This window comes from Saccopteryx leptura, chromosome 2 (genome assembly GCF_036850995.1).
Source record: "Saccopteryx leptura isolate mSacLep1 chromosome 2, mSacLep1_pri_phased_curated, whole genome shotgun sequence".
NCBI classification, from domain to species: Eukaryota; Metazoa; Chordata; class Mammalia; order Chiroptera; family Emballonuridae; genus Saccopteryx; species Saccopteryx leptura.
The window spans coordinates 210,270,789-210,412,487 of record NC_089504.1 but is presented as its reverse complement, the minus strand read 5'-3'; the positions used below and the strand labels follow the sequence as shown (position 1 = coordinate 210,412,487).

The 141,699-nt window shown below is 40.7% G+C and overlaps 1 protein-coding gene across 1 annotated transcript; it reads right to left on the bottom strand.

The window, feature by feature from the left end:
* Positions 1-42,041: 42,041 nt before the first annotated feature.
* JAM2 (junctional adhesion molecule 2) lies at positions 42,042-124,942 on the bottom strand. Its single transcript, XM_066369926.1, has 11 exons — positions 124,794-124,942; positions 124,345-124,483; positions 70,149-70,211; positions 61,308-61,415; positions 59,442-59,594; positions 57,345-57,547; positions 53,968-54,067; positions 48,955-49,062; positions 46,676-46,691; positions 43,888-43,930; positions 42,042-42,235 (listed from the first exon to the last, which is right to left on the bottom strand). The coding sequence occupies exons 2-11, from the start codon at positions 124,409-124,411 to the stop codon at positions 42,203-42,205; spliced, it is 894 nt and encodes a 297-aa protein (XP_066226023.1). The 5' UTR covers positions 124,412-124,483; positions 124,794-124,942; the 3' UTR covers positions 42,042-42,202.
* Positions 124,943-141,699: the final 16,757 nt, after the last annotated feature.

Sequence of the window (141,699 nt, the reverse complement as noted above, 5' to 3'; positions counted from 1 at the left end):
TTGACCCGTTCATTTTTTAAAAGTATGTTGTGTAGTTTCCACATTTTTGTGGGATTTTTTTCCTCTTTTTTGCAGTTGAATTCTAGTTTCAAGGCTTTATGATCAGAAAATATGCTTGGTACAACTTCAATTTTTCTGAATTTCCTGATGTTTTTGTGGCCCAACATATGGTCAATTCTTGAGAATGATCCATGTACACTGGAGAAAAATGTATACTCAGTCACTTTGGGATGAAATGTCCTGTAGATGTCTATCATATCCAGGTGCTCTAGTGTTTTGTTTAAGGCCAATATATCTTTGTTGATTCTCTGTTTGGATGACCTATCTAGAGCCGTCAGCGGTGTATTGAGGTCTCCAAGTATGATTGTATTTTTGTCAGTTTTTGTTTTAAGATCAATAAGTAGCTGTCTTATATATTTTGGTGCTCCTTGGTTTGGTGCATATATATTAAGAATTGTTATGTCTTCTTGATTCAGTGTCCCCTTCGCCATTATGAAATGGCCATTTTTGTCTCTGAGTACTTTTGCTGTCTTGTAGTCAGCATTATCAGATATGAGTATTGCTACGCCTGTTTTTTTTTTTGGATGTTATTTGCTTGGAGTATTGTTTTCCAGCCTTTCACTTAGAATTTGTTTTTATCCTTGTTACTTAGATGAGTTTCCTGTAGGCAGCATACAGTTGGATTTTCTTTTTTAATCCATTTACATTTAGTGTAATTATTGACACTTGTGAGTTCCCTATTGCCATTTTATATCTTGCTTTCTGTTAGGTTTGTGTCTTGTTTGATCCTTCTCTTTCGTTTTTCTATCTTTTGTTTTTATTTGGTTGTATTCCATACATCTTTCCCCCGTTGTTCTTTTTTTTTTATCTCATGTGCTTCTGTGGTGGTTTTTTCAATGGTGGTTACCTTTAAGTAATGAAAAGGGTTCCTACCTTGTTCATTGTGGCGCACTATTTTGTGAGTACTTTTGCACTCCATCGTCCTTTGCTACTGTTAATCTCCATCCTCTCCCCCCTTTCTTTTTGTTGTTGTTACAGTTTAAATTTGGTTTTATTGTGTTCTTCTTGGAGCTTTTACTTGTGGCTTTGTTTTTTTTTTTTTTGTTCTTTGTATCTGATTGGAGAACCCCCTTTAGTAATTCCTGGAGTGGGGTTTTCTGATGATAAATTCCCTCATCTTTTCTGTATCTGTGAATGTTTTTATTTCTCCTTCATATTTGAAGGATAGCTTTGATGGGTATAGTATTCGTGGCTGAAAGTTCCTCTCTTTTCAGGACTTTAAATATTAGGGTCCACTCTCTTCTAGCTTGTAGAGTTTCTGCTGAGAAATCTGATGATAATCTAATGGGCCTTCCTTTATATGTTGTATTCTTCTTTTCCCTGGCTGCCTTGAAATTTTTTTCTTTGCCATTGGTTTGTGCCAATTTCATTATGATGTGCCTTGGAGTAGGTTTGTTGGGGTTAAGAAAACTCGGAGTTCTGTTTGCTTCTTGAACTTTAGTTCTTTCCACAGGCTTGGGGAGTTCTCTTCTATTATTTGTTTGAGTATGTTCTCCATTCCTTTTTCTCTCTCTTCTCCCTCTGATATACCTATTATTCTTATGTTATTCTTTCTGATGGAGTCAGATAATTCTTGTAGGGATATCTCATTTTTTTTAATTTTTGAGTCTCTTTCTTCTTCTCTCTGTTGTGCCTCAAGTTGCTTGTCTTCTATTTCACTAATCCTCTCGTCTATCTGACCTGTTCTATTAGCTAAGCTTGTTACCTCGTTTTTCAGCTCGTGAATTGAGTTTTTCATCTCTGTTTGATTTGTTTTTATAGTTTCAATTTCCTTGGACATATATTCTTTGTGTTCATTGAGTTGTTTTCTGAGCTCCCTAAATTGCCTTTCTGTGTTTTCTTGTATATCTTGGAGTATTTTTATGATTTCTATCTTGAATTCTCTGTCATTTAGCTCCAAGGTTTCCAATATATTAAATTTTTTCTCCATAGATTTTTCCTCATCTAGCTGTTACCTCTCTTTCTTTTGTATCCATGATATTCGATTTTCTCTTCCTTAATGGCATCTGAGGGTGGTTTTGTTGATAGTATTAATGAGATTTAATAAAGAATAAAAAGTTAAAAAATCGAAAAAAGTTTTTTTTAAATTAATACTGAAATAAAGAAAAATAAAATAATTTAAAAATTTAAAAACAAAGGAAATTATTCCCCCCCTCCTTTTTTCCTCTCCTCTCCTCTCCCCTCTTTCTTGAGAAAATCTTGTGGTGAACTGTGAATTATGTTGTATTTAATAGAACAAACAATGCCTGTAATGGAGGGCCTGAATTGGGGAAAAGTAATAAAGGGGCAAAAAAATAAATAAATAAAAAATAAAATAAAAATAAAAAAAGGGGGGTATGGACCCACAAAAAGCAAATAATGAAAATATTTGGATCAAGAATAAAATGATTTGCATTTAGGTGTTGGTTGACTAAGAGTTATGATGAGAGGATTAAGAGGGAAACAGGAAAATGGGGGGACAAATGAAAAAATTGCTATTGTATTTCGTGGAACAAGAGCTTGATAAAATGGAGAGCCAGGGATGGGAGCACTGCTAATGAGTTAAAAAGGTGAAGTAAAAACCCCCCAAAATGCCACAAACATAAGTTTGAGTCCCAGATAAGATAATTTGTTCGTTATTGAGGTTTGAATGAGAGGAGACATAAAGGAGAAAGGAAGAAACTAATATAGAGGGAGAAAAGAAAGCGAGAGAGAGAAAAAAAAGAGGGAAGCACTAAAAGAAGAAAAAAGAGGAGAGAGAGAGAGAGAGTTAAGGGGTTTGGAGTGCAACCCTCATAGAGAGAAAGGAAGAGGAAAGAAAAGATAATGGGAGATGTAACACTTATGGGTAGTGTAGTTTAAGGAGAGGAGAGAGTAAGACCGGTAGAGAGTTAAACGACCAAATTGGAGGAGGGAAAAAAAAAAAGATCAAGGATGAAGATAAGAGAAACAAACGAACAAATATAATAAAATGGGATAGGCTATAAAGTCTGCGTATTATTCTTGATTTTGAGAGGTTATCTTCTTTTTCTTTTCTCTCTCTCTTCTTGGTCGGTGATTCTGTACCCCGGGTTCTGCCCCTTTGGCACGCTCAGGTAGAGGTTTGCAGTTGATAAGTCTCTATGGCAATGTCATGTATTGTGCTTTAATCACGTTGGCAGTTGAGGCTCATTAGCATTTATAGGCTCCGACAGTGAGAGAGTCCGTGTTCCTGGAGCCTCTCTCCTAGTCTTTCCTTCCTCAATTAGTAGCCTGATAATCCAGCTATGGGGTTGCTGCTGCCTCTGCCTGGATAGTAAGAGGCTCAAAGAGCTGGCAACTCCCCACTCTATTTCAACTCAGCGCAGGGCTCTGGGTAAGGCTCAGTCAATCAGAGTTGCTAGCATAATCAGGCGGGGTTTCCGCCCACTCAAAGACCTCTGGCTCTGCCACTCTGTCCGGTAACACGGACGGGCACCCACTCCCGGGCGCTTGGAGGAAACTCTTGTTCACTATCTGCGCGCGCAGACCAGCATGTCAGACCGGAAGTCTCGCTCTCTGAGTGAAACCCCCCCGCCCGCACTGAAAAGTTCCAGCGTTGGAATTGGCTCTCGCTCCGTCCCTGTGTGCGGCTTTTTCAAGGCGCTGGGGCGTCCAGAGATTCCGCTTTCGGCCCACACAAAGGCCCCTGACTCTGCCCCTCTGTGGGATAACACGGGCAGGCACTGCCGAGGCACTCGGAGCAATCTCTCGCTCACTATCTGCGTGCGCAAACCAAGATGTCAGACTGGAAGTCTCGCCCTCTGAGTGAAACCCCCCTCCCGCACGGAAAAGTTCCAGCGTTGGAATTGGCTCTCGCTCCGGTCCCGTGTGCGGCTTTTTCAAGGCGCTGGGGCGGCCTGAGATTCCGCTTTAGGCCCATACAAAGGCCCCTGACTCTGCCCCTCTGTGGTACAACACGGGTGCACACTCCCAGGGCTTTGGAAGGAATCTCTCGCCCACTATCTGCACGTGAACCGACCTGGAGATCAGGTAAAATGGCTGCCCCACTTGTCTTTCTTTGTCTGGGTTTGGCGCGACTGTTAGCTGTATTGCCTGGGTTGTCACAGGAACAGTTTTTCCTCGGCTTGGATCTCTGTGCCACAGCCTGGTTCAGCCGTTTGTGCCGCCGCCTGGATCTATTCACCCCCTTTGCCCGCCTTAGTTTCTATATTCTCAGTTTCCAGTGAAAGCCGCCCTGTTTAGGTTAGTGAGGAAGGCGGAGCATTTCTTACTCCCTATTTCCTTCGGGGTTTGGTTATATATTTAGCCAATTTTTCACTCGATCATACTTTTGGGTGTATTGTGAAACATCTGGAGGCTCCAAGGATAGGTTTTTCTGTTTCTGGTTGAAGATCTTGTTGAGTTTTGGGGGAAATTTATCGGTATCGCTTCCTACCCCACCATTACTCTGACGTCATCTCCCCGGATGCCTAATTTTAAAAAGGAGGATAAGGAAAATAGTTTCTATCCAGTCGTCATTCATGGAGGAATAGTTTGTGTAACTTTGCATAATAAATGAATGATTAGAGTACAGTGTTTTATTAATACTCGAACAATCTATGAAGAAATTTTATCAATAAATCTTTAAATTTCCCTTTCACAAGTGCACTTTCGATTTTTAAAAATTCATTGAGCATTTACTAAATACTACAAATTAGATACCATTAAATATTCAGGTTTATAAAGATGTCTATAACATGGTTCTTTTCTCAAAGTGCTTCTAGGGTAGTGATGACAGACATGTGCATACATAACTATAATAAAGTGAAAACCAAAGAAAATCAAGTGCTATCAAAATTCATAGAAGATACAGCTTGTGGCAGGGGAATGAGGCAATGCTTCATAAAGATGGTGGAATTTGAACTGTCACTAAAACAATGAATAGAATTTACATACCTAGTGATTAGGATAACCCACATTCTAATGCTGGGAGCATTACAGGTAAATGTATAGAGGAAAAATGGGCTGTTGAGGTAAAATGACTAGTTCTATTGGATGGGTGCATAAGGCACAGAGGAATAGTACAACAGATGGATTGTGACGTTGTGAGAACATGTATGTGTGGGTGTAGGGGCAGTGTTAGGCTTATGCTAAAAGTTGTCCCCAGCAGCTGCCTGTTGAAGTTAATGAAAATAACTGACCCTAACAAAATCTCAGGGCCCTAGCCCCAAGCCAGTTGCAGTCAAGTTGTAAAAATATTTTAACTATGCCTAACCATTGGCAGTGCAGTGTAACGCATCGACCTTGAAGACTGAGGTCACCAGCTGGAAACCCTGGGCTTACCTGGTCAAGGCACAATAGGAGAAGCAACTACTGCTTCCCCCCACCCCGTTCTTTCCTCTCTCTAAAAAAATTAGAAAGTAACTTACTAGGCTGAAGGGAACATTCCATCCCTGAGGGCACAAAGGAACATTTGTGAAGTTCATGAGAACATCTTCAGACCCATGGACAAGCCTGACGATGCCGACAACCTGTGCCAACCATTCCCCTACACAACCTCTCCCTACCATAGCTTGCGGAGGTTGCTGTCCTTAAGACACGACCTCCCGCAGCTCAGACAAGCCTCAGATAAATATTCCTTTTGATCAGTTTTCATTCCCCACAACTTTTTTCTGGCCAAACCTAACATTTTGGTGGCCCACACGGGAGTTTGTTATCCATCCCTCCTGGGGCTCATGGAGACCAAGGCAAGTCCAATTCCTTTCCATCCAGCAGGTAGATTTGCCTCAGAAGACCTAGTCCTAGGCTTATTCCACCTGTAGACCAGGTCCCTCCGCCAGTGGGGACCAAGGACATCTCTCCCTTGCTGGTCATTCTTAGTATCCTGTTTACAGGGAACGTGGCAAGGACGCCTCTCAGAGTCCCTGGAAGCCATCCCAGGATATGAGTTTTGGACTTTTCTTTAGTCTTGATTCACATGGAAGCTTCCTCCTCTTTAATTTCACTGAAAGAGCCTGACTCGGCGGTGGCGCAGTGGATAGAGCATCGGACTTGGATGCAGAAGACCCAGGTTCGAGACCCCAAGGTCGCCAGCTTGAGTGCAGGCTCCTCTGGTTTGAGGAAAAGCTCACCAGCTTGAGCCCAAGGTCACTGGCTCGAGCAAGGGGTTACTCGGTCTGCTGAAAGCCCGTGGTCAAGGCACATATGAGAAAGCAATCAATGAACAACTAAGGTGTTGCAACACATAAAAAAAAAACTAATGATTGATGCTTCTCATCTCTCCATTCCTGTCTGTCTGTCCCTGTCTATCCCTCTTTCTGTCTGCAATATATATATTAATTTCACTGAAAGATTCTCCCATGGGATGTCTCCTGAGCTGCCTCAGCAGACATCAATCCTGACTGCCCAAAACACCTCATTTCCTTTTGTAATGTGGCCTGGCCACAGTATAGGTTAAATAATGATGAGTCTTGGCCTACAAATGGGACCCTTGACCTCAGTGTTCCCTAGAACCTTTGTAACTTTCTCTGATGGCAGGGAAATAGAGCGAGGTCCCCTACACTCTGGCCTTCTTTCAGCTGCGTTGGGACTTGTCCCATTTCCCTATATAAGAAGAGACACAACTCCTTACCTCTGTCTCCTCCCACCCTCTCCCAACTAAACCTCTCCCTTCAACCTGACCCCTAACCCACAGACACCGCTGATCCCTCTCCCTGTCCTCAACCACCTCTTTACCCCTCCAATCTGAGTACCCTCCCTGACCACCAAAATGAGGCCCTCATGTCCCCTACAACTACTCTATCAGCCCCCTCCTAGTTCTGTATTCCCTCCACAAATGCAGTCTCTTACCATCCTCCAGCTAACCCAAGGAGGCTGCTGGAGCCGAGGGCCTCGTTAGAGTTCATGGTCCCTTTTCCATGTTTGACCTCAACGAGACTGAAACTAAACTTGGCTCCTTCTTGGCCAATCCCCGCTTCACTTAGAAACTTGAATATCTCATCCTAAGTTATGATTTAACCTGGAGGGATCTCTATGTTATTTTCTCTATCTGTACCACCTCCGACAAGAAGGATCACAATATTGTCAAGGCCCAGGAGGTAGCTATGAACAGACAAAATAATACCCACCACCCAGCAAAACTGCTGTCCCTACCCAGGACCCCAATTGGGATTATCAAAAGGTCGTGTCGGTCACCACAAACGTGATCACATGGTAGTTTGCCTCCTGCAAGAAATGCAATCTGCTGTCCAAAATCCAGTCAATTATGAAAAACTGGGAGATTTACCAAACTAAACAGGAAAACCCCGCTCTTTTCCTTTCTTGCCTCTTAGAGACCCACCAAGCTTACACTAACCTCAACCCTGAATCTCCAGAGGGATAATCCATTTTGGCTATGCACTTCATCTCTCCATCAGCTCCTGACACTATACCTAAACTTCAAAAACTAGGAAAAGGCCCTCAGACTCTCCAGACGGAACTCTAGACCTGGCCTTTAAGGTCTAAAATAATCGAGAGGAGAAACAGACTAGCCCAAACCCAGGCCTTACAGATGTTTGCCAAAGTAGTATTCCAGGCTATAAAACCAGACAAAGGCCCCAAAGGCCCCCCAAAAATCTCAGCAAGGATTTTCCAGCCCTCCCCCAGAAGCCTGCTTTTGATGCAGACAGGGACCCTGGAGCTGGTCCTGTCCCAACCCCAGGCCACCGACCAGACCCTGCCCTCTTTATGGTTGTGCAGGCCATTGGAAGTCAGAATGCCCACGAGCCCCTCAAGACACGGGGCCATCCCTCCCCAGCCCTGGCCTCTCAGTGCTGGCTTGGATGCAGCAGCACTTGGCATCCTGGGGGAAGAAGAAGACTACAGGGGCCTAGCCTCACCATAGGCCTCTGCATCCACCATTTGAATGGAGCTTTGGGTAACTCTACAGGCCATTTGTTTCTTACTAGATATAGGGGCCACTTATTCTGCACTCCTCAAATTCTCGGGATTGCTGCCTTCCATCGTGATTAATGGGGTAGAAAGTATTCTCTCCAACCTGCTGATCATGCCCCCCGCCCCATCCTCTGTTATCTAGGAAGTCACCTCTACCTACTCCTTCCTTATTCTTCCTCGATGTCCCAATCTCATCATTGGACGAGACAACATCACCAAATTCCACACCACCGTTACTTTCTGTACCTGCTCCCTCTGCTCTTCCTCTCTGACACCATCTTCATTGAGCTGCTGTACAGCACTCCCTCCTCTAACCTGACGCCCTCATCTCAACCTTGATCCCATGCTAGATGACACAGACAACCCCGTCTGGGATGCCTCCCAACCTGTTAGAGCCACCTACCATTCCCCTATTTCTTTTTCCTTAAAAAAAAGAAACCCGGAGAGATGACGTCAGAGTAATGGCGGGGTAGGAAGTGATACCGATAAATCTCCCCCAAAACTCAACAAGATCTTCAACCAGAAACAGAAAAACCTATACTTGGAGCCTCCAGATGCTTCGCAATACACCCAAAGGTATGGTCAAGTGAAAAATTAGCTAAATATATAACCAAACCCCGAAGGAAAAAGGGAGTAAGAAATGCTCTGCCTTCCTCACTAACCTAAAAAGGGCGGCTTTCTCTGGTAACTGTTAATATAGAAATTGAGACGGGCAAAGGGGGTGAATAGATCCAGGCCGCGGCACAAACGGCCGAACCAGGCTGTGGCACGGAGATCCAAGCCGAGGAAAAACTGATCCTGTGGCAACCCGGGCAATACAAGCTAACACTCGCGCCAAACCCAAACAAAGAAAGACAAGCGGGGCAGCCATTTTACCCGATCTCCTGGTCGGTTCACGTGCAGTTAGTGGGCGAGAGATTTCTTCCTAAGCCCCAGGAGTGGGTGCCCGTGTTACCCCACTGAGAGGCAGAGTCAGAGGCCTTTCTGTGGGCCGAAAACAGAATCTCTGGGCAGCCCCAGGGCCCTGGGAAAGCCGCACACGGGAGGGAGTGAGAACTAATTCCAACGGTGGAAATTTTCCGTGCTGGTGGGGGTTGCACTCAGAGGGAAACGCGGCCGGCCTCATATCCTGGTCTGCGCGCGCAGATAGTGAGTGATTCCTCCGAGTGCCTCGGCAGTGCGTGCCCGTGTTATCGCACAGAGGGGCAGAGTCAGGGGCCTTTGTGTGGGCCGAAAGCGGGATCTCGGGCCGCCCCAGCGCCTTGCAAAAGCCGCGCACGGGGACGGAGCGAGAGCCAATTCCAACGCTGGAACTTTTCCATGCAGTTGCGGGTTTCACTCAGAGCGTGAGACTGCTGGCCGGATATCCTGCTCTGTGCGCACAGATATTGAGCGAGAGTTTCCTCCAAGCGCCCCGGAAGTGGGCGCCCGCCTGTGTTACCGGACAGAGTGTCAGAGCCAGAGGTCTTTGAGTGGGCGGAAACCCCACCTGATTATGCTAGCAGCTCTGACTGATTGAGCCTTACCCAGAGCCCTGTGCTGAGTGGAAATAGAGAGGGGAGTTGCCAGCTCTTCGAGCCTCTTACTATCCAGGCAGAGGCAGCAGCAACCCCATAGCTGGATTATCAGGCTACTAATTGAGGAAGGAAAGACTAGGAGACAGGCTCCAGGAACACGGACTCTCTCACTGTCGGAGCTTATAAATGCTAATGAGCCTCGACTGCCAACGAGACTAAAGCACAATACATGACATTGCCATAGAGACTTATCAACTGCAAACCTCTACCTGAGCGTGCCAAAGGGGCAGAACCCGGGATACAGAGTCACCGACCAGGTAGAGGGAGAGAAAAGAAAAAGCAAGAAGATAACCTCTCAAAATCAAGAATAATCTGCAGACTTTTTAACCTATCCCATTTTATTATATATTCGTTTGTTTCTCTTATCTTCATTCTTGATATTTTTTTTCCTCCTCCAATTTGGCCGATTAACTCTCTGCCGGTCTTACTCTCTCCTCTCCTTGGACTACACTACCCATAATTGTTACATCTCCCATTATCTTTTCTCTCCTCTTCCTTTCTCTCTATGAGGGTTGCACTCCAAAACCCTTAACTCTCTCTCTATCTCTCCCTCTCTCCTCTTTTTTCTTTTTTCTTCCTTTAGTGGTTCCCTCTTTTTTTTTCTCTCTCTCTTTCTTTTCTCCCTCTATATTAGTTTCTTCCTTTCTCCTTTATATCTCCTCTCATTCAAACCTCAATAACAAACAAATTATCTTATCTGGTACTCAAACTTATGTTTGTGGCATTTTGGGGGGTTTTTACTTCACCTTTTTAACTCACTAGCAGTGCTCCCATCCCTGGCTCTCCATTTTATCTAGTTCTTGTTCCACTAAATACAATAGTAATTTTTAAATTTGTCCCCCCATTTTTCTGTTTTCCTCTTATTCCTCTCATCATAACTCTTAGACAACCAACACCTAAGAGCAAATCATTTTATTCTTGACACAAATTTTTTCATTATTAGCTTTTTGTGGGTCCATACCCCCTTCTTTTTTCCTTTTTCTTTTTTTTTGCCCCTTTATTACTTTTCCCCAATTCAGGCCCTCCATTACAGGCATTGTTTGTTATACTTCACAGTTCACCACAAGATTTTCTCAAGAAAGAGGGGAGAGGAGAGGAGAGGAAAAAAGGAGGGGGGGAATAATTTCCTTTTTAAAAAATTTTTATTTTATTATATTTTTCTTTATTTCATTATTAATTTTTATTTTAAAAGAAACAACTTTTCGATTTTTTATTTTTTTAAATTTTTATTCTTTATTAAATCTCATTAATACTATCAACAAAACCACCCTTAGATGCCATTAAGGAAGAGAAAATTGAATATCATGGATACAAAAGAAAGAGAGGTAACAGCTGGATGAGGAAAAATCTATGGAGAAAAAATTTAATATATTGGAAACCTTGGAGCTAAATGACAGAGAATTCAAGATAGAAATCATAAAAATACTCCGAGATATACAAGAAAACACAGAAAGGCAATTTAGGGAGCTCAGAAAACAACTCAATGAACACAAAGAATATATGTCCAAGGGAATTGAAACTATAAAAACAAATCAAACAGAGATGAAAAACTCAATTCACGAGCTGAAAAATGAAGTAACAAGCTTAGCTAATAGAACAGGCCAGATAGAAGAGAGGATTAGTGAAATAGAAGACAAGCAACTTGAGGCACAACAGAGAGAAAAAGAAAGAGACTCAAAAATTTAAAAAAATGAGATAGCCCTACAAGAATTATCTGACACCATCAAAAAGAATAACATAAGAATAATAGGTATATCAGAGGGAGAAGAGAGAGAAAATGGAATGGAGAACATACTCAAACAAATAATCGATGAGAACTTCCCAAGCCTGTGGAAAGAACTAAAGCCTCAAGTTCAAGAAGCAAACAGAACTCCGAGTTTTCTTAACCCCAACAAACCTACTCCAAGGCATATCATAATGAAATTGACACAAACCAATGGCAAAGAAAAAATTCTCAAGGCAGCCAGGGCAAAGAAGAATACAACATATAAAGGAAGGCCCATTAGATTATCATCAGATTTCTCAGCAGAAACTCTACAAGCTAGAAGAGAGTGGACTCCAATATTTAAAGTCCTGAAAGAGAGGAACTTTCAGCCACGAATACTATACCCATCAAAGCTATCATTCAAATATGAAGGAGAAATAAAAACATTCACAGATACAGAAAAGATGAGGGAATTTATCATCAGAAAACCCCCACTCCAGGAATTACTAAAGGGGGTTCTCCAATCAGATACAAAGAACAAAAAAAAACAGAGCCACAAGTAAAAGCTCCAAGAAAAAGACAATAAAACCAAATTTAAACTGTGACAACAACAAAAAGAAAGAGGGGGAGAAGATGGAGATTAACAGTAGCAAAGGACAATGGAGTGCAAAAGTACTCACAAAATAGTTTGCTACAATGAACAGGGTAGGGACCCTTTTCATTACTCAAAGGTAACCACCATTGAAAAAACCACCACAGAAGCACATGAGATAAAAGAGATAGCAACAGAGGAAAGATGTATGGAATACAACCAAATAAAAACAAAAGATAGAAAAACGAAAGAGAAGGATCAAACAAGACACAAAACTAACAGAAAGCAAGATATAAAATGGCAATAGGGAACTCACAAGTGTCAATAATTACACTAAATGTAAACGGATTAAACTCACCAATAAAAAGGCACAGAGTAGCAGAATGGATTAAAAAAGAAAATCCAACTGTATGCTGCCTACAGGAAACTCATCTAAGTAACAAGGATAAAAACAAATTCAAAGTGAAAGGCTGGAAAACAATACTCCAAGCAAATAACATCCAAAAAAAAGCAGGTGTAGCAATACTCATATCGGATAATGCTGACTACAAGACAGCAAAAGTACTCAGAGACAAAAATGGCCATTTCATAATGCCTAAGGGGACACTGAATCTAGAAACATAACAATTCTTAATATATATGCACCAAACCAAGGAGCACCAAAATATATAAGACAGCTACTTATTGATCTTAAAACAAAAACTGACAAAAATACAATCGTACTTGCAGACCTCAATACACTGCTGACGGCTCTAGATCGGTCATCCAAACAGAGAATCAACAAAGACATAGTGGCCTTAAACAAAACACTAAAGCACCTGGATATGATAGACATCTACAGGACATTTCATCCCAAAGTGACTGAGTATACATTTTTCTCCAGTGTACATGGATCATTCTCAAGAATTGACCATATGTTGGGCCACAAAAACAACATCAGCAAATTCAGAAAAATTAAAGTTGTACCAAGCATATTTTCTGATCATAGAGCCTTGAAACTAGAATTCAACTGCAAAAAAGAGGAAAAAAATCCCACAAAAATGTGGAAACTAAACAACATACTTTTAAAAAATGAACGGGTCAAAGAAGAAATAAGTGCAGAGATCAAAAGATATATACAGACTAATGAAAATGACAATACGACATATCAGAATCTATGGGATGCAGCAAAAGCAGTGATAAGAGGGAAGTTCATATCACTTCAGGCATATATGAACAAACAAGAGAGAGCCCAAGTGAACCACTTAACTTCCCACCTTAAGGAACTAGAAAAAGAAGAACAAAGACAACCCAAAACCAGCCGAAGAAAGGAGATAATAAAAATCAGAGCAGAAATAAATGAAATAGAGAACAGAAAAACTATAGAAAAAATTAATAGAACAAGGAGCTGGTTCTTTGAAAAGATCAACAAAATTGACAAACCCTTGGCAAGACTTACCAAGGAAAAAAGAGAAAGAACTCATATAAACAAAATCCAAAATGAAAGAGGAGAAATCACCACGGACACCGTAGATATACAAAGAATTATTGTAGAATACTATGAAAAACTTTATGCCACTAAATTCAACAACCTAGAAGAAATAGATAAATTCCTAGAACAATACAACCTTCCTAGACTGAGTCAAGAAGAAGCAGAAAGCCTAAACAGACCTATTAGTAGAGAAGAAATAGAAAAAACCATTAAAAACCTCCCCCAAAATAAAAGTCCAGGCCCTGACGGCTATACCAGCGAATTTTATCAAACATTCAAAGAAGACTTGGTTCCTATTCTACTCAAAGTCTTCCAAAAAATTGAAGAAGAAGCAATACTTCCAAACACATTTTATGAGGCCAACATAACCCTCATACCAAAACCAGGCAAGGATAGCACAGAAAAAGAAAACTACAGACCAATATCTCTAATGAATACAGATGCTAAAATACTAAACAAAATACTAGCAAATCGAATACAACAACATATTATAAAAATAATACATCATGATTAAGTGGGATTCATCCCAGAATCTCAAGGATGGTTCACCATACGTAAAACAGTTAACGTAATACACCATATCAACAAAACAAAGAACAAAAACCACATGATCTTATCAATAGACGCAGAAAAGGCTTTCGATAAAATACAACACAATTTTATGTTTAAGACTCTCAACAAAATGGGTATAGAAGGAAAATATCTCAACATGATAAAGGCCATATATGATAAACCATCAGCTAACATCACATTAAATGGCACTAAACTGAAGTCTTTCCCCCTTAAATCAGGAACAAGACAGGGTTGTCCACTCTCTCCACTCTTATTTAATGTGGTACTAGAGGTTCTAGCCAGAGCAATCAGACAAGACAAAGAAATAAAAGGCATCCATATCAGAAAAGAAGAAGTAAAGGTATCACTTTTTGCAGATGATATGATCCTATACATCGAAAACTCCAAAGAATCCACAAAAAGACTACTAGGAACAATAAGCCAATACAGTAAGGTCACAGGATACAAAATTAACATACAGAAGTCAATAGCCTTTCTATATGCCAACAATGAAACAATTGAGAACGAACTCAAAAGAATAATCCCCTTCACGATTGCAACAAAAAAAATAAAATACTTAGGATTAAACATAATAAAGAATGTAAAGGACTTATATAATGAAAACTATAAACCATTGTTAAGGGAAATTGAAAAAGATATAATGAGATGGATGAATATACCTTGTTCTTGGCTAGGAAGAATAAATATAATCAAGATGGCTATATTACCCAAAGTAATATACAAATTTAATGCAATTCCCATCAAACTTCCAATGACGTTTTTTAAAGAAATAGAGCAAAAAATCATCAGAATTATATGGAACTATAAAAAACCCTGAATAGCCAAAGCAATCCTAAAGAAATAGAATGAAGCTGGGGGCATTACAATACCTGACTTCAAACTCTATTATAGGGCCACGACAATCAAAACAGCATGGTATTGGCAGAAAAATAGACACTCAGACCAATGGAACAGATTAGAAAGTCCAGAAATAAAACCACATATATATAGTCAAATAATTTTTGATAAAGGGGCCAACAACACACAATGGAGAAAAGAAAGCCTCTTCAATAAATGGTGCTGGGAAAACTGGAAAGCCACATGCAAAAGAATGAAACTGGACTACAGTTTGTCCCCCTGTGCAAAAATTAACTCAAAATGGATCAAAGATCTAAACATAAGACCTGAAACACTTACATAGAAGAAGCCATAGGTACTCAACTCATGGACCTGGGTTTTAAAGAGCATTTTATGAATTTGACTCCACAGGCAAGAGAAGTGAAGGCATAATGAGTGGGACTACATCAGACTAAGAAGTTTTTGCTCAGCAAGAGAAACTTACAACAAAATAAACAGAAAGCCAACTAAATGGGAAATGATATTTTCAAACAACAGTTCAGATAAGGGCCTAATATCCAAAATATACAAAGAACTCATAAAACTCAACAACAAACAAACAAACAATCCAATAAAAAAATGGGAAGAGGATATGAACAGACACTTCTCCCAGGAAGAAATACAAATGGCCAACAGATATATGAAAAGATGCTCATCTTCTTTAGCTATTAGAGAAATGCAAATCAAAACTGCAATGAGATACCACCTCACACCTGTTCGATTAGCTATTATTAGCAAGACAGGTAATAGCAAATGTTGGAGAGGCTGTGGAGAAAAAGGAACCCTCATACACTGTTGGTGGGAATGTAAAGTAGTACAACCATTATGGAAGAAAGTATGGTGGTTCCTCAAAAAACTGAAAATAGAACTACCTTATGACCCAGCAATCCCTCTACTGGGTATATACCCCAAAAACTCAGAAACATTGATACGTAAAGACACTTGCAGCCCCATGTTCATTGCAGCATTGTTCACAGTGGCCAGGACATGGAAACAACCAAAAAGCCCGTCAATAGATGACTGGATAAAGAAGATGTGGCACATATACACTATGGAATACTACTCAGCTATAAGAAATGATGACATCGGAACACTTACAGCAAAATGTTGGGATCTTGATAACATGATACGAAGCGAAATAAGTAAATCAGAAAAAACCAGGAACTGCATTATTCCATACGTAGGTGGGACATAAAAGTGAAACTAAGAGACATTGATAAGAGTGTGGTGGTTACGGGGGGGGGGGGGGGGGGGGGGAGGGGGGAATGGGAGAGGGAAAGGGGGAGGGGGAGGGGCACAAAGAAAACAAAATAGAAGGTGACAGAGGACAATCTGACTTTGGGTGATGGGTATGCAACATAATTGAACGACAAGATAACCTGGACTTGTTATCTTTGAATATATGTATCCTGATTTATTCATGTCACCCCATTAAAAAAATAAAATTATTAAAAAAAAAAAAGTTAAGGACAAAAAAAAAACAAAAACCCCATCCTACTACCCAGCTAGAGCATAATACCCTATCCCATAGCAAGGACAAATAGGACTTCAACACCTTATCTCCAAATTTCCTTCAGGCAGACATTCTCTGCCCAACCTCCTCCCTTATAGTATCCCAATCTTACCTGTCAAAAAACCAGATGGTTCCTACAGGCCCATTCAGGACCTTCTCCTCATAAATGAGTTCGTAGTTCCTCCCCACCCTGTCATCCCTAACCCTACACCCTCCTCTCCTGAATTCCCCCTGACTCACAATTCTGCACTTAGATTTAAAAGATGCTTTCTTTTCCATTCCACTGCATCATGACTCACAGACCTCTTTGCTTTCGCCTTACACCCACCCTTACACCCACCACTCCCAATAACTCACCTGAATTGCCCTCCTCTGGGGATTCCAGGATAGCCCCCTCCTCTTTGGCCAGGCCTTGTGAAAGTTCTCCTTCTCCCTCCCAGGCTCCACTGTCCTCCAATATGTAGGTGACCTCCCACTATGTAGCCCCATGGCACAAATTTCCCAATCCAACACCTGCCTCCTTCTTAACCACCAGGCCTCCTTTGGCTGCAGGTTTCCCACAATAAGGCTCAGCTCTCCTCCCCCACTATCACCTATCTGAGCTTTGGTCTGTCTCCAGGCAAACGGGAAATCACCACCCAATGAAAACACCTTATAGACACTATTCCTTTCCCCACTGCTAAACAGGACCTACTTTCTTTCCATGGCCTTGCAAGTTATTTCCATATTCGGATCTCCCAACTTCTGGCTCATTGCCAAACCCTTATACAAGGCTACACCTTGCTCCTTACAAGAGCCCATCTTACCCTCCTCCCTCACCAAAAATGCTTTTACTCAACTCAAAGCTGTCCTCACCTCATCACACACCCATATACACCCTTACCTCACCAAACCCTTTATTCTCTATACCCATGAGCCTTGAAAGGTAGAGAGGCCTTGCTCTCTGCCTCCTAGGACAGAAGGCAGGATCAGACTTCAAAGCGGTGGTCTAGCTCTCCAAGCAACTAGACCCCACAGCCTGGGGCTGGCCTTCCCAACTTTGCGTTCTTGCAGCTACTGTCCTAATCACAGAGGCCTCCAAACTCAGCTACTCCCAACCCATCACTGTCTGCTCCCCTCCTGCAGTCCGCAGCCTGCTACACAAGGCTCCTTCCTTTCTTAGCTCGGTCACCTCATCCAGTACCAGCTCATACTTAGTAGCTCTCATGCTTCCCTCCTCCATTCCCCTGTCAAATCCTCCCACTCTCCTTCCCACCAATGTCCCTATTTCCCACTCATGCCTTGAAGGATTAGGGGCCTCCTGCTTCCTCCCTGATCTTGATGTCACCTGGTTTGTTCATGGCTGTAGTTACACTGGAAACGGTGAATGCCACTCAGGCCATGCTGTCACCTCAGCCTACAGTCTAACTGAGGCACCCCTGACCTCCCGACACCTCTACCTGGAAGGCTGAACTCATCGCTTGCACACGTGCCCTAACTCCAGCTAAGGACCAGTCTGTCAGCATCTACAGCAAATCCAAATATCCAGTGTGTCCGTAAAGTCATGGTGCACTTTTGACTGGTCACAGGAAAGCAACAAAAGATGATAGAAATGTGAAATCTGCACCAAATAAAAGGAAAACTCTCCCAGTTTCATACCTATTCAGTGCAGTTCGATGTGGGCTCACGCACAGATTTTTTAGTGCTCCTTAGGTAGCTATCCCGTATAGCCTCTACAGACTCGTCACTGACTGATGGCCTACCAGAACGAGGTTTCTCCACCAAACTGCCAGTTTCCTTCAACTGCTTATCCCACTGAGTAATGTTATTTCTATGTGGTGGCGCTTCGTTATAAACGCGCCGATATTCACGTTGCACTTTGGTCATGGATTCGAATTTAGCAAGCCACAGAACCACTGAACTTTCCTCTGTACCATCCACATCTCGACTGGCATGGCCGTGGGCTGCTCCGCTGTAGACACGGTCATCATCTGCACATGCGCACATGCTGCCACAGCATCCTACAGAAACTGGGAGGGTTTTCTGTTTATTTGGTGCAGATTTCACATTTCTATCGTTTTTTGTTGCTTTCCTGTGACCGGACAAAAGTGCACCATGACTTTACGGACACACTGTACTTTCCATGCAGAGGCGGATTTAAGGGCCTGCCGCACTGGGTGCACGCCCTGGGCCCCGACTTCTGAAGGGCCCCGCAAAACCCCAATCGTGCACTTTTTTTCTAATGACAAGTTTGGTTTCACATGTGCAATTTTAATAGTACACAATATTTTTTATTTATTTAAAAATATGGTTATCATGTATTTTTATTTTTCCCGTCTCTTTTTCTTTTAAAGATTTTATTTATTCATTTTAGAGAGGGGAGAGAGAGAGATAGACGGGGGGGGCGGGGGGGGGGCGGGGGGGGGCGAGGAGCTGGAAGCATCAACTCCCATATGTGCCCCAACCAGGCAAGCCCAGGTCTTTGAACTGGTGACCTTAGCGTTCCAGGTCGATGCTTTAGCCACTGTGCCACCACAGGTCAGGCTCCTGTCTCTTTTTTTTAAGGGGCCCAATATTTTCTTCTGCGCCCAGGACCTCATCCAACCTTAATCCGCCTCTGTGTTCATGGAGTCCAGTCCCATGCAGCCATCTGGGTTGAACGTGACTCTCTTACCACTCCAGGCTCCCTGTTGCACTTGTCCCCTTTATCCTCTGCCTTACTGAGGCCCTGCAGTTATTTGGATGAGTCACAACTCTCCATTGCCACCAACACCACAAAGGCCCAGGACCTATTGCCCTGGCAACAAGGTGGACCGAGAGGTGAAGGGCCATCCTTCTTCAGGGACCAGATACTGAGCTCTCAGCCATTCCCAAGTTTCAACCCTCTTCTGCCCCCAAAGAGTCAAAAAGTCTCTTACAACAGGACCCATTTGGGAAGGGTCCTGTCTGACTTCCCAGGGCAAACTCATTTTGCCCACTCCCCAGACCCCTGATGCCCTAACCCCCTTTCATAACTCCCTTCACATTGGCCACCGATGTCTACTTGTCTTCCTCCGACCTCCCATTACTCACCCCAACCTGTCATCTCTCCTGGCCAAAATTACTCAATCTTGCCAGATCTGCAAAACTTCTAACCCCCAAGGAAGTCTCAGGCCACCCTCTTCCTTCCCTTCCCATCAGGCCCACAGACATATTCCCCAGGCAGGACTGGCAGATTGACTTCACTCACATGCCCCGTGTCCATTCCCACCACTACTCCTTACCTTCCTTGACACTCTCTCGGGCTGGCTAGGAGCCTTCCCCACCTCCTCTGAAAAGGCCTCTGAGGTCACCTCGGCCCTCACCCAACATATAACCCCCTCCCTGCTTCAGCTTCCCAGCTTCCATCCAAAGTGACAACGGCCCCACCTTTGTCTCCCAAATTACTCAACAGGTTTCCCACTCCTTCAGCATCACCTGGCATCTACACCACCCTTACTGGCCACAATCTTCTGGAAAGATTGAAGGAACTCATGTCACCCTCAAAAAAACTCACCAAACTCTCCAGTGAACTTAAGCAAGATTGGGTCTGTCTTCTCCCCACTGCCCTTACCCACCTTCATGCAGCACCTTGAGCCCCGACTTTCCTCAGCCCCTGTGAACTCACGCATGGTCCTCCTTTCTACTTGGCAGACTTGCTCTTCTTTCCACTGATGATTCCCACCTTGGAGATTATCTCCCAAGAGCATCTCCTCTTAAAACATGCTGACTTCTACTTACCCAGATGAGTGGCTGTGATAGATATTCCCCTAATACCCTTAGAGCTGGGAGACTGGGTTTCTCTTAAAGGTCCTGGCAGAATAAGCACAACCCTTATACCCCAAGTGGGAGGTCCCATACCAAGTAATCCTTATCCCTACAGCTGCCAGATTACTAGGGGTCCCTTCTTGGGTCTATCTCTTTAGGCTAAAGAAGACAGAAGAACCTTCCCCAAAGGAGCCCCAAAGAGGCTCCAATTAAAGTCTCTTCAATTTGAAGAGGAGGAACCAATTGAAGAATACCTCTGCACAAGGATGGAGAAACCAGAGTCAAGATTTTCAAAGCAGTCTGACCAGGAGGTGGCACAGTGGATAGAGTACTGGCCTGGGATGCTGAGAACCCAGGTTTGAAACCCCAAGGTTGCCGGCTTGAGCATGGGCTCACCAGCTTGAGTTAGGGTCTCTGGCTTGAGCATGAGATCATAGATATGACCCCATGCTCACTGGCTTGAAGCCCAAGATCGCTCGCTTGAGCTCAAGGTCTCTGGCTTGAGCACTTGAGCAAGGGGTCACTCACTCTGCTGTACGCCCCCCCCCCCCCGGGTCAAGGCGCATATGAGAAAGCTGTCAATGAACAACTAAGGAGCCACAATGAAGAATTGATGCTTCTCATCTCTCTCCCTTCTTGTCTGTCTGTCCCTATTTGTTCCTCTCTCTGTCTCTCTCTCTGTCTCTGTCACCAAAAACCAAAAACAAAATAAAACAAAAAAACACTTATGGGGGTGAGGGGGAGATATATTTGGTGGGACACTTGAATCTATGCAAACACAATAAATTAAAATCAATAAAAATTTTTAAAAAATTTTCAAAGCACAACTGGACCAGACCAGACCTAGGAAAACCATGAGAGGGACCCTTCCGGGATGGGGGCCAACTGTGGGAGGAAATCCCTCAGAAACTGACTGCTAACTCCACATGGTATCTAGAGCAGGAAAGTTCTCTGACACCTTACTACAGGACCTCCAAGATTATCCCCAGACTCTCTTATCAAGGGCTAACTGAAGACCAAGTACTCTCGGTCATTCTAACTTTATTTGTCCTAGGGAAAGTTCCTACGGGGGAACTTTTAAGACTACATGTATGGCCAGTAGCCAGGGCCACCATCATAGCCTCCTGGCCCATGCAGGTTCACATTAGATTCGGACAGTTAGTAATGAAACAACGAAGCCAAGAACTGATGGGCCATTGGCTTTAATCCTAGCTTGCACTCGACAGGCAACCAAAAACACTCACTGGGCTCCAAAACCCACTCATTCAGTGCTCACAAAGCTACTGACTTATCTGTTTCCTAGAATCAAAGGTTTCTAGCTCACTAGACTTTTTCACCTCTGTTCCCCATCTCCTTCCTTCTCCTGCACAAACTCTGCACTAACTGGCTTCTCCTTCAGCATTCTGCCATCTTGGCTGCTTCTCCTGGCCTCCTCCACGGGGCCTTTCTCTGCTCTCTCCTCTAATGCTAATATCAGAAACTGAGAGAGAGCAAACTCCCGGTCTGCCCCATTTCATAGTGTAGAAATCAAAACCTTTAATACAATATACAAACAAGGAAGTCTCTGATACAAAGTCACGTATCTGAGGAATGAGATTCCTCATAAGAGTGTACCACCCCACATCATGCAATCAGTCAAGGGTGTGGGGAACAGCTTAGTCTTAAAACTAAGCCTTAGGCTATAACAACCTGGCCTGCTTACAGGCTGTCCCCCATACCCAATACAAACTATAAGCGAGCAAACATATATATCATATTTAAAAACTTATTTGACCAACACTACACTTATCAGAAACTCTGCCTATATCTTGAAACTGAGAAAAACCAAAAAACCAGAAATGAAAACGCCTCTACTCATACTTTTACTTGCTATTCCCCTCTTTGCGCCTTGCTTTAGGAAATGGAATTTCAACTCTCTAGTAAACACTTCCAGGGTTCCAGCGGCAGGAGAAAATTTAACTCAGTCCTGGATCTGCCATCCTAACCCTGAGATGCCCCTCAAGGTACAAGACTGTCCTACAGTCATAGCCTATATCCATAGCTCTCTAATCAAGGCTCTAAATTTCTCAGGAAGCCCTCCCAACCCTCTCTCTCTTTTTGAGTCAGATGGGAACAAAACCCCCCTTTATGCTTCCACTTAATGACATTAACATTCAAGCCTTTTAATTTCTCCAAAAGCTCCCAAAAGTGTAACTGTTGGGCAGATAAAATATATTATGCTCACTTTGTTAAAGATGGCGCTGCCCACGTGGAAGCCCATTGCTCAGGTGATATTAATGTGTGTTGGGGGCGGGCTGTGGGCAGGCAGGATCATTGTAGCCTGGGGCTTGGTTTTAGGACTAAGCCTTTCCACCCTTTTTGATGTAGGGTGGTGCAATCCCATCATGCCTCAGATATTAGTGACTTTGTATTAGAGACTTCCCTATTTTGTATATTGGATTAAAGGTTTTGATTTCTGCACTATAAAGTGGGGCAGACCTGGAGCTTGCTCTCTCTCAGTTCCTGAGGTTAGCATTAGAGCAGAGAGCAGAGAGCAGAGAAAGGCCACATGGAGGAGGCCAGGAGAAGCAGCCAAGATAGTGGAGTGCTGGAGGAGAAGCCAGTTTGTGCAGAGAGAAGGAGATGGGGCACAAAGGTGAATAGGCTAGTAAGCTAGAAACTTTGATTCTAGGAAATTCGGATGAGTCAGTAGCTTTTTGAGCACTGAATGAGTGGGTTTTGGAGCCCAGTGTGTTTTTACTTGCCCGCTGGGTGCAAGCTAGGATTAAAGGTGTAAAGCCAGCAGGCAGGGCCGGGGCTACCATCGCAGCAGCCGCCTGGCCCATGCAGGTTCGCATAGGATTCGGACAGTCGGTAAAGAAACCATGGAGCCAAAAACTGGTGGGCCATAGCCTTTAATCCTACCTTGCACCCGGCGGGCAAGTAAAAACATACACACTGGGCTCCAAAACCCAGTCACACTCAGTGCTCACAAAGCCACTGACTTATCCAAGTTTCCTAGAATCAAAGGTTTCTAGCTCACCAGACTTATTCTCCTCAGTTGCCCATCTCCTTCCTTATCCCAAATACAAACTCTACACAAACTGGCATCTCATTCAGCACTCCACCATCTTGGCTGCTTCTCCTGGCCTCCTCCACGTGGCCTCCTCCCACTGCTGGCTCTACTCTCTCCTCTGCTGAAAATCCCAGGAACCAGGAGACCAAACTCTCATTCCGTCCCCATTTTATAGTGTAGAAATCCAAACCCTTAATCCAATATACAAAACAGAGAAGTCTCTAATACAAAGTCACCCTCTGAGGCATGATAGGATTGTACCGCCCTACATCAAAAAGGGTAGGAAAGGCTTAATCCCAAAACCAAGCCCCAGGCTAAAGGATTCTGCCTGCCTTTAGCCCACCCCAACACACATTAATATCACCTGAGCGACGGCCTCCTCCTGTTATCTTTAACAAAGTGAGCATAATACATTTTATCTGCCCAACAAAAGGTGATGGCCCACCAGTTCTTGGCTCCATTGTTTCATTACCATCTGTCCGAATCCAATGCGAACCTGCTTGGGCCAGGTGGCTGTGATGGTGGCTGTGGCTACTGGCTTCACATCACTAGATTCATTAGTCAATAGACAGTTGACTGGCCCTTTACTGCCTTTGCCACGTGCTCCTCTTTGGGACAGTGTAAGACCTTCCAGGACAGCAGGGATGAGGGGGGTGGCTGAGGCCCCATGTGCACGGACTGATTTCCTGGACTACAACCGGGGTGGGCACTGGCTCCTTTGTTAGATGGACTTACGGATTTTGGACAATGTGAAATACCCTGATGGGGGTGGGGGTGGCTTTGCTAGAGGCCCTTCCCCTGCCCCGGGAAGCTTTTCCCATGGCTAGAATGAAGGCCGAGGACATTTTGTGCTTTTGGCAAAGTGCTCAGAGACTGGTGAAAGGTACCTTTGTAATTGTTGAAATTGTATGATTTGTCATATCATTGTAATTTGTGTAATGTGTTTAATTTCCTGGTGCAGGAATACCTGTGCTTTAGACTGTGAAGTGAGCAAAAGGGGTGGAATGTTGGTCAAATAAGTTTGTAAATATGATATATATGTTTGCTTGCTTATAGTTTGCATTGGGTTTGGGGGACAGGCTGTAAGCAGGCAGGATTCTTATAGCCTAAGGCTTAGTTTTAAGACTAAGCTTTTTCCCACTCTTTTGACTGATTGCATGATGTGGGGTGGTGCACTCTCATGAGGAATCCCATTATGCCTCAGATAAGTGACTTTGTATCAGAGACTTCCTTGTTTGTATATTGGATTAAAGCTTTTGATTTCTACATGTAAGGCCAGGAGCCGCCATCGTGGCCATTCACATGCAGGTTCCCATTGGATTCGGGCAGACGATAAAGAAATGGCGGAGTCAGAGGATGGGGGGCCATCCTATTTATTGGTGTCTCACCAAGACAGGCAAACCACAAAAGAAGACAAGGGAAAAGCAGAAAACCAGCTCTTCCCATGAAGGGCCAGGGATCAGGGAAGCCCCTGCAATTGTGATAGCAGGAACTGTGTGTCCAAGCTCCTGGTCTGTCCCACTTTATAGTGTAGAAAACCAAAATCCCTTAATCCAATATACAAACAAGGAAGTCTCTGATACAAAGCCACTTATCCAAGGCATAATTGGATTCCTCATGAGAGTGCACCACCCAGATCATACAATCAGTCAAGGGTGTGGGGAAAAGCTTAGTCCCAAAACCAAACCTTAGGCTACAACGACCTGGCCTGCTTACAGCCTGTCCCCCACACCCAATATAAGTCACAAGCGAGCAAACATATATATCATATTTACAAACTTATTTGACCAACACTACACTATAAAGTGGCCAGACCAGGAGCTTGCTCTCTCATTCTCTGAGATTAGCATTCGAGAGCAAAGCAGAGAAAGGCCACGTGGAGGAGAGGTGAAGCAGCCAAGATGATGGAGTGCTGAAGGAGAAGCCAGTTAGTGCAGAGTTTGTGCAGAGAAAAGGAGGTGGGGAAGAGAGGTGAATAAGGCTGGTGAGGTAGAACCTTTGATTCTAGGAAACTCAGATAAGTCAGTGGCTTTGGGAGCCCTGAATGGAAAGTGAAGTGTTTTCCAGCTGTGTGTATTTCTTGCCCGCTGGGTGCATGCTTGGATTAAAGCTAATGGCCCACCAGTTCTTGGCTCCATTGTTTCATTACCATCTGTCCGAATCCAATGCGAACCTGCTTGGGCCAGGTGGCTGTGATGGTGGCTGTGGCTACTGGCTTCACATCACTAGATTCATTAGTCAATAGACAGTTGACTGGCCCTTTACTATCTCCTAAATGAGAAGGGCGGGGTGTGTGCAATCATCAATAATACCTGCTGCACGTACATAAACAGCTCAGGACTTGTAGAAACTAACATAATAAGAATCTGTTAGGCCTGACCAGGCAGTGGTGCAGTGAATAGAGTGTCAGACTGGGATGCGGAGGACCCAGGTTTGAGACCCTGAGGCCACCAGCTTAAGCACGGGCTCATCTGGTTTGAGCAAAAGCTCACCAGCTTGGACCCAAGGTCGTTGGCTTGATCAAGGGGTTACTCAGTCTGCTGAAGGCCCGCGGTCAAGGCACATATGAGAAAGCAATCAATGAACAACTAAGGTGCCGCAATGAAAAACTGATGATTGATGCTTCTCATTTCTCTCCATTCCTGTCTGTCTGTCCCTATCTATTCCTCTCTCTGACTCTCGCTCTGTCTCTGTAAAAAAAAAAAAAAAAAAAATCTATGAACAGGCTAAATGTAAATGGTTACTGTAAGGCCAGGAGCCGCCATCGTGCCCATTCACATGCAGGTTCCCACTGGTGTCGGGCAGACAGTGAAGAAATGGCGGAGTTGGAGGATGGTGAGCCATTCTGTTTATTGGTGTCTCACCAAGACAGGCAAATCACAAGAGAAGTAAGGGATCAGGGAGGCCCCTACAATGGTGATAGCAGGAACAGAGAGATCGAGCCCCCGGTCTGTCCCCATTTTATAGTGTAGCAATCAAAAACTTTAATCCAATATACAAATAAGGAAGTCTCTGATAAAAAGTCACTTATCTGATGCCTGACCTGTGGTGGCACAGTGGGATAAAGCATCGACCTGGAACACTGAGGTTGCCGGTTCGAAACCTTGGGCTTGCCTGGTCAAGGCATATATGGGAGTTGATGCTTCCTGCTCCTCCCCTTCTCTCTCTCTCTCTCTTTCTCTCTCATTACTCTCTCTCAAAAAATCAATAAGTAAAATTTTTAAAAATCTTTAAAAAAAAGTGTTTAAAAAAAAAGTCACTTGTCTGAGATATAAATGGGATTCCTCATAAGAGTGCACCACCCCCTATCATGCAACAGTCAAGGGTGTGGGGAAAAGCTTAGTTTTAAAACTAAGTCTTAGGCTATAATGACTTTGCCAGCTTATAGCCTGTCTCCCACACACAAAGCGAGCAAACATATATGTCATATTTAAAAATTTATTTGACCAACAGTTATATAAATATAACCACAGAAACCAAAAAGCCACAAATGCCCTCACCTCTTGGCTTAATACCACCTGGTTCCTAACCCTGCTAGGATCTCTCACTGCTCTAATCTTCCTGTTACTCTCAGGCCCTGCCTTATAAGCTTTTTCTTATTTATTGACCAATGTGACATCTAAGTCCAAGGACAAGCCTTGACAAACAAACAGATTGCCCTAGCTAGCATGCAGGCCTATCCTTACCATCGTCTGCCCTCCCAGCACCTGCCAGACAATAAACCCCCTCAAACATGGACAGCTCTACATCCATAACTCAGCATGAAGAAGTTACAGAACATAGACCTTTGTCCATATTTCTAAGATTAGTTCCATAGACAACAGGGGGGAATTGTTAGGTTTAAGCTAAAAGCTGTCCCCAGCAGCTACCAGTTTCAGTTAAAATAATAAAAATAACTGTCCCTAACAAAATCAAGATGGTCTAGCCCCAAGCCAGTCTCCGTAAGTTGTACAAATAACTTGAATAACTAGATGTGAATCGTGATAGTTTCTTTTTTTTTATTTATTTATTTTTTTAATTTTTTTCCTTTGTATTTCTTCTGAAGCTGGAAACGGGGAGAGACAGTCAGACAGACTCCCGCATGCGCCCGACCAGGATCCACCCGGCACGCCCACCAGGGGCGACGCTCTGCCCACCAGGGGGCGATGCTCTGCCCCTCCAGGGCGTCGCTCAGCCGAGACCAGAGCCACTCTAGCGCCTGGGGCAGAGGCCAAGGAGCCATCCCCAGCGCCCGGTCCATCTTTGCTCCGATGGAGCCTTGGCTGCCGGAGGGGAAGAGAGAGACAGAGAGGAAGGAGGGGGTGGAGGTGGAGAAGCAAATGGGCGCTTCTCCTATGTGCCCTGGCCGGGAATCGAACCTGGGTCCCCCACACGCCAGGCCGACGCTCTACCGCTGAGCCAACCGGCCAGGGCCTCATGATAGTTTCTGTAAGTTCTAACCTCAGGCTGAAAGGAAGCTTCCATCCCCGAGGGCACAAAGAAATGTTCCTGAACATTCATGAGAATGTGCTTGTCCTCAGAGCACTGGACAAGCCTAACCAGATGCCAGCTACCTGCGTGAACCATTCCTCTACACTCTACATAACCCATAACCTCTCCCCACGTTAGCTTGGGTAGGTTGCTGTCCTTAAGACACCACCTCCCACAGCTCAAACAAGCCTCAGATAAATATTCTTTTTGATCAGTGTTGGTCCCCTATGACTTTTTCTGGCTGAACGTAACAGGGAGGCCTTGAGTTCCAGTGTGTATGTGTGGGGGTCGGGTGAGGTCTTGAATTCCAGGCCAAGGAGATTAGATTTCAGTAATAGACTATGTAGAGGAAAAGTGAAGTTTTTCAAGGGGAAAGGGAGTTGACATGTTTTAAGGGAGTAATTTGTCAGTAACTGACTGATAGGGTGGGGGAGTGGAGAGACTGGAGGACAAGGAGCCTGTAGCACAGGAGAGATAGAAATTGTGACTAAGAAGAGGGTGTTTGAAGGAATGTTCCCAGAAGAAAAAATGAGATAGTAACAAAAACCTGAGATAAAAGGATTATAGTTGTGACAGTTATCAAATGTACCCATAAATGGAGTCAATGAATAAATAAATGGGAGGTTAAAGGCGGGGAGGTTTAGAGGAAGGGTGGTCATGTTATTGACAGAATTTAGATGTATTCATCATGGTTAGCCTCAATATTTTATTTATTATTTCTTTTTTCTTTTTAAATTTAATTAATTGTGTTTACATCGATTCTAGGGTCACCACGAATGCGACCCCTTATTCCCTCATTTATTTATTATTTCTTTTATTTTGACAGTCTGTTTATTAAAACTGGGGACAGTGAAATGAGAAAGGGTTTAGGCTGAAGAAGCAACATGAGAGAGCCAAAGCAGGGCTGCTGTGGCTTCTAGAAATGTTATTGGAAAGAAATGAGCCCAGGCACGGCTGCTGTGGCTCACTGAGAAGTAAGTCACCGTGAAAGAAGTGAGCCAAGGTGGGGCTGCTGGCAGCTCACTGGAAAGTGAGAGAAAAGGGGGCCTTGGAGACAGGTTTGGGGGTTAGCCCAGGATGAACTGCCACTGCCCATTGCTCCCCTGGATGCAAGTCTCATGGGGACTGTTGGGCAGCTAAAATGTATTATGCTCACTTTGTTAAAAATGGCGCTGCCCACGTGAGGCCGTCGCCCAGGTGATATTAATGTGTGTTGAGAATCCTTGTAGCCTGGGGCTTGGTTTTGGGATTAAGCCTTTCCCACCCTTTTTGATGTGGGGTGGTACAATCCAATCATGCCTCAGAGAAGTGTCTTTGTATTAGAGACTTCCTTATTTTGTATATTGGATTAAAGGTTTGGAATCTACACTATAAAATGGGGGCAGAATGGGAGCTTGCTCTCTTGGTTCCTGGGATGATTAGCATGAGAGAGCAGAGGGAGCAGAGCAGAGAGCAGCAGAAAGAGGCCATGTGGCCTGGAGAAGCAGCCAAGATGGCGGAGTGCTGAGTGAGATGCCAGTTTCTGTGCAGTTTGTGCAGAGTTTGTATCTGGGATAAGGAAGGAGATAGGGAACTGAGGAGAATAAGGCTGGTGAGCTAGAAACCTTTGATTCTAGGAAACTCGGATAAGTCAGTGGCTTTGTGAGCACTGAATGTGAGTGGGTTTTGGAGCCCAGTGTGTATTTTTACTTGCCCGCCGGGTGCAAGCTAGGATTAAAGACTATGGCCCACCAGTTTTTGGCTCCGTTGTTTCTTTACCGACTGTCCGAATCCAATGCGAACCTGCATGGGCCTGGCTGCTATGATGGTAGCCCTGGCCGTGGCTCCTGGCTTTACATTTGGCGTAGTCTGTGGCAGGATTCGATACAGATCGGCAAGGAGCCTTTGAGTGGTGGAGTAGAGGACTGGCTAGTGTTAGGGTTCCCCATAGCTGTCCTTTTGGGGATTGTAGGCTGGCTGACTTTTACAGCCATGCGTGAGGAAACTGAGAGCTCTGTGGAAGAGGCTGCCCAGGACCTGCAAACCGAGCAGTGGAAGGAGCTGGAGCAAACGTGGGAGAAACAGATGCTGACACTGGCGCTGGAGGAAGCGCTGGAGGAGGAAGCCGACCAGGTTTGTGAGATTCGCCTGGAAATGGAGCAGCTGCTGGAGGAGGATTCACAAGTTCGTGAGTTGCAGCTTGCCCTGGATGTTATGGAAAGCCAGCAGCGGCAGGAGGCCGGGGCTGAGGCTGAGGCTGAGGTCAGGTCTGGAGCTGCAAGGTCTGCAGAGCAGAAGGCGGCAGCGGCCCGGGGTTCGAGCCCGGCAGCAGGAGCTGATGCTTCCAGTTCCTCTTTGGAGGATGAAGAGAATCGGGCTGGAGTTGCAATCCGTAGTCTCCATAAGATGAGGGTGTTGGGCAGATAAAATATATTATGCTCACTTTGTTAAAGACGGCGCTGCCCATGAGGAGGCCGTCGCCTAGGTGATATTAATGTGTGTCTCTGTGGGCAGGTAGAATCCTTGTAGAGAGAGGCCACGTGGAGTAGGCCAGGAGAAGCAGCCAAGATGGCGGAGTGTTGAGTGAGAGGCCAGTTTGTGCAGTTTGACGCTGGAGAAGGAAGGAGATGGGGAACAGAGGTGAATAAGGCTGGTGAGCTAGAAACCTTTGATCCTAGGAAACTCGGATAAGTCAGTAGCTTTGTGAGCACTGAATGTGAGTGGGTTTTGGAGCCCAGTGTGTATTTTTACTTGCCCGCTGGGTGCAAGCTAGGATTAAAGACTATGGCCCACCAGTTTGTGGCTCCGTTGTTTCTTTACTGACTGTCGAATCCAATGTGACCCTGCATGGGCCGGGCTGCTTTGATAGTGGCCCTGGCCCTGGCTACTGGCTTTACAGAGGGCCCAGCTGGAAGGAGCACCTACTATGGCCCCGATAGGTCTGCGATTTGGGGACATAGGGCTGAACATGCTTTCCGGAGCAGAGATGGAAATGCTGACTGCCATTGCCACGTGCTCCTCTTTGGGACAGTGTAAGACCTGCGAGGACGGCAGGGATGAGGGGGGTGGCTGATGCCCCATGTGCATGGACTGATTTCCTGGACTACGACCGGAGTGGGCATTGGCTCCTTTGTTGGATGGACTTACGGATTATGGATTTTGGACAATGTAAAATACCCTGATGGGGGTGGGGGTGGCTTTGCTGGAAGCACTCCCCTGCCCCGGGAAGCTTTTCCCGTGGCTAGAAAGAAGGCCGAGGACATTTTGCACTTTTGGCAAAGTGCTCAAATATTGGTGAAATGTACCTTTGTAATTGTTGAAACTGTATGATTTTTGCTGTTGTAATTTGTGTAATGTTCTAATTTCCTTGCACAGGGATGCCGGTGGTATAGATTGTGGGTAGTAAAGTGAGCATGGGGTGGATTGTTGGGCAGCTAAAATGTATTATGCTCACTTTGTTAAAAATGGCGCTGCCCACGTGAGGCCGTCGCCCAGGTGATATTAATGTGTGTTGAGAATCCTTGTAGCCTGGGGCTTGGTTTTGGGATTAAGCCTTTCCCACCCTTTTTGATGTGGGGTGGTACAATCCAATCATGCCTCAGAGAAGTGTCTTTTGTATTAGAGACTTCCCTATTTTGTATATTGGATTAAAGGTTTGGAATCTACACTATAAAATGGGGGCAGAATGAGAGCTTGCTCTCTTGGTTCCTGGGATGATTAGCATGAGAGAGCAGAGGGAGCAGAGCAGAGAGCAGCGGAAAGAGGCCATGTGGCCAGGAGAAGCAGCCAAGATGGTGGAGTGCTGAGTGAGAGGCCAGTTTGTGTGCAGTCTATGCAGGGAAAAGGAAGGAGATGGGGAACTGAGGAGAATAAGGCTGGTGAGCTAGAAACCTTTGATTCTAGGAAACTCGGATAAGTCAGTGGCTTTGTGAGCACTGAATGTGAGTGGGCTTTGGAGCCCAGTGTGTGTTTTTACTTGCCCACCGGGTGCACGCTAGGATTAAAGACTATGGCCCACCAGTTTTTGGCTCCGTTGTTTCTTTACCGACTGTCCGAATCCAATGCGAACCTGCATGGGCCAGGCTGCTGTGATGGTGGCCCCGGCCCTGGCTCCTGGCTTTACAGGGACCCTCAAAGTTTAGGAGATGCATGCCTGCAGAGGAAGAAAGGGAAGGGAAAGGGTGGATGTGCTCCTGGGATGCTGAGTGTGCTGAGTTCTTCCTCTTGAGGGTTTTAAAGGCTGGGCATTTAGAGGAGATCTTAGGGGAAGATCTCAATGGAATATTCATCAGTTTAGGCTGATGCGCCAAAATGAGATTTATTCCCCTGACTTCATTGGTACTTGGGTGTGGTTGGCACAAATGACACTAACTAAATTTCTGCTATCTGTCTCCTGAGCAGGGAGATTTAAGCTATTAACCCTTTGGTTGGGGAGAAGTGTAAACCATTTACTTTTAAATGTCCCTTGTTTAGGGAAGACAGAAATTTGTAATTTACTAAATGGCTGTAAAGTAGTAAAAAAATGCTTGGCTGTTTAACTGTCTCAGTTCCCCTATTCCACATGTCCTTGCTACTGGCCTGTCTCGAACCCCCCCCCCCCCCCCCCAGACTTCCATCCCTGAAATCTTTTAGGGGGAATGAGGGAGGACAGTCTTCAGTAACTGCTTCCTGCCGACGGACTATGGTCCCTGCTTATATAGGGAGCTTCAATATTTTAAAAAAGGTGAGAGAGAGTTGGGCATCTATGGCAGGGGAGAGCAGATGAGATGAAATGGCCCACCATGGCCTTTAGACTGGGTAGCAGAGAAAGGAAAGGCAGAAAGGTTTTAGGCTGTGAGGCTAGGGATGGGTCTCAGAGCCAACGATCACTGAGGATGAAGGGGAGGTAAGGCACAAGCGAAGAATTTGAAAATTTAATAGGAGTGTTGGGGGCAGAGAAAAAACATCTTACATAAGACATCCTGGATCAGATGGACCTGGGCCACATAGATCCCGATTTCTCACTGAGCTCTATGGACTCGGCTGCAATGGACCCTTAGTCTCAGTTTCCTTTTCTGTAAAATTAGGATTCTGTCCACTTTCTAATATTATTAAGATGAATGAGATTTTTTTATACCCTCCCATCCTTCCCCACCTCCAACATATATAAAATATTCAATAAATAGTTGCAGCTTTTTCTTTTCAATGTTTGAGAGGCTGGCAAGCATCCAGACTGAGAGATGATGAGATTCCAATCTGGGGCAGCGACAGAGCTAGCCTTGTAACTGCAGACGGTGGAAGGGTGTCGTTTCCGGGGTTTACTGAACAATAAGTGAATGACTCTTCTCTTGTCCTGTTAAATGGGGCTGAAAAGTTTAACAAGTTCAGCTATTTTTATTAGTATAGACCAGTGATTTTCCACTGGTGTGCCACAAGTATTTTCCAAATGTGCAGTCCCTGACTAGTCAGGGGCACTGACCTCTTTTCCCTTAGATTGTCTAATAAAAAAATGACAACAGCCAACAGAACAGCTGCCATCTGGTGTGAATAAATCAAAATTACACCTATTTTTTTTTGTCAGATTGGCAAAAAATATATTTTTTGGTGGGCCACAGGATTTTTAATAATTAGTTTATGTGTGCCATGAGATAAAAAAGGCTGAAAATCACTGATGTAGACTTTCATAAAACAAAATCACCAGTGAGATGAAGCTTTTTGCAAGTTGTACTTAAAAACAACCAATTTTTTTCCAGATTTAGTAGGAAATCCCCAACTAAGGCCCTGACTCAGTAGCTCAGAGTGTCATCCTGATTCACCAAGGTTGCAGTTTTGATCCCCAGTAAGGGCACATACAAGGATCAACTAATGAATTATGCATTCACATAAATAAGTGGAACAACAAATTGATGTTTCTCTCTCTCTCTAAAATTAAGAAATAAAAAATAATTTTAAACCCAACTTAAAAGAAATGAAACCTAGTCACAACAGCAACAATAAAACAAAAGAAAACTTGCTATTAAAGATTCTAGATCCCTAATCCTTATATAACACACATTTTCTTTTCACAGTAGTGAAAGAAAATCAAAATGTTCTAAGAATTATGGTGAAAAAAAGTTATAATGGGATTTTATCAATTGTTAGTTTTCAAGTCCCTCAAATAAAAGCCATTAGAAACACAAGCCCACAAGTGATTCACTTTTAATAAATGGAAAATGAATGCTCAGTACTATACTTTGTGTGGGAAAACGCACTCTTCACACAATGATTTTTATTTAGCTGTATACAGTATTTTAAGATACTGTACGGTATGTATTTAACATAAAGTTAGACATTAACGCTGCATGAGGTGAATTTTCTAATCTAGCCTATATGGCTTAGGAGCTTTTTGTCTAGTAGTAAAGCTGAGGCACTATAAAATTGATTTGTGTCTTTTAAATAGAAGTTGATTTTGTGTGCAGATAGTTGAACCTGAGAGGCACCGCTGAGATACACGTCCCCCTGGCAGTTGCCAACACACAAGAAAGCTTTCCTCAAACCAAAGCAAATGAGAGCACGGGCAGCAGTTGGCCTAACTTCTTACAAAAGCTTATAGATAGGTGTTTCTCATGCTTCACCATCAGTTTAGAAACTATGTGTGTGGTCCAAATCTTGTCTGTGCCTTCTGTTCTTGTTTTTTTTCGTTGTTGTTTTGTTTTTTACAGGGACAAAGAGAGAGTCAGAGAGAGGGATAGACAGGGACAGACAGACAGGAATGGAGAGAGATGAGAAGCATCAATCATCAGTTTTTCGTTGCAAGACCTTAGTTGTTTATTGATTGCTTTCTCATATGTGCCTTGACCGCAGGCCTTCAGCAGACCGAGTAACCCCTTGCTCAAGCCAGCGACCTTGGATCCAAGCTGGTGAGCTTTGCTCAAACCAGATGAGCCCGTGCTCAAGCTGGCGACCTTGGGGTCTTGAACCTGGGTTCTCCGCATCCCAGTCCGACGCTCTATCCACTGCACCACTGCCAGATCAGGCTCTGTTCTTGTTTTATTGAAACACCAAGATGGCCATTTGTTTATAATTGTTTATGGCTGCTTTTGTGAGACAGTGACAGAGCTGCATTGTTACAACAGGAACCATATGGCCTGTATCACTTAAAATATCTACTTGGCACTTTACAGAAAATGTTTGAAGGGGACTGGTGAGAAGTATTTAATGCCACAAACAAGTGTGGAGGGGGCAGTCTGACTATAGGTGTCTTCCCAGTGACCTGGTGTCCAGACATATGCTAGACACTCAGTGTTTAATCCATATGTCCAGTGAATCCTGAGAATTTGCTTTGCTTATTGGGTAAAAAAGAATGGATTCCTTTAAAAGTTGTCAAAGGAGCCAGTGACCTTTTCATACAGATTAGTCCAGAACTGAAAATCCCCTTTTTGTGTTTAATATGAATTAATAATCACAAAAAATAATTCTTTAAAATTTTTTACAATTGAACTTTTTTTTTTAATTTTTATTTATTGATTTTTAGAGAGAGGAGAAAGAAGGGAGAAGCAGGGAGCATCAACTCATAGTAGTTGCTTCCTGTATGTGCCTTGACCAGGCAAGCCCAGGGTTTCAAACCGGCAAAATTATTTATTGATTTTAGTGAGAGAGGAAACGAGGGAGGGAGAGAGGGAGGAAGAGAAGGAGAGAGAGAGAGGAACATGGAGCTGTTCCTGTATGTGCCCTGACCAGGGATTGAACTGGCAACCTCTGCACTTGAGGACAATGCTTTAAACAAGAGCCATCCAGCCGGGGCTAATTATACTTTTAAAATAGTCCAACTGCTGTTACTATCAAATCATTGGAATTTTCACCTTTAAACACTAGCTGAGGGCCTTTGTGATTAATTGGTTGAGAAACAATATGATTAGAAATGGATTTTTCATTTCAGCCACTACTTCCCCTTTGCCCTCTATGTAGCAAGGGGCGTGAGTGCCAAGTTTAGGAAGAAATACTGAACTCTTTAAAATCATTTTACTTGTCAAGCACTTCTCCCCTCCCTATCCACAGCTTTGTGATTAGCAGGACTGGCAAAGCCACTGACCATAAGAGCAAGGGACCTGGCCCAGCATAAGATTTCCCTGCATGATTGAGACAGATGTGAGGTCACCATCCCACAGAGAAGGTAGCCACAGGGTTGTGTGTGTGGAATCCAGTGGCAAGATCTGATATCAAGGTTACTGATCCTCTTCAAAGGGTCTTGGGGAAAGGAAATAGCAACAAGCAGGTCTGGGGGTGAAATAAGACACTTCGGTTTATGTTGACTCTCAGAGTGAGCTCTGGTCATGACGGATTTTTCTTCCTGTTGCCTTTGGTTCTCAGAAATGAAAGGAAACACAGAGTACAAATCCTTGGGTATAAGACCCACTGCTACTACCTCCCTGCGGATAAATGAGCAGCAGAGTAAGGATTATATTAGGGGAGAAAAGAGGATTCCAGTGGAAATAAGACCAGAAGTTCCTTTCGTATCTGTCGGAGTATTTTGGAACACTCTGAACCAGACTGTTGTACAGAGGGTTCATGCAGAGCATATCTGCATGCTCTGTGGACTAATTTAATCAGTATATGATTACTATGTATTATAGATATATGTCTCTAGTGGTTAGGACATTTAACATTTCACAAAAATCAAAATATTACAACATATTTTGATTCTTTTGCTTTAGTCCAGACATAAGAAGACAGACTGTATTTTAGGTGCTGACAGACTATCTGGTTTTTATTTTCTTTTTAATAATTTATTATTCAATTACAGTTACATGCAATATTGTATTAGTTTCAGGTGTGCAGCATAGTGGTTAGACATTTATATAACTTATGAAGTGGTCACCTGATAACATAGTTTTTACAATATCATTGACTATATTTCCTATGCTGTACTTTACAGCCTCATGACTTTTTTCTGTGTAACTTTCTTTTCGCTGTGACTACTTTGTAACTACCAATTTTTACTTCTTAATATCCTCTGCTTTTCTCCCATTCACCCAAACTCCCTTCTATCCGGCAATGATCAAAATGTTTTCTGTTTGAGTTTGTTCCTGTTTTATTTATTTTTTTCAGATTCCACATATAAGTGAAATCATACGGCATTTGTCTTTGTCTGACCTACAATATTTCACCCAGGAAAGCACCCTGTAGGTCCATCCTTGTTCCTGCAGATGGCAACACTTCATTCTATTTTTATGGCTGAGTCATATTCCATTGTATATATACAGCACTTCTTTATCCATTTATCTAATGATGGGCAGTTGGGTTGCTTCCACATCTTGACTATTGTAACTAATGTTGCAATGAACATATGGATACATCTTTTCAAATTAGTGCTTTGGATTTCTTCAGATAAATATCCAAAAATGGAGTTGCTGAGTTCTTTGTCTCTTGTTATATATAGCCTTTGTCTGGTATACTGAAGCTTTTCTTTTTTTTATTTCCATTTTCATTAAATGTCTTTTTCCATCTCTTTACTTTTAGTCTGTGTATCTTTCAATCCGAAGTCTCTTGTAGACAGCATATGTAGGGGTACTGTTTTCTTATTCATTCAGCCACCAGTCTTTGGATTGGAATACTTAATCCATTTACATTTAAAGTCATTGTTGATATATAGTTATTGTCATTTTATTATTCAGTCTTCTTTTTCTTAAATAAGTTCCTCTAACATTTCTTTAATATTGGTTTAGTGGTGATGAACTCCTTTAGCTTTTTCTTGTCTGGGAAGCTCTCTTTGTTGATCTTAAATAGTAGCTTTGCTAAGTAGAGTAATCTTGGTTGTAGGTCTTTGCTTCTCATCACTTTGAATATTTTGTGCCAATCCCTTCTGGCCTTCAAAGTTTCTATTGACAGTCTTATGGGAGCTCCCTTATAGGTAACTAACTACTTTTCTCTTGCTGCTTTTAAGATTACAGGTTTTCAATTTGTTTTCTCTCTTCTCCTTTTGGTACTCCTATGATGCAAATGTTGGTACAGTTAATATTGTCCCAGAGGTCCCTTAAACTATTCTCATTTTTTAAAATTATTTTTTCTGTTGTTCTGATTGGGCATTTTTTGCTACCTTGTCTTCCAAACTGCTGACTCAATCCCCTGCTTCATTTATTTTTAATTCTTTCTAAGGCATTCATTTTGGTTATTGTGTCTTCATTTCTGACTGCTTCTTTATGTTTTTTACCTGCATTTTTGTTTCCTATATCTTTGTTGAAGTTCTCACTGAGGTCATTGAGCATCCTTACAGTGTTTTGAACTCTGCATCTGGCAGATTGCTTGTCTGTTTTGTTTAGTTTTTTTTTTTCTTGAGTTTTATTCTGTCTTTTTATTTGGGATATGATTGTTTCTTCATTCTGGCTGCCTCTCTGTATTTTTTTCTGTGTATTAGGTGGAGCTGCTATGTCTCCTGTCTTGATAAAGTGGCCTTGTGAGTAGATCTCCTGGGGGGCCAGTGGTATAGTCTCCCTAGTCACCTGAGCAGGGTGTTTCAAGTGTGTCCCTTGTGTGGAATGTATGTGCCCTCCTGTTGTAGTTGAGAGATTGCTGTTGGCATGTTGATGGGAGGGATTGACCCTCACATTGGTTGGTTGTGAAGTGTAAAGCCAGTAGCCAAGGCCAGGACCACTATCACAGCAGCCTTCTGGCCTATGCAGGTTCGCATTGGATTCGGACAGTCGGCAAAGAAACAACGGAGCCAAAAGCTGATGGGCCATAGTCTTTAATCCTAGCTTGCATTCGGCGGGCAAGTAAAAATACACACTGGGCTCCAAAACACATTCACATTCAGTGCTCACAAAGCTACTGACTTATCCGAGTTTCCTAGAATCAAAGGTTTCTAGCCACCAGCCTTATTCTCCTCAGTTCCCCATCTCCTTCCTTATCCCAGATACAAACTGTACAAACTGGCATCTCACTCAGCACTCCGCCATCTTGGCTGCTTTTCCTGGCCTCCTCCACGTGGCCTCCTTTCGCTGCTGGCTCTACTCTCTCTGCTCTCTCATGCTAACCTCAGGAACCAAGAGCGCAAGCTCCCGCTCCGTCCCCGTTTTATAGTGTAGAAATCCAAACTCTTAATCCAATATACAAAATAGGGAAGTCTCTAATACTAAAGTCACTTCTCTGAGGCATGATTGGATTGTACCGCCCCACATCAAAAAGGGTGGGAAAGGCTTAATCCCAAAACCAAGCCCCAGGCTACAACGATCCCGCCTGCCCACAGAGACACACATTAATATCACCTGGGTGACGGCCTCACGTGGGCAGCGCCATTTTTAACAAAGTGAGCATAATACATTTTATCTGCCCAACATGAAGACTGATTGTGACTACAGTGAAGGAGCTGTTGTGCAGGGCCTGACCCTGTGGAACAAGATTTGCCTTGACAGGGCTCTGGTGCCTGCCAAACCTGCTCTTTGAAAGTGCCATCTGTGGAGGTGCTTGGGCAGTGCTGGTGTGGACTAAAGTGTCATCTGTGGAGGTGCTTGGGCGGTGCTCTGTGTGGACTAAAGTGTCATCTGTGGAGGTGCTTGGGCGGTGCTCTGTGTGGACTAAAGTGCCATCTGTGGAGGTGCTTGGGCAGTGCTGGTGTGGACTAAAGTGCCATCTGTGGAGGTGCTTGGGCGGTGCTCTGTGTGGACTAAAGTGCCATCTGTGGAGGTGCTTGGGCGGTGCTCTGTGTGGACTAAAGTGTCATCTGTGGAGGTGCTTGGGCAGTGCTGGTGTGGACTAAAGTGCCATCTGTGGAGGTGCTTGGGCAGTGCTGGTGTGGACTAAAGTGTCATCTGTGGAGGTGCTTGGGCAGCACTCTGTGTGGACTAAAGTGCCATCTGTGGAGGTGCTTGGGCGGTGCTCTGTGTGGACTAAAGTGTCATCTGTGGAGGTGCTTGGGCAGTGCTCTGGTGTGGACTAAAGTGCCATCTGTGGAGGTGCTTGGGCGGTGCTCTGTGTGGACTAAAGTGTCATCTGTGGAGGTGCTTGGGCGGTGCTCTGTGTGGACTAAAGTGTCATCTGTGGAGGTGCTTGGGCAGCACTCTGTGTGGACTAAAGTGTCATCTGTGGAGGTGCTTGGGTGGTGCTCTGTGTGGACTAAAGTGTCATCTGTGGAGGTGCTTGGGCAGTGCTGGTGTGGACTAAAGTGCCATCTGTGGAGGTGCTTGGGCGGTGCTCTGTGTGGACTAAAGTGCCATCTGTGGAGGTGCTTGGGTGGTGCTCTGTGTGGACTAAAGTGTCATCTGTGGAGGTGCTTGGGCAGTGCTGGTGTGGACTAAAGTGCCATCTGTGGAGGTGCTTGGGCGGTGCTGGTGTGGACTAAAGTGCCATCTGTGGAGGTGCTTGGGCGGTGCTCTGTGTGGACTAAAGTGTCATCTGTGGAGGTGCTTGGGCAGCACTCTGTGTGGACTAAAGTGTCATCTGTGGAGGTGCTTGGGTGGTGCTCTGTGTGGACTAAAGTGTCATCTGTGGAGGTGCTTGGGCAGTGCTGGTGTGGACTAAAGTGCCATCTGTGGAGGTGCTTGGGCGGTGCTCTGTGTGGACTAAAGTGCCATCTGTGGAGGTGCTTGGGTGGTGCTCTGTGTGGACTAAAGTGTCATCTGTGGAGGTGCTTGGGCAGTGCTGGTGTGGACTAAAGTGCCATCTGTGGAGGTGCTTGGGCAGTGCTGGTGTGGACTAAAGTGCCATCTGTGGAGGTGCTTGGGCGGTGCTCTGTGTGGACTAAAGTGCCATCTGTGGAGGTGCTTGGGTGGTGCTGGTGTGGAGTAATGCTGGCCACTAGGTGTGTTAGTTCTGGGGGCTCTTGTGAGGTATAGGCCCAAATCAGCAGCTGCCTGCGCCATGCCCAGGGCCACTTGGTGTGAGCTACAATGTGACTGGTAGAGGACTGCCAGTTGTGCTTGGCTTGGTGATGCCTGGGAGAGGCTAAGCTGTGAATTGAGTCTGGTTGTCACTAGCTCCAGGATTGGAGCTATTTAGCATGAGGTACAGGGCCCATCAAGACTAGATGCTGCTTGTATGGAGTTTGCAAACTTTTGAGAGATTTTAGGAAAGTTCTCAGCATGAGCCAAGACAGGCCATTTGTATTCAAAACCCACTGGAAATGGCTTGAGTAAGCCTGAAAATGAGGAGCCACTGAGCCATTTCACCCACAGGTGTTATAAAGCACCAAAGGCTACAGAATTAATATTAATATTTTAAGAGGCTTGGAGAACATTTTATTAATTTGGGTTAAGGTGTGAAGAGAAATTGTGAGAATAGTCTCTGTACTTTATGATTAGCATAACCAGGATGGCTCTTGCCATTGTATTGTAAATGAAAAGGGAAGGAAAGCATAGATTCCCTGACATTCCACCACACCTGTGGGGAAAGGAGTGAATGGCTAGCCAGGTGCAGGAAGGGAAAAGCCAAAATAAACCTTTTCTTATAACTATGAGCCATTTGCGGGCATTTGTCCCCATGGAAACTACCTTTCTTATGTAAATGCATGTGGTTAATACCTCTGACTCTGGACAGAGAGATGGCGGATGAACACTAGAAAATATAGGAAGGCCTTTTAATATGTAAAGAGATATCTTTCTACCATTGTGTTGACTTATAAATTTTGTTTTCTCCAAAATGATGTATGGTTTGCAAATTGAACGTGGTCCTATCATGTTAAAGGACATATGACTGTAACCAATAGCGGCAAGGGGCTCCTAATTGCAATTTTTGCTTCTGTACTTCCCACTTACAAAACTATAAAAACTAAGTAGAACAAAGGGCCAGCGCGCTCTCCGTCAGATTTCTGTCGGAGTTCCCACCGCTTGGCCAAGCTAGACAATAAAACTTTAATGTGTAACCGACGGACCTTGCTCCTGTCTTCCATAATTCGGGTCCCTCCGAATTTGGATTAACAAAAATTGGATAGGCAGGTTCAGAGGGCAAACAGGAATAGCCAGGTTGGCATAAGCTCAGATGACACTCAGAGCTGGCTCTGTGGGAAGAGGGCTCATCAAAGGAACAATGGCCTCTGCCAGCACCTCTGTTTGGGAAAAAGCTGCTCCTCCAGCTCTTGTTCTAATGCCAGAAAATTCAGTTCCTCCCCGTATGTCCTTTTGTGCTGCTGTCTCAGCACTGGAGCTCAGTGAGTTAGTCCCAGTACATCCATGCATGAGCTTTTGAGAGGAAAGCCTGGGACTCCAGCAGCTCTCCATCACACTCAGCCACAGTTCCCGCTGGTTTTCACATGGGGACTTCTCTTCCCAGCTCTGGAACCCTGGGCTGGGACCCTTCGCTCCTTAGCAGGGACTTCTGCAGCCAAGATATCCTTTCTGATTTTTAACCACCACAAGTGGGTATGGGACCAGCCTATTCTATGTCTTTGCCCCTTGTTCCGGTCTGGAAGTGGCTTCTGTATATCCTTAGTTATAGAACTTATGTTCAGCTAAACTTCAGGCAGTTTTCAATGATGGGTATTCTGCAATTTAGTTTTAATTTTGATGTGGTCATGGGAGGAGGCGAGTACAGCATTTACCTACACTGCCATCTTGACCAGAAGCCAAGAACTATTTGATTAAAATAAGAATTTAAGTGATTTAGTGCTCATACAAATTTTAATGAAATACCCATTTCATCTCCTTCTGTGCCTCTTTGCAAATGTAAGACAAAGCAGAGTTTTATAAGTCTTTTAATAACTTGTTTAACAACTGTGGTATGGTGTATCTCAAAAGCAGAATTCTTTTAAATTATAAAGGATTTTGAGTGCTTGAAATCCTATGAAAAGAAAAAAAAACAAAGTTTAAATATACTATGTTAATTTATAGTTAAAGAAATATGTAAATCTTATAAATAGAAAGCTAAATTCACTATGAAAATCTTACAGATAAACCACCATATATATAATTAAATCTATTTTATGGGGATTTAATAATGAAATATTAGGAGACATGATCTTTGAAACTGTGCTTAAAGACTAAATAAATAAGAATGGGATTGGAGCAGGGACATGCTTGCTTGCTCCTTGTTTGCTAGGGGTATACTACGGCATCTAGTGGGTGAATGAAGGTCAGGGGTGCTGTTAAGCATTCTCCAATACACAAGACAGCACCCTAAAACTCAGAATTATATAGAATTATAAAAGTTCATTACATAAAAATTATAAGAAAATTTCAATAGTGTGAAGGTTGAGAAACCCTGTTTTACGGCAAAACTAGAACTGGAGACTCTCCCTCTCAGCTGATGAGAGCAATTCAGAGGAAGACAAAGTATTAGTAAAAGGTATTTTGCTCTTTCAACTCAGCCACAAAGTATCACTAATTTTTGGTAGGATGAGATTATTTTATTTCATATTCAAAGAATATTTTCCACAAATGGTAGGAACAAAGGTGGAGTGTTACATACTGCTTATCTGCTAATTAAAGAATAGTTTGCTTTCTGTATAGTAAACTACAAAATAAAATGACTTCCGTGATTGACATTTTCTGGAGTAGGCAATCTAAAAAAACTTTGAAAGAAAAATATCTATAGAACAGTTTGTGGGTGTTCAATATCAGTGTCTATCAGAATCACTTAAGTGTTTAAAACACTGATGTCCATGATTTATCCTAAATTCTAGTGAAAGAAAATCTAAAAGAATTCCTGCCATAGAGTGAGTACTAAGGAACTGAGAGAACCAGTGCGCCATTTTTAAAGAAAGGGCTTAGGCTTTGAGACACATTGGAAACCTCTTTCCCGACACTGTATTTCTGAAAAATAATCTAGAAAGTTGAATATCCATCCAAAGAGTTACAAGGTCTGAGCAATGTATTTATTGCTTCACTGTAGTGTTTATGAATGTAGAGTTACCTGAAGGTCCCAATGTCTAAATTATTAAGTTCCCTTAGCCATCTAAATTGGATAATAATTGTATCTTTTCAAGGATTTCTAAGATGTTCCTTGTAGCAACAGCAGAGATATTCTATATCCTTAAAATTTCTAAATGCTTTAAATAACCCAAAGAATGTTCTGGGACCACGGATTTGCAGAAACGACTTGCTTGGTCAAGCTGACAACACAGCAGTGCCTGGTTTCCAGCTCTGCCACAGAGAGCCTATGAGAGTGTGGGTGTTAATTTCCTCATCTATAAAATGGAGTAGATAATGCCAGCCTTACTGATACTAAAAGGGTGACTAATAATAGAAAACATTTTAAGTAAAAATAACGGTATAAGAAAACCTCCTTGCTCTATAAAATGCCAGGCAGTTTTGTCATGCCACCGCAGACAGAGACAGAAGCTAACATGTATTTAGTGCCTTCTAAGTACCAGTAATAGACACTAGTACAAAGTATATTAAAAGTGAACATTCATTACTTCCACACAATTACTTTATTTCCTTGTCTATCCCCTAAACACATTCGTTCTATAAATATGCCTTAAGAATACTCACATTTTCACTTATTGTAGTGTCTTTAGATGCAGAACTACTCTTCCTGTTTGTGGAATATAAAAGGCAACATTTATTACATTATTTCCAATTCAGAAACACATACCCTCTTTCAGTTAATGTTACCTCCATACATTTTCTCAACAGGAAGATGAACATTTATTGTAGTCCGGTACTAAAAAAGCCTGAAATCCCAACTAAACTTCTTATATTTATAGATAGTATTCACAGAGAAGACCATGCAACAAAGTATCTCTGTGTGTGAAGCCTGTGTGTCTAGTTGTAGCCTAGGGTTCCTATACTAAAGTTGTTGTGGAATATATATCAGAACAGAGATTTAGTAACTTTTAATTTATCAGTTTAGTCACATTTGACATCATTATTAAAGTTTGAGATTATAATCTCAAATCTCACTTTTTCCATGGAAAGTTTTATGTGGTGACTATGGTTATAGGATGAACTATGTCCCTCCCACCCCCAAATTCAAATGTTGAGTCCCAAGCCCCAGAACCTCAGAATGTGACCCTATTTGGAGATGGCGTCTTTAAAGAGGTAATTAAATTAAAATGAGGTAATCAGGATGGGCCCTAATCCAATATGACTGGTATTCTTATAGGAAGAGGAAATTGAGACACTAACACAGACAAGGAAGGCCAATGATGTGAAGACAGGGAAAGACTATCTATAAGCCAAGGAAAGATGTCTGGGACAGATGCTTTTCTCACAGCCCTCCGAAGGAACCAATTCTGCTAATACCCTGATCCCGGGCTTCTAGTCTCTAAAACTGTGAAAAAATAAATTTCTGTTGTTAGAGCCACCCAGTTTGTGGCACTTTATTATAGCAACCCTAGCAAACTATAACAGCATCTAATTCATTATCCAACAAATTTGGGGGGCCATGATTTGATAAATGGGAGAGGTATGTAGGAGTCATGGTACTGCTTCACACATTACTACCTGGATTAATAGAAACACTGTGATTGAAGGGAAGAATAACCCCTCACACCTCACCAATGCCAGCTTTTTTCTTCAAAACCCTCAGTTACTTTCCATTTTATTCAATAAAAGTGGAAATCCTAACAAGGATTTGGGTGGGGTGAGGGGGAGGCTATACCATCAGACTACCACTCTTTTCTGAATTTACTCCTTTTGCTATCATTAGTCCTGATAACTTGGACCTCATGCTAGATTTGTATTGAAATTTTATGAGGCTCAGAGACCAGTGGTGAGCAACAGGTCTGGGACAGGAAATCAATGGCAGCTAAGCCTTCAAAAGATTGAGATGACAAAACATCTGAAACCATGGCAGCTGAGTATAAAAGGGAATGCCCATAGACTCAAAGGTTGGGTCTGCCATTTCCACACATGCAAGGACAGTCATAAATCAGGTGCACATAAACTGGGGACTCTGGTCATCTATCTCATGCAGGTTCATGCATCAATGATGCCTAAATTTCTAACTCTAGTTAAGATGTTTCTCCAAACTCCAGATTCATACATCCAGTTACTCACTGATTACCACTAGTACTTGAAAGTTTAACAGGCATGTCAGATCGTAAAATTCCAAAACACTCCAGACCTCTTCACCTGCCCCTTTCAAAACTCTCAAACCTGCTCCTCTTGAAATCTTGGACACTTAGTAAATGGGAACACCATCCTTCTTATGGCCTTGGAGCCATCCTTGATTTTTTTTTTCTCAGAGCTCACATTAAATCAATCAATAAATTATTAAAAATATATCCAAAATCCTATCACTTCTCAAAATCTCCAATACCACTGCTTTGAAACCAGCTGCCATTTTGTCTAGATTACTGAGTAGTCTCCCAACTGGTCTTTCTACCTTCTCCACCCTTGGTCACCTCATAGTTTATTCTCAATAGTACAGTCAGTGCGACCTTTTGGAATTAAGATGATGCTTCCCCTCTGCCCATCTTACTCAGAACCAAAGTCAACCTCCTCAACAACTGTCTAGAAGGGGCTCCATATAATCCGGCTGCTGCTATATCTGTGCACTCATCACCTCTTCTATTGTCCTCACTCTGCTCCAGCTACATGATCCTCTTGATGTTTCTCAGATACTCCTGGCATACCTGGCTTCAAGATCTTTCCATCTGTTCTCTCCCCGGAGCTTGGACATTCTTATCATGGATAGCTACATGACTTGCTCCCTTGGTCCCTTCAGCTCTTTTTCAAATGCCACCTCAACAGTGAGGCATGCCTTAACCACAGCTGTAGACAAAAACTATTTCCACTCCTACCTTGTGGTTCTCTCTTATCTGCTTTGTTTTTCTTTATAGTACCTATTATAACCTATCATACTGCAGAGTTTACACATTTGATTACTTCCCACTCTTCTCTACTAGAATGTATGCTTCATAAAGCAGGGGGGCTTTTCTGCTTCATTCACTGCTATATCATCACTTCCTAGGACATGTTGGGTATAGAATCAGCATTTAATTAAATGTAAAAATAATTGTTGAGTAAAATTTTACTTAGAAAAATCTCAAATAAGCAAATGATGACAAATATATTTTTAAGGTAGTACTATGGAAATGTCTACTAAGTCAAATCAACGAATGTGTTACTTCTTTGGGCAATTAAACATCATGGCAAGTAAGGAAGAGGCCTGAGGTGGGACATATTTCTTGATGAACTTGAGACACAGGCACTTCCCCCAGGATTAAAAACCTTCACAAATAACTCAACTTCCCACTTTTGACTTTAAACAGATAATTGACAGAAAATTTGTAGATACAGGAGAAAGGCATGCATTGTAAGAAAGTATACTTACTGGAAGGAGGTTTCTTCTACAAAAGAACAGGTACATGTCATTAATATGAAAGTTAACAGGGCATGATACAGATTCACATAAAAATCAGTTTAAGCTTAATTTCTTTTTCTCAGTCTTGAGTCTCACTTGCTGATATTTGTACCTTCTACATCAAGGGTTGGCAAACTTTTTTTGTAAAGGGTCACATGGCAAATATTTTAGGCTTTGTGGGCCAAGAGGTAAAACTGGAGAGATATCATAGGTAGTTATATAATGACAGAAAACAAACTTCCAAAATTTTTATTGGTAAAATTTTAAATATAATAATAAAATCTTGTGTCTACTACATATAAGAATGAATTCTTGGGGGAAGATAATATTTCTCTTAATTAGGATTCAAAGTTAGTGCTCTCTATTTTCAAATAGATTGCAAATGTTCATTTGGAGAAACCATTGTAGCTCAGGGGCCACAAAAAACAGGAGGCCAGATTTGTCCTGTCTGAAATTCAAGTTCAAGAAAATGATTCTCTTAGATAAGATTTTCTGCCAGATGAAAATGGAAGTAACATTCTTAGGTAATGAACTACTAATACCCAAGTCAAATCTTTAATTCAGCATCTAAAGAAAAAATTGTTTGGCAAATCTTCAAAAAATATTTATATAATCTTTGTACAAAAGCAGAGATAAAGATGACAAGAATTTTGACTGAACAATGTTTTGTTTGTACTTTCACTTTTGACCAGCAGGGGGACTCAGCAGATTCCATTCCTAAAATTACTCCGTACTAGATTTGTAGTACCATATAAAAAGAGTATTTTTCATTCACAGAACAGTTCTTTATTATAAATAATATCCTTGAAACCATGTTTATGGAAACAGTTTATGACAATATCTATTTATAGGTATTACTAGAAACCCTTTTTAAATTTGTTTTATTTTGGTATAAAATAATTTTTTAAATCTAAACTCCAAAATTAATGTTCACCCTATGGGGAGGGGGGCAAGGGAGATGTTGAAGGGAATACGGGGGAGGGGTGATGCATTCGGGGCAACACTAGAATCTATGTAAACACAATAAATTAAAATCAATAATAAAAAGAATACAATGGGGAATTTAAATGTACACAATAGCAAAAAAAATTAATGTTCACTGTGAAACAGTGGATCTAAAACTAGTTTATATTGTAAATTTATATGTTACTGTATCAAAAATTCTACTTTATACACTATTCCTAACGGGCTTGATGGAGTTCTAGGGCTTTTGAGCTCTCAGATAATTTTAAAGACTAAGAAGAAAGAAAATGCATTAAGAGAATAAAATATTCTTTTTCAAGCTCACACATTTTCATAAAATGTACCACCAAATGGGGGTTTAGGACTACAAGAGTTCTAAAAAGAAGTAATAATCTCCAGTAGTAACTCTAGTATAACACGTTTCTAGCTTTCACCAAATATTCTCTCCTAAATACAGTTTTGCTATTTTTTTTTTTTTGTATTTTCTGAAGCTAGAAACCGGGAGAGACAGTCAGACAGACTCCCGCATGCACCCGACCGGGATCCACCCGGCACGCCCACCAGGGGGCGACGCTCTGCCCACCAGGGGGCGATGCTCTGCCCCTCCGGGGCGTCCGTCACTCTGCCGCGACCAGAGCCACTCTAGCGCCTGGGGCAGAGGCCAAGGAGCCATCCCCAGCGCCCGGGCCATCTTTGCTCCAATGGAGCCTCAGCTGAGGGAGGGGAAGAGAGAGACAGAGAGGAAGGAGAGGGGGAGGGGTGGAGAAGCAAATGGGCGCTTCTCCTGTGTGCCCTGGCCGGGAATCGAACCCAGGACTTCTACACGCCAGGCCGACGCTCTACCACTGAGCCAACCGGCCAGGGCCCGGTTTTGCTAAATTTGACATTCAGCATTCCACTGTTCTCCATTGATAAAACAGTTGACAGATTTATTTCAATGAAATTTCTTATCATAAAGCTAAAAATTAATTTACCACTTGAGACACACAATTCCTAGCTTAAAAGGCTCTTCCCTGCATGAGGTACTACAAACATCCATCCGGTGGCTGTCTCCGTCTGCTGCACTGTGCCCCGCAGGGAACCTCCTGCGTATTCTGCGGTGTCTCCAGGAATGCTGGGCTGAGGCGGCTCTGCCTCTCCTCCCTACGTTTGCCAAGGTGCTTCATCACTCACCTGCATGTCATCGAGGATATTTTCTACTACAGAAAAAGCAATAAAAAGCATTCTCCAGAGTTTTTTAGAACTTCATAAGAGAAAGTGTCTAGCAAAGGGTGAAATGCACTTACTTGAAAAATAGCCTTTTCTCTGAGCATAGCACACGCCAAGTGCACAAATTGAAATCACTAAGGCCACGACTACGACAGCCGCTATGATGCCACTTACATTGAGGTCGTCTGGAATCCAAAATAAATCATGCATAAATTCATGTCAAACAGAGGGAGTCATTAAACTAAAAAAATTCAAAAAGGCTGGAACACTGAGGTCGCTGGCTCAAAACCCTGGGCTTGCCTGGTCAAGGCACATATGGGAGTTGATGCTTCCTGCTCCTCCCCCTACTCTCTCTCTCTTTCTCCCTCTTTTCTTCTCTCTCTCTCTCTCCTCTCTAAAAAAAAATGGAATAAATAAAGTCTTTAAAAAATTATATATAAAAAAAAGATTAGTTTAAAAATATTCAAAAAAGCTCCTGTTTGCAGCTATACCATAAATGTAGAGTGTTTCATGGTTTTGAAGCTTTGTTCAACTAACTCACTTCTGGGATATGGTTCAAAATTGAATGAAAGTATAAGCAAAACTATGGTTGGCATGACTTAAGTTATAAAAAGTCCTGTGGTCCAGAAATAACATGTATGGTATTCTCTTGCATTCAATTTGAGATATAATAATTCACGAGATTAAATATCAGATTGGAAGTGATCTTCAAAGTTCAGGGAATACAAGTAATCTACCACACACACCCAAATTTTACTTAAAATTCTTCTACATCATCATCTGCATCAATTTCATAAATAATGGAAAACTCATTCAGCCTCAAAGAAAGCCCATGCCACTGCTAATCTATAAAACTAAGTGTCAGAAACATACTTGAATTTATATAGGCTTGTGTGGGTGTGTGTACAAATGTATATGCCATTGAACACTCATTCTATTAAATTCAAAATGAATTCAATTCCCCCAAAGTTTCTTCCTGTTGCTATTAATCTCTCCTCTAACCTAATACAACTGAACTTTTTTGACCCAAGTTTGAAATCACTACCATGTCATCAATCTCTGAGGGTTTTTGTTTGTTTTTATTTTGTTTTTGGATTCTGATTCTGTTGCCTAAGAATTAGACTATTAACCTCTCAAGGTTAATATTTTTGCAATTTTGAATTGCATCAAAAATACTCTCAAGTCATTAATAAGATGATGAACATGACTTTGTTAGAGAAGAAATTATGCAACAAGCTATTACATACCTCCCTACATATTCTGGATGTAGACTCCAACTATTTGTGAATCCATGCAACATTTAAGTTGGATCATATTTCTCCATCTTGTCCACAAGGATTTCATGAGCCACATTCTTCTGTCATTTAGATACTTTCTATGTACTAATTAACATGTAAGGTATCTGCTTTTTTAAAATTACATTTTAGAAAGAAAGGGAGAGAAACAATGATTTGTTGTTCTACTCATTCACGCATTCATTGGCTAATTATTTATTTTTTAATGTTTATTTTCTTGATTTTAGAGAGAAAGGGAGGAAGGGGGAGAGAGAGAGAGACAGGAACATTGACTCATCTGTTCCTATATGTGCCCTGACCATGAACCAACCAGCAACCTTGGTATGTTGGGACAATGCTCTAAAGGAGCTACCAGGCCAGAGCCACCTATGCTTTTTAAAGGAGCAATTCCTCAAAGAGGTTTCATATTCAAAAGCAAGTATTGATTAGCATATAACCACATTATTTGGAGAAAATATTAGGAAACATTTTTCTCATCAGTAATTTTAGATATTTTAAAGCAATGCCTATTTTGGAAAAGATTTTAAAAAAATATTATCTGTGACTCTGTTTTTCATAAAAGCATCCTGTCTCTAGGTTTTTTTCCTTATGCCAAGTATGTTATTAATTTTTTCTGTTACCATTGAAATACTAACTTGTATTTTGAAGGAAACATGACAAATCTTTCAAAAGGCTGAGAACAGAAAACAGAATTTGACGAGAAAACATTAATTATTGCTTAGTATAAACTCAGTTTGTATTTATTTGAGCATTAGGAGGTCAGTGAGATCTAGCTATTGATTTATTTGGATGAAAACAGAGAAGAGGAGGGGAATCCACATATGTCATAATATCAGGCAAATTAAGAACTAAAATGTGCCTACTATTTTCTTTGTAGCAGTCAGTGAACTTGACATTTATGAAGGATTCAAACTAAGGGATATTATATGACAAGAAACTGTCCTATAGTTTGTCAATAAACTTGACATCTATGAAGGATTCAACCAAAAAGCAAGTTCTGAACAAAATAAGCAGACAGAAGTCAAACTGTATTACCCTGTAAATTTTAAGTCATGGTATAAACTTTATTTTCCTTAATGAAATGAAAGCTATAAGGCTTGTAAGGTGGAGGTAAGTTGTTTTCATCTTGCCATTTACTGTGGGATACTGACACATTATACAACCACCTTATGCTTCACTAAAGAGAAACTTTTGCAAAACATGAAAATATTTTGTGTTCTTTGTTTTAAAAAAAGACACTACAAAAGGAAGTCACCCTTATTCTAAACAAAAGGAAAGGAATCAAACTGCTAAAATTCTGTAAGTTTTTTTTTGGATAATCAGCAAATTCATGATTTAGCTTTTTTCTATACTTCAAAAGGAACTTTATTTTTTTTTTATTTTTTATTTTTTTTAATTTATTCATTTTAGAGAAGAGAGGGAGAGACAGAGAGAGAGACAGAGAGAGAGGAGAGACAGAGAGAGAAGGGGGGAGGAGCTGGAAGCATCAACTCCCATATGTGCCTTGACCAGGCAAGGCCAGGGTTTTGAACCGGCGACCTCAGCATTTCCAGGTCGACGTTTTATCCACTGTGCCACCACAGGTCAGGCTATTTTTTTTTAAAAAGATTTTATTTATTCATTATAGAGAGGGGGGAGAGAGAGAGAGAGAGAGAGAGAGAGAGAGAGAGAGAGAGAAGGGGGGAGGAGCAGAAAGCATCAACTCCCATATGTCATATGTGCCTTGACCAGGCAAGCCCAGGGTTTTGAACTGGCAACCTCAGCGTTTCCAGGTTGATGCTTTATCTACTGCGCCACCACAGGTCAGGCCTCAAAAGGAACTTTAGAACAATGAACAGATTCTGCTTTTGGTTACAAGTTATTCATGATAATTCAAAATGATAACTGAATACCAGATTTCATGAATTTTTATGTATTTCAAATTATATAAATTTCAAATTAAAGGCATGAAATACCTAGGAACTATGGATGAACATTAAACAAATTTTAACTTTTAAACTAACTTAAATCAGAAAGAATAGATATGTGAAAATCATGTTCAAATTAAAGTGGTATCACTAACAAAACACAAACTATTAATTTATTTATTTACTGCATGCTAGGAAAATGTAACTAGGATGTCAAAACCATAACATCACAGATATTACTTGTTAAGATGTGGCTAAAACGGGCTAAATTAAACATGACCATTTAAAGAAAGAAAGAAATAGTAATAGATGATACAAGGTTACAGTAAACACCATGAGTTAGTATGTGAATAAGTTAGGAAAACATTGAATTGTCTTAATTTTTATAACAGGTTCTGTTGAATTTTCCTAATGATAATTCCAGAGCAGCATTGAGAAAGATAGTTTTTAATAATTTAAGTTAATGCTTATGTTTGACTATCAATGTCAACACCTGAATAAATTTGGTGGATAATATGTATCCATGAATTTAAAAAACACTGGAAATTCAAACTTGCATATGGAAATTAGAATATATCATTAAATAGCATATACTTTAGGATATCCTGAAGTCTAATAAGATTACATATTTTCTTTAATTTTTAAAATTTTATTTACTGATTTTAGGAAGGGAGAGGGAGGGAGGGAGAGAAAAAGAAAAAGAGAGGGAAGAACATTGATTTGTTGTTCCACTTATTTATGCATTCATTGGTTGATTCTCATATGTGCCCTGATTGAGAACTGAACCCACAACCTTGACATATTGGGACAATGCTCTAACCAACTGAACCACCCGGCCAGGGCAGAGTTATATTTTCTTCAGAAAATAATGCTGAGTTTAACTGTACATAGACAATATACATTACTGGACATATATCTATCTGTACACATCTAAGCACACTGAAAAATGAATTTCTGACTCTACAAACCTAAGGATAAGCCCTGAACCAATAGGAACCCTCAGTATTCTGCTTCAGGCTGTAGCCCTCCTGAGTGACATTTAGTCCCTTGGGTGCTATCTCAGTTTAACCCTCTGTATTACACAATCATTTTCAAAACACATGGCTTTCAAGGAAGAATTAAACTAAATTATTAAAAATAAGATAAAAAATAATATGCTTATTCTGAAACTCATATAATCTGGATTCTTAAGCATTAATTTTACTGTATTCTAAGAAGTTTATTTTGTGTAACATAATATATGGCAGCTACTTTTTATAGCAACCTAGATCCATAATTATATTCCATAAGTCTTTTTTGAGAGCCTATTTTGCAATAAGACTAAGCATAGTATTTCAGAAGATGGACAAAATTAACAACAACCTGATAACAAGTAAAACAGTCAAACTCACAGAGTGCTCCCAATATGCCAGTACTACTCTAACACTTTCAACTGTTATTTTCATCTTCATAACAACCCCATGAAGATGGTATATTACTACTCCAGTTTGGGGAGACCAAGGCACAGAGTTAAATAATTTGCTCAACAGTGTAGCCAGTATGTGGCAGAGCTGGAATTCAAACTCCCATACCAAGTCCCTGACCCTGAGTGATTAGAAGACACTTAGCTACTGTCTGAAAGAATATTGCTCTCATGAGCAGTGACAAAACAATTATTTGGAAAATTATTATTTAAAAATCTGTAAAGTGTAATGCTCAATATTCCTGGCTTGTTTGGAAGATGCATTGAAAATAGTACACCTTTCATGCCAAGGTAGTTTTAAACATTCCCTGCAGTTCATCCTCCCAAACATTCAGCTCTTTTCCACCCCTGGCTCCTTCCACACCCAACTACTTGCACCTTCTAACTGCAAGCCATTTAAATGTTCCTCCCCATGTTTCTGCTTACCTACTTGCATTCGTTTCCCTGGGCACCTGCGAGATCCAATCGAATTACGGGCTTCGCAGGAATACTCCCCGCTGTCCAGTTTCGAAACAGTGTTAAATTGCTGGAATTTTGTGAAAGGGAAAAAAAGTATTATTTATCCACTTATTTATTTAGAAATTACATTTAACGGGGTGACACTGACCAATAAGAGTACATAGGTTTCAGGTGAACATCTCTAGCATTTGAACTGTTGGCTTCTGTTGTGTGCCTACAACTCAAAGTCAAATGCATTTTTAAAGCAATAAATCTGTAAGTAGACTCCTAAAATAACCATGTTCCTTGAATTTTTGCCTAAAGTTACTCCTTCCTTTTCAATGACTTAAGATCTTATACTTTAACTGTGAATTCAAATATTTTCCAAGCCTGCAGGAGTGAATAGCTAGGTCTCCAGTTTGACAGAAAAAAACTTATGAAGTGTCCTTTTTTTGTGTGTGTATGGCACTGTGAAAGTAGTACAGTTATAAGAGCATGGGAATCTCTTAGAGTTTATAGTTCATTGTAGTATTAACTTTTCTAGGTATTTCTAATTCTAGTTAACGCCATTTATAAATGAACGCCTCCTTGGCCTAAAAGGACTGCTACACTTTCTGAAGTCATAGTGTATTCAGGGCAATAGCAAATATTAATACCTCCTCTGAAGAACCAGTGTTCCTACCAGGAAGCAATGTGGAGCCCGAGAAAATCAAAACTGATGTAGTTCATAGGATTCTAAATTCTGTCAGTTGTAAAATTTTTGAAAATTTTGAAAACATGAAGTCCAACCCTTGCCCCTTCCACTCCGTGCTAAAGCAACTGAAAGGTAAGACTTGGCTATAATAGGTTTCACACTTGCTATTAGTAGTTTTATCCCCTTGAGGAAAAGAGGAAGGAAGGAAGAGAGGGAGGGAGGCAGACATATAGAAAGAAAAAGACTGAAAGGAAGGCTGAATGTCAGGCAGACAGGTAAGAAGGAAGACAAGAAGGAGGGAAGGCCAGAGTCAGGAAGGAAGAGGGAGAGGAAGGATAGAGGGGGGGGAGGGAAGGAGGAATGAATACAGTGGTCCTGGACTTAGTAAGAGGGTACTGCAGGGACCAGTACAAAGGGTAAGAGGGTCCTCAGAATCATTCTTTCAGTGCCTTCCTGTCACCCGTTCGGTCCCACAGTGGTCACTGCTGAAGGCACCCAGGAGAGCCATGAAACTCTAAGGAGCACTCCCCCACCCCCATGGTCTTTGATCTTCATGCAATATTATGTTCCTAAAAATAGCCAAGGCTTTTGTTGACTCCTTTCCCTCTTTCACTTTCTTTACCCACCACCCACCTACTTCTTCTTTCTGTATACTTCAAAGTGGTGGGATTGAAGCTTTTCTTCGTTTGTTTTAACTCTATGGAATTATCTCTCACTCTCCCAAAAGCCAGAATACTTAAAAGATATTTCAAAGGTTGAGGCTGACAAAAGTGAATCTATATCATTTCAGACTGGCCTTGGGGTTTTAATCACCTGCTCTGAGAAAAAATAAATTTGAAAACTAAATATAGCTAAGTGTGAGGCAAGTTTTCTGCCCAATTTCTCAGTGTAAAGTCACTCGGACCTGCTGACTTGAGCCTGCTAACACCCAGAGGGCCGGAGCATGGCCTTCCTTGGGGAGGAGCTACACCCAGTGATAGGCTTTGTTATATAGCCACTTTATTAATAAGCTTTGTCATTTACCAGAGGATCTCGTTTTTATTTATTTGTTTGTTTGACAGAGACAGAGAGAGTCAGGGATAGGAACAGACAGACAGGAAGGGAGAGAGATGAGCTACAGAATCTCAGTTTTAAATGTTATCATGTATTTACAGATTAAAGGTGTAAAGGAAATATTATACCCTCTTTTTAAAATTCATCAAAATTATTATTACCATGCCTTTAAGTTGTTGTTTTTTTAAAATATTTTAATTTTTATTTTTATTTTTTTACAGAGACAGAGAGTGAGTCAGAGAGTGAGTCAGAGAGAGGGATAGACAGGGACAGACAGACAGGAACGGAGAGAGATGAGAAGCATCAATCATTAGTTTTTCATTGCGCGTTGCAACACTTTAGTTGTTCATTGATTGCTTTCTCATATGTGCCTTGACCGCGGGCCTTCAGCAGACCGAGCAGCCCCTTGCTGGAGCCAGCAACCTTGGGTTCAAGCTGGTGGGCTTTTCCTCAAACCAGATGAGCCCGCGCTCAAGCTGGCGACCTCGGGGTCTCGAACCTGGGTCCTCTGCATCCCAGTCCGACGCTCTATCTACTACGCCACCGCCTGGTCAGGCACCATGCCTTTAAGTTTTTGTTAATGGTTATGGTAGTGATTCTGCATTACTGGAAATCAGACATTTTTAAACTGACATGTTGTATTTCTTTGAATGAAAAATAAAGTTTTAAGTTTAATGATCTTTATTTTTACTTTCAACTCTACTTTGAAAAGTCAGAGACAAAAAATTGTCCTTAACTTTAAAGAGCATATGCATAGGTTTCCATCAGTATTCCTAGAAAGGTTTTTTAATCAGTCAGAAAATCTGGAAAAAAATCTAAAGACATTGAGTCAATTGTTGATCTAGTTACAGAAGAGCCTAATGACAGATATCCTATCCTAGGTTGGCAACAGTCACTATTCCTATATGGCTGGCACTGAGGTAAGGGCCCCCCCCCCCAAGAAATTTTGTGCATTTCCCTGATACTGTAAATATGAGACTGTACTTAACTACTGATTTCCCCATGTATAAGATGCACCTTAATTTGGGGCCTGAAATTTGAAAAAAAAAAAAAAAGGTATTACATAAAGTTATTGAACTCAAGTTTTATTCATCATAAAATTCATACAACTTCTCATCACTCTCAAAACTCCCATCCATTAGCTTGTCCTCATTTGTGTCTGATGACAAATCACTGTCTTCAACAATGAGCACAAAAACAAGCATGAAAAAGCGGGAAATGCAAGTAAAAAATCTACAACCTCTGTATGAGACACATCCAGTTTTTATACCTCAAATTTTTTTTTAAAAAGTACGTCTTACACATGGGGAAATACAGTACCTTTCCAGGCCAGGAAGGCAGCTGGCATGAACAACCTGGTCATCAGGAATCAGGCTGGCTCTGTCCCAGGTCACTGTGCAGACCTCTGCGTGCTCCGCTCCTGGTTGTGTGTGTCTTCCCACCTCCTGTAGCAGCCCTTCCCCTCATGTCTCCGTGCATGTACCCCCACCCTCTCTGCTGCCCTCTCCTTTAACAAGCAATGTGATCAGCCCTCTGTCCTGCATCATTTTAGTTCCAACAATTTTTCCCTCCACCAAATATAGAGCAGTTATTAGGCCAAGGTTTGCAATGACCTTACCAGAGTTCCAGTTTTTGTATTCATGGTGTATGAGCTGTTGGTGCTTTGGGTGTCAAGTTTTAGATTCCCTACCAAACGGGTGCCATCCTTAAACCATGTGTATTCAGGAGCTGGGTTCCCTTCTTTGTCCTGACATCGCAGCTCTACCACAGTCCCACTCAGGGCAGAATTAGGGACTTCACATGATGGAACTCCTGGAGCCACTGAGGGGTGGGAGTCAAATGGCATTGGTTATTTATAAGCTGAACAAAAATTTTAACAGCCAAGCAAAGATTTATCAAACACCTGTGACAGAGACTAACTATGTGTTCAAAAGACCTACTGCTTCCTTGCATGAATCCATAAAAGCTTCCCGTATGATTCTCCAGTCGTTCGCTCCCCAGCCCCCTCCCACCACCAAGGAGGTCTCAACACCCATGGTGACCTCAGAAAGCCATGTATTGAAGATACATCTACATGAAGTTGGGTGTCTAATAATTTCATGCAGTAGATAATATAGCTCCACCACTGCAATCGCTGCCCCCACCAGTGGGACTTGACCTACATGGAAACCTTCTATTATGTTAAGCTGCTCACTGAGGATGCTTTTCTATTATAACAGCAAGCATTATGCTCGCTAATGTAACTATTCTTCCTTAGAAAAACAATCTCTAATCTCTACTCCCCCCCCCCCCCCCGCACCAATGGTTTTAATGTTTGATTACCAACTGTATTCCAAAGAAGTCAAACTTGAGTATATTTCTCAGGCCCAGTGCTAAAACTAACATCTTGTTCTGCCTTGAACTGACCAGATGAAAGCATACCTGAGTTAGGGTTAGTCTGGTTCCAGGGATTTGTAAACTATATTTTGCAAAATAACTTAAATCCAGGAAAAAACAGAATTCTAAGTGGTAGACAGAATTCTAAGATGGTCCTTCAAGTCCCCCAGCCCTCGTTTATATATACTTCCTCTCATTTGTTCAATGAAGTACTGATTTAGGTACCATTCTGAAGGAACTTGGGAGATACAGTTAAGGTCCCAAATCCACGATCTTTATGATCGAGGTTGACCTAATCACTGACTCCTTTAAGTGTTTTTTTCTGGCTGATCACAAAAGGGAAAGTCAAAGATTCAAAGCACAAGAATGATTAGACATTCTCTTGTTAGATGGCAGATTTCAGCCTCATGAATCCTTGGGAGGGGACCCTGCCTTGTCCCGCTAGACTTCTCATCTCCAGCACTGTGAGCTAACAGACGGGTGGGGTTTATGATGCTAAGTCTGTGATCACTGACATGTAGCAACAGAAGAATTATCCCGCAAGGTTTTCTGAATCTCTTATACTAATACATCACTAGTATTTTAGAAAGAAGCTGGACTACATAGAAAAAGGAGTGATTTTATTGCCCTTGCTTGGTAGTTTATAATAGCATATGTGAAGGAGCAGAGATCATGTTCCTCTACCAACAGGAATCATGAGCTGTTGATATCCATCTGCAATTTTTGCAGTAACCAACCATAATGGCTTTGGAGTAAACCCCACCCGGATCCAAACCCTTGTCCAGACACTTACTAGCTGTGTGGTCTTGGGGAAATCATTTACATTCTATGTCCTCATCTGGGAAAATCAGACTGTCAGTGAAAATTAAGTAAGATTTTGTATTTGAAAGGGCCTGACAACAAATGCTGATTTCTTTACCAAATAATTTTGGTAATTTCTCTGCTCTTTTTGTTTTACCGCTTTTTAAAAAATCACCTCATGTGATACTATTTTATGTGGTAGGAGAAATACCACATATGCTGAAAGCTATTACAAAAACAACTCTTGGGAAAAATGCTCCAACGGACAGTGTACGACCATTAGGATTTACCTGAATCTTAAATAAAGAGAGGTTTCATGATAATGAATTAGTAATAGTAAAATTTCATCAGCCAATGGTCAGTCAATGATCAGCCAATGAGGTGAAGTGAGAAATAGTCAAGACGTTGCAGGAAAGGTGGCACTGACGGTCCTGTCACTTTGCTGACTGGGGCCCCGAGTCACCTCATTGTCCCCAGGGCTGAGTGATAGAGATGAGAGTGGGGAACAGCAGTAATTGCACAGCTACAAGCACATCACCTAATACTTCTAGAGTGACTGTATCCTCTTCCAGGGTTTGGCCTTGCTCAGATGGGGTGCTAACTTCACAACGATATTTCCCAGCATCGGCTCTTGTAACGTTTTTGATCCTGATACTAAAGTCCATCATCTGAGCTCGGTCTTTAAAATCACCTTTGAGAAAAAGAAGACAATGATGTGGATAATGACGCAAGTAACTTCCAATATACTACCTTCCGCAAGTCACTTTTCTCGGTAGCCAAAGCATTTATTTTCCTATTGATAAACTCAATTTAAAAAAACTTTAAAAATTGCATATGGGTGTTGCTATTTCAAACTTTTTTTAAAATTTATTTATTTATTTTTTACAGAGACAGAGAGAGAGTCAGAGAGAGGGATAGATAGGGACAGACAGACAGGAACAGAGAGAAATGAGAAGCATCAATCATTAGTTGTTCATTGATTGCTTTCTCATATGTGCCTTGACCGCGGGCCTTCAGCAGACCGAGTAACCCTTTGCTCAAGCCAGGGACCTTGGGTCCAAGCTGGTGAGCTTTTTCTCAAACCAGATGAGCCCGCGCTCAAGCTGGTGACCTCGGGGTCTCGAACCTGGGTCTTCCGCATCCCAGTCCGACGCTCTATCCACTGTGCCACCGCCTGGTCAGGCCAAACTTTTTTTTTTTTAGAATGACATTCTTCACATAAGACCATTCAGTTCCATATTCCTATACATACACCCTTGCTAGTATGCTTAGGAAACATTCCTGCCTTCAAAAAGATACTGGAGAACCTGGTTAAATTAGCTGGGACAGTAACTTTCTGTGCTGTGTGGTGACCAGTATGATACTCCACAAAAGAAAAGGTGAGGGCATCTTTAAAAGCATTCTTTTGGTTAGTTTTTGATAGTCATGTGTATGGAATTAATACAGCATTTTGTATAACATTTAGGTACCAGAATTGGCTAGTGTAGAAAATTCAAGTAAAGACAGCTATGTTATCAGCACCCTGTGGTACATTAGTAAGATGGACCTCACTGTACCCATCACCCAGCTAATAGTACTCATCATAGTATTTCTTTTATCCATCACTATCAACAGTTTAAATCAAAAGCTCATCACATATTCAATAGGAAGAATAGAGAGTAGAAATGTAAAACAAAAAAAGCACTAGATAAAGGTAGTTATATTTACCCTCCTATAAGTCTTAACTCCCTAAGCATTTCAGTGATGGCCTAGCTTTCCAATGGAGATACGAAAATATGGTGATGTTCTTATAACTGGGCAGTGACTCTCCATCTCAACCCAGCACCATCTTGTCCTCCTTTCTCTTGAGAGTTGAATCCACTTAGGCTAGAAAAATGATTTCATTTTACACCCTCCAGGAACTGAGCTGAGAAATGAAGGGGCCAGGGACTTCCCTTTTTTGTGGCTGTGTTCAAGGTCTCAGGCACTCACTGTTGGTTCCATCTCACAGGTACAGAAACACCTTTTCGGTAGTCAGCCATGTCTTGTCCTCATCGACTAAAGCAGTGATCCCCAACCCCCAGGCCACGGACCGGTACCAGTCCATGGGCCATTTGGTACTGGTCCACAGAGAAAGAATAAATAACTTACATTATTTCCGTTTTATTTATATTTAAGTCTGAACGATGTTTTATTTTTTAAAAATGACCAGATTCCCTCTGTTACATCCGTCTAAGACTCACTCTTGACGCTTGTCTCGGTCACGTGATACATTTATCCGTCCCACCGTAAAGGCCGGTCCGTGAAAATATTTTCTGACATTAAACCGGTCCGTGGCCCAAAAAAGGTTGGGGACCACTGGACTAAAGGATCTGAGCTGTGCTTGGTGATTGTCCTCTTGCTCGTCTGGATTCACAGCTCTTACCTTTCAGAGCCTGTTGATAATAAACAAAGGAGACACTCTTCCCCAGCTTCTTCCACTCTAACCTGGAGGCCATGGTCTTCTTTGGGTATTTACAGGTTAGGACAGCCTCTAGAAACATCAACAAAAATAATTATTTGGTAATTGTCCCTCTGAAATTATATTTTACTTAATTAATTAAACAATGAATTTTTAAGTTATTCTTTTATATTTCTATTCATTCATTCAATCATTCATTCATTCAATCATTTATTCATTCATAAATTACCTCAACATGTATCATGTTGGCTTAACACAAAAGTAAATTGAAAGTATTATAGTTCTTCCACATAATAATTGTGTAACATTTTGTTACTTTCCCTGGTTCTTGAGCATTAGTTACTGTCTGTAAAATAAGATAGTATCTCAAATTTTTGAGTCTTCAAATACAATAGTATATGCAGAGTAAGTACTTTAAAATGGTGGCAGTGATTATTTATCTTATTCTTTGCAGGATTCTTCAGGGATTTTATAGTCTGGAAAAAAAGGTAAATAAGATAATGTAATTTCATTCTAATGTGATGAGTACTAAGATGGAAGTAGGCAGAGAGTGCTTCACACCTAGTGCCAAAGAGAGGCACTAAGTCTAGCCCAGGCCATGCTGTGAACCCCACAATGTTCCCTCAACAGAATACATTCTCACTCAGAACCCTTCTGTGATCAACTTCTCAATGAACACATTAATTCAAACCCAATATTGTCTTCTAACAAACTGTTGATTCTTATCCCTTACCTCAATCCAGATAAATTATGTTAAAATTCTTCACATACTTCAGATTTTGATGTTAAGCAGATTTAATGACATTCATTAAAAAAAAAGTTCTGGATATTTCATGATATGGTGGATTATTTAATACTTAAAATACTATCCTGGGTTTTATTAAAAATATACACATAGGCCTGGCCTGTGGTGGCGCAGTGGATAAAGCGTCAACCTGGAAATGCTGAGGTCGCTGGTTCGAAACCCTGGGCTTGCCTGGTCAAGGCACATATGGGAGTTGATGCTTCCAACTCCTCCCCCTCTCCTCTCTCTCTCTCTCTCTCTCTCTCTTTCTCTTCCTCTCCTCTCTAAAATGAATAAATAAATAAAAAAAATAAAAAAAAATATACACATAGCTATGGGGAAAAAGCCTGTGTAAATATGTGTGAAAATATTAACCCAGTGATGATTTCTGTTTGGTAGAATTATGATTGTTTTTTCTGTAATATGTAGTTTCTAATTTTTTTTAAAGTTCCACATGTATTGCTAGAAATATAGAAATAGAATAAAAGGTAATGGAAAATAGAAAGTAGGACAAAGAAAGGCAAGGGAAAAAATAAATTAAAATTGTTTTCAAAGATGACTAAAGTTTTAAAAGCAGGATCTACGTTACAAAGAGACATCATTTTACAGACATGTTTACAATTCCACCACAAAATCAAATGTGTGCTGAGGACCTTGTCTGAGGAAACACGGCTCTATTCTGTTGATTAAGGAGCATGGGTGGTGACCTTCCGGAGTCTTGAGTTTTAGATAGGTTTCCTTCCCGTATTTTGTTGAGTTTCCAACAATTAAACACACACCCACACTCATTTTTAGCACACACTCTTAGGTCTTAGGAATAAACTTATACTCTATTGTTTTACATATTTAACTAGACACATACACACATACACACCCCTCTTGGTAAAGTCTTCCTAATTTCCATCCTCATTGCTCTATGGGAAACCTTTGCAGAAATTATATTTGAAAATCTAACTAATGAATTTCCTAAATGCAGCTGATGCTGCTCCAGCCTCATGAGAATGAGGCTGACTGAGTAAACCATGGAGAAATGGTCTGTCCAACTTTCTAAATCATACTGAGTACTTACTGTGTGTTGGCATTGATCTGGAGCTGTTAGTGAGCGACACAAGGATCTCTGTTGTTTTGAATCTTACAATGTGTAGGGGGTCAGTCACACAAGAAACACCATAAAGCAAATTATATAGCATGGCAGGAGGTGAAAAGGGTTATGGAACCAGAGTAGCTCAGAGTACGGGAGGCATGGGAATGCAAGGGACAGGAGTGTGATTTAAAAAAACAAGGTATCAGAGTTCACCTCAAGTGGAAGGTGACATCTGACCAGAGACTTAAGAGAAGAAACTAGAACTTTTTGGAATTTGATTTAGAATTTCCTAGAATTTGAATTTAGAATTCACCATGTGGTTCTTTGGGAGTGCTTCAAGGAAAGGAGAATAAAGAACCAAATAAATTTAAAGCCCACTACCATGGACTCTCCTTTCTCTTCTCAGTCCAAATTCAACATTCCAGGCCAGCATAATTCTGCATCTAGCCCTCAGGGTTATTATACCATCACAGTACATAGTTTAAAGCACAGGCTTTGGAGTTAGACCTCTGCCATATACCAGGTATATGATATTGTACAAATTACTTAACTTACTTTTAAACATTATATTCACATATGTAAAAATAAAAAGATAGGTACTCATCTTGTAAAGTTGTGTAGGAATTAAATGAGATGATGTGTTTATACACTTTGGAGCACATGGTACTTTGCAGTGGTGAGACTCTGCCGGTTCGCACCAGTTCGGCAAAACCGATACCTAATTTTTTGTTGAGTTTGGTGAACCAGTTAAAATGGCACTTGTAATCAGGGTTCTCTCTAAGGTGGGCACCTGGGCAGCTGCCCAGTGTGGAAATCACAAATTTACATTCCTTACTCTTTTTTGAGCCATTCTTTTTTTTTTTTTAATTTATTCATTTTTTTAGAGAGGGAGAGACAGAGGGAGAGAGAGAGAGAGAGAGAGAGGAGAGACAGAGAGAGAGAAGGGGGGAGGAGCTGGAAGCATCAACTCCCATATGTGCCTTGACCAGGCAAGCCCAGGGTTTCGAACCGGTGACCTCAGCATTTTCAGGTCGACGCTTTATCCACTGCACCACCACAGGTCAGGCCATTCTTTTTATTTTATTTTATTTTATTTTATTTTATTTTATTTTATTTTATTTTATTTTATTTTATTTTATTTTATTTTATTTTATTTTATTTTATTTTATTTTATTTTTTTACAGGAACAAAGAGAGAGTCAGAGAGAGGGATAGACAGAGATGGATAGAAAGGAACAGAGAGAGATGAGAAGCATCAATCATCAGTTTTTCGTTGTGGTTCCTTAGTTGTTCACTGATTGCTTTCTCATATGTGCCTTGACCACGGGCCTTCAGCAGACTGAGTAACCCCTTGCTTGAGCCAGCGACCCTGGGTCCAAGCTGGTGAGCTTTTGCTCAAACCAGATGAGCCTGCACTCAAGCTGGCAACCTTGGGGTCAAGAACCTGGGTCCTCTGTATCCCAGTCTGACGCTCTATCCACTGCGCCACCGCCTGGTCAGGCTCCTTACTCTTTTTTAACATTCATTTGTGCAGCAGTGTGTTCTAAGTGCCTGTAGTAATGTTTATTCTGTCCATAGGTAAAGGAATGGGATCCTACTCCTACAGTGAAAAGTTGGTTGCTGCCTCTTTCCACCACCTACCCACACCCTGGCCACCTAACTTAACATCTCTAACTGAAGTGTTCAGAAAATCAAAGTGATAGTACTCTTAGCCTGAGCAATATACCAGTGAATTAATTGGTATGAGACTCCTCTAGTTTTAGGTAAAGTAACTCGAAGGACCCAGGTTCGAAACCCCGAGGTTGCCAGCTTGAGTGTGGGCTCATCTGGTTTGAGCAAGGCTCACCAGCTTGAGCCCAAGGTTACTGGCTTGAGCAAGGAGTCACTCGCTGTGCTGTAGCCCTCCGGTCAAGGTACATATGAGAAAGCAATCAATGAACAACTAGGGTGCTGCAGCGAAGAGTTGATGCTTCTCATCTCTCTCCCTTCCTGTCTGTCTGTCCCTCTCTGTCTCTATCACACACACACACACACACGGATTAATCATACAGCTGATGATGTTCAGATAAAAGTGAAGAAAATTGCAAGTGAGGCCACCAATCAAAAAGCAATACGGAAATATCTTAAATAAAAGTTTTATTATTTTTTATCAGGTATTATTTAATATTTTCATTAATATTTTAAAACTCTTTCTTATAACAATCTAGTTTTGTGTGCCCTTTTATTGTTTTTATTTTAATATTTTTATTTATTTATTTTTTTGTGTGTTTTTTTGAAGTGAGAAACAGGGAGGCACAGAGACAGACTCCCATATGCGCCCGACTGGGATCCATCCGGCATGCCCACTAGGGTGCGATGCTCTGCCCATCTGGGGCATTGCTCCATTGCAACCAGAGTCATTCTAGTACCTGAGGTGAAGGCTATGGAGCCATCCTCAGCACCCAGGCCAACTCTGCTCCAGTGGAGCCTTGGATGTGGGAGGGGAAGAGAGAGACAGAGAGGAAGGAGAGGGGCGAGGGGGAGAAGCAGATGAGCACTTCTCCTGGGTACCCTGGCCGGGAATTGAACCCAGGACTTCCCCATGCTGGGCCGATGCTCTACCGCTGAGCCAGCTGGCCAGGTTTTATTTAAATATTAAATGCATGAAATGATAAACTACCTTTTGGTATATATTGTTTTATACTTACAATGGTCATTAGGGCAGAGAATCGGTTGTTAAATTATTTGAATCTCACCACTGGTACTTTGTATATAGTATATGCTCCATAAATGGTCATTATCACTTTCATACATGGTAACATCTCTTAGTTATAGCTGTAAACCTGCCTTGACATGACAGAAATCCACACTTTATGCCATCACAAATTTACCTAAAAATCACTCAGATTTGAACTAAAATGTTATTTTTGAGACAGCAAGGAAAGTAACATAGAGATAAATTATATTTTTCTCAAAATAAGGGATATTGAAACAGAAAATATACTGAGTTCTTACATTAAGAGCATTATTTTATTGCCAAAAAGTGTTTCATTTGCATTGAGAAAAGGTAATTCTTTGTTTTGATAAAGCATTCACAATAACTCTTTTGCTATACTGAGAATTTTAATTTTTTGAGGATTCTGTACTGCTGATCTTCTGATTTTATTCTCTGTGCTCAAGTTAAAAATCATCAAAATCTTATATATAATGCCTGACCAGGCGGTGGCAGAGTGGATAGAACGTCTGACTGGGATGTGCAGGACTCAAGTTCAAGACCTGAGGTGACCAGCTTGAGCGCGGGCTTATCTAGTTTGAGCAAAGCTCACCAGCTAGGACCATTGGTTGCTGGCTTGAGCAAAGGGTTACTTGGTCTGCTGAAGGCCCATGGTCAAGGCACATATGAGAAAGCAATCAGTGAACAACTAAGGTGTCTCAACGAAAAACTGATGATTGATGCTTTTCATCTCTCTCCGTTCCTGTCTGTCTGTCCCTATCTATTCCTCTCTCTGACTCTCTCTCTGTTTCTGTAAAAAAAAAAAAAAAAAAAATTAAAATCTTATATATAATGCAAGAAGAGAATGGATACTACTAAAGTAGTTATAAAGAATTAGTTGAGATTATTGCTGTGGAGAAAAGCATGCTATTAAACCCTGATTTATCGCTTGCAGGGTTGGACACTCTCTACGTAAGACTGTTCACATAATTTATAAGCTGGACAGAGCCACCCTCTTTTCAGTCTTAGTCTATTCTAGCACTATGGGAAGTGTTAGAAGCAGCAAAAAGACGGAACTAAGTCATGATCTACTGACATCAGACGTGTAGGGACAAAAAGCTGAATGAACTGGATGGAAGACACATATACAGAAATCATAAAATACTTTAGGCTGCAAGTGAAATTATCTTACTTCTTACAACATCCTAAAACTAAAATGGGGAAGTAGACAGAAATTCATTTTTGCTTTAATGTTGGAATGATTGGGGCACATATGAAATGGAATCAAAATGGATTTCTTAATTAAAAGGAGCAGAGAGAGGTGAAACAGAAAGAGAAAATACATATTTGGGAGCAAGACTAATATTTGATTGCAATAAATTATAGAAAGATTTCCTATAGTAAACACAAAACATGCGTTAAAGAGTAATGTGAATGGTATGGAGTTTTAGCCTGGAGCTATGGAAATGTTTTGAAACTGCATAGAGGTGGAGGTTGTACAACACTGTGAATGTACTAAATTCCACTACACTGTTCATTTTGGATTTTATATTATATGTATTTCACCTCAATAAGTTTTTTAAAAGTAATATATAACTAAGGAAACTTCCAGGAAAGTAAAAGCTTCCTTTGTCCCTCATAAATATCCTGACCTATCTCCCCTCACTGAGCTCCCCCTTTCAGCCTTTGCACTGTCTTTGGCATCTCACCTAGCCCTGTGTATCTGTTTGTAAGTGCATTCCATAGTCCCAAATTGCTCCCAATCACTAATTTCCTCTTCCTGCCTCTCCCCACTTAAAACCAAGCTATAATATGAGTGACTATTTTATAGCTTAATTATGTAAAATATTAGAACTTCCTAAATACTTAAGTTATTTGTTATTTAGTGATGTCATTTTTGAATGATGGGCTGACTCTTATTATAGCATATTTTTACTGAACAAGCACATATAACACAATGTGCTAAGTACTGCTTAAATACTAATTTATTTAATTCCTCCCCACTGCAGTCCTTTTCTATAATCTTTGTGTCTTTCCTTAAAATCTGTAACTCTTCAACTCCAGGAACCTAAGACATGCCTGAAGAAGAGGAATCAGACATTCTCGTCTTGTTTCTTAATTGTTTACAGTCTCTGTCTAAACAAGTATCACATTTAAGAGACAGTCATTCTTCTTTATTTGTCTAATATTATTGTGTTCTAGGTAAAAGAGGCTTCAGAAAAATAGTGGATGGTCAATATTAGAAGGGAACTTATAGAAGCGCCTAAAATTTTTTGGTTATGAGAACCTTTAAAAAATTTTAAATTGGGTTAAAATACACATAATTTTACATCTTAATTTTTAACTGTACAGTTCAGTAATGCTAAGTATATTCACATTGTTGTGCAACCAATCTCCAGAAATTTTTCATCATGCAAAACTGAAACTTTATACCAATTAAACATCAACTCTCTTTTGTAAATATTTCAGAGAAGCTAAAATAAACAGCAAAATGGCAGCCCTAAACCGGCTATATTAATGTCATCTTAAATACATTAAATAGCATGAGGTTTAAAGTGTAAATTTCCATTTACCATATCTAGCTGGCTGGAAACTTGGCAAGATCTCCATTTCCTAGTTTCACAAATTAAATTTGCTTTGTTGCAGATGATTTACATAATAAGAGACCCTCTTTGTACATTAGCTTTTTAATCACAGGTCCAAAATTTCCAGAGGAGGTGGAGACAGAGTTCCCAAGGTGGAAATGGCATTTTATGGCAGAAGAACTAGTGTGAGGTTGGGTAGAGCAGTGTTTTTCAACCAGTGTGCCGTGAGGAAATGAAACATGGATCCCCAAACTATGGCCTGCGTGCCGGATACGGCCTGCAGAGGCTATTTATCCGGCCCGCTGCCAGCCGCCTCCATCCGAACATAAACATTCCCCTCACAATCCCTCCAGCTATCAGCGACAGGAAGAGTGGAGGCACAGGGAACGCTCACTGACCAATCATCTTCTAGGATTCATCCCGACCACTAGCGATGAACCAATAGTAGGCCGCTTCTCATCCACACCCAGGAAGGTCCCCACTAGGGCTGCTGCACACTTGTCATTGTGTGGCCTCAGCGAGTAGTTGAAGCTGCTACTCCTCCCCATGGTCCCGATTTCTAATCCTGGTCAGGACTGGAGGTAAATGTTGCCACCACTAGATGAAGCCTCAGCCTCAGCTGGTTATGTCTATCCTGATGGAATATATAGATATTTGACCTTTTTCTTTTTAAAAGAGGCCCCCCGCAGAGGATGATATACAATGCATCACAATGTTATCTAACTTTAAAGCTAAAGTTTGCTGATCTTCCTTTGGACAGTTTTTGGTTATCTGTTGCCAAGGAGTTCCCCATTCTGGCCAACAAAGCTATTTTGACATTGCTCCCGTTTTCAACCACTTATCAATGTGAGCTGAGCTTCTCAAGCTTGACTACGATAAAACTAAAAACAGAGAGAGACTGAGAACTGTTGAGGAAGAGCTTCGTGTGTGTCTTTCTACCATTCCTGCCAGGATATCCCTTTTGTGTTCATCGAAACAGGCTCAGGTTTCACACTAAGTGAGTATAAATACATTTAGAAACTATATTATTAACTATATGTATAATATGTACTGTGTTAGAGTGTCATTTTGGTAGGTGGTGTGCCCCAGGATTTTGTAAAAGTAAAAATGTGCCGCAGCTCAAAAAAGGTTGAAGCCCTGGCCGGTTGGCTCAGCAGTAGAGCGTCGGCCTGGCGTGCGGGGGACCCGGGTTCGATTCCCGGCCAGGGCACATAGGAGAAGCGCCCATTTGCTTCTCCACCTCCACCCCCTCCTTCCTCTCTGTCTCTCTCTTCCCCTCCCGCAGCCAAGGCTCCATTGGAGCAAAGATGGCCCGGGCGCTGGGGATGGCTCCTTGGCCTCTGTCCCAGGCACTAGACTGGCTCTGGTCGCAATAAAGCGACGCCCTGGAGGGGCAGAGCATCGCCCCCTGGTGGGCAGAGCATCGCCCCTGGTGGGCGTGCCGGGTGGATCCCGGTCGGGCGCATGCGGGAGTCTGTCTGACTGTCTCTCCCCGTTTCCAGCTTAAGAAAAGTACAAAAAAAAAAAAAAAAAAAAAAAAAAAAAAAAGGTTGAAAATCACTGGGGTAGAAGATGGAACACATAGGAAGATAACATCACATGCGTCATACGCTTGAGTCATTTAAACAACACAGCCCTTGAAAATTAGTAAGGTACTCTACCTTGATACTCTATTGCTGTGATTACTTGGTCTTTTGGGGCAGAGACTCCACAGGTCTTATGATCTGGAAGATTAAAACAGATAGGACAATTAAAATAGTACATAAGGTCATTTTTAAATGTTTAAATGGAAATACTGAAGAAAACTGGCCTCAAGTTTGGTGACAGTTTCACACAATTCATAACACAATTTTAAAGTATCACAATAAGAAACACCAAGCCAAATCATTATATTTCTCTTCCATTTTCTTTCCTTTCTTAAAAGAAACCCTTTAAGCATTTCCCAAAGCAGAACCTATAAATCTATTAGGACCCCCTCCACCATAGACAACAAACTCTCACAAGCCTGATTGTTAAGTAAGAGTGCCCGTCCTTAATTTAGCTAATATGTAATCTAGTGTCTCAGGGTGTTGTTCTCCAAATAAAAATAATTCTTAGCACCTTATTTAGGGGTATACTGTATTTCCCCATGTATAAGACAATCCCATGTATAAGATGCACCTTAATTTTGGGACCTGAAATTTGAAAAAAAAAAAAAAAAGTACTACATATAAAGCTATTGAACTCCAGTATATTCATCATAAAACTCATACAACTCCTCAACAAGCGTGAAAAAGCAGGAAATGCAAGTAAAAAATGTACAACCACTGTATAAGATGTACCTAGTTCTTAGACCCCAAATTTTTAGAAAAAATGTGCGTCTTATACATGGGGAAATTTGGTAAATTGCTTTGTGAACTTATCCAACTATACTTACGTCATATGGAAATGAGCCATGGTGGCTAATGTAATCTAATAGTTATACAGTAATGATGATGATGATGGTGATATCATCATCTCCATAATTTTATATAAAATTTTCATTTTAAAAATAGCTCATACATACTTTTTTATTTTATAAAATTCAGTATTTAGAGTGAACTAGTGTGCTAGACGTTACATTTTTTTAAATGCATTTTCAATTACAGTTGACATATAATATTCTATTAGTTTCAGTATACAACATAGTTATTAGACATTCATATACCTCCTGAACAGACAAAGACTTGAACAACCAATTGTTGATATGCACGTGTATCACTTTGTCGTATGGATGTCATTCTACAGTCCAGTTTAATGACTGTTTAAAAAGAAAAAAAAATTTTTTAGGCCCTGGCCAATTGGCTTAGTGGTAGAGCATCAACCTGATGTGTGGATGTACCAGGTTTGATTCCCAGCCAGGGCACACAGGAGAAGCACCCATCTACTTCTCCACCCTCCCCCTTCTCCTTTCTCTTTATCTCTCTTCCCTTCCCACAGCCAAGGCTCCATTGGAGCAAAGTTGGCCCGGGCGCTGAGGATGGCTCCATGGCCTCCATCTCAGGCGCTAGAATGGCTCAGGTTGCAACAGAGCAAAAGCCCCAGATGGGCAGAGCATCGCCCCCTAGTGGGCTTGCCGGGTAGATCCCGGTTGGGCACATGTGGGAGTCTGTCTTTCTGCCTCCTTGCTTCTCACTTCAGAAAAATACAAAAATAAAATAAAATAAAATAAAAATTTTATTTATAGATATCAGAGAGAGAGGAAGAGAGAGAGATACAGAAACATCAATCTGTTTCTGTATGTACCCTGATTGGGGATTGAACTGGCAACCTTTTCATATCAAGATGATACTCTAACCAACTGGGCTATTTTTAGTCCTTTAGCCAGGACTAAAAAGAATTTAAATCACTTCCTATAAGTATACATCTCTGAACTACAAATGCTACTATGGAAAGTCTTTTACTTGTCCTATTCTCTGATATAGTCCAAACACATAGAACAATGCCTGGCATAAAGCAAGGCATGATGTTTGTTTAACAAATAAATAATACCATTTTATATTGTATACTAATGACAGGAATCTAGTAAATGGGGTCAAATCAAACCAGTAAATGAAGGTTTCCTGAAGGCAAGCAATTCTTTGGAGAAGGTGTTGTCAGTATACAATACTGTATCGGTGTTAATTAATTACCATCAGAATACAAAGCATTCTTACTGTTTTCTTGGGTGAACAATTTAGGTAAAACAATCTAACTGCTGACCTTCATTATTCACCCCTAAAATCATATATGAAAAAAAAATCATATGTGAAATAACCTAAGACCAAATTAATCTGATCATAAAAATCTAATGAAGGTTATTTCTTGAATATATTTCTACAGTTTACTAGAGATGCTGTTTCACATTATTATCTGTCTTTTGTCTTCCTAAAATCTACAGACTTTGTTTTCATCAAGGCAAAAACAAACTTTCTCTTGCCATCCAATGAACAGTTTTCAGTGTTTATCTTACTTGATTTTTCTATGACACTTGACTCTGTTGATTTCCTTGGATTGTGTGACCTGACTTTCTCCTATTCTTCTTTCTGCCACCCTGTGGGTTCTTTCTCCTCATTCTTCCCATCCATCTGCCCAGAAACTGCTTTTCTGACTCAGCTAACTCCTTTCTATATGATTTGTCATGCTCTCATGGACACAACTATCATTTATTTGCTCAAAAGTCCTAAGTCTGTATCTCCAGCTCTAATTTCTCTCCTGATACTAAATCTATAAACTCTTCTTTCTACAGGATATTTATATTTCCATTTCCTATAAGAACCACAAACTTACAGCAAAAATAAACTCATATACTTACCTCAAAACTGTGTTTTCTTTCCATAAAGCCCACACAGTGAAAAGTACCACAATCCACATGGTCACTCATCCCAGAAACTCAAGTGCTGCCCATCTGTTTAACATCATTCCATCTATTTATTTATCAGTTTCCATCTATAGACTGAGAACTATGTGTCATACAGGACAATGTTTTGGAATATGTGCCCTCGCCCAAACTTTTGTACAGCCAAGTGCTTTTTGCTTTAGGAAGGGATATAGGTAGTCAAAACCAGAGAGAGAAAAGCAGGGTACTTCCTGCTTTGCCACATTTAGAGACCTTAGCCATGAGAGAAATGGAAAAAACTCATAGCTTACACAAACATTTAAGAAAAAAATCATACCTTCTAGCTTTATGAGATAGGAGGAAGTGAGTTGGAAACATGGATCTTAATGGGTTCTTGTAAAGGAACAATAGATAATATTTACTAAGAATGTTAGGCAACATTCCCAGTGGCCTACAAATGATGACTTATTTAACTCTTACAGCAATTCTCTATGGTAGGGTACCATTTTTATTCACTTTTTTCAGGTGAGGAAACAAAGGCACAGAGAGGGTAAGAAACTTGGTCCTTGTTAAACAAGTAGTAAGTGGTAAATCTGGGATTTGAACTCAATGAGTCTATACCCAAAGCCCTCAAGATGTATTATATACTATACTGGGCCCCACATAATGACCACCAAAGCTGAACTGTGGAAGGAGTTCACATTAACAAAGAGGTCAGGTGGAAAGGTCCATAGGTCTAATGAAGACGGGATAGATTGAGGAACTGGTGGTTATAATGGAGGCAAAGGACAGGCTCTGAAGCAGATTCTGTGACTGGGGAAGCAGGACAATAAGGTAATCTTCGAGTGGAGGTGCTAGACCAGGGTCTCTCAATCTTGACACCATTGACATTTTGGGTTGGATCATTCTTTGTTGTGGAGGCTGTCCTGTGCCTTGTAGGATGTTTTGCAGTATCCCTGGCTTCTACCCAGTAGATTCCAGTAGCATCCCCCCTCCTACACCATCCCCATTAATAACAATCAAAAATGTTTTGAGATATTATCAAATGTCCCCTAAAGACAGAAGTGGAGAAATCATAACCAGCTAAAAACCACTGCTCTAGACTTACAACCTGGTTGGTTTTGCAGTATGCAGTTAGATATGAGCAGAATAAGAACGACGGGCCAGGTACAGGTCATCAGGTTGGAAAGCCCCAGATGCCTGCAATGGCAAAACTGGGAAAACAAGGACCTTGTCCCCAGGGTGATCTTTTCTCTTCTGGCTTATTGTTGGTCATGTGGCTCAGACCCTCTGACTCTGATCTATCGTATTGCTGGTCATGCAGTTCATGACTTGACCTTTCCTCCCCTGGCATGTTGCTAGTCGTGCGGTAGACCTTCTGGAGGAGAAACAAGGGGTCTGAAGAGTGGCCCTTATGCAACTCCCAAGCTGGTGCTTGCATAACCACTACCTTAAGCATTAACTCCTAGGGAAAACATCTAGACTTCTGTTGTGTTTCAGCTCCAGGCCCAGAAAAGCAGCAAAACCAGGCAAGTGATGCCATGGCCACAACAGGACCAATTGTATTGACTAATAACTGCCTGCCCTGGTGCTGACCAATCAGGACCCTGAAGGGACACACCCAGAAAACTGATGAATATTCTATTGGGATTCTTCCCTGAGACCTCCAGAAAAATACTGTCAAGACAGAGGACCCAGCCTGACCAGACGGTGGCGCAGTGGATCGAGTGTCGGACTGGGATGCAGAGGACCCAGGTTTGAGACCCCGAGGTCACCAGCTTGAGCATGGGCTCATCTGGTTTGAGCAGAAGCCTACCAACTTGAACCCAAGGTCACTGGGTCCAACAAAGGGTTACTCGGTCTGCTGACTTGCGGTCAAGGTACATATGAGAAAGCAATCAATGAACAACTAAGGTGTTGCAACGCGCAATGAAAAACTAATGATTGATGCTTTTCATCTCTCTCCGTTCCTGTCTGTCTGTCCCTGTCTATCCCTCTCTCTGACTCACTCTCTGTCTCTGTAAATAAATAAATAAATAAATAAATAAATAAATAAATAAATTTTTAAAAATTAAAAAAAAAAAAAAAAAAAGACAGAGGACCCAGTGTGGCTGCCCCTCCAGGAAGCACACCAGCACCATTACCTTCCCTCTCTCCACCCCCCCTCCACTCCCGGATGAGTTACCTTTACCCTTCTCTCTCCTAAGCTCCAAGGACCCTTCTTTTGCCTCTGACACTTGCTTCCTAGCCTATTTCTTCTATCGCTCAATTCTACATCTGTGACTTTCTAAACAAACTTTCTGTTACAGTTTGAGTCTCTGAACTCTTTCTCAGCCAGAACTCAAGTACTGGGGTTGCTGACTGGCCCAGCCTGACTCCACTGGTCTAACACCTGGTGCTGTTTTCACCACTGCCAACAGTTTGAAGAACCAGGAATAGAAATAAACAGACAGATTAAAGGAAAGCAAAGAACCACAATTTCAAGGATTTTGAAAGTTCCTATGAGAAAGTCCCACCAGAACTTAACTATGAAATAATGTTTCATGCTTCTGGGAAGGAGAGGAAAATCTTTCATAAAACATAGCATCTTTTCTTTGACTTATTTATTTATATGTACATGGACATGCAAATTAGTCTTTCACTATGCTAGACTTTATCACTCCTAAGCAGTACATGCTATTCTTAATTTTTTTCTCTTCCTTAGAAGCAAATCTAATTATGAAACAAACAAACAAACAAACAAAAAACAATTCAAAAATCTACAGACCTCAAGCTCCCCTGTCAAACATCAGTTAACTATGTGGGTTCTCTATTTTTAATTTGTAAACATCTTCATTAAGGAAACTGGCACATCTGGTGTCTATGTGAAGAATGTAGGACTGAGCTGATCGTTCTCATTGACAACTGTAAATATATTTGTACAGAGCAATGAGCCTGTGGCTCCATCTTAGAGAGGTGTCTGGGCCACCATGGAATAATTTCAAAATAATTGTTTTGTTTATGATTTTAAAAACCATGAAGAGGGTCTAAGCAATTTTTTAAAATATCCTTTTTTCCTTTCCATACACTTCTCTCACATACCACAATATATGTTCTGTGTTCCTCTGACCTCCAACCCCAACCCCTTGTGCCTTTCTTTTCCACTTCTCCTCTCCTCCTGGTTTTTCAGATTTTCAGAGAGCAGAGGAAAAGAAGGGACTAGGCTGGCCAAGCAGACTCCTCTAAGTGAATGGGAAGAAGGACAGATCCTTGTGTGTTCTTGTTGCATTATTACTGACATTTAAATAATATGAAAATTTTTTTTTGCCAGTGATTTTGATTTCAAACATTATTCTGTAAAACATTTTTTTTTTTTTTAGTGAGAGGAGGAGAGAGAGACAGACAGACAGACTCCTGCATGTGCCCCAACCAGGATCCACCCAGCAACCCCTGTCTGGGGCCAATGCTCTGCCCATCTTGAGCAATTGCTCAGCAACCAAGCTATTTTTAGCACCTGAGATGCAGGCTCCACAAAGCCATCCTTAGTGCCTGGGACCAACTTGCTTGAACTAATCAAGCCATGGCTGTTGGAGTGGAAGAGAGAGAGTGAGTAAAGGGAAAGGGAGGTGGTGGAGAAGCCAATAGTCACTTCTGCTGTTGTGCCCTGACCGGAAATCGAACCCAGGCAATCCACACACTGGGCCAACCTCTACCACTGAGTCAACTGCCCAGGGGCTATTCTGTAAAACTTTCAAAGCACGTTTTGAAAGTGTCTTTCTTTTTTTTTTAACAACATGTAAATTATGCCTTCAAAGAGACTCCAATTAGGACTGGTGTTGCTTGTCATTTTTAAATGAGTTCCATACCTTTTAGACAAAACAAATGAAGACATATTCCCTAGAAACCAGCAACGGGAAAAATCTGAGAAAACTATAAAAAGATGATTTATGTTCCATGTACTTATCATATCTTTGAGCTTTTCAAACACCACAGTGCCCACTGAGAGTGTTTATTTTCTTCAAGGGCCAGGGCCTTCTTTCATTTGAGGCAAATGTTAGTTCAATCTGAGGTTGGAAGATCAGAACCAGGTTAAATCACTTTCCTCCTTTTCAATTTTTCTACTCATTTAAAGTTCCTTTGAGGAACTTCTTAAATTTTCAAATCATTTAAAATATCTATGTAAAATAACTTCCGTTAACTTCAGGTTTTATTAAGGTTTCCCAGACACCTAAAAAAGTGAGAATTAGTTGAATTGGCAAAACTATAAAGGCAAAATTTTTAAAAAAAATTAAAATGAGGATTACTTTTAATGAATGAATAAATAGGTAGTGTCTCTTGGGGGCTGAATACTTATTTCTGTGATTTGAAGTATCTTCTCCTAGCCACCTTCCTTCCTCTCATTCTTTTTACTTCAAGGTTTGTTTTTAATAAAGTAAAAGTAATTAAAATGTCTGGTTACCTATGCTGAACTTATCAAAGAGAAAGTTCTAAATCTTTAAGAGAAACTATTTATTTATTAAAATATTTCTACCTTGTTTCAGCCTTTCTAGTCTTGGGATTCAGTTTTAATTTTTTAAAACTTGCACTCAATAGCTCTTCTTATGAAAACAAAATGTTGGATTTTGTATCAATATTTCATTAACAGATGTTAGTAGTAGTCTCTGTTGGCTGCTTTCTTGAACTGTTTTTTATTTTTCTTCACTTTTGCAGAACAAGTTAAATAGGAAAAAATATTGTCATGTATGTCTGCTGGTTGAGGTCAACAATTGTTTTCAAGTTAGCTACAAAACATCTTTTATAGTTATGGATGGATGCCAGAATTGCTGGCAGAAGTTCATAAAACGAGGCTTAGAGATGATTGTTTCCATGACTGCCAACAACTCCCAGGCAAGTCAAGTGAGGCCTTTGTATTTCTTTCCCTCCCCAACTGTTTGAACAAAAGTTCTTCTTTTGTCTATCACTTACTTAAAATAATTCGATTTGACTAAAAAGAAATACTTATTTACAGTACCACAATTTTAAAATTTACTACAGAAGTGTTGTTTAAATGAACGCTTTTAATTAAAATTATACTCAGCAAAAACTGACGTGTTAGAAAAATATTTTTTGTTTGTTTGATTTTAAAACACATTAGAGACTCCTATGCACACAACACAAGCAAGTTATAAAACCTGGATGAATATAAATTATTTCATAAATTTTCAAAAATGAAAGTTAATAGCCATGTGGTTTTGATAATCACTGGTATACTAACAACTGTGAGAAAGATGCACAAGGCTAGCAGTAACAAAATAATGCCACCCAGTATTTATTATGCATAAATATTATATAGATAGAAAGTAACCCAATGAGGTAGGAGTTAAGAGTTAGAAACTATACTCCTCTATTTCACTATCATTTAACTATAGTAGGTCTAGAGCAGGGGTCCCCAAACTTTTTACACAGGGGGCCAGTTCACTGTCTCTCAGATCATTGGAGGGCCGGACTATAAAAAAAAACTATGAACAAATCCCTATGCACACTGCACATATCTTATTTTAAAGTAAAAAAACAAAACGGGAACAAATACAATATTTAAAATAAAGAACAAGTAAATTTAAATCAACAAACTGACCAGTATTTCAATGGGAACTATGGGCCTGCTTTTGGCTAATGAGATGGTCAATGTCTGGTTCCATATTTGTCACTGCTAGCCGTAACAAGTGATATGATGCGCTTCCAGAGCTGTGACGCAAGTGTCCTGCGTCACTGGAAGTAGTATTGTACGTGAGCGATGCCGCGCTTTGCAGCGCCACCACATACAGTAAGTACTCCAGGAGCACAGGATACGGATGCATCTTGTGTTCCTCTCACTGACCACCAATGAAAGAGGTGCCCTTTCCAGAAGTGTGGAGGGGCCGGATAAATGGCCTCAGGGGGCCGCATGTGGCCTGCGGCTTGTAGTTTGGGGACCCCTGGTCTAGAGAGTGTGGGTGGAGAGAGACGGGAGAAGAGTGAAACAGATATTCAGATAAGACATGTCCTTCTAGTCTCTCAAACTGGACATTTTGGCCCTTCCTCTTTTTTTCTCCCCTTTTTTTAAAGAGATTTTATTTGTTGATTTTAGAGGAGAAAGGGAGAAAGGATGAGAGGGAGGATCAGGAAGCATAAACTCAGTAGTAGTTGTTTCTCATTGGTGCCTTGATCAGGTAAGACTGGGGTTTTGAACAGGAGACCTCAGCATTTCAGGTAGATGATTTATCCACTGCGCTACCATGGGTCATGCATGGCCCTTCCTCTTTTTTAAAAAAAATTTTATTTTATTTAGAAAATTCAATTTAACAGGATGACATTGATCAATAAGAGTACATAAGTTTCAGGTAAACGTTTCTATAGCATTTAAACTGTTTATTATGTTGAATACCCATTCACTCAAAGTCAAATCATTTTCTATTACCGTATATCTGCCCCTCTTTCACCCTTCTCCCCAACCCAGCCCTTCCTCTTAATAAGACATTGATACCCTATTTTCAGAGAAAGGGAAGCCACATGGAAGTACAAGGAAAAATAAGAGACATGTTTAACTTCTGAGCTACCCATGTGGCTGATGTCCTGGTGAGTTAATAATGGACGAAAGAGGCCCTGGCCGGTTGGCTCAGCGGTAGAGCGTCGGCCTGGCGTGCGGGGGACCCGGGTTCGATTCCCGGCCAGGGCACATAGGAGAAGCGCCCATTTGCTTCTCCACCCCCCCCCCCCCTCCTTCCTCTCTGTCTCTCTCTTCCCCTCCCGCAGCCAAGGCTCCATTGGAGCAAAGATGGCCCGGGCGCTGGGGATGGCTCCTTGGCCTCTGCCCCAGGCGCTAGACTGGCTCTGGTCGCGGCAGATCGATGCCCCGGAGGGGCAGAGCATCACCCCCTGGTGGGCAGAGCATCGCCCCTGGGGGGCGTGCTGGGTGGATCCCGGTTGGTCGGGCGCATGCGGGAGTCTGTTTGACTGTCTCTTCCCATTTCCAGCTTCAGAAAAATACAAAAAAAATGGATGAAAGAATTTAAGGGTGATTTGACTATGAATAAATTTTCCCCTTAAGAACCTAACATCTAGGTAAAATGTGACTCCACAGTGTTAATATCCTTATTTGACAGATTTAAGGATTGAAAGAGGTCAAGTAGCTTGCTCAAGTTCACAGGGCCAGAAAGCAGGGAAGCCAAGATATGCAAGTTATTCTGGCTCCACAGACAATCCCCCTCTCCACAGCTGTTCTCAAATTAGTGCACAGCTTTGTGAGAAAGTAGTACCAAACACGATACTGCCAGACACTCTGCAGATGGCTTCACATCCATTTTCAAGTCTTAGGGTTGCAAAGATATCATTTAGAGAGTATATAACCAATTGCCATTTTTAACAGAAAAAATGTTCATGGGCAAATGTTTATGGTGAATAAACTAATTTGAATAAACCTTGTATGTTTATTGTAAACTGCAGAGAAGTTTTATTCCCCTTCATCTTTTCTGTTTTTTTTTTTTAATCATTTGAGTACAAGAAGGATGACTGGTGTTCCAGAACTGAATATAAAGTTTTCTTTTTAATTTTTTTTATTATTATTCATTTTAGAGAGGAGAGGGAGAGAGAGAGAGGAGAGCCAGAGAGAGAGAGAAGGGGGGAGGAGTTGGAAGCATCAACTCCCATATGTGCCTTGACCAGGCAAGCCCAGGGTTTCGAACCGGCGACCTCAGCATTTCCAGGTCGACGCTTTATCCACTGCACCACCACAGGTCAGGCCAAGTTGTTTTCATATAAGTTACATGTATTCATAAATTTAGAGAAATTTCCAGGGTATTCTGTTACTCAGACAACTGGACAATTAAAATTTTCGGGTGATAGAACTTCTTACAGTAAAATAAATTCTCAAAATTTTCAAAGAAATGCCCTGCAGCACATCTTTAAATGTTTGATGGTGGCCAATAGACTGGAAGGCCATCAGTGGTTGAACTTCTCACCAGGTAGTCCCCAGTAGAAAATAAAAGAAACCATTTTCAGTTTTCTGAGAACTTTCATTGATATTCTCCAAGTGACAATCTCAGCCAAGTAAAATTATTTTACCAGTGGTAAGAACTATAGATTTTAAATAGATGATAACAGTCAACTCAGATCCGGTAGCCTCTCAAGACAAAATGAAGAAATGTCATTGTCTGACATTGATGCCAATAAGAATCACATACTAAATGGAAGGCATGGTTGTTGACCATTCTATGTTCCAACTGGTTCTCGCTAAGATTAAGGTGCCAAGAAATAATGGCCTTAAACCTTTATTAGTGTAAAATAAGAAATCGTTACTACAGATGTCAGACACCAAAATAGACACGTGATGTAATGGTGAAGAGCGCTAAGAGGGGAGAGATGACGAAGAATAAACCTGAGAGTGTTTCCTCACTGTCTCCTGTGGTGTGGGTTGTGTCTCAGGCAACATCCTTATAATGGAGATGGAGCATCAAGCTTTGAGAGCTTGACAACATTTTAATTTAAGACTCTTCATTCATTGCCCTTTATTCTAACCCCTGACCTCAATATGGCTTTCAAGACTAAAAGTTCAGAATCATTGCCAATATTTGATAGTTATATTTCTCAGCAGAAACTAACGTATTAATATATTTGTTATTTCCTTTTTTTTTTTTTTTTTTTTTAGAGTAGGCACTGTGAATCACTTATCCAGACTTTTAATCAGCTCTGGGCAAATAGCTAAAAGTGTTTCTGAACCTGGGTTCTGGTCTCTGGTTCTGAATCTCAAGGTGTGGGAATCTAGGAATCCCTGCACAAAACGTTCTCTAACAGCTGCTACACAGATGCCTAAGTGGCTCAGGGAAGACTGAAGTGGTTACTCCACAGTCATCTGATATTTATAAATCCACTTAGGCAACAAATGTGAGAAGATAGCACTCTACCATCTACTAAGCCCTCCCTGCACCCCCACAGGGCAGAGAAGGTTGTTCTATATTTTATACCTTCAGACGTTTATTTCCTGGCCTCACTAAGTGACTTTTGGGAATCATAACAGTTTAATACACCAAAAGTATTTATTTTTTGAAAGCATGAACATGCAATAATAAATACAAATTGTGTTTCACAGAGTATAAAAAGTATCAAAAAGATTCTCTAAGATCACCAATTTGTTAAACTGATAATCTGCAGATGAAGTTATCTTTGCATTTCTCAAATGAAGACAGAGCTCTGCTAATGTTTTCAATCTTTCCTGGATTAGAAGTGTTATAAATATAATGAGCAGACACATAAAGGGAGGCAGACTGGCCAGGAATTTCAGAGGCTCAGGCTTTGGGGTCCTTACCTGCACAGGCCCCTCCCAAGGCTCTGTGATGAGGTGGCACAGGCCGAGTGATACAAGCACATTTTCTAAAATTTGAAAGAATGAAAAGTTTAATTTTCCTTATGGCTTCCAATAATCCATCTCTGCACAGAATTATGAACTTCTCCTTTTTGAGCTTATTTAGTTTTCTAGATTTGACTACCCCACCCACAATAAAGCAGTCTCCAGAGTCTATTATCTGATAGTTCAACCTTTATAATACTAAAGATTTTATATGACCAACAACTCAGCACTCACTTGCTTACAGATATTAGCTCTCTCTCAAATTTCAATTCCTTTTTTTATTTAACTCTTTAAAAAGATTTTATTTATTCATCTTTTTAGAAAGGAGAGAGAGAAGGAGAGAGAGAAGGGGGGAGGAGCAGAAAGCATCAACTCCCATTTGTGCCCAGGGTTTGAATCAGCAATCTCAGCATTCAGGTCAACATACTTTATTCACTGTGCCACCACAGGTCAAGCCTCAAACTGCAATTCTTAAAGTATGAGTCATATGAATTTTATTTCTCAACTCTCCTGTTTAATGATGATTCATAAGAACTTTAGCCCTGTCTGACCAGCAGTGGCGCAGTGGATGGAGCGTCAGACTGGGACACGGAGGACCCAGGTTTGAAACCCCGAGGTCACCAGCTTAAGCCCAAGGTCGCTGGCTTGAGCAAGGGGTCACTTAGTCTGCTGTAGTCCCCCCCCCCCCCCGGTCAAGGCACATATGAGAAAGCAGTCAATGAACAACTAAGGTGTCACAAGGAAGAATTGATGCTTCTCATCTCTCTCCCTTTCTGTCTGTCCCCTATCTGTCCTTCTCTCTGTCATGTATTTTTAATTCATTTCTGTTACCATAAATGTTTCCAGAAGAGATGTGAAAACTAAGGGAAATCCTCCAGCTAATTGTTGCTTTATGTTTCCTTTGATTAGTCTTCAGGAAGCTAAAGGGACAAGAATAATTTATTTTGAAGGCAGACTATCAAAACAATGATTTGGCATTGCTTAATGGTTGTATTTTACAACTGTCAGGAAGACTGCTCAGAATTAGTTACCCTGATTTCTTGGTTGTTCTAAATCCAAGGACTATAATCTCCCTTTTCTTTTGGTAAAGATACTTTTCTGACTCTTTTACTTCAAAACTGGTCCTACTAAATCCAATTGTGACCTAACACAATGCAATTTTTCAGGTCAGTCAACAAGATCAGTAAAAGGAACAGTTTAATGGACATCAGCGTTATGAACTAAATGTTTGTGCCCTCGCCCCTCCTTAACCCCCAATGTTAGGAGGCAGGGATTTTGGGAGGTGACTGAGTCATGAGGATGGCACCCTCATGAATGCAATTAGTGCCCTTATACAAGAGACTCAAGAGAGCTCTCTCGCCCTCCAAGCCATGCGAGGACACAATGAGCAGTTGGCAGTCTGAAACCAAGAAACCAGATTCAGCAAACATTGATTTTGTTAGGGCCTTAATCTCAGACTTCTAGCTTCCAGAAATATGAGAAATAAGTGTTTGTTGTTTGTGCCACCTAGTGTATTGTATTTTTGTTATATCAAACTGCATACATACAGTGTGTCCGTAAAGTCATGGTGCACCTTTGACTGGTCACAGGAAAGCAACAAAAGACGATAGAAATGTGAAATCTGCACCAAATAAAAGGAAAACCCTCCCAGTTTCTGTAGGATGATGTGGCAGCATGTGCGCATGTGCAGATGATGACGTAACACCGTGTATACAGCGGAGCAGCCCACGGCCATGCCAGTCGAGATGTGGATGGTACAGAGGAAAGTTCAGTGTGTTCTGTGGCTTGCTAAATTCGAATCCGTGACCAAAGTGCAATGTGAATATCGGCACGTTTATAATGAAGCGCCGCCACATAGGAATAACATTACTCGATGGGATAAGCAGTTGAAGGAAACCGGCAGTTTGGTGGAGAAACCCCGTTCTGGTAGGCCATCAGTCAGTGACGAGTCTGTAGAGACTATACGGGATAGCTACCTAAGGAGCCCTAAAAAATCTGCGTGAGCCCACATCGAACTGCACTGAATAGGTATGAAACTGGGAGAGTTTTCCTTTTATTTGGTGCAGATTTCACATTTCTATCGTCTTTTGTTGCTTTCCTGTGACAAGTCAAAAGTGCACCATGATTTTACGAACACACTGTACAATTCAAATCAGAGCTGCTTGCTGAAATGGTCAGACAATGAGTATGTGCTATTAGAGATACAATTTTTGAAACTTTTTCAGGTCACATACTAAAAAGATGAACAAAGATATTTGTGTCCAAATATGGCATGCAAAAGTTTAATTGTCATAGCATAATTCAGATAAAATGGCTGTTTTGATGTCTTTTTTAAACTTTTTAAATTTATTGTATTGACATGGTTTCAGTGTCCTACTCAATATAACACCTTCTACACACCATAACACAGCTTTCCATGCCCTATGCAAAGTCTCTTTCCACCCCATTTCTCTTCTTTTCTCCCCTTCCTCCTACCTCCATACACTCTTTCCTTCTGGCTATTGCTATCCTGGTGTCTGCAAATATGTGCTATATTTTTTGGCTAATTCCTTCACCCTCTTTGATCTAGTCCCCTCTTCCCCTTTCCCTCTGACAGCTGTCCATCTGTTCCCTGTGACCCTGCCTTTGTTTCTATTTCATGCCTCAGTTTATTGTGTTCTTGTATCACACAAGGATGACTGCATTTGGGACAGAATCAAGCAGGAAATTTGAAATTATGCAGAGTCAGTCTTAGCACTTCAGTTTTTGATGAGAAAGTATCAGAACTGACCCACTGGATAAAAAACTCAATAGTACTGTACCACCAACACCGTTTTCATTTTCTTTGACCAAATATTATCTGAAATAAAACAAAAAGAAACATTAAAGTACAGATGGCAAGGAAAGGGTAGTCCATGATAAATGTGGCCTAAGTCTATTATAGATGAAATCAGAATTATTCTTTGTCTCCAAGAAGTCATAACTGATAAAGAAAAAATGACCTGAATAGCTTTAAGATCCTGTGTAATTACTAGTTACACAACCAAAGGCAAGTTATCGCCTTAACCTTCTAAACCTTAATTTTTCATTTAGGTGAGACAAAGTTAAACATGCTGTCTGTGGACTGTAAAGATTAAATAAAGTACATAATTTCTTAGCCTAGTTCCTGTATATGGTAGATCTTCTATCAGTATTTGCTTCTTATCCCTCTCCCCTAACTCCACTTGGCTTTTTATGCAGTGATGAAGTAAATTTAGCTTTATAAATGATTCCACAATAATCATGTATTTGGATGGACTGTAAAAATAAAGAATGACCACTTAGGGTTACATTAAACAAATGCTAACAACTCCCAAATGTATATCTCCAATCTAGATGTCTCTGCTGAACACTGGACTCATTCAAATGCTTATTCAAACCCACTACTTGAACACTATGTCCAAGCCTCATCTTTCTTTTTAAACCTGCCCACCTCCCTCTACCTCAGATGATTCCAGTTGCAGTTACCCTTAATGATTCCAGTTATCAGTCCATATCCAAATCTTGCTAGTACTACCATCAAAATGTACCAAGAACTAGACCACTTCTCACTACTTCCATTGCTATTACATGGTCTGAGCACCATCTTCTCTTGCCTAGATTACTGCAGTAGACTCCTGACAGGCCTAGTACTCTACCCAGACCCTCTAAATATCGAATCTCAACACTTCCACTAGAATAATCCTTTAAAATGCTAAACCAGATCATGTGCTCTTTTGTTCAGAGCCTTGGGTGAATTCTCCATTTCCCCCAGAATAAAGATGAAAACTCTTTTGCTTAGAAGGCCCTATACAGTCTGGCTTCATGGCCTTTCAGACCTCCTTTCCTCAACTCTTCCCTTCCTCTGCTCCTGGGACACTGGCCTCCTCATTCATCCTCAAAACAGGGCATTGTATTTCCTCTGTCTGAAAGCCTCTTCCTTCAGGTGTCTATTAACTTCTTCATTTTTTCATTATGGCTCAAAAGATACTTCCTTAATGAAGTCTACTCTGAATGTTCTATTTAATATAGCAACCCCTGCTTTCATCCGACCTTTTTCTTTCCAAACTCCTGATTCCCTTAATCCTGCCTTGATATTTCTTTCTTTCATAGCACTTATTACCTTCTAACTTACTATATACTATGTACTTATTAATTCAGTGCAGGGATCTTGATTTTCTTTACCAATATCCCAAGGGCCAAACTAATGCTGGATGTGTAGTAGATAAAAAGTATTTGTCAAATGAATGGAAATGAAGTTAATTATGGAGAAAATGGAAATAGAATATAAAGTGCTATACTTAATTTTTTAAATTAAGAGATGAGCAGCACAAGATTAAACAATGAAAGATTTTGAAACAGCCAATTTGAAACTAAAAATATTTAGTTTATCACACTATTATGCAGAATCAATTTTCATATTTTGCTTCAACAAAAAATTAAACATATTATACTTGATGTTACAAAATGTAAGAGTCAACCAATTGGTTGGTTCTCAACAGTATAAATTTTTGATGCCCCCTTTACTGTCCTAAGACAAGATTATAGATAACACTGGGGAACAAAATTTTTGTTGCATCCACAAAAACACTTGTTTTTACCTTATTCGAGTGTGCTGATCTCAAATATGACATTAGTTTTTCTCTGTAAGCTACAGTATTTTTGCAATTCAAGATTTTAGGTTTTCATCTCATTGTAAAATTTTCAACATTTAGTTGAATATAATAAAGTAGAATGTCTTCTTGGCTATCATCTTTGTGAAAATATAATTTATATAATGCAGTAAATACACTAATATACTAAAAGATATTGCATCATAATTTGTCTACAATTTCAAAATAGAACATATTAAAACACTTATTTCAATCATAAAATTTGCTGAAAACTTATTTAAATTCTATTCAGGCAAAAATTTGCATTTGTAGCTCTTGCGTTTGTGTACTTGTTGAGGACAATCTCGTTTGATGCTCCAGCAGTAGTCTGCTCATCACAAACAGCTCCAAGATTTTTGGGAAACTTATCAAGGTGACTGTTCAGGAAGTGAATCTTTTTTTTTTTTTTTGTATTTTTCTGAAGCTGGAAATGGGGAGAGACAGTCAGACAGACTCCCGCATGCGTCTGACCGGGATCCACCCGGCACGCCCACCAGAGGCGACGCTCTGCCCACCAGGGGGCGATGCTCTGCCCCTCCGGGGCGTCGCTCTGTTGCGACCAGAGCCACTCTAGTGCCTGGGGCAGAGGCCAAGGAGCCATCCCCAGCGCCCGGGCCATCTTTGCTCCAATGGAGCCTCGGCTGCAGGAGGGGAAGACAGAGATAGAGAGGGAGGAGAGAGGGAGGGGTGGAGAAGCAGATGGGTGCTTCTCCTGTGTGCCCTGGCCGGGAATCGAACCCGGGACTTCTGCACACCAGGCCAACGCTCTACCGCTGAGCCAACCGGACAGGGCCAGGAAGTGAATCTTAATGCTCATGTCACATCCAATGTCGCGGAAAGCCAACAGCATCCTTTGAAACAGAAGTTCATAGTTTTCTGCTTTTTTATTGCCAAAGAAGTTCTTTGTAACTGCTACAAAAGACTGCCATGCTGCTTTCTCCTCCTTATTCATCTTCCTAACAAATTCTTCATCACGTATGAGGGTTTGAATTTGAGGTCCATCAAATACACCTGCTTTTATCTTCTTGAAAGACAAGGCAGGAAAAGCAGAAATAATATGTTGAAAGCATTCACTTTCTCTATTCAAAGGCTGAACAAACTGCTTCATTAAGCCAAGTTTGATGTGAAGTGGGGGAAAAATGATCCTGTCTAGATTAACTACAGGTTTATTCACAATATTTTGCATCCTTCCTTCCAGAGCTTCTCGTTTTGGCCACTCCTTCTGTGTCCAGTGTTTCTCCCAAGCTCGGCTGTCCCACAAACACAGAAAGCAAGGATATTTTGTGAAACCTCTCTGTTGTCCTAGCAGGAAATTTATCATTTTAAGATTCACACAAATGATCTAGTTATGCTCCTCATACTTCAGAAAGTCGAGGACAATTTTTATGTCATTCTTACTAAGTCATTCAATTCTGGTTGGCTAAACTGCTGAGGGGTTAATGACTGCTTGGCATCAGAAGAAGGCTCTTCAGATTCTACAACCATTTCCTCATGCATTTTATCAAAACACACTTGATCACCATGTTCACTTTCTTCGTCCTTAGAAGAAAAAAAAAAGCATTGAAAACTGGAACCGGGAGTGTCTCAGAGTGTAGGATAGGTCGTATTGCTGAAGGAATATTAGGATATGCGATCATATGTCATTTGAAATAACAGCCATTGCTGTGGTCCTTAGGTTCATGCCAAACCATGGGAATACCAAAAGGCATTCCTTTGCATTTTCCTTTTGTCCTGTCACGAAGCATTTCCTCACAATTATGACATACAATATGAGAAGCCCAATTCTTGTCTTGCTAGCCAAGGGGAACTTGAAAATAGACAATATATGCATGTGTCACAAATGATGAAATATTGAGCCTTTGACGTTGAAGTGTGTAACAGCCACATATATAACAGAAGGTGTCAGGACTATTCTTACATTTACGCCTACTCGAAGAAGCCATGATTCAATCTTAAAACAAAATAAGAGTGTGTTTTTATCAGATAATAATTTTTTTTACATTTAAAAACAACTACAGGCCTGACCTGTGGTGGCGCAGTGGATAAAGCGTCAACCTGGAATGCTGAGGTCGCCGGTTCAAAACCCTGGGCTTGCCTGGTCAAGGCACATATGGGAGTTGATGCTTCCTGCTCCTCCCTCCCCCTTCTCTCTCTCTCTCTCTCTCTCTCTCTCTCTTTCTTCTCTCTAAAAATTAATTAAAAAAAGAAAAAATTAAAAACAACTACAATTATGTAAAAGTGATGTTTGTAAAACATTAATTGCCTTGTGGTTATGTTCAATCCAAGAGTAGTTGCCCTTTAACTTCAATTTAAAAACAAATGCATGCCATTAACTGTAACAAAAAGGTATTAAAATTGCATAAAAACTAGAGCATGCACCAAAAAATGGATTTCAGATTTGGAATCAGCGATGCAGAAGTATATAGAAACAGTTCTAAAACCTCATGCAACAGGAAATGAAAAAAAATTGTTCCCCAGTGTAATATATCATTTTATCTTTATATGTGTATATATACGCACGTACGTATATAGATATAAAATTTGGAAAACTAAATGTTTCTTTAATATTAAAGAGAAATAAAAGAACTACATTTATAGTGAAATAATATATATTTTAATTTATAAATGCTTATACATGAGTACACTAAGATACAATGAAGAAGTCAGATATGAATCTATACTTAGAAGTTAAAGAGATTTAAAAGAAAAGGACAAGAAGCCATTTTAAATGGTGCAGAAAAATAAAAATTAGAGCTACTTGGATATTAGACCAGAAACTTGCATATTTAGTTATATACTAAGGTTGTGCAAAAAAAAAAATTGTGTTTAAGGTAAAAGAGTGGAAGTTATAGGCTGAGACAGTTATAAAGTCCTCACTTACATGAACATGCAGTGGGACTTGGGAAAGTCATAGAGGATGAAGGATGAGGGACACATGGCAATTTTTTACTTTACAATGTCATCTGGTACACAAAAATTTATCAACACTGGTTCCTGCCCAGCAAGGTATAGTATCCACCTATCAATGTGATAACCAAATATGTCCACCAGAACCCCACAGCACCTCTTGGGGCAGTGACACCCCTCCTGTTGGGAATTCCCTAATGAATTACTTGAACACACTCTCAGCTAACAGATACTTGAAAGCTTTGTTTATAAATGGAGTATTCTCCACTTACACAGCTGATATTACATGAGCATAAAGTTAATATTTAAGAGTAAAACCTATGATCTACATTATAGTCTACTGACTGTACTTGTGGTTCTCATGACTGTGGGCAAAAAAGGGGTCAATACTAAACCTGACAAGCTCAGGAAAGGCCTGCATGGTGGACCCTACAAACTTAGAGACCAAAAGGAACTACCAAGGATGGTCTGAACATAAAAATTCCTAGAAGAGCAGGTCCATCGTAGGCCTGCTAACTTCCTTGCCAAAGGTCGATCTTTAAGTGAACCTGTCTGTTGTCTTTTGCATCTAAGATGATATACCTTTGAAATGTCAGAGTAATCTCCTTTTGTAGACCCCTTAGGGCACAGTCTCCCATCACCTCAGAGCAGGAGACCAGGGAACTCCTCATATTTACCTTATTGCCCACACACCATGTCCAGGTGCTAAAAATGTTAACTATTCCGTCCCCACCAATGTAAAAGAAGTGTCTCTCCATCTTACTAAACCGCTCCTAGAGATTTCCCATTTTGCTTTCTCCTACCCCTTTACTCTACCACCAGTGGACCTTTTTTCTTTTTCTTTTTTTTTTCTTTTTTTTTTTTGTATTTTTCTGAAGTGAGAAGCAGAGAGTCAGAGAGACAAGACTCCCACATGCGCCCAACTGGGATCCACCTGGCAAGCCCACTAGGAGGTGATGCTGTGCCCATCTGGGGTGTTGTTCTGCTGCAACTGGAGCCATTCTAGCACCTGAGGTGGAGGTCATGGAGTCATTCTCAGCGCCCAGGCCAACTTTGCTCCAATGGAGCCTTGGATGTGGGAGGGAAAGAAAGAGGAGAGGGGAAAGACTGGAGAAGCTGATGGGCCTCTCCTGTGTGCCCTGGCTGTCAATCAAACCCAGTATATCCACACACCTGGCTGATGCTCTACTACTGAGCCAACTGGCCAGAGACCAATGGACTTCTTGTAATGCCACTTTATGTCTCCTCCTTTGACTCTACTGTACAAAATAAGCTGAAAAACTGCCATTCCCTGGGAGCATTTTCTCAATCCATTTAGATTTTGCTTCACTGCAATTGTTGTCAGTTTGGAGAAAATAAAATTTAAAAATTCTCTACAGGTTTGCATGTTTCTTATGTCGACACAACAGTACAAAGGTGATGTTGGAGACACAGGATTTATTCCAGACATTTTTTGTACAGTTTGGAGGCTTTTCAATTCTGTTATTTTCTGTCTTACCTCTCTTGACTTTTAGTTATTCACTGCTCTAAATCGAAGCCCAATATAATTCTTCCTACTCACAATATGCTATATTTTAGAGGATAACATTTTCAGCTAAGAAACATTTAACCAATGTTGATGACTAACAGTGATAACTGGGGTCTTTTAAATCTCCTTATCTGTCAAGAATAGTATGCCTAAACATACTTCATTTTGTTCAATTATGTTCTACCACACTTTTAAATGATTTTAAAGCTCTCTGATCCAAATCTTTAATAAAAATATTTGAAAATGCAAACCTATTGTGAAATCATAACCCAGTTTTCTACCGGTTCAAAGATATACACAGAGACTCACATTAACTCAGCTATAAGTGCCTGAAGCCTAATTAAGAATCCTTGACTCAACATTCTGAATGAGTCCTAAATACTTTCTGACTGTTCCTGTTTCCATGGACACTAAAGTTGAAAAGCAGTAAAAGACAAAAGAAATTACAAAACTGTGCCAAGGAAATTAGCTAAAAGATAAAACTTCCTTGTGTCTCACTATCAGATAACACACAGAAATTTAAACCTTTTATTTATTGATTTTAGCAAGAGAGGAAGGAAGATAAAGCGACAGGAACATCAATTTGTTCCTCTATGTGCTTGGATCAGGGATGGAACCAGCAACCTTTGTGTTTTGGGATGATGCTCTAACCAACAAAGCCATCTGGCCAGGGCAATGTGTATCAATTTAAAAAAATAATACAAATACAAAATCTATGAAATGCATAATATATAACAATCTTTATTTTTGCTTAAGACAAATTAATGTTTTTCTTCTAGTATTAACTTTCAGAAAAAAGGCCAGAAAATTTATGGGGACTTTTTTTGGTTTGTTTGTTTGTTTACAGAGACAGAGAGAGGGATAGATAGGAACAGACAGGAACGGAGAGAGATGAGACGCATAAATCATTAGTTTTTTGTTGCAAGACCTTAGTTGTTCATTGATTGCTTTCTTATATATGCCTTGACCGCGGGCCTTCAGCAGACCGAGTAACCCCTTGCTCGAGCCAGCGACCTTGGGTCCAAGCTGGTGAGCTTTTGCTCAAACCAGATGAGCCTGCGCTCAAGCTAGCAACCTTAGGGTCTCAAACCTGGGTCCTTGGCATCCCAGTCCAACACTCTATCCACTGCACCACCACCTGGTCAGGCAGGACTTGTTCTTACTTCCCTTTTAAATTATCTGTGATGCTGTTAAGGTGGCTAAACTTGATAGCAAGTCCCTCACAAAATTGGAGTTGCTCATGTTTGGATATTTTTTCCATTTATTTAAATAATATTTTTATATTGTGCAATATTTATCACAGGCTTACAGCTTACCCTTCAAGGTTAATACTACTTACAATTAAAGTTTGAATGTAGAAGGCATTTATATATATTAAGAGACAAACAACCATACTGCAAATAAACTAAATGTCCAAAAGTATTTTAATAACACATTAAAATAATTAAAACTATCCACATTCTGAACAGAACATTCAAATTATTTTCTTATTATGACAAAAAGTTATCCTTACTGCACACTGACTCAAAATCTATAAATAACAAGAGACTTCCTCTCTCCTTTCCTTAGGCTTTCTTGAAGTGAACACCCAAAAATGTTTTTCTTTGCCCTAAAATCTCCTCAGCCTTATATCTTTCCTTACACTTTTCAAGTATCCTATTTCCCATATAGAAAAAAAAAAGATTTGGAGTCAGCAGTTCTAACTTCTCCAAGTCCTGCCTGTGCATGCTGAAAAATGTTCTAAGCCTCTTTCTTATCTATGAAACTAATAATAATAGCTCTAGGTACCGCACAGGGATGTTAACATGAGAATTAAGGAATACAATTTCTGCAAAAGTCAATTCTAAAGTTACACTGTCAAATAACTATAATTAGAAATATAGTTTATAAAACTGAACAACTTAAAAAGTGAAGGTGATTCTGCCCACCATCCCAGTCAGTGTGAATATTCCCCGAGTCACCCTGTCAGGGAAGATGCAACTCCCATATTGGTTTAGGTAAAAGATGAGAATCTACTGTCCTCTGAAAAGAAAACATTTTTATTCAACATACTCATTGGTGAGATAACTTATCTCACTGTTGACGATAAATAGTTGAACATAAGAAATGACAGAACTGAGAGAGACCCAATGTGTTCATTATTAGTACTCTCAATAAAAATTCTATGAGAGGATTATGGTTCAATCTTTCTTCCACAAACTAAGAGGTCATGGAACGGGAGGGGAAGGAAAATGCCTTCCTCAATCAACACCACGTTCTCTTGCTCATGAATTCGAAGCATATTTGGGGAAAATGTTGTTGGGCATGGAAGCAGCTTCTGACACACACGCCTGCACTGCCCCTGTGCAGAGGCTGCTGCCACAGGCTCCAGGCTGCCTCTATTTCTTTCATTCTTTCCCAACAACCAATCTCTAGAGAAAACTTACAGCTTTGGGGTCTTCAGGGTTAAAGGAACTATGGAAATTAAATCATATTGCAAACTCATCTGAAACTTGATATTGTTATATTTTGGTCTGGATTTTTTTAAATTAATTTTAATGGGGTGACATTGATAAATCAGGGTACATATGTTCAGAGAAAACATCTGTAGGTTATTTTGACATTTGATAATGCTGCATTCCCATCACCCAAAGTTCAATTGTCTTCTGTCACCTTCTAACTGGTTTTCTTTGTGCCCCTTTCCTCCCCCAACACCCTCCTTCTCCTCCCCCCCCACCCCATAACCACCACACTCTTGTCCATGTCTCTGAGTCTCATTTTTATGTCCCACCTATGTATGGAATCATACAGTTCTTAGATAGATTTTTCTGATTTACTTATTTCGCTCAGTATAATGTTATCAAGGTCCATCCACATTTTGTAAATGATCCGATGTCATCATTTCTTATGGCTGAGTAGTATTCCATAGTATATATGTACCTTAGTTTTTTAATCCACTCTACCACTGACGGACACTTGGGCTCTTTCCAGATCTTTGCTATTGTGAACAACGCTGCCATAAACATAGGGGTGCAATTCTTCTTTTCAAATAGTGCTATGATGTTCTTGGGGTATACTCCTAAATGTGGTATTTCTGGGTCAAAAGGCAGTTCCATTTTTACTTTCTTGAGGAATCTCCATACTGTTTGCCATAGAGGCTGCACCAGTCTGAATTCCCACCAGCAGTGTAGGAGGGTTCCCTTTTCTCCACATCCCCACCAGCACTTACCCTGTGTTGTTTTGTTGATGAGCAACATTCTGACTGGTGTGAGGTGATATCTTATTGTGGTTTTAATCTGCATTTCTCTAATGATTAGTGATGTTGAGCATTTTTTCATATACCTGTTGGCCATCTGTATGTCCTCTTTGGAGAAGTGTCTATTCATTTCTTTAGCCCATTTTTTGATTGGATTGTTTGTCTTCCTGGTGTTGAGTTTTAAAAGTTCTTTATAAATTTTGGTTATTAACTCCTTATCAGACGTATTGTCAAATGTATTCTCCCATTGTATAGTTTGTCTTTTTATTCTGTTCTTATTGTCTTTAGCTGTTCAGAAGCTTTTTAGTTTGATATAGTCCCATTTGTTTATCCTGTCTTTAATTTCACTTGCCCATGGAGATAAATCGGCAAATATAATATATATTGCTGCGAGAGATGTCAGAGAGCTTACTGCCTGTTTTCTTCTAAGATGCTTATGGTTTTACAGCTTACATTTAAGTTTTTTATCCATTTTGAGTTTATTTTTGTGAATGGTGTAAGTTGGTAGTCTAGTTTCATTTTTTTGCAGGTCGCTGTCCAATTTTCCCAACACCATTTGTTGAAGAGACTGTCTTTAATCCATTGTATGCTCTTACCTCCTTTGTCAAATGTCAGTTGTCCATAAAAGTGTGGGTTTATTTCTGGGTTCCCATTGATCTATATGCCTGTTCTTATGCCAGTAACAAGCTGTTTTGAGTACAATGGCCTTGTAGTATAACTTGAGATCCAGAAGTGTGATACCTCCCATTTTATTCTTCCTTTTCAAGATTGCTGAGACTATTCGTGTTCTCTTCCATATAAATTTTTGGAATATGTATTCTATATTTTTGAAGTAAGCCATTGGTATTTTAATTGGTATTGCTTTGAATTTATAAACTGCTTTGGGTAATATAGACATTTTAATGATTTTTATTCTTCCTAACCATGAGCATGGTATATGCATCCACTTGTTTGTATCTTCCCTGATTTCTTTTATCAATGTTTTATAATTTTCCGAGTACAAGTCTTATCTCCCTGGTTAAATTTATTCCTAGGTACTTTATTTTTTTGGTTGCAATGGTAAAGGGGATTGCTTCCTTAATTTCTCTTTCTGACAGTTCATTGTTAGTGTATAAAAATGCCACTGATTTCTGAGTATTAATTTTATATCCTGCTACCTTGCTGAATTCATTTATTAGGTCTAGTAGTTTTTTGACTGAGACTTTAGGGTTTTCTGTATACAATATCATATCATCTGCAAATAATGATAGTTTTACTTCTTCTTTTCCAATTTGGATACCTTTTATTTCTTTTTATTGTCTGATTGCTGTGTCTAGGATTTCCAGAACTATGTTGAATAAGAGTGGTAAAAGGCGGCACCCCTGCCTTGTTCCTGATCTTAAGGGGATTGCTTTTAATTTTTGCCCATTGAGTATGATGTTGGCTGCGGGTTTGTCATAGATGGCCTTTATCATGTTGAGGTATGTTCCTTGTATTTCCACTTTGCTGAGAGTTTTGATCATGAATGGCTGCTGGATTTTATCAAATGCTTTTTCTGCATCTATTGAAATTATCATGTGGTTTTTCTCCTTCCTTTGTTTATGTGATGAATCACATTGATTGATTTATGAATATTGTACCAGCCTTGCCTCCCCAGAATAAATCCCACTTGATCATGGTGTATGATTTTTTCCATATATTGCTGGATCCAGTTTGCTATTATTTTGTTGAGGATTTTAGCATCTAAATTCATCAGGGATATTGGCCTATAATTTTCTTTCTTTGTGTTGTCTTTGCCTCGTTTTGGAATCAGAATTATACTCGCCTCATAAAAGGAGCTTAGAAGTCTTCCTTCTCTTGAATTTTTTGAAATAGCTTGAGAAGGATAGGAGTTAGTTCTTCTTTGAATATTTGGTAGAATTCACTTGTGAAGCCATCAGGCCCAGGACTTTTCTTTGTTGGGAGTTTTTTGATAACTGTTTCAATCTCATTTGTTGTAATCGGTCTGTTTAGGTTTTCTGATTCTTCCCGATTAATTTTTGGAAGATTATATGTTTCATGGAATTTGTCCATTTCATCTAGGTTGTCTAGTTTTTTGGCATACAATTCTTCATAGTATTTTCTTACAATATTTTGTATTTCTGTTGTGTTAGTTATTTCTCCACTCTCATTTCTAATTTTATTTATTTGAGTCCTCTCTCTTTTTTTCTTGGTGAGTCTGGTTAAAGGTTCGTCAATCTTGTTTACCTTTTCAAAGTACCAGCTCCTGGTTTCATTGATCCTCTGTATTGTTTCTTAAGCCTCTATGTCATTTATTTCTGCTCTGATCTTTATTATTTCCTTCCTTCTATTAGCTCTGGGCTTTACTTGCTGTTCTTTATCTAGTTCTTTTAGATGCAGGGTCAAGTTGTTTATTTGAGATTTTCTAGCTTCTTGAGGTATGCCTGTAATGCTATGAACTTCCCTGTCAGAACTGCTTTTGCTGTGTCCCATAAATTTTGAGTTGATTTATACTCGTTATCGTTCGTTTCTAGAAATTTTTTAATTTCTCTTTGATCTCATTGTTAACCCATTCATTATTTAATAACATGCTATTTAGTTTCCAAGTATTTGAGTATTTTTCAGTTTTTCTGTTGTGGTTGATTTCTAGTTTCATGCCACTGTGATCAGAGAAAGTGCTCACTATAATTTCAATCTTCTTAAATTTGTTGAGACCACTTTTGTGCCCTAACATGTGGTCTATTAAGAATGTACCATGGGCCCTGGCCAGTTGGCTCAGTGGTAGAGCATCAGCCTGGCATGCAAGAGTCCCGGGTTTGATTCCCGGACAGGGCACACAGGAGAAGCAACCATCTGCTTCTCCACCCCTCACCCTCTCCTTCCTCTCTGTCTCTCTCTTCCCCTCCCACAGACAAGGCTCCATTGGAGCAGGGTTGGCCCAGGCGCTGAGGATGGCTCTGTGGCCTCTGCCTCAGGTGCTAGAATGGCTCTGGTTGCAGCAGAGTGACGCCCCAGATGGGCAGAGCATCGCTCCCTGGTGGGCATGCCGGGTGGATCCCGGTCGGGCGCATGCGGGAGTCTGTCTGACTGCCTCACCATTTCCAGCTTCAGAAAAATACAAAAAAAAAAAAAAAAAAAAAAAAAAAAGAATGTACCAGTACCATGAGCACTTGAAAAGAATGTATATTCTACTTTTTGGTGAAAGGTTCTGAAGGTATCTATTAAATCGAGTTGATCTAGTATGTTTTTTAAGTCTGCTGTTTTTTTTGTTAATTTTTCTTTCTTGAGGATCTATCTAGTGATGTTAGTGGGGTATTGAAATCCCCTACTATTATAGTATTGCTGTTGATCTCGCCTTTTAAATCCATCAAAGTCTGCTTTATATATTTAGGTGCTAGTATATTAGGTGCGTAGATATTTATAATGGTTATATCTTCCTGTTGGACTGCTCCCTTTATTATTATGTAGTGACCTTCTTTATCTCTTACTATAGTCTTTGTTTTAAAGTCCATTTTGTCTGATATAAGTATTGCTACCCCAGCTTTTTTTTCATTTCCATTTGCGTGAAATATTTTTCTCCATCCTTTTATCTTCAGTCTATGTGCATCTTCTGTTTTAAGGTGTGTCTCTTGTACACAGCATATGTATGGGTCCTGTTTTCTTATCCACGCAGCTACCCTATGTCTTTTGATCGGATCATTTAATCCATTTACATGTAAGGTTATTATTGATATGTAATTGTTTATTGCCATTTTATTCTTTAAAACTGTATTCCTCTTTTGCTATATTCTTTTTCTCCTTTGATCTGTTTACAACAGGCCCCTTAGCATTTTTTGCAGTCTTGGTTTGGTTGCAGTGAATTCCTTGATTTTTTTTGGGGTTTTTTTGGACAGCTTTTTATTTCTCCTTCAATTTTAAACGATAGCCTTGCTGGATAAAGTAGTCTTGGTTGCAGGCTCTTGTTCTGCATTACTTTGAATATTTCTTGCCACTCCCTTCTGGCCTCAAGTGTTTCTGTTGAGAAGTCGGATGTCACCCTTATGGAGGCTCCTTTGTAGGTGATAGTCTTTTTTTCTCTAGGAGCTTTTAATATTTTCTCTTTCTCACTTAGCTTTGGTATTTTAATTATGATGTGTCTTGGTATAGATTTCTTTGGTTTTCTCTTTAATGGAGTTCTCTGTGCTTCTTTAACTTGTGAGATGTTTTCCTGCCTTAATTGAGTGAAGTTTTCAGGTATGATATGTTTGAAAAAAGTCTCTTTCCTTGTTCTTTCTCCTTCTTCAGGAACCCCTATGATGTGGATGTTATTTCTCTTCATGTTGTCACAGAGCTCTCTTAGTGTTTACTCAGACTTTTTGAGTCTCTTTTCTTTTTTCTGCTCTGCTTCTGTGCCTTTATTTATCTTGTCCTCTAACTTGCTGATTCGATTCTCAGCTTCATCCATCCTGGTTTTAATTCCTTCCATTGTTTTCTTCATTTCTGATATTGTATTTGTCATTTCTGACTGATTCTTTTTTATTATTTCAATGTCCTTTTTTATATTTGCTATCTCTTTATTTACATGTTTGTAATGACCATCTATTGTTGTTCTAATATCTTTGAGCATCCTGACAATCGTTATTTTAAACTCTGCATCATTTGGGTCCTTTTCTGGGGATTTCTCTTGATTCATTTGTGTTGCATTTCTCTGCCTTCTCATTTTGTCTGGGTAAAAGGTTTTGGCCACTTGAGTCCACTGGGTGTGTCCTCTGTGTTCCCTAGGTGTGGTCTGTCTGCAGGCCCGCCACCCTCTCTGCTGTTGCTGCCTAGGGCATTCGGGTATGGATGTTGCCTGTGCCTGCCCACTGGGGCTGTTGCTGTGGTTTCCGCCTCTCCTTCACAGGAGTGGCTGTGATCATGTGCTCGGGTCTACAAGCGTCGGTGGCCTTGGCCTTTGCCCCGCCCCTTTGGGTGGCCTTATGCTTGGCCCTGAGGGCAGGGGTGAGCACCTTTGCTCAGCTGCTGGTCTCCTCCTGATTCTGGGCTTTTGCCCTGCCCTTGCAGGAGGAGCCTGCTCCTGGGACGGCTGCAAGCTTTGGCTCCACAGGCCAGGTGGGACTGTGTGCTCATGCTCAGTAGTGGGACTCCATCTGTTCTGGGCTTTTGGCTCCACCCCCGTGGGAGGAGCCGGCTCCCAAGTCAGGCCACAAGCCTCGGGTCCGCCTGTGGGTGGAGGGGTTGGGGGGGGGCAAGGCTGTGCTCCTGGCGCCCTTGCTTCCCCTGCAGGCTGGATTGCAGGTGGCCAGCAGCTGGGCTTGACCACTTTTGCACTTCCCCTCCTCCCCAGCCAGCTTCCACCCTTGCTGACAGAACCCCTTTTCTGCGTCTCACTGCCGCCTGCCCTCGGGCGAGCCCTCAGGAGTGTGTGGGGGGAGGGGGCGCTGCAGCTCAGACCCTAACACTCACTACTGTAGACCCGATAGCTCCCTCCTTCTAAGTGACTCTGCTCTGAGTGCCACGAGACAGCTTGTTTGGCTGGTTTCCTGCTTTCCTTTGCTGGTATTGCTGTTTCCAGGGGAAATATTCACTTCAGATTTGGGGAGTGACTCATCCCAGGGGTTAGGGTGGCTGTCTCTCAAAATGTTTCTCCCTGTGCCTCCTAGATTACACTCTCTTCCTGTTACTCTGGTCCTCTCCTCTCTCCCTGTCCCCCGGAGCCCCGGGTGAGTGGTTGTGAGAGAGGTTTTCTGCACAGTCCCTTTAAGAAGAATCCTGGGTCTGAGAAATCAGTCTCTTTCTCACAAACAGTATCCTGTCTTGTTTCCAGCTAAATACTGTCCATGCGCCTCTTCTAGGCTCTGGGGCTGCAGGCTGGGGCTTTGTTTCTGGGACTCAGGACCATCCTCTCTCAGCTAAACTCACTTCCTGCCACACGAGTCTCTCCCGGCTGCCATTTGCTCCAGGGAGCTGGGCAGCCCTCTCCGCATTTCTGCTTTCCCTACCAGTCTCAGTGTGGCTTCTTCAGTGTTCCTTGGTTGAAGAGGCCTCTTAGTTTAGTCCAAAGTTGGTTTTTCCAGATGATGGTTCTTAAAATTAGGTTGTAATACACTTTGGTTCTAGGACGTGGAAGTTGGTACGTCCACCTACTCCATCACCATCTTGTCTTCTCCTCAATATTAATTACATATATTTGAACATTAAACGACTATTTTAGAAAGGAAGAGTAATTTTGAAATGTGTTTGAGTAGATATGGCCAATGTTGGATATACCCCTACCCTGTAAGAAGCCTGCAAGTGTTCTCTTTTGTTGTTTACAAGAGCCAGAGGGTTAGTAAAAAGGTTTGATGGAACCAGTCTCCATTAAATAAATACAGAGAAAAAATTTTAATTCTTAGGAATTTAATCAACTTTCTTTTTACATTTACCTTTCCTTGCCACCAGTCCATGAATATGACATGTACTCCACTAATGGGTACTTTTACATTTAAGAAAATAAAATATTAAAGCCCCTTTCAAATGAAATGAACTGAAAGGTATATACTACATCATGAATAAAAATGTAGCTGTTTTACAGTGGATTCACTGATGGGCTCTGCTGTCTACCAGTGTTCTGGAGTTCCAGTCAGTGTGTGTGTGTGTGTGTGTGTGTGTGTGTGTGTGTGTGTGTGTGTGTGTGTCTTTTAAGGCACTTTATTTTTCTATTAGTGTGAAATAGACTGAACACATTAAAAAGGGGGCTATTCAGATAAATTTGGGTTTCTTATACTGACCACCTGGTTAAAGTGTAGAGCTTAACAAAATAGTCATTTTACATATTTCAAGTAGACTCACTTTGATCTATTTGTTTTCTCTTTAAACCAGTAGACTCTAAGGTGGGTAGACAAGAAAACCCAGAGGGGCGAAGAAAGAAAATAATAGGATTTCTATAGTATATTTATCATACTCTTCTCTTTTTTCTGCTTTTATGGGCTTAGTTTTTTACTATGAAATGTTTCAATATCCACTAAAGTGGAGAGAACAGAACAATAAACCCCCATGTACTGTGTTCATTATCTGAATTCAACAGTTATGAAGATTCTGCTACACTGATTTCATCTACACCTTTTGCTGTAGAAAAATCTTAAAGCAAATACTATACATCAAATAATTTTTTTTTACTATCTTAATAGGTACCAATGCAAATTAAAGACAAAACTATTCAAAACTGATTTCATCTATGTGGTATTTATTTTATATATTTTTATAATTAATGTATTATATTGATACAGAAATACATGTAATAATTTATATAACCAGAAACTTATGTTGGGGTCTCTACTCTTTATAAAATAAGTAGGCTATGAAATAAAAAAAGTTAGACAATCAGTGCTTCCGACAGTCAGGTTTGAAAATTACAGCATCTTCTGACATCTTTTCTGGGAGAGTAGCCCAAAAAGCTAAGATTCTAAGGATATACTTATTCTTGGCATTTGTCTAATGCCAAACTCTGAGATCATACCCTTGGAACGAGTTGATGAGTCACCTGTATCCAGGAAAATTTTTTCAGGCTAAAGAACAGGTATGGGGGTCCCACAAGATGTTATGATGACTGAACAAGAATGCCTACGAGAACCATCTTTGGTTTGAAAATAAAGATTACTTTATCAGGCCCTGTATTCTCAGCTCTCTTATTTAATTAAAAAATGTTTTAAATTTATTTATTGATTTGAGAGAAAAAAATAGAGACACATTGATTTGTTGTTCCACTTAGTTGTGCATTCACTGGTTGCCTCCTGCAAGTGCCCCAACTGGGTATCAAACCTGCAACCTTAGCGCACCTAGATGATGTTCCAACCAACTGAGCTCCCTGGCCAGGACCCTCTCATCTCTCTTTATAAATTCTGCTTGTTGTTGGACATGTACTGCTGTGACGTAAAGGAATATCAAAAGAGATGGGAAAGCCTGCAGATTCCTGCTCCAGAGAGTACCTTTACAATTTTCTAACAGCCTATGTTGTGTTATACCTCAGGTAACTTGTGAGGAAGTGCTGTTTGATTCACTGTGTTTTTAATCAATGGTTACTAACTCAAGGAAGCATTAGGGGATCAGCAACATTTCTCAGAACTCTAAAAGGCAGACCCCTCTCTGTATTTGCTTGTAACTCTATGGAGGCCATGGTTAATCAGAAAGGAGGGAGTTCTCAAAGCAGTGAAATTATGCATTCACTAGGGACTATTAAATTTACATGTCCTAGGATTTTTGTTATTAAAAGGTTATGTAATTTTATGAAGCTAGAAAACAAATAAACATTACACTCCCAGTTACTTATGTCTATTTAACTAATTATTAAAGAATCACTATGTGCCAGGCACTACGCTAGGTGCTAGAGACACAAAGGCAGGTGTTGTCTCTGCCCTCAACAAATTCACAATGCAGAGAGATTCACAAGTAAAACGTGCCATAAGAGAACCAGGAACACACCAAGACCACTGGGAGTCCAACATGCCGTAGACTTGGGCTTTGAATAAAGGATGAGTTGGGAAGGCTTCTGAGAAGAGGTAAGGGATTTTGAAATCAGACCTTCAGAGAAGAATTGCGTGTGGCCACAAGGCAAACACTAAAACAATGACGACAATGAAGAGAAGGAGGTTGCAAAAAAGAAACATATTGTACTAAAAATAGCATAGATATTCACTCCTTTACACATGTACAAACACACACCTGGGGCACAAAAGAACCTGACTGCTTTTGGGACCAAAAACATTATACAGAGCCAAAGTATAAAGATCCCATGGGCCCAATCAGCTTATGAAGAATTTTTATCTTTTTCTTTTTTGTATGGCTTGCTGCATGTTTAAATTATTAGATTAAGTACTAGGTTAATTCAATGATTCATTGAATGTTGGATCATGTAGATTTTTGTCTCTTTACGCTTGAGGTATTGTTTATGCCATTGTGTGGGCGTTACTACTGATTAGAATCTCTTCTTATTTTAAAGTATCCCTAGAGCATTTTTTAGAACATTAGTGCCGTTCTCCCTTTTCAAATTTAGCACTTTTCCAGTAGTTCAACATGTTCCCTTTTTATTTGTGGCCATTACTTCTTCTTTGGTTTCCTTTAAAAATAGCCCCAGCTTGCACTTGTCTGTCAACCTTAGCTGGTTGTCCCTGTTCTCCCTGGGCGTTGGTCCTTACCCTCATCTTAGCCCTTGTTCACTGTGTCTGGGTTGGAATTTCCCCTTTCCATATCTGGTCACTGGTTTGGGAGTATAGTGCCCGCTGTTTTTCTTATATCACTTTGTTTCATTACTTACTGGATTCAGCTTGAAAGTAGGCCATATTTTGGGTTAGTTGTTTTCTTTTGAATTTTTAAAAAGATTTTATTTATTGATTTTAGAGAGAGAAGGAGAGGGGCAACTGATAATAGTTGCTTCTCATCTGTGCCTTGATGAGGCAAGCCTGGGGTTTTGAACCGGCAACCTTAACATTCCAGGTCAAGACCTAGCCTTGAGTTGTTGCTTAATTACTAGTAAAATAAACATTTGTAGAGAGGCAAAGAATACTACAGTGTGTCCATAAAGCCATGGTGCACTTTTGACCGGTCACAGGAAAGCAACAAAAAACGATAGAAATGTGAAATCTGCACCAAATAAAAGGAAAACCCTCCCAGTTTCTGTAGGATGATGTGGCAGCATGTGCGCATGCACAGATGATGATGTAACACCGTGTATAGAGCGGAGCAGCCCACGGCCATGCCAGTCGAGATGTGGACGGTACAGAGGAAAGTTCAGTGTGTTCTGTGGCTCACTAAATTCAAATTCGTGACGAAAGCATGACGTGAATACTGGCACATTTATAATGAAGCGCCAACACATAGGAATAACATTACTCAGTGGGATAAGCAGTTGAAGGAAACCGGCAGTTTTGGTGGAGAAACCCCGTTCTGGTAGGCCATCAGTCAGTGACAAGTCTGTAGAGGATATACGGGATAGCTACCTAAGGAGCCCTAAAAAATCTGTGCGTGAGCCCACATCGAACTGCACTGAATAGTATGAAACTGGGAGAGTTTTCCTTTTATTTAGTGCAGATTTCACATTTCTACCGTCTTTTGTTGCTTTCCTGTGACTGGTCAAAAGTGCACCATGACTTTATAGGCACACTGTATATATAACATAATTTGACTTGTTGAAAGGTGCAGAACAGTAAGCAGAGTAATTTTTAATTTTTAAAGAAATGATATCATATATGCTCAACTATATTTTTCCTCCCAATTTCTCTGGAACTATATGCAAGAACCTTAAGAGTGGGTTCCTTGTGAGGAGTGGAGTAGAAGCCAGAGAGCTAGAAAGAAGACATACTTTTCATTTTATAACCTTTCTGTGCAGTTTGAATTTACCATATACATATTTTTGAACATGTAAGTAAATGTTCAGCAGGATAAGATAGCTACTAGGGCAGAAAAAGGGGAAGGGAAATAAAAAGGATTTATTTCACCCACAAAACTAGGAACATCAGAAGTCTTGAGACCAGCCCAAACAGGATAATCAGATGTCCTAACAGTTACAAGGAAAACCACTGATGCAAAGGTGGGGCTTGAGATCCTGTGTACTGATACCCATGTCTGGGGAGGGGAGTCTTAAAACCCTGTCCTGATATCATGGGAGACCCTTGAAAATTACAGTTAAAGTACAGGCAGGGTGCTCAGACTAGCTGATTTGCCTGCTTGTGGTTTATGCCAAGTGTATTCTAATAGACTGCTTGCTTTGCTTGAACACTTGACTGCATTTTGTCCCTCACCAGAATTCTTTCTTGTGAGCATGATAAGAACCGAGAAGGGGGAAGCCCTCATGGACTTGGGTCTTCTCCTATGACATAAAGGCACTGAACAATAATTTATTTTTGTCTTTGGTTATGTCCGTAATAAAGTAGTTACCAAATTTTTACAGTGTGAGCAAAGCTAAAATTAAAAACAGCATGTGACTGTTGTGACAAAATGAGAGTGAGTAAGCAAACTGGGAACGCCTCACACAAAGAAGAAAGACCGTTGGCTTTTCTATCTCTTATAGATATAGAGACAAATCTGTCCCAGACTGTCCCGTGAGAAAGTTTGAAAACTCAAACAAAACAAAATCTAACAAAACAAAAAAAACCTCTTGACGATAATGACAGAAGAAAGAGGGAAAGAAAAGACTCTTAAGTGAAAAACTGAAACTCCTGTCAAGCTCACAAGGATACCTGCTCAAGACCTTTTGGGGCAAGGTTGTGGAGAGCTAAGATTGTAGCTCTTGAAACTTTCATGGGACCAGGTTCAACACAGTTCTCTACATAAAAAAATTAAGATAATTCAAACTAGACAACATTTTTGATCTTCTCACAGGCCTGAAGCCTAAAAATGCTGAGAGTAGGATTTTGTGGTCCTATCAGCAGGAATTCATTTGAGCACACACATTCTCCCATTTTCTCCTGTCTCTCCTCCTCTCACTTCCCCTCTCTCTCTTTTTCCCTCTCTCTCTCTCTCATGTATTTACACACTTAGTACCATAGATGGCCACTCTTCTCTTCCTTAAAGCCAACCACATAAGTGCTAACACTGGGAAACAATTAATACTGAAGGGAGACAAGGCCAGGAGTGGGTAAGAGAATAAAATTGAATGAAGATAAATAGTAACACAAAAGCTACTGTGTCATGTTTTTATGTTGGGAAACTGAACAGAAAGTTGGAAACATAGCAGACACAATTTTAAAATTCTTCAAAAGCCAGAGTAATTTCCCTCAAACCACTGATTAAATTTAATTAACTACATTTCAAACATAAAACAATTATCTTTAATTGTTTAACTGTATATGTATGTGTGTGTGTGTGTGTGTGTATATATATATATATATATATATATATATATTTCAATAAACTATATAAAGGAAATATGAATTGTTGGGCCACTCTAATTGCACCTGACTGGTTTCCCCACTTCAACTGCCAACCCACCCCATCAGACCCATTCTTCACCCTCTATCCACTGTGTTCTTTTGAAATGCAGATCTAACTGATATTTAGTGTTTAAAAGCCTTGAATAGCTTCTCTTTGCCTTTAAGATACATTCAAAATCCTAAATGTGCCCTCCTCACCTGGTTGTTGCTTTTTGCCCTCCCTGTCTTGCATGCCAGGCAGAAAGGAACTGTCTGTCATTCCTCACAAGCTTCCTGCTTACATGTACCCATGGATGTCTCTGTGCATTATATGTCTTTGGTTATGACTACCACAAATCTAGGAAATCCATTATAAGTGATAATGTGAATGTTTAAATACAATGCTCCCAAATTTATTTATTTATTTTTTTGTATTTTTTCTGAAGTTGGAAACAGGGAGGCAGTCAGACAGACTCTCGCATGTGCCCGACCGGGATCCACCCGGCATGCCCACCAGGGGGCGATGCTCTGCCCATCTAGGGTGTTGCTCTGTTGCAACCAGAGCCATTCTAGCACCTGAGGCAGAGGCCATAGAGCCATCCTCAGCGCCCAGGCCAACTTTGCTCCAATGGAGCCTTGGCTGCCGGAGGGGAAGAGAGAGACAGAGAGGAAAGAGAGGGGGAGGGGTGGAGAAGCAGATGGGCGCTTCTCCTGTGTGCCCTGGCCGGGAATCGAACCTGGGACTCCACACGCCAGGCCGACACTCTACCACTAAGCCAACCAGGCAGAGCCTAAATACAATGTTCCCAAATTTTAACAATATCAGTAACAGTTATCTAAGTGTGCTACCCATGTACACACATTTAATTCTTCCTAAACCACCACGAGAAAAGAAATTTCTTGATGTTTACTCCTGTCCAGTGAGTAGTGAGCAAAGTGCCTGGTTAGTATCAGATGTAAACAAGTGTCTGTTGATTAGATGGAACTAACATACTGGGTGGAGTGGGTGGGAGAAATGTACAGGGATTACCACATAAAGAACTTGTACAAGATCACACAGCTAAAAAGTGAAGGTAGAGTTCAGCATCAGAGGACATGTTCTTGACCACTAGACTATGATATTTGAAATACTGTACAATTCATAAAAACCATATATATATATATATATATATATATATATATATATATATATATATATATATATATTATATGTGGCTTAAGTATCTGTTTGTCGCCGATAGCTTATTGGTTGCTTGCGTAACTGTACTAGCCAATGGGGTGAAGTTGCCACAGCTGAACACAAATTGAGCGTGTCAGGGGGAAGGTGAACATTTGTTTGCATTGGCAATTATCTGTTTTACTTTTCTACGTCTTAACGTAATTTCTTTTAAGAATGCCTCCTAGAAAATACAGCACTGAAGAGGAGAGAAAAGGAGCTAAAGCTGCACAAAAACGGCTTTCTCGACAAAAAGAAACCACTAAGCTGAGAAAGACAAGGCTTGCTTCAGTCGCAGAGCAAATGCGTCTTTCTCAGAAAAATGAGACTGATGAGCATAGAGAAACAAGGCTTGCCTCAGATGCAAGACAAAAAAGCCTGTCTCGAAAAAATGAGTCCCTTGAACAAAGGCAGGAGAAAAATGCAAAAAAAATGACAGAGTAATGCTGACCGAAATGCAAAAAGGATTAAAACAGTTTCAAATGGAGAAACTTTAATTTTTGAGCCTTCCTCTGGTGACATGAATATTAAATGTGAACACTGTCAGTCCTTAACCTTCAAGTTAGAAACTAATGGATTTGACCGTGGCAAGAAAGGATTTTCTCAATGTTGCAAGTACGGAAACATTGTAGTTCCACTAATTGAGAATTATCCAACACTCTTGAATAAATTATTAACTAATCAGCATCCAAATATCAAACAGTACATGGATAGCATTCGATCCATTAATAGTTCATTTGCTTTTGCGTCCATGGGAAACAAACCAATTTACTTGCCTGGACCAGGACTTTATTGCTTTCCACTTCATGGTCAAGTTTACCATCAAACTAGAACTTTTCATCCTTCTGACGGGAAAAGAAAGTTTGTTCAATTATATATACTTGATCCCTCAAGAAGCCAGTTCGGCACGTTTAGAATGGAATAAAAGAGTTCCTGAGACCTTACTTATAAAGCTAGTGGTGGCTCTTAAGAAATGTACCGGGAGATGACGTCAGAGTAATGGCGGGGAAGGAAGCAATACCGATAAATCTCCCCCAAACCTCAACAAGATCTTCAACTAGAAAGAGAAAAACCTATCCTTGGAGCCTCCAGATGTTTCGCAATACACCCAAAGGTATGATCGAGTGAAAAATTGGCTAAATATATAACCAAACCCCGAAGGAAATAGGGAGTAAGAAATGCTCCGCCTTCCTCACTAACCTAAACAGGGCGATTTTCACTGGAAACTGAGAATATAGAAACTAAGGCGGGCAAAGGGGGTGAATAGATCCAGGCCGCTGCACAAACAGCAGAACCAGGCTGTGGTACGGAGATCCAAGCCGAGGAAAACTGTTCCTGTGACAACCCGGGCAATACAGCTAACACTCGCGCCAAACCCAGACAAAGAAAGACAAGCGGGGCAGCCATTTTACCTGATCCCCTGGTCGGCGCATAGTGGGCGAGAGATTCCTTCCAAAGCCCCGGGAGGGTGCGCCCGTGTTACTCCACAGAGAGGCAGAGTCAGAGGCCTTTGTGTGGGCCGAAAGGCTCCGGGCTGCCCCAGCACCCGGGGAGAACCGCACACGGGGAGGGAGCGAGAGCTAATTCCAACACTGGAACTTTTCAGTCCGGGCAGGAGGTTTCACTCAGAGGGCAAGACTCCGGCCTCACATCCTGGTCTGCGCGCACGGAGAGGGGGCAGGAGACTCCTCCCAGCACCTCGGGAGTGGGAACCCGTATTGTCCCACGGAGGGGCAGAGTCGGGGGCCTTTGTGTGGGCCGAGGGCGGAGTCACAGGCTGCCCCAGCGCCTTGAAAAAGCCTCACACGGGGACGGAGCGAGAGCCAATTCCAACACTGGAACTTTTCAGTGCGGGCGGGGGGTTTCACTCAGAGGGCGAGACTTCTGGTCTAACATCCTGGTCTGTGCGTGCAGATAGTGAACGAGAGTTTCCTCCAAGCGCCCCGGGAGTGGGTGCCCGCCCATGTTACTGGACACAGTGGCAGAGCCAGAGGACTTTGAGTAGGCAGAAGCCCCGGCTGATTATGCTAGCGGCTCTGACTGACTGAGCCTTACCCAGAGCCCTGTGCTGAGTGGAAATAGAGTGGGGAGTTGCCAGCTCTATGAGCCTCTTACTATCCAGGCAGAGGCAGCAGCAACCCCATAGCTGGATTATCAGGCTACTAATTGAGGAAGGAAAGACTAGGAGAGAGGCTCCAGGAACACGGACTCTCTCACTGTCGGAGCCTATAAATGCTAATGAGTCTCGACTGCCAACGAGACTGAAGCACAATACATGACATCGCCATAGAGACTTATCAACTGCAAACCTCTACCTGAGCGTGCCAAAGGGGCAGAACCCGGGGTACAGAATCACCGACCAGGAAGAGGGAGAGAAAAGAAAAAGCAAGAAGATAACCTCTCAAAATCAGAATAATCTGCAAACTTTATAACCTATCCCATTTTATTATATTTGTTCATTTGTTTCTCTTATCTTCATCCTTGATTTTTTTTTTCTTTTTTTTTCCTCCTCCAATTTGGTCGTTTAACTCTCTACCAGTCTTACTCTCTCCTCTCCTTGAACTACACTACCCATAAGTGTTACATCTCCCATTATCTTTTCTTTCCTCTTCCTTTCTCTCTATGAGGGTTGCACTCCAAAACCCTTAACTCTCTCTCTCTCTCCTCTTTTTTCTTCTTTTAGTGGTTCCCTCTTTTTTTTCTCTCTCTCTCTTTCTTTTCTCCCTCTATATTAGTTTCTTCCTTTCTCCTTTATGTCTCCTCTCATTCAAACCTCAATAACAAACAAATTATTTTATCTGGGACTCAAACTTATGTTTGTGGCATTTTGGGGGTTTTTACTTCACCTTTTTAACTCACTAGCAGTGCTCCCATCCCTGGCTCTCCATTTTATCAAGCTCTTGTTCCACTAAATACAATAGTAATTTTTTAATTTGTCCCCCCATTTTCCTGTTTCCCTCTTACTCCTCTCATCATAACTCTTAGTCAACCAACACCTAAACGCAAATCATTTTATTCTTGGTCCAAATTTTTTCATTATTTGCTTTTTGTGGGTCCATACCCCCCCCCTTTTTTATTTTTTTTTACTTTTTTTTATTACTTTTTTTCTTGCCCCTTTATTACTTTTCCCCAATTCAGGCCCTCCATTACAGGCATTGTTTGTTCTATTAAATACAATATAATTCACAGTTCACCACAAGATTTTCTCAAGAAAGAGGGGAGAGGAGAGGAGAGAAAAAAAGGAGGGGGGGAATAATTTCCTTTTTTTAAATTTTTATTTTATTTTTCTTGATTTCATTATTAATTTTTTTTAAAAAAAAACACTTTTTTTCGATTTTTTATTTTTTTAAATTTTTATTTTTTATTAAATCTCATTAATACTATCAACAAAACCACCCTCAGATGCCATTAAGGAAGAGAAAATCGAATATCATGGATACAAAAGAAAGAGAGGTAACACAGATAAATGAGAAAAAATCTATGGACAAAAAATTTAATATATTGGAAACCTTGGAGTTAAAGGACAGAGAATTCAAGATAGAAATCCTAAAAATACTCCAAGATATACAAGAAAACACAGAAAGGCAATTTAGGGAGCTCAGAAAACAACTCAATGAACACAAAGAATATATGTCCAAGGAAATTGAAACTATAAAAACAAATCAAACAGAGATGAAAAACTCAATTCACGAGCTGAAAAACGAGGTAACAAGCTTGGCTAATAGAACAGGCCAGATAGAAGAGAGGATTAGTGAAATAGAAGATAAGCAACTTGAGGCACAACAGAGAGAGGAACAAAGAGATTCAAAAATTAAAAAAAATGAGATAGCCCTACAAGAATTATCTGACTCCATCAGAAAGAATAACATAAGAATAATAGGTATATCAGAGGGAGAAGAGAGAGAAAATGGAATGGAGAACATACTCAAACAAATAATAGATGAGAACTTCCCAAGCCTGTGGAAAGAACTAAAGCCTCAAATTCATGAAGCAAACAAAACTCTGAGATTTCTTAACCCCAACAAACCTACTCCAAGGCACATCATAATGAAATTGGCACAAACCAATGACAAAGAAAAAATTCTCAAGGCAGCCAGGGAAAAGAAGAATACAACATATAAAGGAAGGCCCATTAGATTATCATCAGATTTCTCAGTAGAAACTCTACAAGCTAGAAGAGAGTGGACCCCAATATTTAAAGTCTTGAAAGAGAGGAATTTTCAGCCACGAATACTATATCCATCAAAGCTATCCTTCAAATATGAAGGAGAAATAAAAACATTCACAGATACAGAAAAGATGAGGGAATTTATCATCAGAAAACACCCACTCAAGGAATTACTAAAGGGGGTTCTCCAATCAGATACAAAGAACAAAAGAAAAATAAAGCCACAAGTAAAAGCTCCAAGAAAAACACAATAAAACCAAATTTAAACTGTGACAACAACAAAAAGAAAGGGGGGAGAGGATGGAGATTAACAGTAGCAAAGGACGATGGAGTGCAAAAGTACTCACAAAATAGTGCGCTACAATGAACAGGGTAGGAACCCTTTTCGTTACCTAAAGGTAACCACCATTGAAAAAACCACCACAGAAGCACATGAGATAAAAAAGATAGCAACAGAGGAAAGATGTATGGAATACAACCAAATAAAAACAAAAGATAGAAAAACGAAAGAGAAGGATCAAACAAAACACAAAACTAACAGAAAGCAATCTATAAAATGGCAATAGGGAACTCACAAGTGTCAATAATTACACTAAATGTAAACGGATTAAACTCACCAATAAAAAGACACAGAGTAGCAGAATGGATTAAAAAAGAAAATCCAACTGTATGCTGCCTACAGGAAACTCATCTAAGTAACAAAGATAAAAACAAATTCAAAGTGAAAGGCTGGAAAACAATACTCCAAGCAAATAACATCCAAAAAAAAGCAGACATAGCAATACTCATATCTGATAATGCTGACTACAAGACAACAAAAGTACTCAGAGACAAAAATGGCCATTTCATAATGGCTAAGGGGACACTGAATCAAGAAGACATAACAATTCTTAATATATATACACCAAACCAAGGAGCACCAAAATATATAAGACAGCTACTTATTGATCTTAAAACAAAAACTGACAAAAATACAATCATACTTGGAGACCTCAATACACCGCTGACGGCTCTAGACCGGTCATCCAAACAGAGAACCAACAAAGATATAGTGACCTTAAACAAAACACTAGAGCACCTGGATATAATAGACATCTACAGGACACTTCATCCCAAAGTGACTGAGTATACATTTTTCTCCAGTGTACATGGATCATTCTCAAGAATTGACCATATGTTGGGCCACAAAAACAACAACAGCAAATTCAGAAAAATCGAAGTTGTACCAAGCATATTTTCTGACCATAAAGCCTTGAAACTAGAATTCAACTATTAAAAGGAGGAAAAAAATCCCATAAAAATGTGGAAACTAAACAACATACTTTTAAAAAATGAATGGGTCAAAGAAGAAATAAGTGCAGAGATCAAAAGATGTATACAGACTAATGAAAATGACAATATGACATATCAGAATCTATGGGATGCAGCAAAAGCAGTGATAAGAGGGAAGTTCATATCACTTCAGGCATATATGAACAAACAAGAGACAGCCCAAGTGAACCACTTAACTTCACACCTTAAGGAACTAGAAAAAGAAGAACAAAGACAACCCAAAACCAGCCGAAGAAAGGAGATAATAAAAATCAGAGCAGAAATAAATGAAATAGAGAACAGTAAAACTATAGAAAAAATTAATAGAACAAGGAGCTGGTTCTTTGAAAAGATCAATAAAATTGACAAACCCGTGGCAAGACTTACCAAGGAAAAAAGAGAAAGAACTCATATAAACAAAATCCAAAATGAAAGAGGAGAAATCACCACGGACACCGTAGATATACAAAGAATTATTGTAGAATACTACAAAAAACTTTATGCCACTAAATTCAACAACCTAGAAGAAATGGATAAATTCCTAGAACAATACAACTTTCCTAGACTGAGTCAAGAAGAAGCAGAAAGCCTAAACAGACCTATTAGTAGAGAAGAAATAGAAAATACCATTAAAAACCTCCCCCAAAATAAAAGTCCAGGCCCTGACGGCTATACCAGCGAATTTTATCAAACATTCAAAGAAGACTTGGTTCCTATTCTACTCAAAGTCTTCCAAAAAATTGAAGAAGAAGCAATACTTCCAAACACATTTTATCAGGCCAACATAACCCTCATACCAAAACCAGGCAAGGATGGCACAAAAAAAGAAAACTACAGACCAATATCTCTAATGAATACAGATGCTAAAATACTAAACAAAATACTAGCAAATCGAATACAACAACATATTAAAAAAATAATACATCATGATCAAGTGAGATTCATCCCAGAATCTCAAGGATGGTTCAACATACGTAAAATGGTTAACGTAATACACCATATCAGCAAAACAAAGAACAAAAACCATATGATCTTATCAATAGACGCAGAAAAGGCTTTTGATAAAATACAACACAATTTTATGTTTAAGACTCTCAACAAAATGGGTATAGAAGGAAAATATCTCAACATGATAAAGGCCACATATGATAAACCATCAGCTAACATCATATTAAATGGCACAAAACTGAAGGCTTTCCCCCTTAAATCAGGAACAAGACAGGGTTGTCCACTCTCTCCACTCTTATTTAATGTGGTACTAGAGGTTCTAGCCAGAGCAATCAGACAAGACAAAGAAATAAAAGGCATCCATATGGAAAAGAAGAAGTAAAGGTATCACTTTTTGCAGATGATATGATCCTATACATCGAAAACCCCAAAGAATCCACAAAAAGACTACTAGAAACAATAAGCCAATACAGTAAGGTCACAGGATACAAAATTAACATACAGAAGTCAACAGCCTTTCTATATGCCAACAATGAAACAACTGAGAAGGAACTCAAAAGAATAATCCCCTTCACGATTGCAACAAAAAAATAAAATACTTAGGAATAAACATAACAAAGAATGTAAAGACTTATATAATGAAAACTATAAACCATTGTTAAGAGAAATCGAGAAAGATATAATGAGATGGAAGAATATTCCTTGTTCTTGGTTAGGAAGAATAAATATAATCAAGATGGCTATATTACCCAAAGCAATATACAAATTTAATGCAATTCCCATCACATTTTTTAAAGAAATAGAGCAAAAAATCAGATTTATATGGAAGTATAAAAAACCCCGAATAGCCAAAGCAATCCTAAAGAAAAAGAATGAAGCGGGGGGCATTACAATACCTGACTTCAAACTCTATTATAGGGCCACGACAATCAAAACAGCATGGTATTGGCAGAAAAGTAGACACTCAGACCAATGGAACAGAATAGAAAGTCCAGAAATAAAACCACATATATATAGTCAAATAATTTTTGATAAAGGGGCCAAGAACATACAATGGAGAAAAGAAAGCCTCTTCAATAAATGGTGCTGGGAAAACTGGAAAGCCACATGCAAAAGAATGAAACTGGACTACAGTTTGTCCCCTTGTACTAAAATTAACTCAAAATGGATCAAAGATCTAAACATAAGACCTGAAACAATTAAGTACATAGAAGAAGACATAGGTACTAAACTCATGGACCTGGGTTTTAAAGAGCATTTTATGAATTTGACTCCAATGGCAAGAGAAGTGAAGGCAAAAATTAATGAATGGAACTACATCAGACTAAGAAGTTTTTTCTCAGCAAGAGAAACTGATAACAAAATTAACAGAAAGCCAACTAAATGGGAAATGATATTTTCAAACAACAGCTCAGATAAGGGCCTAATATCCAAAATATACAAAGAACTCATAAAACTCAACAACAAACAAACAAACAATCCAATAAAAAAATGGGAAGAGGACATGAACAGACACTTCTCCCAGGAGGAAGTACAAATGGCCAACAGATATATGAAAAGATGCTCATCTTCTTTAGTTATTAGAGAAATGCAAATCAAAACTGCAATGAGATACCACCTCACACCTGTTCGATTAGCTATTATTAACAAGACAGGTAATAGCAAATGTTGGAGAGGCTGTGGAGAAAAAGGAACCCTCATACACTGTTGGTGGGAATGTAAACTAGTACAACCATTATGGAAGAAAGTATGGTGGTTCCTCAAAAAACTGAAAATAGAACTACCTTATGACCCAGCAATCCCTCTACTGGGTATATACCCCAAAAACTCAGAAACATTGATACGTAAAGACACATGCAGCCCCATGTTCATTGCAGCATTGTTCACAGTGGCCAGGACATGGAAACAACCAAAAAGCCCATCAATAGATGACTGGATAAAGTAGATGTGGCACATATACACTATGGAATACTACTCAGCCATAAGTAATGATGACATTGGATCATTTACAGCAAAATGTTGGGATCTTGATAACATGATACGAAGTGAAATAAGTAAGTCAGAAAAAACCAGGAACTGCATTATTCCATACGTAGGTGGGACATAAAAGTGAAACTAAGAGACATTGATAAGAGTGTGGTGGTTACGGGGGGAGGGAGGAAAGGGAGAGGGAAAGGGGGAGGGGGAGGGGCACAAAGAAAATAGGTAGAAGGTGACAGAGGACAATCTGACTTCGGGTGATGGGTATGCAACATAATTGAAAGACAAGATAACCTGGACTTGTTGATCTTTGAATATATGTAACCTGATTTATTGATGTCGCCCCATTAAAAAAATAAAATTATAATTAAAAAAAAAAAAAAAAAGAAATGTACCACCAGTGGTTTCCTTCATTGCACTCTACTTTAAGCAATTAAGCAAGTAGAAGGGGGAAACCCTGTGGGGCACTAAGCAAAGGGGCATCCTCACCACCTGCCCTGGGTAATTCAGTTTGAATTAGCAGACCCTTTGCACAAACCATTTTAATTACAATTTATATTATCTAGAACAGTGGTAATTTCGTATGACCGCCGGGCTTTCTAGTGTGTGTGTGTGTGTGTGTGTGTGTGTGTGTGTGTGTGTATGGCACCCTATGAATCAGGGGTCGAGAACCTTTTTGGCTGAGAGAGCCATGAACACCACATATTTTAAAATGTAATTCCGTGAGAGCCATACAACGTACATTACGCATTATTTAATAAAAATTTGGTGTTGTCCCGGAGAACAGTTGTGATTGGCTCCAGCCACCCACAACCATGAACATGAGCGGTAGGAAATGAATGAATTGTAATACATGAGAATGTTTTATATTTTTAACATTATTATTTTTTTTATTAAAGATTTGTTTGTGAGCCAGATGCAGCCATCAAAAGAGCCACATCTGGCTCATGAGCCATAGGTTCCCGACCCCTGCTATGAATTATAATTTAAAGGTAAAAATCATGGCTGCCCCATGGGATCTAGAATATTCTTGGCCACAATATTCATTGCAGTGTTACTGTGCTTATCCAACTTGGGTTGGTGTGGTAGGCAGAATAATGGTCCCTCAAAAAATAAAAGATATCCACATCTTACCCCCAGGAACCTATAAATATGTTACCTTACATGGTAAATAGCAATTAAGATTGTAGACAGAACTAAAGTTGCTAACCCAGTTGACTTGAGATGAATAGTTTATCGAGGATTGCCTTGGTGGGCTCAATGTAATTACCAAGTGTCCTTCTAAGTGGAAGAGGGAGACAGAAGCGAGAGAACCAGAGGTATGGCAGCCAGGTGTTGCTGGCTTTGAATCTGGAAGAATGGGACCACGAACGGGTGGCCTTTAGAAGCTGGAAAAGGCACAGAAACAGTTTCTCCAGAACCTACGAAAGGAATGGTGCCCTTCCCATGCCTTGACTTCAGCCCACTGAGGGTCATTTTGGACTTCTGACCTCTGGAACTTTAAGATCATAAATTTGTGTTGTATTAAATGTGCAGTAATTTGTTACTACAGAAATAAGAAACTAATGTAGCTGAGTTGTTTTTCTGAGTTCTTGTCTTGGTAACAATTAACATCTTCCAAGAAAACATTGTCTAGTTTTAAGTTTTCTTTTTCTGCTTTTGCCAAAGAAAGCACTTGACCCCAATTTTGAGTCCCCCTTTCAATCCTCACCCTCACCTTCCCCAAAACATCAATCCCAAGTACAATGGTACTGAAGTACTCACTCAGCATTACTGCCCCTATATTGTTATGAGATGAAAAGAACTGATATTTTAAATAACAGCCTTTACCATTTTCTGCTGGTCTGACTTCAATAAGACAAAGCTGCTTGCCAGCAATGGGGGCTTCTCTTGCATCTGTAGTCTAAATCATCTCCACCCAAAAGGCCCACAGGAGGGACCCAATGACATGGAAACTATAGATAGAGCCAGCATATGTACATTCATACTGCTCTTCTCATTAAACTGCTCATGTAGATAGAGGGACAGTGAGTCTTCTCAGCCATAGGGAACTCACAGGTCTCTTTATGGTGATGGTTTTCTTTTGACTTTTTAATGTCTTTCCTGTCACAGTCTTGACAGGGTTATCAGGTCTAGGAGCCAGCTGAACTTGACCTTTCTGTTCATCAGATAATAAGATCATGTGAGGATAGAACCAGTTCCCTTCAGCAAATTCATTATGAAGCTTTGTTCTTTTTTTATTTTATTTTTATTTATTTATTCATTTTCGAGAGGAGAGGGAGAGACAGAGAGAGAAGGGGGGGAGGAGCTGGAAGCATCAACTCCCATATGTGCCCTGACCAGGCAAACCCAGGGTTTCGAACCGGCGACCTCAGCATTTCTAGGTCAATGCCTCATCCACTGCGCCACCATAGGTCAGGCGAAGCTTTGTTCTTAACAATGTTTACAAAGGGCAGAATTTTCCTACTTGCCTGGAGTGCTGTTTTGGGTCAGTTCCATCACAGTGGAGGAACCTAGTGATTTTACAGAATATAGAGACCCTCCCCCCCCACTCTTCCCACCAACTGATGAGAGATTACCAATGATTCAGGCCAAGTTGCCTGGCTTGGGTTCCGGTCCAGATCTGAGGACCAGCTTCTACTGTTAGCATAGGTAGCTAGATATTAATAAAGGAAGGGAGCAAAGGAAATCAGATATTATTAAACATACTAAACTAGGGAACTGAATTGGATAATAAGCCCGTCTCACTAGGAAGTTAGAGCATTCATAGGCTCCCCAGGGGACCTCTTTATCCTCCGCCCTTAGGACCTAATCACCCCCCATCCACCCCTACCTACACCAAGTGGGCAGGAAAGATGGTCATTACAAAAGCAAGAATAAAAACAGTAGGAGAAATTCCTTGGCTGGGCGTATGCCCAAGATGGTGCAGGGGGAGGTAAGCATATATGCAGTGGCAGCAAAGATGGCACAGGGGGTGGGGGTCCTTCCACTATGAGGCATACACAATAGAAACTAGGATGGGGACCATAAAGAGTGGAACCTAGCCTGGGAAAAGGTCAGACTGAATAAGGGACACAGAACCCTGGAAGATCTAGGAAATGGACTGGTTAGTGGGAGGGCCCACAAAGGATAGGGAAATTGGTTAATTTGAAAAAGTACCCAGTCTTTCCCAGCTTGACATAATATAATCCAAGCTTAACAAAGCTTTGTCTTTTGCTCAGTAATATGTACACACTCGCCCCATTCACTCCCACTTGTTCTCTATCCATAGCAGTGTGAGGCCCTAGCAGCCACCTGTGGCCCAGCCCCAGCACAGGCTCCAAGCACAGGGCTGGGCTTGACGTCAGCTGATGCACAGCCTAGCCGGATGGGGATGGCGACTAAACTGGACTAAGCTTTGACATGGCACAGAATCTTTGGACATTGGCCTTTCTTCTGGGCTTTATGATGACAAGGCTGGACTTGTTCCACAGCAGGACAGACAGAGATGAGACATTGGGAACCTGGGGGCAGTCCTTCGATTTTGCTTCTATAATAAATCTTACCATTGCACCTTATCCTTCCATATGTGGGTCCTGGGAATGCTTTCCTTGTGACTCCGTGAAAAGACTTCATTTCTAAGGGCAACAATACCAGCCACATAGAGTTAAGAACAACACCCTGCTCTCATTCATTCAACTCCTTGGCTTTGAAAGATCCCATAATGCATGACAGTCTCCTCCCCTGCCCTGATACCAAACATTCACTTCTTTTGTTTTTTGAGATATCAGCTTAAATGTCACCTCAGAGAAAACTGACACTCCATCTACTTAGTGCTTTGTGATTTAGAATATAACTATTAATTTCTCCAATTTCTTCCTATTCCACCTCATCCCTTCCCACCAAATCAATAGGTATATATTTATACTGACTATTAATCAAGCACTTTGCTCAACACTGGACCTAGAGTGGTGAGCAAACATCAAGAAATTCTCTCCCTTATGGAGCTTCCATTTTGTTGAGAAATAAAAATATAATTCAACTAAACTCACAGATCAACAACCATATAACAACAGGTACACTGAAAGCATAGTTTAAATAACAACAAAAGAATCTTCCAGACTACAAAAGAAGACAAACAAATAAAAGGGAGAATGGAATAAGCATGATATTATACATGATAGGAATGAAATAAAAGAGAAGTACAGTTATATGTAAGTGACTGTTAAGAAGGTGAGTATATAATTAGAGCATAAGAGCCACTAATTCCAGTAAATCTACTTCATTCTTTTCTTGAATAAAGATGGCAAAAGGGTTAATCACTCAGATAGAAAGATAAGTTCGGCTATTTATGGAATAATTCTCAGATCTTTAAATTCCAGTTCCATCTCTTTCTAGGCTAAATAAATGAGCTTAGCCCAGTAACTCAACTTTCCTGAGACTTGGGGTCACTATAAGTTGAAGGTTTTTTTTTTTTTATATCATGCATTTGTAGAGACCTTAAAAAAAGAATATACAAGAAAGTCCTTAGAACAGTGTCTGATATATACATAAGCCTTTAATACATTGTTTTTGGATTTGGACATGAAGTGGCTAGATCACAAATAGTAAGGAAAGTAGAGTGTAACTCAGCTGTGAAAAGCATTCTTGTTTTTCAACAACACCCTAATAGCAGTGAGAATACCTACTGTCCAGATTTTGGTTTTTAATACCATTCTCCAATAAAAGGAACCAGGGTTCCTTGATATGGCTGGTTCTAGGACTGGAGCAGGAAATATACAAGATTAGCCCGGGGTATTTTATGGTGCCAAACAATAGAGAAATGTTAAAAACAAATGTGTGTATGTGGTGATGGGGATATGTCAAAGGGACACAGGAACGAACTGAAAAAAAATCCCAATGGCCAAATTTGAAATAATCTGAGCACTAAAATAAATAAAATTGGACTATAATCCAAAGTATAAAATAAATGTTCATAAGTGCACACTGATGTAAAAATAATGAATGAATGAATGAATGAGGCTGGGGGTAGACACATCTCCAAAGAAGAATTCCAAATAATTCATGGAGCTACTTCATCCTCAAGAATGTGGAGTATAACTCTTCTTCCTGAACTGTGATTTGTACATAATGACTTTTCTTTAAACAAACAAACAAACAAACAAACCCCAAAAACAGTATAGAGACCCTGGACAATTAGCTCAGTTGGTTAGAACGTTGTCCCAAAATGCCAAGGTTGTGAGTTTAATTCCTGGTCAGGGCACATATAAGAAACAGCCAATGAATGCACAACTAAGTGGGACAATTGGGTGAAGGCCTCTCTCTCTCACTCTCTCTCTCTCTCTCTCTCCTTCTCTTTGTCGCTCTAAAATCAATTAAAAAAATACATTATGGAAAGGGGAAAAATAGGGTAAACTGTGGAGAAACCTGATGTATATATATTACCTCAACCAGGTGATGAAGGTTAACAATAACAATGATTAAGTCTTGTTCATAGTATGTACCTTTAAGATGATGTGATGAAAATGCCATTTTACTTCTGTGACCTTCCTCAAAAAAAAAAACCCAAAACCCATTAACTCAAGTTTAGTTATAAAAATAACAGATACTGACTGACCAGGCAGTGACGCAGTGGATAGAGTGTCAGCCTGGGATGCTGAGGATCCAGGTTCGACCAAGGTCGCTGGCTTAAGCAAGGGGTTCATCCGGCTTGAGCGCAGGCTCACCAGCTTGAGTGTAGGGTTGCTGGCTTGAGTGTGGGATCATAGATATGACCCCATTGTTGCTGTCTTGAGCCCAAAAAATCACTGGCTTGAAGCCCAAGGTCACTGGCTTGAGCCCAAGGTTACTGGTTTGAGCAAGGGGTCACTGGCTCAGCTGGAGCCTCCTGGTCAAGTCACATATGAGAAAGTTTTCAGTGAACAAATAAGATGCCACAAAGAAAAATTGATACTTCTCATCTCTCTCCCTTTCTGTCTATCCTTCTCTCTGTCTCTCTTAAAAAACAAAACAAAACAAAACAAAACCAGATCCTGAAGTAGCACAATGGATAGGGTGTCAATCTGGAATGCTGGGCTCACTGGTTTGAGGCCCCGAGCTTGCCGGGTCAAACACATTCAAGAAGCAACTATGAGTTCATGCTTTCTGCTCTTCCTGCCCTCTGTCTCTCTCTAAATTCAATAAATAAAATCCTGTTTTTAAAAAGAAAAGAGCCTGACCTGTGGTGGCACAGTAGATAAAGCACTGACCTGGAATGCTGAGGTTACCAATTCAAACCCCAGATCTTGACCAGTCAAGACACCTATGAAAGCAACTACTACAAGTTAATGCTTCCTTCTCCTCTCCCTTTTCCCTCTCTCTCCTCTTTCTAAAATCAATAAATAAAATCTTTAAAAAAGAAAAGAAAAAAACAACAGAGAAATACCAACTGAGGAACATTGTACAAAATACTTCACCAGAACACTTCAAACCTGTCAAGGCACTAGAAAGACAAGGGAAGTCTGAGAAACTGTCACAGCTAAGAAGAGCCTAAAAAGACATGATTATTTAATGTAATATCCTGGATGAAATCCAGGAACTAAAAAAGACATTAGGTAGGAATATAGGAAATCTAAATGATGTGTGGACTTTAGTTAATAATATACTAATACTTGTTCACTGATTGTGATAAACATATCCTACTAATGTAAACTGTTAAAAATAGGGGAAAGTGGGTTTTGTATAATAGGAATTCTCTATACTATTTTAGCAATTTTCTTTAAACCTAAACTGTTATAAAATAAAAATTTTTATTTAAAAAAGACAAAAGAAAACATTCATACAATGTCAGACTTTTTGGTCTCTGACATTGTCCCAGAAACAAGACAGAAAGATTCCCCACACACTTCGACATGAATTCACTACAGCAGTCAGAGTTAGAACAGCCAAAATGTGAGCTTTGCCCAAAGCTTGAAGAAGGGGTCCATCCAAGCCTGTGTTGGTTGTTTCTTGGCTACAGTTTCAAACTTAGTATGCATTGTTTCTATTCCAATTAGTAAATAAGACTAGTAGAGCAAGACTATTTTCTACTTTTTTAACTAGTGACAATTTTAAAGTCACAGTCTTTATTATTTGAAATTTAGGATGGTCAATGAATACATACCTTTCTCACCATTTTGTTACAATTCCCCCAGCCTGCCTCTTTGTTCCCTTTCAGCATTAGTGCATTTTATTTCTCTGTGTGTTCAACATGACACCGATTGATATTTCAAAACTGTATAATGGATTTATTGTGAAGCCTCGCCTTCCCAGTTTGATTTTCTGTAATATATATATCAGTATGTGTCCCTTCACTGAGACAGCCTGCACCTTCCTCTCTAAGGGACAAAGCTCATATCATGTTGAGCTGAGCAATACTCACTTTGGCAATGAGAGAGTGAGAAAAATCATTTTATTATTGTATTAGATGTTCATCTGGCAGGTTATTTTAAGTATTACATGACCAGAACTTGAATAGTGACAGCAACTCATTCTGTTAAGAAAAAAAGAGAAAAATAAGAAAGAAAAAAAAGGAAAGCAAAAAGAAAAACGACCAAAAGGAAAAACGAAAGAAAAAGGACTTCATTGCTTAAATGCTTAACATCTAGTATAATTTCCTCCATTTTTCTAAAAAGTTGAGAAGAAAACCAAATAGGAAACGTTCCCAGGATTTTAAATCTCACTAGCCCAGAATCCTTGAAAATCCTGTTTAGAACCATCCGGTGTAGTGGCTAGTAGACATGTCCCTGCCTTTTAACCGCTACTCAGTCATCCAGCGGCGGCGTCTTTCTAACAATCGTCGCCTTGGGCGTCCCCTTGAGGGCACAGCTGCTGGCCGGAGTCTCCAGTCCAGACTTCAACTGAATGGAGATGTGCAGGTGGAGAGGATAAACGTAATTCGGGCTCAGCAGCCACGGATTCCCCTCACCCCAGCCCCACAAGTGCACTGCACATTCCCAGCACGATGGGGACCCTCAGAAGACTAGGAAATTGCAACACTGCCCACTCCTCCCGCACTTTGTGTGGCCAGCCCCTGCCTCGGAGTGATGCCATCTTGGGATCTCTGCATCTTACAAGTAGTTAGTAAGTTTTGAATTCTGATCACGTCCCTGCGTCTTTGAAAACTTAACCCAACTTTTCCAGAAGATAAGAACCTGCTGGCGTGGACCCTTAATGGTCTCTAGAACTGACAAAATCAGACGGTATGGACAAGAAAACGAAGCCCTGGGGCCCCTGCTCCCGCCGGCACCGCGGATTCCCCGCGGGCAAGGCGCAAAGTCCCATACCCCCCGCCCCGAGTCGGGGGCAGCCCGACGCGAGCGCGGGTCTCGGGCCGGAGGGTTAAGGAACCCGATCCCAGCACGAGCGGGTGGGAGCGTGGAGGTACACGAGCAACTTACAGCCCAGGGCGACCACAAGGTAGCGCAGCAGCAGCAGGAGGAGGCGGTGGCGGCTCCTCCTCGCCATCTTCGCGGGGCCAAGGTGACTGCTCCTTGGAGGCTGGGGAGCGCGGGAGGCCGAGCCGGGGGCTCTGAACTTCTGGGGCCGGAGAGGAACAGAAACTCGTGGAGCAGTCGGAGGAGAGGAGAGAAGAGGAGATGGGAGAGGAGGGGAGGGGAGGGACGGATTCTGGTGCGACGTCAGTTTCTCGCAGCCGAGAGCGCTTGCTCCGCTGGCAGCCTAAGGCAGGGTTCCCCTAGCCCCGGGATGGGGGCCTGGGCCTTTCTTGGAGGGGGGAAAGGGGCGGTGAGAGGGGGCGGGCTGTGGAAGCTGGACGAGATGTCGGCTGGGTTCTAATGAGGGGGCAGAAGGAAGCGAGGAGCGGAAGGGAAGCCCTGGTGGGTCGTACCCCACCCGCGCGCAGCCAGGATTGATCCGCTTTGTGTCTGGTCCTGCGCGGGGCTGCCAGCTGTCCCCAGGGCAAGGAGCCCGGGGGCGGGAGACGCGGGCGGCTGGGGGCGGGGTGGGGCACGCCCGCCTTGCTCCAACTCCTCTCTTGACCTCCTTAGCACAAAATAACTTTTCGGGTTTGCAGCCTGGAGGTGGAGATTTTTGGAAATTTTCTGGGGTGGAGCGAAGCAGCCGAAGAGGCGCTCTGGAGAGATGGGGTTCGCCCACTCTGCCTTGGATACGAGGGTAAAAATAAGGCGTCAAGACTCATGTTGGAAGGCAGGTATCAGATTTTAGCGATAGCCTTGGCCCCTTCTCAGTGTAAGCATTTTGGTCCTTGGGGAGCTAAGGTGTGTCTTGTGTCCTTTGCTTTTCACGTGTCAGAGTTGGAAGTTCACCCAGCAGTGTGAAGTATTTACCATGTTTCTTTTCTAGTTACATAATTGCTGCTTGTGGAGTTTTCCACATGTTAAAACTCTACAGCTGCCCTTTGTCGAGTTTATTTTTGGCCCCCTGTGCTTTTAAAAAGAGAACCTATTATGAATGCTCTGTTGCATGCTTTAAAATTGACCTACACTTATATTGCCCACACCACAAAGGCTAAACAGGCAATTTTTATATTTGCTCCTAGGGACCAAAAATTGTGCATTTCAGGTTATTGTGACAGGTCTGAAAAAAAGGCAAGGTCCAAGAAAAAAAAAAGTTAGACATCTTAAAAAATAACAGTAAAAGACAAAACAATGTTATTAGCTGGATCTAATAAAGAAGGTAGTAGTTTGCAGGCGAAAAAGATTTGGTGTCTCCTGTTCATCAGCATTCAAAAGAAATGTAAAAAATTTTTTTTAAGTAAAAAGCATGATACGGTAGACCCGTAGGAGTTCCAGGATATGACTACCCCCTTATAATTTTTTTTTTTAAATTGACCTTAAAATGTTTGCTGAGTACACTTTAATAATACCTTAACTTTAAAGATTGTAAGCATGACAAAATACAGTAAATGCTTTTGCTCCATATGCAGGAGCATTTTCAGTTTAGCCAGTTTAGGAAATCCAATAATAGAACAATGCATACAGACAATGAACTATAACATGCTTAGCAGCCTCTCCTGTTCTGACAGAGGTTACTATAGATCCGGAATATGGATCCACTGTAATGTGGATATACGACTGTTTGCCAAATGAAGGTATATGAGTAACATCCATCTGCCAAAGTTGTCCTGGTAGGGGTCCTTGAGGGTTAACTCCAAATGAAGGGGCAGTATAGGACCCCTTGGACAGGATTTCCCAATCTGCCATGCCGCTTCCCCGAGAAAGTTGAAACTGTTTACACCGGGCTGCAGCGTTCTGGTGATGAATAGTATGAGACTGACTTGCTCGGTCTGTCATGGTTGCTCCATATAATTTTCTTTTGGGTAGCTTGATCAATAAGGGCATTCCTAGGCCCTGGCCGGATGGCTCAGTGGTAGAGCATTGGCCTGGTGTGCAGGATTCCCGGGTTTGATTCCCGGCCAGAGCACACAGGAGAAGCGCCCATCTACTTCTCCACCCCTCCCCCTCTCCTTCCTCTCTGTCTCTCTCTTCCCCTCCGGCAGCCAAGGCTCCACCGGAGCAAAGCCACCCCGGGCACTAAGGATGGCCCCTTGGCCTCTGCCTCAGTCGCTAGAATGGCTCTGGTTGCAACAGAGTAACACCCCAGATGGGCAGAGCATTCTCCCCTGGTAGGCATGCCAGGTGGATCCTGGTCAGGCGCATACGGGAGTCTGTCTGACTGCCTCCCCATTTCCATCTTCAGAAAAATACAAAAAATAAATAAATAAAAGAAAAAATACAACAACAATAACAAAAAAAAAAAAAGAAAAGAGAAAAAAAAAGGGCATTCCCTTGTGTTAAAGCTCCAGGGAGCATGGAGTGAGCTTGAGTATGTCCTATGAAACATGGAGCTCTATGTTGACATATAAGTCTTTGAAGAAGGAGGAACAGCTGAAATAGTTCATCAGCATTTGTCCCTAAGACAGCAGTCTTTATAGTGGAAACACCATAAATAAATATTTGCTGTCTGTCTATAGATTAAAGGGGGAATATGGCAAATGCTGAAAAGCCATGATCTTTGTGCCCCTCCCCTCCCCCAACCCCCTCCCTCTCCTGCCCCCACCCTGTAACCCCAACACTGTTGTCCATGTCTCTGAGTCTCATCTTTATGTCCCCCCTATGTATGGAATCATCTAGTTCTTAGTTTTTTCTGATTTACTTCTTTCACTCAGTATAATGTTATCAAGGCCCATCCATGTTGTTGTAAAAGATCCTATGTCATTATTTCTTATGGCTGAGTAGTATTCCAGTATATATATACCAAAGCTTTTTAATCCACTCGTTCTCTGATGGACACTTGGGCTGTTTGCAGATCTTTGCTATTGTGAACAATGCTGCCATAAACATGGGGGTGCATTTCTTCTTTTCAAACAGTGCTATGGTGTTCTTGGGGTATATTCCTAACAGTGGTATAGCTGGGTCAAGAGGCAGTTCGATTTTTAATTTCTTGAGGAATCTCCATACTGTTTTCCATAGTGGCTGCACCAGTCTGCATTCCCACCAGCAGTGCGGGAGGGTTCCCTTTTTTCCACATCGTCGCCAGCACTTATTCTGTGTTGTTTTATTGATGAGCGCCATTCTGACTGGTGATATATCATTGTGGTTTTAATTTGCATTTCTCTAATCATTAGCGATGTTGAGCATTTTTTCATATGCCTATTGGCCATCTGTGTGTCCTCTTTGGAGAAGTGTCTATTCATTTCTTTTGCCATTTTTGGATTGAATTGTTTGTCTTCCTGGTATTAAGTTTTACAAGTTCTTTATAAATTTTGGTTATTAACCCCTTATCAGATGCAATGTCACATGTATTCTTCCATTGTGTAGTTTGTCTTTTTATTCTGTTCTTATTGTCTTTAGCTGTGCAGAAGCTTTTTAGTTTGATAAAGTCCCATTTGTTTATCCTGTCTTTTATTTCACTTGCCTGTGGAGACAAATCAGCAAATATATTGCTGCGAGACATGTCAGAGAGCTTACTGCCTATGTTTTCTTCTAAGATGCTTATGGTTTCACGGCTTACATTTAAGTCTTTTATCCATTTTGAGTTTATTTTTGTGAGTGGTGTAAGCTGGTGGTCTAGTTTCATTTTATTGCAGGTAGCTGTCCAATTTTCCCAACACCATTTGTTGAAGAGGCTATCTTTACTCCATTGTATTTCCTTACCTCCTTTGTCAAATATCATTTGTCCATAGAGCTGTGGGTTTATTTCTGGGTTTTCTGTTCTGTTCCATTGATCTATGTGCCTGTTCTTATGCCAGTACCATGCTGTTTTGAGTACAATGGCCTTATAATATAACTTGATATCTGGAAGTGTGATCCCTCCCGCTTTATTCTTCCTTTTCAAGATTGCTAAGGCTATTCGTGTTCACTTTTGGTTCCATATAAATTTTTGGAATATGTGTTCTATATCTTTGAAGTAAGTCATTGGTATTTTAATCAGTATTGCATTGAATTTATAAATTGCTTTGGGTAATATAGACATTTTAATGATGTTTATTCTTCCTAACCATGAGCACGGTATATGCCTCCACTTATTCGTATCTTCCCGGATTTCTTTTATCAATGTTTTATCATTTTCTGAGTACAAGTCTTTAATCTCCTTGGTTAGATTTATTCCTAAGTACTTTATTTTTTTGGTTGCAATGTAAAGGGGATTGATTCCTTGATTTTTCTTTCTGACAGTTCATTATTAGTGTATAAAAATGCCTCTGATTTCTGAGTATTGATTTTATATCCTTCCACCTTGCCGAATTCATTTATCAGGTCTAGTAGTTTATTGACTGAGACTTTAGGGTTTTCTATATATAATATCATATCATCTGCAAATAATGATAGTTTTACTTCTTCTTTTCCAATTTGGATGCCTTTTATTTCTTTTTCTTGTCTGATTGCTGTGGCTAGGACTTCAAGAACTATGTTGAATAAGAGTGGTGAAAGGGGGCACCCCTGCCTTGTTCCTGATCTTAAGGGTATTGCTTTTAATTTTTGCCCATTGAGTATGATGTTAGCTGTGGGTTTGTCGTAGATGGCTTTTATCATATTGAGGTATGTTCCCTGTATTCCCACTTTGCTGAGAGTTTTGATCATGAATGGGTGCTGCCATGGGGCTCTAATTGATAAGATCTTTCCCAGTTCAGCGATCCAAGACAAGAGGCGTGATATTTTTCAGTGCCTTTCGCTAAAGGGGCGGGGGCAGCTTCTGATTGACAGAGCCTCCATATTCAGGGATATTCCTAACAAGAGGGACTTGGCAGATATTAAGATCCATAAAGCAAACAGCGACTAGTGCTTCTTCATCCCAGCCAAAACAGGCTACCAAGTGTGGAAAGCCTGGGTTGAGTGGTCCAACTGATTGATAGGCGCTGAACAGTCACCTTGACAACAATTGACTCCCAGCCCCACCTGATTACGCTGGAGGCTCTGACTGCCAAAGCCTTACCCAGAGCCTTGCGCTGAGAGAGGATAGAGTGGGGATTTCCCAGCTCTTTGAGCCTCTTACTCCCCAGACAGAAGCAGTGGCAGCCTCATAGCTGGATCATCAGGCTGCTAATTCAGGAAGGGGAGACTAGGAAAGAGACTCCAGGAAAGCAAACTCTCTCATTGTTGGACTCTGCAAACGCCAACAAGCCTTGACTACCAGCGAGACTAAAGCCAATTATATGACATTGCCATAAAATCCCATCAACTGCAAATTCCTACCTAAGAGTGACATAGGGGCAGAACCTGGGGTATAGAGTCACCGACCAGAAAGAGGGAGAGAAAAGAAAAAAGGAAGAAGTTAACCTCTCAAAATCAAGAAAAATCCACAGACTTTATAACTTGTTCCACTAATTCTTTGTTGTTGTTGTTTCTTTCTTCTATTTTGTTGCCTTTGTTGTTGTTTCTATTTCTTCCACCTCAGTCCTTTTGCTCTCTGCCCATCTTATGCTACCCTTTTCTTGAACTACACTGCCCGTGAGTGTGACATTTTGTTTCTTTTCTTCATCCTAGCTCTCCTTTGGGGTTGCACTCCGGGGCCCTTGACTCTCACTCTCTCCCCTTTTGTTTTTTTTTCCTTTCCTTTTTTTCTTCCTTCGTTTCTCTCTTACTCTTATTTTTTCCTTTCTATTCATTTCTTCTTTTCTCCTTTTGCTTTTCCTCCCATTTAGGCCTCAATTGCGAACAGATTGTTTGATTTGGGACTCAAGTTTTTGTGGGGGGTTTTTTGGTGGTGTTGTTCTTTTTTTTCTTCTTCTGCTTTTGTTCTTCGTTTTTTCTTTATTTGTTTGTTTTTGTGGCATTTTGGGCACTTTTTGCATTGCTTTTTGGCTCACTGGCATTCCTCCCAACCCAAAGTCTCCATTGTATTTAGTCTTCGCTCCACTTAATACAACAGATTTTTGCTTATTGTTTTTATTTTTGTTTTTTTCTTCTTTAATTATAGTTTTTCTCTCCTTTTTTCTGTTTCCCTCTCATCCCTATCATTATATCTCTTGGTCGACCATCACTTACAGGCAAATCATTTTATGCTTGTCTAAGATTTTCTCCCTTTTTTTTTTTTTTTTTTGTATTTAGTGGGTCCCTAATCCCTTTTTTGCCCCTTGAACTCTTCACCCCAAATCAGGCCCTCCATTATAGGCAGTTTTTATTCCATTTGGCATAGTATAATTCACAGGTCATCACGATATTTCCCTAAGGAGGTGAGAGGAGGGGAAGAGAAGAGAGAAAAAAGGGGGAAATAATAAATTATTACTTTTTTTTTGTGGAGTGTTTTCCTTTTTTTTTTTCTTTTTTTCTTTTTTTCTTTTTTTTTTTTCCTTTTTATTTTTTATTAATTCTAATTAACACTATCATCAAGACCACCTTCAGATGCCAATAAGAAAAAGGAAATCGAACATTATGGATACAAAAGACAGAGAGGTAACGCAAATTGATGTGGAAAAATCTATGGAGAAAAGATTTAACATATTGGAAGCCTTGGAGCCAAATGACAGAGAATTTAAAATAGAAATCTTAAAAATACTCAGAGATATACAAAAAAACACAGAAAGGCAATTTAGGGAAATCAGAAAACAACTCAACGATCACAAAGAATATATTACCAAGGAAATTGAAACTATAAAAACAAATCAAACAGAAATGAAAAACTCAATTCAAGAGATGAAAAACGAAGTAGCAAGCTTAGCTAATAGAACAGCCCAGATAGAAGACAGGATCAGTGAAATAGAAGACAAGCAACTTGAGGCACAACAGAGAGAAGAAGAAAGAGACTCAAAAATAATAAAAAACGAGAAAGCCCTACAGGAATTGTCTGACTCCATCAGAAAGAATAACATAAGAATAATAGGTATATCAGAGGGAGAAGAGAAAGAAAATGGAATGGAGAATATACTCAAACAAATAATAGATGAGAACTTCCCAAGCCTGTGGAAAGAATTAAAGCCTCAAATTCAAGAAGCAAACAGAACACCGAGTTTTCTTAACCACAACAAACCCACTCCAAGGCACATCATAATGAAGATGACACAAACCAATGACAAAGAAAAAATTCTCAAGGCAGCCAGGGAAAAGAAGAATACAACATATAAAGGAAGGCCTATTAGATTATCATCAGATTTCTCAGCAGAAACTCTACAAGCTAGAAGAGAGTGGACCCCAATATTTAAAGCCCTGAAAGAGAGGAACTTTCAGCCAAGAATACTATACCCATCAAAGCTATCCTTCAAGTACGAAGGAGATATAAAAATATTCACAAATACAGAAAAGATGAGAGAATTTATCATCAGAAAGCCCCCACTCCAGGAAATACTAAAGGGGGTTTTCCAACCAGATTCAAAGAACAAAAGAAAACATAACCACAAGTAACAGCTCCACGAAGAAAACAATAAAACCAAACTTAAACTGTGACAACAAAAGAAAAAAAAGGGGGGAGAAAGGATGAAGATTAACAGTAGCAAAGGACGATGAAGCGCAGAAATACTCATAAGAAAGGGTACTACAATGAATATGGTAGGTACCCTTCTCATTACTTAATGGTAACCACCCTTGAAAAAACCACCACAAAAACACTTGACTTAAAAAAGGTAGCAACAGAGGAAAGAAGTATGGAATACAAACAAACAAAAACAAATGATAGAAAAACAAAAGAGAAGAATCAAACAAGATACAAAACTAACAGAAAGCAATTTATAAAATGGCAATAGGGAACCCACAAGTGTCAATAATTACACTAAATGTAAATGGATTAAACTTACCAATGAATGGGTGCTGGATTTTGTCAAATGCTTTTTCTGCATCTATTGAAATTATCATGTGGTTTTTCTCCTTTCTTTTGTTTATGTGATGAATCACATTGATTGATTTGCGAATATTATACCAGCCTTGCCTCCCAAGAATAAATCCCACTTGATCATGGTGTATGATTTTTTTCATATATTGCTGGAACCGGTTTGCTAATATTTTGTTGAGGATTTTTGCATCTAAGTTCATCAGGGATATTGGCCTATAAATTTATTTCTTTGTGTTGTCTTTGCCTGGTTTTGGAATCAGAATTATGCTCGCCTCACAAAAGGAGTTTGGAAGTCTTCCTTCCTCTTGAATTTTTGAAATAGCTTGAGAAGGATAGGAGTTATTTCTTCTTTGAATATTTGGTAGAATTCACTTGTGAAGCCATCAGGCCCAGGACTTTTCTTTTTCGAAGTTTTTTGATAGCTGTTTCAATTTCATTTGTTGTAATAGCTCCAGATATATGGAAAAGATTTATATAGGCGGATGGGGATCCTCAAACCCCTCAGCGAGATCTTCTGAGCATGGCTTTTAAGATACCAAGAGGCAGAAAAAGCCCAATAGAGATCAGGGGAACTACCAGCTTTTAGGATACACCCTTAAAGGCCCCAACACCCCAAAGGGGTCTCATAGCATGCCATCTGGGTCCTGCTTCAATAGTGGAAAGTAAGGTCATTGAGCTAAAGCCTGCCAGGCTTACATGCCTCTGCTGTGAGGAAACAGGGACACTGGAAGGTAGGCTTCCCCCACGCTCCTCTAAGGGAGGGTTCAGTCTCTTCCAGCCCTGCTCCAGCCACCTATGACCTAACCTTGCCCAGAAAGCTGGGGTTTGCCACTGAAGGCTGAAGGTGCCCAGGGCCATCGGCCCCATCTACGACACTATGGACGAGCCTAGGGTATTTCTTCCAAGAAGCAGGTAAACTGATCTCATTTGCACAAGGGCCACTTAACTATGTTTTGCCTGAATAGTCAGGTTTTTTATTCTTCCCTCAAAGATCTCTGTTGTGGGTGTTGATAGTCCTATTTTCTGCTGCTTTGCTTAATATATAGTGTTTCCTTTATCCTTCCTACCTCAATTCCCCACTCATATTTCAGGCTGGGACCTACTCCTAATTTAGAGCTCTCTTTACCCCTTTTGCCAACTTCTATTATGAATCTACCTTTGCCACCCAGCTTAGTGTATCCCAAGGTTCTCTTTACTATGCCACAGTCACAGAGCTCCAGGGAAAAGCAACCTGGTCTCAACTCTCCAGGCAGAGGAGAACAGAATCTCCATATCCACACATGCTGCAGATGGCTTTTCCAGTCTACCTGAATCATTACCAGCTAGAAGCAGCAGTCATTGGGACTTGGACATGAGCTGCAAAGTATAGAATGGTGAGAACAATTCCAGTGCCATGCGGACTTTTCCTGGATGTGGACTTTTCCTGGACTCCTTGTGACAGCTCCTAACAGACTGAACTGGGGTTGGGTTTCATTTTTCAGGGATTTGGCATGGTGTTGGGGCCAACTTGGACTTGGTGAACATGTTAAGGACACTACTCTTTTATGGATTCTTGCTGTATTGGCCAAGAGTTTGCTTAAAGGCTTTTAATCATTGTAAAAAAAAAAAATAGAAGACTGGATAAAGAAGATGGGGCACATATACACCATGGTATACTATTCAGCTAGAAGAAATGATGACATCGGATCACTTACAGCAGAATGGTGGAATCTTGATAACATTATGCGGAATGAAATAAGCAAATCAGAAAAAAACAAGAACTGCAGGATTCCATACATTGGTGGGACATAAAAGCGAGACTAAGAGACATGGACAGGAGTGTGGTGGTTATGGGAGGTGGGGGGAGGGAAGGAGGAAGAGGGGGAGGGGGAGGGAGAGTGGTACAAAGAAAACTGGATAGAGGGTGATGGAGGACAATCTCTCTTTGGGTGATGGGTATGCAACAGAACTAAATGACAAGATAACCTGGAAATGTTTTCTTTGAATATATGTACCCTGATTTATTGATGTCACCCCATTAAAATAAAAATTTATTTATAAAAAAATATATAATAATAATAATAAAAAAAGGCCAGGTAAACTAATGAATAAGGTTCTATATAGATTATAGAAGACAGCTGATTTAGTGGTGAGCACACAAAGAATTTAGCTAGCTGACTGGACAAAGGCAACTAGAGTTGAGATATGCAGAACTGCAAGGGACGAGGCATCTCTGCTGTTTCCTTGGTGACAGGGACTGATACTTAGCTCCTGGAAAGGAAAGTCAAAATGGCAAAAATGTTAGAGCTCATACTCCAGACAAGTAAGGAGAGAGGCACCATTTTTCTGATCAGTAACAAGAAAGATGTCATGGTTTGCAAGAAAAGTTGTTGGCATCCTCTTTTCTCATTCTCACCACAACTATATGTCTTTTTTTGCTCCTCTCCAAAGATGCACACACAAAAAAAACATATTTAAAGAATATTCTATGCCATCCTATATGAATACTGATTCACTCATTTATTCGTCACCCAGTCATGGCATAGCCCAGTGGTAGTCAACCTGGTCCCTACCGCCCACTAGTGGGTGTTCCAGCTTTCATGGTGGGTGGTAGCGGAGCAACCAAAGTATAAATAAAGAGATAGATTTAACTATAGTAAGTTGTTTTATAAAGATTTATTCTGCCTAACTTAGTGACAATCCAACATTAAAGTACTTGGTAAGTAATTATTATTATATGCTTTAACTTGCTGTAACTCTGCTTTATAAATTTTATAAAGTAAAGTTACTTCTCTACTTTATAAATCACCATTACTGTGGAACCGGTGAACGGTTAGAAAACTTTACTACTAACAGATACAAAAGTGGGTGGTACATATAAAAAGGTTGACTACTCCTGGCATAGCTGAATGCTGGTGGACAGTGATGAACAGTATTGTGTCTTTGCTGCTAACAAGCTCACAGCCTTGAGGAGAGAACCTTACCTGGAAGGACCTCTAGTATCACATGATAAGTGCTACGGGCAGATGGAAAATAATAACAGCTGGTTTTTATTAAGTACTTTCGCAATAATGAACTCAGAATAGTGTAATATCTAATCCCCCAACTCGGGAAGAGAGAAATGTTATCATTCTCTTTTACAGATGAGAAAACAAGGCTGAGAGATGCTAAATGATGTAACCTCACAGAAATACTAATTTCTTTAATCTGGCCTTTTATTTTGATTTTTTTTCCTGGTCTCACCCAACACCATCCACATCCCTCTCCCTTGTTTAATCATTAAGCCCTCCAGACATTGAGGTTCTGGTCAGTGTCCAATAGTCTTAGGGAAAAGGTCCTGGGTCTACTGACTACAGATAGAGACAGTGTTTTTAATCAAACTAAAGACACTATTTTGGCCTCAGTTGTGTTTTAGCACTGGACCCAGGAAAGCAGAAGGATCTTACAAAACAATCTTTGTGAAGTTGAACATAACAACTCCATGGCTGATATGAGGTCCAGATGCAACAATAATTATCCTCTTCCCAAGTACCAACCAATCAGTAAAGACCACCACCCTAACTCCTTTAATCACCATGTTTAATGATCCCCCCCCCCCAATATATCCATCCCCTAGAAGCCATTGGGTCTTTGAGCATGAGCTACCTCTGGCTCCAGGATTAGTGCCATCTCCTTAATAAATCCTTACTTTCTTGGCTACAAACTCCTGATCATGTTTTATTGGGCTTTGATGTGCCTAGGCAAATGGACCCCTTTGGTCTGGTAACAATGGCTTATTCAGTGTCAAGGAAAAGGGAATGTTCCCCTGTTGGGGCTCAAGAAACTGATAGGATTGACTAAATAAGTGTAAATATCATCAGCATCTTCTAGAACAATGATTGCCAAGGTTGTGGGCTCCTCAGAATCCCCTAGAATCCTTAACTATGATTCTACTTAAAATTATGTAAAAATTCTGAGTGGCTGGAATTTTTATCTCAGGGGCAGCTGTGAAACTATGTTTCTAATAAGCTCCGTGGCTGATTCTTTTTTTTTTTTTTTTGTATTTTTCTGAAGCTGGAAAGGGGGAGAGACAGTCAGACAGACTCCCGCATGCACCCGACCGGGATCCATGCAGCACGCCCACCAGGGGGCGATGCTCTGCCCCTCCGAGGGGTCACTCTGTTGCGACCAGAGCCACTCTAGTGCCTGGGGCAGTGGCCAAGGAGCCATCCCCAAGCGCCCGGGCCATCTTTGCTCCAATGGAGCCTTGGCTGCAGGAGGGGAAGAGAGAGACAGAAAGGAAGGAGAGGGGGAGTGGTGGAGAAGCAGATGGGTGCTTCTCCTGTGTGCCCTGGCCGGGAATCGAACCCGGGACCTTTGCACACCAGGCCGACGCTCTTCCACTGAGCCAACTGGCCAGGGCCACTCCGTGGCTGATTCTGAGGCAACTAGTCCATGGACTGGTATGTAAGGAGCTTTCTAGAATACAGGAAAAGCCATGAGAGTGAATAAATGAAAGCAATCAGAAAAAAAGTCAAAGTGAATATATTTATCTAGAGCTAAATCTAAGAAAATAAATGCAGTAAGAGAGGTAGGAAGAAAACCCATGCAAAAAATAAAAATGAAAAAAGATACTGTCCTTATACTGTTCACAAAAATTAACTCAAAATGATCATAGACCTAGAATTATTAAATTCTTAGAAGATAACAGAGGATAAAATCTAGATGACCTTGGGTCTGTTGATAACTTTTTATTTTTATTTATTTTTTAAAATTTGTTTTGGCCTGATTTGTAACAGTGCAGTGGATAAAAGTGTCAACCTGGAACGCTGAGGTCACTAGTTCAAAACCCTGGACTTGCCTGGTAAAGGCACATATGGGAGTTGATGCTTCCTGCTCCTCCCTCTCTTCATTCTCTCTCTCTACTCTCTAAAATGAATAAATTTTAAAAATAAAAATAAAAAATGTTGTTTTTAAATTATAGTGATTGCCACTTTCAGTCTAGTACCATCTAGCACCATGCATAGTTATTACAATGTTATTGGCTATATACCTTACACTGCGCTTTACATCCGTGACTGTTGGTTGTTACCATTGATAGTTCATACTTCTTAATCCTCTTAATCTTTTCCCTCCATCCTCCCCGCCCCCTGGACTTCATTGAAATTAAAAACTGCTCTGCAAAGGACAAGTTGAGGGCAATTAGAAGACAAGGTACAGACTAGGAGAAAGTATTTACAAAACTATAGCTGATAAAGGACCGTTATCCAAAGTTTATAGAGAACCTTAAAATTCAACAATAAGAAAATAAACAACCTGATGAAAAAATGGGCCAAAGACTTTAAGAGACAATTCACCAAAGAAGATGGCAATAAGTGTATGAAAAATGTTTCATATCATATGTCATCAGAGAAATGCAAATGAAAAACATTGAGATACCACTACACACTTACTAGAATGGCCAAAATACATTAATTAATTGCCAAAACTTTGAACCAATCAAGATGGCCTTCAGTAGGTGAGTGGATAAACTGGGATACATGTGGAAAATGGAATAATATTCAGAGCTAAAAAGATATGAGGTATCAAGCCAAGAAAAGACACAAAGGAAACTTTAAATGCTAATAGTAAGTGAAGAAAAAAATCTGAACAGGATGTATATGATAACATTCTGGAAAACTCAAAACTATGGACGCACAAAGATTGATGGTTGCCAGGGAACAAGAGAAAGGGAGGAGTGAATAGGCACAGCACAGAGGAATTTCAGGACAGCGGAACTACTCTGTGTGACACGACAGTGGTAGAGACATGTCATTATGCATCTGTCCAAACCCATACATTGTACAAAACCAAGAGTGAACATTAAGGTAAACTACGGACTCTGGGTAACGATATGCCAATGTATATGAACAAATCTACCACTCTGGTGAGTGATAATGATAATAGGCAAGGCTATGCCTGTGTGGGGGCTGGGAGAATATAGGACATCTTTGTACTCTCTGCTTCATTTTGCTGAGAACCTGAAACTGCTCTAAAAATTAAAGTCAGATAACAAAATTGAAACAAAAGATCCATAGGAAGAACACAAGAAAGAGCAGTCAAAAAAGTATGAGAGGAACCAGGAGAGAACCAGGAACCAAATGTGCAGGTGTTTCTAGTGTCAAATGCTTAAAAAAAAAAAAAAGATTGAGAATTGTCTCCTGCATTTAATAAGTATGAGAGCATTGACCACCTAAACAATAAAGAAAGCAAGAGTTAAATCAGCTTGCAGAAAAAATTTGCAGACTTGTGTTGTCTAGTTAATAAAGTATAAAACTAATGTATAAGATAAAAACATAATGAAATGAATGCAAACAGCAGCAGCAGGATGGTAAAAGGAGTAGCAGGAGTAAGTACTATTTCATGAATGAAGGGTTGGAAGCTGGCTCCACTCGTGTTCTGCTCCCAGAAACCCCTACTCCAGGAGCATGGGACAAGTTATAGGGAGTCCCTCTAAACTTGGTTCATGTCTCCGTGGTCATAGTGTCCCTCCCCCACCAGCCACATGTCACAGTTGCTTTCACTTTGACACTAAAAGCAGTTTTGTCAGGCGAACATAAATGGGGACTTGGTGTTTTAGGACATCTTACCATTTTTTATTCTTTGCACCCACTCTAATTCTGAATTTGAAGTAATGTTAGAGGTGTCGAGGCGCAGTGCCTCAAACAAACAATGTAGAGAAGGGCTGGTTTAAATGGAGTGACTTCTCACAACTTCTCAGATCTGATATTTCTGTGTTGGATGGGTTATTTTTCCTCATGGGTGTGGAGAAGGTGCTGGAAAGTGTGCCCATACTCTGCAATTTATAGAAAAGAGAAAAAAATAAGTCTTTCATTTTCAAAACCACACAATCCCCAAGTGTCTCTCATGTCAATTTTAAACTCCTAGGATAAAATTTCAGGTATTTAACTAATGAGATCCTCATTACATGTGTTTCCCTCATCATTATGTCCTCAGATCAGTTTCTGGAATAAGCCTGATTTAAACACTCCAGTCTGATGTTCCCACAAAACTTTCTTTCAAGAATAAAAAGAAATTAGTCTCACCTGGTTTAATTACTATAAGCAGGAACATTCCTTTTTTCATATTCTCTTCTTCTAAATTACTTAATATCACTAAGGTGACTGACTCTACCTGCCAATTAAATGAAGTTCAGCAATCAGCAAATTAGTTAATACATTCTTATTTTGTTAAAGCACCTTTACTATTGACTCAATAATTGGTTTTCTATTAAATGACAATTAGAGATTTCATAGGGAATTAGATAATATGAAAATGATTTTTTAAATGGAATTTACCTAGGGGAGGAGCTAGCCTTTAACAGACATTTGCCAAGGGCAAACAAAGAAATGGATAGGCACCAATTAGTCTACAAGCATGGGATAACCACTGAAAAGTGGGGAGAACTATGAGTTAATTTCTAACTCCCTATCCCCTTTCTACATAACCTTCATTCCAGAGTTAAGGATGATGAGGCTAAAAATGGTGAAAATCAAGATCACACAAAAAGATAGGATCCAAGCATGGAATGAACACTAGTTGTGTCCTGTGCTGTCCCCAAATCAGCACAGATCTCTTTACATCATCTGGGAATGATTTTCCATTTCATATATAACTTGACCCAAGTTGTAACTGATTTCCCCCCAGAGACCCTTTGTCAAGGACAACTATACTTAATATATGTCCTTATTTATGGAGTGAGTGGGGAGGGTAAGAACTCTCCCTTGGGCTGAAGGGAGCTCTATAGTCTATCTAACTCAACATCTTGGATATGAGGTGATATAGTGTGGATGAGAAGATGCTGAAAGGATTTAGGAAAGATTCAGTGATTATTCCCTTTGGTCACTGCTCTCCAGAACACTCCAAAAGATAATGGCAATGATATTAAACATTAACATTTATTAAGTACTATATACCTGGCACTGTGCAAAGCACTTACAGGCATTATTTAATAAAACAGCTTTGTGAGGAGGTACTATTGACTATCTTACCGATGAGAATAAAGGCTTCAAAAGTTAAGTCCCTGGCCCTGGCTGTTTTGCTCAGTGGATAGAGCATCTTCCCGTTGTGTGGACATCCCAGATTCGATTCTCGGTCAGGGCTCACATGGGAAGTGACCATCTGCTTCTCTGTCCCTTTCTCTCCCCCTTTTCTCCCTCTTCCCCTACTGCAGCCAGTGGCTCAGTTGGTTCGAGCATTGGCTCAGGGTGCTGAGGATAGCTCGGTTGATTCCAGCATTCACTCCAGATGATGTTGCCTGGTGAATCCTGGTTGGGGTGCCTGTGGGAACCTGCCTTCCTTCCTCTCACTGGAAAGGAAAGAAGGAAAGGAAAGGAGAGGAGAGGAGAGGAGAGGAGAGGAGAGGAGAGGAAAGGAAAAGGAAGAAAAGTCACTGACCAAGGACCAGGCAACTACCCAGGTTTGTCTGATTTCTAAGACCCATGTTCTTAGCTACTAAGGTATCTGAAAAGATGTTTTATTCTCTTCTAGGGAAAGAAAAAGCCATCCCGAATGTTGGCATTTGATCTCTGTAATAACAATGTCATGAACATCTGTTTGACACTTGATGTTTTAAAAATGTCTTCATATGCATTTTCTCTTTGGATCTCTGTAACAACCAACCAGTGAGGAGGCCAGGTATGATTATGCATGTTTTAATAATCCTATTGATAACTGAGAGATATCAGTTAGTACTTGGTGAACTCCAGATGCCAAACCAGTAGAAGAACCTCATCTCCTCATGATCAGTTACTCTGAGTGACCAGCTGGGTATAAAGCAGCCCAGGGGATGGGAAACGTGTTTTGGGAATCTGGCTGGCTTCAATAGGGTCCTCTGTTTCTCTGTCTTGTTTTAAAGGATAAAGGAGATTCAGAGACTTGGTCACTTGCCCACATTTACAAATCACCTTCCTCCAAAGACCCTGCTAATACCTATTCCCTTGCCTCATTTATTTCCCCTGTTCTAATAATTCCTTATATCTCTCAAGCTTAGATCTATCTTTTTTTTACTCCAAATCAGTCTTCCTTGTTTATAGAATGTCTGTACCTTGATAGATCACTCAAAATCAATTAAAATTGATTTAAAATTTTTAAAAATTAAAATCAAGTCTAAAATTGAACTGATCTCATCACCTCTCCACCCTCTTCATTTTTCTCCACTTTTTTTGTCCCTCTTTTTCTTGCATCCTTTCTATCTTCCATTATCCAGTATGAAATAAGCACCTGCTATCAGCCAGCCACTATGCTAACGGTTGGAGACACAATTATGTGCAATCACAGGCAATGTCTTATCTTGTGGAGATCTAGGTGGTGGGGAGAGACACCGATCAGGCAAAGCAAGCATGCATAACAGGGGAGGTATTTATACAGTGCTTACCTGGTTGGGAGGTCAGGGAAGACTTCTCTCATGGAGTGACAGACACTTGAGCTGAAATACAAAGCAACTAGGAAAAGACTGTTGGAAAGAACAGTCTATGCAAAGGGAACATCATATGAAAGACCCTGTAACAAGTACT

Excerpts from the sequence above, each read along its gene's own strand:
- JAM2 (XM_066369926.1), bottom strand. The coding sequence starts at position 124,411 with ATGGCGAGGAGGAGCCGCCACCGCCTCCTCCTGCTGCTGCTGCGCTAC. Across the intron at positions 57,548-59,441 it reads AGTCACTCTAGAAGTATTAG|TGGCTCCAGGAGTTCCATCA; the intron begins GTGATGTGCTTG and ends CCCACCCCTCAG. Across the intron at positions 49,063-53,967 it reads AGGGAAACGAATGCAAGTAG|ACGACCTCAATGTAAGTGGC; the intron begins GTAAGCAGAAAC and ends TTTGGATTCCAG.